The sequence below is a fragment of the Leptosomus discolor genome, chromosome 6 (assembly GCF_034619465.1).
Source record: "Leptosomus discolor isolate bLepDis1 chromosome 6, bLepDis1.hap2, whole genome shotgun sequence".
Lineage (NCBI taxonomy): Eukaryota > Metazoa > Chordata > Aves > Leptosomiformes > Leptosomidae > Leptosomus > Leptosomus discolor.
In genome coordinates, this window is record NC_141396.1 from 29,448,115 (window position 1) to 29,592,293 (window position 144,179).

A 144,179-nucleotide genomic window follows, 5' to 3' on the forward strand; every position below is an offset into this window, starting at 1 on the left:
CCTTTCTTCCACTGGATTCCCAGAGGAGTTTTTCCCCCACTGGAGTTCCAGAGGACAAGAGCTACCTGCCGACCACTGGACCTTCGGAGGAAGACCAGACTCTTTTACCTGATTGCTGCTTCCACAGAACTACACCCATCACTTCAGGAGGACTGCAGCCAGCATCTTATCGGACTGCTACTGCCACCCTAACAGGGTGTCAGGTTGTATTCCTGACTCTTGTCAGTGTAAACCAGTGGGTTGTTTGTTTTTCCCTGCCTTGTGTTATATACATATATATATTAGTAAAGAACTGTTATTCCTATTCCCCATATCTTTGCCTGAAGGCCCGTTAATTTCAAAATTATAATAGTTTGGAGGGAAGGGGGTTGCACTCTCCATTTCAAGGGAGGCTCCTGCCTTCCTCCACAGACACCTGTCTTTTCAAACCAAGACGGATTTTGGCGCCCAACGTGGGGCTCGAGGGCATCGAGAGATAAAGGAATAACGGTTTTTGTGCATTGGCTATAGATTCCTTGTTAAGTGGCATCATGTGGGCTAGCTTATCCCGGTTCGTGTGGCATGTGGTGGTGGCTGTATTTCTCCCATTTGCAGGCCCTTATCTAAACAGGGGTCCTATAACTAAGGCTACCGTGACTGTTATCCGGTTTGTTTTATGGATTAATAAGGTGAGGAATTCATGGCTTATTAACTTCCTCTGGAAGGCGGGCACATGGATTCGGCGCTATCAAACACTAAATGTATGCTTTTGGGGTTACTTTAATAATGGTACCTACTGTGAGGAAATGACACCGGGAGAAACTTTCTCCCAACCCCTAACCCAGCTCTTTGGGTCTACTCCACCAGTTTTCGAAGGATTCAGAGCTTTCCTAAGTGCCAATGATATCATACAGTGGCTGGTGTTGCTGATAATCCTGTTTTAGTCAGTATTCAGAGATCAGGGGAGATTGGCTTGGATAACTACCCTGACTAGGAATGCTGCTCCAGAATCTGACCCTGCCTCACAGCTCACATCAGAAATGAACCACTCGGATTGGGTGAAGGAGATACGTGAGATGGGCCAGATGCTGAAGGAGTGCATTCTCTCAGCTGCTGGGAATCCCTCCTCCTGCCTCGAAGAGGGAGAGTCTAATGGTGCAGCAGTAGAACCCACAGACGTTACAACCGTCCAGGTTCCAGCTGAAACGCAAGGGCAGTCAGAGCCAGCAGCAGTCGCCCCTGTGGAAACGAGGAAATCTAAGATGAAATCAGAGAGCTCAGTTAAGAAAGGAGGGCCCTCAGAACCTGCAGGCGAGCCAGTGGTTGAGATAATCACCGAGTCCCTGACGTATGACAGTCTCCGTAATCTGCACAAAGACATCGTACGGCGGGGGCGTGAGGCTTTTACAACCTGGTTACTTCGGGTCTGGGATCTTATGGGTACGGGTGTGCAACTGGATGGCAGTGAGGCAAGGAATTTGGGACCCTTGACTCAGGTGTCAATCTGGTATTTGTAAGGGAGCCGGGGACCCTTTCCCTCTGGGAGCGGCTTTTAACGAGTGTGAGAGAGAGGTTTGTCCACAGAGAGAGAGAGAATGCAGGAGCACCATCATAGAATGCGCTGGAAGACCCTTGAGGAAGGGATCCAGCAGCTGAGAGAAGTGGCAGTATTGGAGGTACTCTTTGGGAGGGATGGACAGCATGGTAATGACCCTGACAAAGTCAGGTGCACAGGGCAAATGTTGTGGAATCTGGCAAATCTAGGGCCATCTGAATACTCCACCTTCATTGCAATGATTAATGCAGATAACGACCGAGAGACAGTGGGTTCTGTCACGAGCAAGCTTAGAAATTTTGAAAGCATGATCAATGGCCCAATGCAGGCTAACGTTTCTGCTGTGATTAAGAGCCTACAAGAGGAGATGAGGGAAATAAAGGAGGAGGTGAGGAGGAGCAGTTCCCATTTGGCACCGGTACAAGTCACAGGCCCCAAAGTCGGAGCCCAACGTCCCCCAGCTAGAGGGAGAGGGTACACCCCACGAGCTGAGCTATGGTACTTCCTGCGCGACCATGGGGAAGACATGGGAAGGTGGGATGGGAAACCCACTTCTGTCCTGGCAGCACGGGTGCGTCAACTCAAGGAGGGAAACGCTAACCGGGGGAGTAACACTAAAGTGAAGGTAGCCTCAACCTCCCAGGACCGAGCTGCCAGATATTACAGAAGGGAGGATGATCTGACAGATCCCCTTGAAGGAACCTCTAGTATGTATGTCCAGGAAGGAAATGGTAACCAGTGCTAGAGGGGCCCTGCCTCTAGCCAGGGAGAGGCACGGGAAAACCGGATATTTTGGACGGTGTGGATCCGATGGCCTGGCACGTCAGAGCCACAAAAATACAAAGCGTTAGTTGATACTGGTGCGCAGTGTACCCTAATGCCATCGGGACATGTGGGGGCAGAACCTGTTTCCATTGCCGGGGTAACGGGGGGATCGCAGCAATTGACTCTGTTGGAAGCCGAGGTGAGCCTTACTGGGAAGGAGTGGCAGAAACATCCGATTGTGACTGGCCCAGAGGCCCCGTGTATTCTGGGCATAGACTTCCTCCGGAACGGCTATTACAAGGACCCAAAAGGTCTCAGGTGGGCATTTGGGATAGCTGCTGTGGAGGCAGAGGGCATTAGGCAATTGAACACCTTGCCCGGACTATCAGAAAACCCATCTGCAGTAGGACTCTTGAAGGTGGAAGAGCAACAAGTGCCAATTGCCACCTCGACAGTGCACCGCCGGCAGTATCGGACGAATCGAGATGCCGTGATCCCCATCCACAAAATGATCCGCGAGCTGGAGAGTCAAGGGGTGGTCAGCAAGACCCACTCACCCTTCAACAGCCCCATTTGGCCTGTGCGCAAGTCTGACGGAGAATGGAGATTGACTGTGGACTATCGTGGCTTGAATGAAGTGACTCCACCGTTGAGCGCTGCCGTGCCGGACATGCTGGAACTCCAGTACGAGCTGGAGTCCAAGGCAGCAAAGTGGTATGCCACTATTGACATTGCCAATGCTTTTTTCTCCATTCCTCTGGCAGCAGAATGCAGGCCTCAGTTTGCCTTCACCTGGAGGGGCGTACAGTACACCTGGAACCGACTGCCCCAGGGCTGGAAGCACAGTCCCACCATCTGCCATGGACTGATCCAGGCTGCACTGGAAAAGGGTGAAGCTCCGGAACATCTGCAGTACATCGATGACATCATTGTGTGGGGGAGCACAGCAAAGGAAGTATTTGGGAAAGGAGAGAAGATCATCCAGATTCTCCTGGAAGCTGGTTTTGCCATCAAGAAGAGCAAAGTCAAGGGACCTGCCCGAGAGATCCAGTTCCTGGGGGTAAAGTGGCAAGACGGACGGCGTCAGATCCCCACCGAGGTCATCAATAAGATCACTGCGATGTCTCCACCAACCAGCAAGAAGGAAACACAGGCTTTCCTAGGCGCCATAGGTTTTTGGAGAATGCACATTCCTGAGTACAGCCAGATCGTGAGCCCTCTGTACCTGGTTACCCGCAAGAAGAACGATTTCCACTGGGGCCCTGAACAGCAACAAGCTTTTGCCCAAATCAAGCGGGAGATCGCTCATGCGCTAGCCCTTGGCCCAGTCAGGACGGGACCAGAGGTGAGGAACGTGCTCTACTCTGCGGCCGGGAACAATGGTTTGTCCTGGAGCCTTTGGCAGAAGGTGCCTGGAGAGACTCGTGGCCGACCACTGGGATTCTGGAGTCGAAGTTATAGAGGGTCTGAGGCCAACTACACTCCCACAGAGAAGGAAATCCTAGCAGCCTATGAAGGAGTCCAAGCCGCCTCGGAAGTGATTGGCACCGAAGCACAACTCCTCCTGGCACCCCGACTACCGGTGCTGGGGTGGATGTTTAAAGGAAAGGTTCCTTCCACCCACCACGCCACTGACGCCACATGGAGCAAATGGATTGCCCTCATCACACAACGCGCCCGTATTGGAAACCCAAATCGCCCTGGGATTTTGGAGATAATTACGAACTGGCCGGAAGGTGAAGACTTTGGCCTCACTGACGAAGAGGAGCAGGAACAAGTGACGCGGGCTGAAGAAGCTCCACCGTACAACCAACTACCAGCAGAGGAAACACGATATGCTCTTTTCACTGACGGTTCCTGTCGCATCGTAGGGATGAACCGGAAGTGGAAAGCAGCCGTATGGAGCCCCACACGACAGGTCGCACAAGCTACTGAAGGAGAAGGTGGATCAAGTCAACTTGCTGAACTCAAAGCCGTTCAACTAGCCCTGGACATTGCTGAAAGAGAGAAGTGGCCAAAGCTCTACCTTTATACTGATTCGCGGATGGTAGCCAATGCTCTGTGGGGCTGGCTGGAAAGGTGGAATAAGGCCAACTGGCAGCGTAGGGGAAAACCAATTTGGGCTGCTGATGAGTGGAAAGCTATTGCCACTCGGGTAAAGAAGCTACCTGTGAGGGTCCGTCATGTAGATGCTCATGTCCCCAGGAGTCGGGCTAATGAAGAACATCGTAACAATGAACAGGTAGATCAGGCTGCAAAAATAGAGGTGTCCCAGATAGACTTAGATTGGCAACATAAAGGAGAGTTGTTCTTAGCTCGATGGGCCCATGATGCCTCAGGCCATCAAGGCAGAGAGGCCACTTATAAATGGGCACGGGACCGAGGGGTGGATCTAACCATGAACAGTATCTCCCAGGTTATCCAAGACTGTGAGACCTGCGCTGCGATCAAGCAGGCCAAGCGGGTAAAGCCTCTGTGGTACGGTGGACGATGGTCAAAGTACAGGTATGGGGAAGCCTGGCAAATTGACTACATCACTCTTCCCCAAACCCGTCAAGGCAAGCGCTACGTGCTGACCATGGTGGAAGCAACCACTGGGTGGCTGGAGACCTACCCTGTGCCTCATGCTACTGCCCAGAACACCATCTTGGGCCTGGAAAAGCAAGTTCTTTGGAGACATGGCACCCCTGAGAGAATCGAGTCAGACAACGGGACACATTTCAAGAACAGCCTCATAAGCACTTGGGCCAGAGAACATGGAATCGAATGGATAGATCATATCCCTTATCATGCACCAGCTGCCGGGAAAGTTGAACGGTGCAATGGGCTACTTAAGACTACCCTAAAAGCACTTGGAGGGGGGACTTTCAAAAATTGGGAACTGAACTTAGCAAAGGCCACCTGGATGGTCAATACCCGAGGGTCCATCAATCGAGCTGGTCCCGCCCAGTCTGGACCCTTGCACACAGTGGACGGAGATAAAGTCCCTGTGGTACACACGAGAGGTATGTTAGGAAAGACTGTTTGGATTAATCCCACATCAGGCAAAGGCACACCCCTCCGTGGGGTTGTTTTTGCTCAAGGACCTGGTTACACTTGGTGGGTAATGCAGAAAAATGGGGAAACCCGTTGTGTACCACAAGGAGACCTAATTTTAAGTGAGAACTCTGTGTAAGGTTTCATTGTGTATATATGTATCTATGTATCTGTAAGGGGGCATTGGGTTGGGTACGGTGCAGATGGTAATAGAATAAGGGGTGGATTATGTCCTGGGTTACAGTGTAAAATGTGCCAAAAGAAAAAAAAATATTCTATTACCATCTTCAGGAGCTGTTGAGACCAGGTGGGGCGGTGCTCCCTGCCTCCCCCCCCCCCCCCCCCCGGACTATCTCCTGTTACTGGGCACAACAATGCCTTATCGCCTGACCCATCGATAACTCGCTCCTGGGCTATCTCCTGTTAATGGCCCATCAAGGAACTGCCTCACGACTCCCCATCCTATTGTGAGATGCTCCGCCCGGGGGGAAGGAGCCAAGCAGTCCATGCCAAATAAAAACGGAGATTTTGAACACCCTAGCCGCCTTTCTTCCACTGGATTCCCAGAGGAGTTTTTCCCCCACTGGAGTTCCAGAGGACAAGAGCTACCTGCCGACCACTGGACCTTCGGAGGAAGACCAGACTCTTTTACCTGATTGCTGCTTCCACAGAACTACACCCATCACTTCAGGAGGACTGCAGCCAGCATCTTATCGGACTGCTACTGCCACCCTAACAGGGTGTCAGGTTGTATTCCTGACTCTTGTCAGTGTAAACCAGTGGGTTGTTTGTTTTTCCCTGCCTTGTGTTATATACATATATATATTAGTAAAGAACTGTTATTCCTATTCCCCATATCTTTGCCTGAAGGCCCGTTAATTTCAAAATTATAATAGTTTGGAGGGAAGGGGGTTGCACTCTCCATTTCAAGGGAGGCTCCTGCCTTCCTCCACAGACACCTGTCTTTTCAAACCAAGACGGATTTTGGCGCCCAACGTGGGGCTCGAGGGCATCGAGAGATAAAGGAATAACGGTTTTTGTGCATTGGCTATAGATTCCTTGTTAAGTGGCATCATGTGGGCTAGCTTATCCCGGTTCGTGTGGCATGTGGTGGTGGCTGTATTTCTCCCATTTGCAGGCCCTTATCTAAACAGGGATCCTATAACTAAGGCTACCGTGACTGTTATCCGGTTTGTTTTATGGATTAATAAGGTGAGGAATTCATGGCTTATTAACTTCCTCTGGAAGGCGGGCACATGGATTCGGCGCTATCAAACACTAAATGTATGCTTTTGGGGTTACTTTAATAATGGTACCTACTGTGAGGAAATGACACCGGGAGAAACTTTCTCCCAACCCCTAACCCAGCTCTTTGGGTCTACTCCACCAGTTTTCGAAGGATTCAGAGCTTTCCTAAGTGCCAATGATATCATACAGTGGCTGGTGTTGCTGATAATCCTGTTTTAGTCAGTATTCAGAGATCAGGGGAGATTGGCTTGGATAACTACCCTGACTAGGAATGCTGCTCCAGAATCTGACCCTGCCTCACAGCTCACATCAGAAATGAACCACTCGGATTGGGTGAAGGAGATACGTGAGATGGGCCAGATGCTGAAGGAGTGCATTCTCTCAGCTGCTGGGAATCCCTCCTCCTGCCTCGAAGAGGGAGAGTCTAATGGTGCAGCAGTAGAACCCACAGACGTTACAACCGTCCAGGTTCCAGCTGAAACGCAAGGGCAGTCAGAGCCAGCAGCAGTCGCCCCTGTGGAAACGAGGAAATCTAAGATGAAATCAGAGAGCTCAGTTAAGAAAGGAGGGCCCTCAGAACCTGCAGGCGAGCCAGTGGTTGAGATAATCACCGAGTCCCTGACGTATGACAGTCTCCGTAATCTGCACAAAGACATCGTACGGCGGGGGCGTGAGGCTTTTACAACCTGGTTACTTCGGGTCTGGGATCTTATGGGTACGGGTGTGCAACTGGATGGCAGTGAGGCAAGGAATTTGGGACCCTTGACTCAGGTGTCAATCTGGTATTTGTAAGGGAGCCGGGGACCCTTTCCCTCTGGGAGCGGCTTTTAACGAGTGTGAGAGAGAGGTTTGTCCACAGAGAGAGAGAGAATGCAGGAGCACCATCATAGAATGCGCTGGAAGACCCTTGAGGAAGGGATCCAGCAGCTGAGAGAAGTGGCAGTATTGGAGGTACTCTTTGGGAGGGATGGACAGCATGGTAATGACCCTGACAAAGTCAGGTGCACAGGGCAAATGTTGTGGAATCTGGCAAATCTAGGGCCATCTGAATACTCCACCTTCATTGCAATGATTAATGCAGATAACGACCGAGAGACAGTGGGTTCTGTCACGAGCAAGCTTAGAAATTTTGAAAGCATGATCAATGGCCCAATGCAGGCTAACGTTTCTGCTGTGATTAAGAGCCTACAAGAGGAGATGAGGGAAATAAAGGAGGAGGTGAGGAGGAGCAGTTCCCATTTGGCACCGGTACAAGTCACAGGCCCCAAAGTCGGAGCCCAACGTCCCCCAGCTAGAGGGAGAGGGTACACCCCACGAGCTGAGCTATGGTACTTCCTGCGCGACCATGGGGAAGACATGGGAAGGTGGGATGGGAAACCCACTTCTGTCCTGGCAGCACGGGTGCGTCAACTCAAGGAGGGAAACGCTAACCGGGGGAGTAACGCTAAAGTGAAGGTAGCCTCAACCTCCCAGGACCGAGCTGCCAGATATTACAGAAGGGAGGATGATCTGACAGATCCCCTTGAAGGAACCTCTAGTATGTATGTCCAGGAAGGAAATGGTAACCAGTGCTAGAGGGGCCCTGCCTCTAGCCAGGGAGAGGCACGGGAAAACCGGATATTTTGGACGGTGTGGATCCGATGGCCTGGCACGTCAGAGCCACAAAAATACAAAGCGTTAGTTGATACTGGTGCGCAGTGTACCCTAATGCCATCGGGACATGTGGGGGCAGAACCTGTTTCCATTGCCGGGGTAACGGGGGGATCGCAGCAATTGACTCTGTTGGAAGCCGAGGTGAGCCTTACTGGGAAGGAGTGGCAGAAACATCCGATTGTGACTGGCCCAGAGGCCCCGTGTATTCTGGGCATAGACTTCCTCCGGAACGGCTATTACAAGGACCCAAAAGGTCTCAGGTGGGCATTTGGGATAGCTGCTGTGGAGGCAGAGGGCATTAGGCAATTGAACACCTTGCCCGGACTATCAGAAAACCCATCTGCAGTAGGACTCTTGAAGGTGGAAGAGCAACAAGTGCCAATTGCCACCTCGACAGTGCACCGCCGGCAGTATCGGACGAATCGAGATGCCGTGATCCCCATCCACAAAATGATCCGCGAGCTGGAGAGTCAAGGGGTGGTCAGCAAGACCCACTCACCCTTCAACAGCCCCATTTGGCCTGTGCGCAAGTCTGACGGAGAATGGAGATTGACTGTGGACTATCGTGGCTTGAATGAAGTGACTCCACCGTTGAGCGCTGCCGTGCCGGACATGCTGGAACTCCAGTACGAGCTGGAGTCCAAGGCAGCAAAGTGGTATGCCACTATTGACATTGCCAATGCTTTTTTCTCCATTCCTCTGGCAGCAGAATGCAGGCCTCAGTTTGCCTTCACCTGGAGGGGCGTACAGTACACCTGGAACCGACTGCCCCAGGGGTGGAAGCACAGTCCCACCATCTGCCATGGACTGATCCAGGCTGCACTGGAAAAGGGTGAAGCTCCAGAACATCTGCAGTACATCGATGACATCATTGTGTGGGGGAGCACAGCAAAGGAAGTATTTGGGAAAGGAGAGAAGATCATCCAGATTCTCCTGGAAGCTGGTTTTGCCATCAAGAAGAGCAAAGTCAAGGGACCTGCCCGAGAGATCCAGTTCCTGGGGGTAAAGTGGCAAGACGGACGGCGTCAGATCCCCACCGAGGTCATCAATAAGATCACTGCGATGTCTCCACCAACCAGCAAGAAGGAAACACAGGCTTTCCTAGGCGCCATAGGTTTTTGGAGAATGCACATTCCTGAGTACAGCCAGATCGTGAGCCCTCTGTACCTGGTTACCCGCAAGAAGAACGATTTCCACTGGGGCCCTGAACAGCAACAAGCTTTTGCCCAAATCAAGCGGGAGATCGCTCATGCGCTAGCCCTTGGCCCAGTCAGGACGGGACCAGAGGTGAGGAACGTGCTCTACTCTGCGGCCGGGAACAATGGTTTGTCCTGGAGCCTTTGGCAGAAGGTGCCTGGAGAGACTCGTGGCCGACCACTGGGATTCTGGAGTCGAAGTTATAGAGGGTCTGAGGCCAACTACACTCCCACAGAGAAGGAAATCCTAGCAGCCTATGAAGGAGTCCAAGCCGCCTCGGAAGTGATTGGCACCGAAGCACAACTCCTCCTGGCACCCCGACTACCGGTGCTGGGGTGGATGTTTAAAGGAAAGGTTCCTTCCACCCACCACGCCACTGACGCCACATGGAGCAAATGGATTGCCCTCATCACACAACGCGCCCGTATTGGAAACCCAAATCGCCCTGGGATTTTGGAGATAATTACGAACTGGCCGGAAGGTGAAGACTTTGGCCTCACTGACGAAGAGGAGCAGGAACAAGTGACGCGGGCTGAAGAAGCTCCACCGTACAACCAACTACCAGCAGAGGAAACACGATATGCTCTTTTCACTGACGGTTCCTGTCGCATCGTAGGGATGAACCGGAAGTGGAAAGCAGCCGTATGGAGCCCCACACGACAGGTCGCACAAGCTACTGAAGGAGAAGGTGGATCAAGTCAACTTGCTGAACTCAAAGCCGTTCAACTAGCCCTGGACATTGCTGAAAGAGAGAAGTGGCCAAAGCTCTACCTTTATACTGATTCGCGGATGGTAGCCAATGCTCTGTGGGGCTGGCTGGAAAGGTGGAATAAGGCCAACTGGCAGCGTAGGGGAAAACCAATTTGGGCTGCTGATGAGTGGAAAGCTATTGCCACTCGGGTAAAGAAGCTACCTGTGAGGGTCCGTCATGTAGATGCTCATGTCCCCAGGAGTCGGGCTAATGAAGAACATCGTAACAATGAACAGGTAGATCAGGCTGCAAAAATAGAGGTGTCCCAGATAGACTTAGATTGGCAACATAAAGGAGAGTTGTTCTTAGCTCGATGGGCCCATGATGCCTCAGGCCATCAAGGCAGAGAGGCCACTTATAAATGGGCACGGGACCGAGGGGTGGATCTAACCATGAACAGTATCTCCCAGGTTATCCAAGACTGTGAGACCTGCGCTGCGATCAAGCAGGCCAAGCGGGTAAAGCCTCTGTGGTACGGTGGACGATGGTCAAAGTACAGGTATGGGGAAGCCTGGCAAATTGACTACATCACTCTTCCCCAAACCCGTCAAGGCAAGCGCTACGTGCTGACCATGGTGGAAGCAACCACTGGGTGGCTGGAGACCTACCCTGTGCCTCATGCTACTGCCCAGAACACCATCTTGGGCCTGGAAAAGCAAGTTCTTTGGAGACATGGCACCCCTGAGAGAATCGAGTCAGACAACGGGACACATTTCAAGAACAGCCTCATAAGCACTTGGGCCAGAGAACATGGAATCGAATGGATAGATCATATCCCTTATCATGCACCAGCTGCCGGGAAAGTTGAACGGTGCAATGGGCTACTTAAGACTACCCTAAAAGCACTTGGAGGGGGGACTTTCAAAAATTGGGAACTGAACTTAGCAAAGGCCACCTGGATGGTCAATACCCGAGGGTCCATCAATCGAGCTGGTCCCGCCCAGTCTGGACCCTTGCACACAGTGGACGGAGATAAAGTCCCTGTGGTACACACGAGAGGTATGTTAGGAAAGACTGTTTGGATTAATCCCACATCAGGCAAAGGCACACCCCTCCGTGGGGTTGTTTTTGCTCAAGGACCTGGTTACACTTGGTGGGTAATGCAGAAAAATGGGGAAACCCGTTGTGTACCACAAGGAGACCTAATTTTAAGTGAGAACTCTGTGTAAGGTTTCATTGTGTATATATGTATCTATGTATCTGTAAGGGGGCATTGGGTTGGGTACGGTGCAGATGGTAATAGAATAAGGGGTGGATTATGTCCTGGGTTACAGTGTAAAATGTGCCAAAAGAAAAAAAAATATTCTATTACCATCTTCAGGAGCTGTTGAGACCAGGTGGGGCGGTGCTCCCTGCCTCCCCCCCCCCCCCCCCCGGACTATCTCCTGTTACTGGGCACAACAATGCCTTATCGCCTGACCCATCGATAACTCGCTCCTGGGCTATCTCCTGTTAATGGCCCATCAAGGAACTGCCTCACGACTCCCCATCCTATTGTGAGATGCTCCGCCCGGGGGGAAGGAGCCAAGCAGTCCATGCCAAATAAAAACGGAGATTTTGAACACCCTAGCCGCCTTTCTTCCACTGGATTCCCAGAGGAGTTTTTCCCCCACTGGAGTTCCAGAGGACAAGAGCTACCTGCCGACCACTGGACCTTCGGAGGAAGACCAGACTCTTTTACCTGATTGCTGCTTCCACAGAACTACACCCATCACTTCAGGAGGACTGCAGCCAGCATCTTATCGGACTGCTACTGCCACCCTAACAGGGTGTCAGGTTGTATTCCTGACTCTTGTCAGTGTAAACCAGTGGGTTGTTTGTTTTTCCCTGCCTTGTGTTATATACATATATATATTAGTAAAGAACTGTTATTCCTATTCCCCATATCTTTGCCTGAAGGCCCGTTAATTTCAAAATTATAATAGTTTGGAGGGAAGGGGGTTGCACTCTCCATTTCAAGGGAGGCTCCTGCCTTCCTCCACAGACACCTGTCTTTTCAAACCAAGACGGATTTTGGCGCCCAACGTGGGGCTCGAGGGCATCGAGAGATAAAGGAATAACGGTTTTTGTGCATTGGCTATAGATTCCTTGTTAAGTGGCATCATGTGGGCTAGCTTATCCCGGTTCGTGTGGCATGTGGTGGTGGCTGTATTTCTCCCATTTGCAGGCCCTTATCTAAACAGGGGTCCTATAACTAAGGCTACCGTGACTGTTATCCGGTTTGTTTTATGGATTAATAAGGTGAGGAATTCATGGCTTATTAACTTCCTCTGGAAGGCGGGCACATGGATTCGGCGCTATCAAACACTAAATGTATGCTTTTGGGGTTACTTTAATAATGGTACCTACTGTGAGGAAATGACACCGGGAGAAACTTTCTCCCAACCCCTAACCCAGCTCTTTGGGTCTACTCCACCAGTTTTCGAAGGATTCAGAGCTTTCCTAAGTGCCAATGATATCATACAGTGGCTGGTGTTGCTGATAATCCTGTTTTAGTCAGTATTCAGAGATCAGGGGAGATTGGCTTGGATAACTACCCTGACTAGGAATGCTGCTCCAGAATCTGACCCTGCCTCACAGCTCACATCAGAAATGAACCACTCGGATTGGGTGAAGGAGATACGTGAGATGGGCCAGATGCTGAAGGAGTGCATTCTCTCAGCTGCTGGGAATCCCTCCTCCTGCCTCGAAGGGGGAGAGTCTAATGGTGCAGCAGTAGAACCCACAGACGTTACAACCGTCCAGGTTCCAGCTGAAACGCAAGGGCAGTCAGAGCCAGCAGCAGTCGCCCCTGTGGAAACGAGGAAATCTAAGATGAAATCAGAGAGCTCAGTTAAGAAAGGAGGGCCCTCAGAACCTGCAGGCGAGCCAGTGGTTGAGATAATCACCGAGTCCCTGACGTATGACAGTCTCCGTAATCTGCACAAAGACATCGTACGGCGGGGGCGTGAGGCTTTTACAACCTGGTTACTTCGGGTCTGGGATCTTATGGGTACGGGTGTGCAACTGGATGGCAGTGAGGCAAGGAATTTGGGACCCTTGACTCAGGTGTCAATCTGGTATTTGTAAGGGAGCCGGGGACCCTTTCCCTCTGGGAGCGGCTTTTAACGAGTGTGAGAGAGAGGTTTGTCCACAGAGAGAGAGAGAATGCAGGAGCACCATCATAGAATGCGCTGGAAGACCCTTGAGGAAGGGATCCAGCAGCTGAGAGAAGTGGCAGTATTGGAGGTACTCTTTGGGAGGGATGGACAGCATGGTAATGACCCTGACAAAGTCAGGTGCACAGGGCAAATGTTGTGGAATCTGGCAAATCTAGGGCCATCTGAATACTCCACCTTCATTGCAATGATTAATGCAGATAACGACCGAGAGACAGTGGGTTCTGTCACGAGCAAGCTTAGAAATTTTGAAAGCATGATCAATGGCCCAATGCAGGCTAACGTTTCTGCTGTGATTAAGAGCCTACAAGAGGAGATGAGGGAAATAAAGGAGGAGGTGAGGAGGAGCAGTTCCCATTTGGCACCGGTACAAGTCACAGGCCCCAAAGTCGGAGCCCAACGTCCCCCAGCTAGAGGGAGAGGGTACACCCCACGAGCTGAGCTATGGTACTTCCTGCGCGACCATGGGGAAGACATGGGAAGGTGGGATGGGAAACCCACTTCTGTCCTGGCAGCACGGGTGCGTCAACTCAAGGAGGGAAACGCTAACCGGGGGAGTAACACTAAAGTGAAGGTAGCCTCAACCTCCCAGGACCGAGCTGCCAGATATTACAGAAGGGAGGATGATCTGACAGATCCCCTTGAAGGAACCTCTAGTATGTATGTCCAGGAAGGAAATGGTAACCAGTGCTAGAGGGGCCCTGCCTCTAGCCAGGGAGAGGCACGGGAAAACCGGATATTTTGGACGGTGTGGATCCGATGGCCTGGCACGTCAGAGCCACAAAAATACAAAGCGTTAGTTGATACTGGTGCGCAGTGTACCCTAATGCCATCGGGACATGTGGGGGCAGAACCTGTTTCCATTGCCGGGGTAACGGGGGGATCGCAGCAATTGACTCTGTTGGAAGCCGAGGTGAGCCTTACTGGGAAGGAGTGGCAGAAACATCCGATTGTGACTGGCCCAGAGGCCCCGTGTATTCTGGGCATAGACTTCCTCCGGAACGGCTATTACAAGGACCCAAAAGGTCTCAGGTGGGCATTTGGGATAGCTGCTGTGGAGGCAGAGGGCATTAGGCAATTGAACACCTTGCCCGGACTATCAGAAAACCCATCTGCAGTAGGACTCTTGAAGGTGGAAGAGCAACAAGTGCCAATTGCCACCTCGACAGTGCACCGCCGGCAGTATCAGACGAATCGAGATGCCGTGATCCCCATCCACAAAATGATCCGCGAGCTGGAGAGTCAAGGGGTGGTCAGCAAGACCCACTCACCCTTCAACAGCCCCATTTGGCCTGTGCGCGAGTCTGACGGAGAATGGAGATTGACTGTGGACTATCGTGGCTTGAATGAAGTGACTCCACCGTTGAGCGCTGCCGTGCCGGACATGCTGGAACTCCAGTACGAGCTGGAGTCCAAGGCAGCAAAGTGGTATGCCACTATTGACATTGCCAATGCTTTTTTCTCCATTCCTCTGGCAGCAGAATGCAGGCCTCAGTTTGCCTTCACCTGGAGGGGCGTACAGTACACCTGGAACCGACTGCCCCAGGGGTGGAAGCACAGTCCCACCATCTGCCATGGACTGATCCAGGCTGCACTGGAAAAGGGTGAAGCTCCGGAACATCTGCAGTACATCGATGACATCATTGTGTGGGGGAGCACAGCAAAGGAAGTATTTGGGAAAGGAGAGAAGATCATCCAGATTCTCCTGGAAGCTGGTTTTGCCATCAAGAAGAGCAAAGTCAAGGGACCTGCCCGAGAGATCCAGTTCCTGGGGGTAAAGTGGCAAGACGGACGGCGTCAGATCCCCACCGAGGTCATCAATAAGATCACTGCGATGTCTCCACCAACCAGCAAGAAGGAAACACAGGCTTTCCTAGGCGCCATAGGTTTTTGGAGAATGCACATTCCTGAGTACAGCCAGATCGTGAGCCCTCTGTACCTGGTTACCCGCAAGAAGAACGATTTCCACTGGGGCCCTGAACAGCAACAAGCTTTTGCCCAAATCAAGCGGGAGATCGCTCATGCGCTAGCCCTTGGCCCAGTCAGGACGGGACCAGAGGTGAGGAACGTGCTCTACTCTGCGGCCGGGAACAACGGTTTGTCCTGGAGCCTTTGGCAGAAGGTGCCTGGAGAGACTCGTGGCCGACCACTGGGATTCTGGAGTCGAAGTTATAGAGGGTCTGAGGCCAACTACACTCCCACAGAGAAGGAAATCCTAGCAGCCTATGAAGGAGTCCAAGCCGCCTCGGAAGTGATTGGCACCGAAGCACAACTCCTCCTGGCACCCCGACTACCGGTGCTGGGGTGGATGTTTAAAGGAAAGGTTCCTTCCACCCACCACGCCACTGACGCCACATGGAGCAAATGGATTGCCCTCATCACACAACGCGCCCGTATTGGAAACCCAAATCGCCCTGGGATTTTGGAGATAATTACGAACTGGCCGGAAGGTGAAGACTTTGGCCTCACTGACGAAGAGGAGCAGGAACAAGTGACGCGGGCTGAAGAAGCTCCACCGTACAACCAACTACCAGCAGAGGAAACACGATATGCTCTTTTCACTGACGGTTCCTGTCGCATCGTAGGGATGAACCGGAAGTGGAAAGCAGCCGTATGGAGCCCCACACGACAGGTCGCACAAGCTACTGAAGGAGAAGGTGGATCAAGTCAACTTGCTGAACTCAAAGCCGTTCAACTAGCCCTGGACATTGCTGAAAGAGAGAAGTGGCCAAAGCTCTACCTTTATACTGATTCGCGGATGGTAGCCAATGCTCTGTGGGGCTGGCTGGAAAGGTGGAATAAGGCCAACTGGCAGCGTAGGGGAAAACCAATTTGGGCTGCTGATGAGTGGAAAGCTATTGCCACTCGGGTAAAGAAGCTACCTGTGAGGGTCCGTCATGTAGATGCTCATGTCCCCAGGAGTCGGGCTAATGAAGAACATCGTAACAATGAACAGGTAGATCAGGCTGCAAAAATAGAGGTGTCCCAGATAGACTTAGATTGGCAACATAAAGGAGAGTTGTTCTTAGCTCGATGGGCCCATGATGCCTCAGGCCATCAAGGCAGAGAGGCCACTTATAAATGGGCACGGGACCGAGGGGTGGATCTAACCATGAACAGTATCTCCCAGGTTATCCAAGACTGTGAGACCTGCGCTGCGATCAAGCAGGCCAAGCGGGTAAAGCCTCTGTGGTACGGTGGACGATGGTCAAAGTACAGGTATGGGGAAGCCTGGCAAATTGACTACATCACTCTTCCCCAAACCCGTCAAGGCAAGCGCTACGTGCTGACCATGGTGGAAGCAACCACTGGGTGGCTGGAGACCTACCCTGTGCCTCATGCTACTGCCCAGAACACCATCTTGGGCCTGGAAAAGCAAGTTCTTTGGAGACATGGCACCCCTGAGAGAATCGAGTCAGACAACGGGACACATTTCAAGAACAGCCTCATAAGCACTTGGGCCAGAGAACATGGAATCGAATGGATAGATCATATCCCTTATCATGCACCAGCTGCCGGGAAAGTTGAACGGTGCAATGGGCTACTTAAGACTACCCTAAAAGCACTTGGAGGGGGGACTTTCAAAAATTGGGAACTGAACTTAGCAAAGGCCACCTGGATGGTCAATACCCGAGGGTCCATCAATCGAGCTGGTCCCGCCCAGTCTGGACCCTTGCACACAGTGGACGGAGATAAAGTCCCTGTGGTACACACGAGAGGTATGTTAGGAAAGACTGTTTGGATTAATCCCACATCAGGCAAAGGCACACCCCTCCGTGGGGTTGTTTTTGCTCAAGGACCTGGTTACACTTGGTGGGTAATGCAGAAAAATGGGGAAACCCGTTGTGTACCACAAGGAGACCTAATTTTAAGTGAGAACTCTGTGTAAGGTTTCATTGTGTATATATGTATCTATGTATCTGTAAGGGGGCATTGGGTTGGGTACGGTGCAGATGGTAATAGAATAAGGGGTGGATTATGTCCTGGGTTACAGTGTAAAATGTGCCAAAAGAAAAAAAAATATTCTATTACCATCTTCAGGAGCTGTTGAGACCAGGTGGGGCGGTGCTCCCTGCCTCCCCCCCCCCCCCCCCCCGGACTATCTCCTGTTACTGGGCACAACAATGCCTTATCGCCTGACCCATCGATAACTCGCTCCTGGGCTATCTCCTGTTAATGGCCCATCAAGGAACTGCCTCACGACTCCCCATCCTATTGTGAGATGCTCCGCCCGGGGGGAAGGAGCCAAGCAGTCCATGCCAAATAAAAACGGAGATTTTGAACACCCTAGCCGCCTTTCTTCCACTGGATTCCCAGAGGAGTTTTTCCCCCACTGGAGTTCCAGAGGACAAGAGCTACCTGCCGACCACTGGACCTTCGGAGGAAGACCAGACTCTTTTACCTGATTGCTGCTTCCACAGAACTACACCCATCACTTCAGGAGGACTGCAGCCAGCATCTTATCGGACTGCTACTGCCACCCTAACAGGGTGTCAGGTTGTATTCCTGACTCTTGTCAGTGTAAACCAGTGGGTTGTTTGTTTTTCCCTGCCTTGTGTTATATACATATATATATTAGTAAAGAACTGTTATTCCTATTCCCCATATCTTTGCCTGAAGGCCCGTTAATTTCAAAATTATAATAGTTTGGAGGGAAGGGGGTTGCACTCTCCATTTCAAGGGAGGCTCCTGCCTTCCTCCACAGACACCTGTCTTTTCAAACCAAGACGGATTTTGGCGCCCAACGTGGGGCTCGAGGGCATCGAGAGATAAAGGAATAACGGTTTTTGTGCATTGGCTATAGATTCCTTGTTAAGTGGCATCATGTGGGCTAGCTTATCCCGGTTCGTGTGGCATGTGGTGGTGGCTGTATTTCTCCCATTTGCAGGCCCTTATCTAAACAGGGGTCCTATAACTAAGGCTACCGTGACTGTTATCCGGTTTGTTTTATGGATTAATAAGGTGAGGAATTCATGGCTTATTAACTTCCTCTGGAAGGCGGGCACATGGATTCGGCGCTATCAAACACTAAATGTATGCTTTTGGGGTTACTTTAATAATGGTACCTACTGTGAGGAAATGACACCGGGAGAAACTTTCTCCCAACCCCTAACCCAGCTCTTTGGGTCTACTCCACCAGTTTTCGAAGGATTCAGAGCTTTCCTAAGTGCCAATGATATCATACAGTGGCTGGTGTTGCTGATAATCCTGTTTTAGTCAGTATTCAGAGATCAGGGGAGATTGGCTTGGATAACTACCCTGACTAGGAATGCTGCTCCAGAATCTGACCCTGCCTCACAGCTCACATCAGAAATGAACCACTCGGATTGGGTGAAGGAGATACGTGAGATGGGCCAGATGCTGAAGGAGTGCATTCTCTCAGCTGCTGGGAATCCCTCCTCCTGCCTCGAAGGGGGAGAGTCTAATGGTGCAGCAGTAGAACCCACAGACGTTACAACCGTCCAGGTTCCAGCTGAAACGCAAGGGCAGTCAGAGCCAGCAGCAGTCGCCCCTGTGGAAACGAGGAAATCTAAGATGAAATCAGAGAGCTCAGTTAAGAAAGGAGGGCCCTCAGAACCTGCAGGCGAGCCAGTGGTTGAGATAATCACCGAGTCCCTGACGTATGACAGTCTCCGTAATCTGCACAAAGACATCGTACGGCGGGGGCGTGAGGCTTTTACAACCTGGTTACTTCGGGTCTGGGATCTTATGGGTACGGGTGTGCAACTGGATGGCAGTGAGGCAAGGAATTTGGGACCCTTGACTCAGGTGTCAATCTGGTATTTGTAAGGGAGCCGGGGACCCTTTCCCTCTGGGAGCGGCTTTTAACGAGTGTGAGAGAGAGGTTTGTCCACAGAGAGAGAGAGAATGCAGGAGCACCATCATAGAATGCGCTGGAAGACCCTTGAGGAAGGGATCCAGCAGCTGAGAGAAGTGGCAGTATTGGAGGTACTCTTTGGGAGGGATGGACAGCATGGTAATGACCCTGACAAAGTCAGGTGCACAGGGCAAATGTTGTGGAATCTGGCAAATCTAGGGCCATCTGAATACTCCACCTTCATTGCAATGATTAATGCAGATAACGACCGAGAGACAGTGGGTTCTGTCACGAGCAAGCTTAGAAATTTTGAAAGCATGATCAATGGCCCAATGCAGGCTAACGTTTCTGCTGTGATTAAGAGCCTACAAGAGGAGATGAGGGAAATAAAGGAGGAGGTGAGGAGGAGCAGTTCCCATTTGGCACCGGTACAAGTCACAGGCCCCAAAGTCGGAGCCCAACGTCCCCCAGCTAGAGGGAGAGGGTACACCCCACGAGCTGAGCTATGGTACTTCCTGCGCGACCATGGGGAAGACATGGGAAGGTGGGATGGGAAACCCACTTCTGTCCTGGCAGCACGGGTGCGTCAACTCAAGGAGGGAAACGCTAACCGGGGGAGTAACACTAAAGTGAAGGTAGCCTCAACCTCCCAGGACCGAGCTGCCAGATATTACAGAAGGGAGGATGATCTGACAGATCCCCTTGAAGGAACCTCTAGTATGTATGTCCAGGAAGGAAATGGTAACCAGTGCTAGAGGGGCCCTGCCTCTAGCCAGGGAGAGGCACGGGAAAACCGGATATTTTGGACGGTGTGGATCCGATGGCCTGGCACGTCAGAGCCACAAAAATACAAAGCGTTAGTTGATACTGGTGCGCAGTGTACCCTAATGCCATCGGGACATGTGGGGGCAGAACCTGTTTCCATTGCCGGGGTAACGGGGGGATCGCAGCAATTGACTCTGTTGGAAGCCGAGGTGAGCCTTACTGGGAAGGAGTGGCAGAAACATCCGATTGTGACTGGCCCAGAGGCCCCGTGTATTCTGGGCATAGACTTCCTCCGGAACGGCTATTACAAGGACCCAAAAGGTCTCAGGTGGGCATTTGGGATAGCTGCTGTGGAGGCAGAGGGCATTAGGCAATTGAACACCTTGCCCGGACTATCAGAAAACCCATCTGCAGTAGGACTCTTGAAGGTGGAAGAGCAACAAGTGCCAATTGCCACCTCGACAGTGCACCGCCGGCAGTATCGGACGAATCGAGATGCCGTGATCCCCATCCACAAAATGATCCGCGAGCTGGAGAGTCAAGGGGTGGTCAGCAAGACCCACTCACCCTTCAACAGCCCCATTTGGCCTGTGCGCAAGTCTGACGGAGAATGGAGATTGACTGTGGACTATCGTGGCTTGAATGAAGTGACTCCACCGTTGAGCGCTGCCGTGCCGGACATGCTGGAACTCCAGTACGAGCTGGAGTCCAAGGCAGCAAAGTGGTATGCCACTATTGACATTGCCAATGCTTTTTTCTCCATTCCTCTGGCAGCAGAATGCAGGCCTCAGTTTGCCTTCACCTGGAGGGGCGTACAGTACACCTGGAACCGACTGCCCCAGGGCTGGAAGCACAGTCCCACCATCTGCCATGGACTGATCCAGGCTGCACTGGAAAAGGGTGAAGCTCCGGAACATCTGCAGTACATCGATGACATCATTGTGTGGGGGAGCACAGCAAAGGAAGTATTTGGGAAAGGAGAGAAGATCATCCAGATTCTCCTGGAAGCTGGTTTTGCCATCAAGAAGAGCAAAGTCAAGGGACCTGCCCGAGAGATCCAGTTCCTGGGGGTAAAGTGGCAAGACGGACGGCGTCAGATCCCCACCGAGGTCATCAATAAGATCACTGCGATGTCTCCACCAACCAGCAAGAAGGAAACACAGGCTTTCCTAGGCGCCATAGGTTTTTGGAGAATGCACATTCCTGAGTACAGCCAGATCGTGAGCCCTCTGTACCTGGTTACCCGCAAGAAGAACGATTTCCACTGGGGCCCTGAACAGCAACAAGCTTTTGCCCAAATCAAGCGGGAGATCGCTCATGCGCTAGCCCTTGGCCCAGTCAGGACGGGACCAGAGGTGAGGAACGTGCTCTACTCTGCGGCCGGGAACAATGGTTTGTCCTGGAGCCTTTGGCAGAAGGTGCCTGGAGAGACTCGTGGCCGACCACTGGGATTCTGGAGTCGAAGTTATAGAGGGTCTGAGGCCAACTACACTCCCACAGAGAAGGAAATCCTAGCAGCCTATGAAGGAGTCCAAGCCGCCTCGGAAGTGATTGGCACCGAAGCACAACTCCTCCTGGCACCCCGACTACCGGTGCTGGGGTGGATGTTTAAAGGAAAGGTTCCTTCCACCCACCACGCCACTGACGCCACATGGAGCAAATGGATTGCCCTCATCACACAACGCGCCCGTATTGGAAACCCAAATCGCCCTGGGATTTTGGAGATAATTACGAACTGGCCGGAAGGTGAAGACTTTGGCCTCACTGACGAAGAGGAGCAGGAACAAGTGACGCGGGCTGAAGAAGCTCCACCGTACAACCAACTACCAGCAGAGGAAACACGATATGCTCTTTTCACTGACGGTTCCTGTCGCATCGTAGGGATGAACCGGAAGTGGAAAGCAGCCGTATGGAGCCCCACACGACAGGTCGCACAAGCTACTGAAGGAGAAGGTGGATCAAGTCAACTTGCTGAACTCAAAGCCGTTCAACTAGCCCTGGACATTGCTGAAAGAGAGAAGTGGCCAAAGCTCTACCTTTATACTGATTCGCGGATGGTAGCCAATGCTCTGTGGGGCTGGCTGGAAAGGTGGAATAAGGCCAACTGGCAGCGTAGGGGAAAACCAATTTGGGCTGCTGATGAGTGGAAAGCTATTGCCACTCGGGTAAAGAAGCTACCTGTGAGGGTCCGTCATGTAGATGCTCATGTCCCCAGGAGTCGGGCTAATGAAGAACATCGTAACAATGAACAGGTAGATCAGGCTGCAAAAATAGAGGTGTCCCAGATAGACTTAGATTGGCAACATAAAGGAGAGTTGTTCTTAGCTCGATGGGCCCATGATGCCTCAGGCCATCAAGGCAGAGAGGCCACTTATAAATGGGCACGGGACCGAGGGGTGGATCTAACCATGAACAGTATCTCCCAGGTTATCCAAGACTGTGAGACCTGCGCTGCGATCAAGCAGGCCAAGCGGGTAAAGCCTCTGTGGTACGGTGGACGATGGTCAAAGTACAGGTATGGGGAAGCCTGGCAAATTGACTACATCACTCTTCCCCAAACCCGTCAAGGCAAGCGCTACGTGCTGACCATGGTGGAAGCAACCACTGGGTGGCTGGAGACCTACCCTGTGCCTCATGCTACTGCCCAGAACACCATCTTGGGCCTGGAAAAGCAAGTTCTTTGGAGACATGGCACCCCTGAGAGAATCGAGTCAGACAACGGGACACATTTCAAGAACAGCCTCATAAGCACTTGGGCCAGAGAACATGGAATCGAATGGATAGATCATATCCCTTATCATGCACCAGCTGCCGGGAAAGTTGAACGGTGCAATGGGCTACTTAAGACTACCCTAAAAGCACTTGGAGGGGGGACTTTCAAAAATTGGGAACTGAACTTAGCAAAGGCCACCTGGATGGTCAATACCCGAGGGTCCATCAATCGAGCTGGTCCCGCCCAGTCTGGACCCTTGCACACAGTGGACGGAGATAAAGTCCCTGTGGTACACACGAGAGGTATGTTAGGAAAGACTGTTTGGATTAATCCCACATCAGGCAAAGGCACACCCCTCCGTGGGGTTGTTTTTGCTCAAGGACCTGGTTACACTTGGTGGGTAATGCAGAAAAATGGGGAAACCCGTTGTGTACCACAAGGAGACCTAATTTTAAGTGAGAACTCTGTGTAAGGTTTCATTGTGTATATATGTATCTATGTATCTGTAAGGGGGCATTGGGTTGGGTACGGTGCAGATGGTAATAGAATAAGGGGTGGATTATGTCCTGGGTTACAGTGTAAAATGTGCCAAAAGAAAAAAAAATATTCTATTACCATCTTCAGGAGCTGTTGAGACCAGGTGGGGCGGTGCTCCCTGCCTCCCCCCCCCCCCCCCCCCCCCGGACTATCTCCTGTTACTGGGCACAACAATGCCTTATCGCCTGACCCATCGATAACTCGCTCCTGGGCTATCTCCTGTTAATGGCCCATCAAGGAACTGCCTCACGACTCCCCATCCTATTGTGAGATGCTCCGCCCGGGGGGAAGGAGCCAAGCAGTCCATGCCAAATAAAAACGGAGATTTTGAACACCCTAGCCGCCTTTCTTCCACTGGATTCCCAGAGGAGTTTTTCCCCCACTGGAGTTCCAGAGGACAAGAGCTACCTGCCGACCACTGGACCTTCGGAGGAAGACCAGACTCTTTTACCTGATTGCTGCTTCCACAGAACTACACCCATCACTTCAGGAGGACTGCAGCCAGCATCTTATCGGACTGCTACTGCCACCCTAACAGGGTGTCAGGTTGTATTCCTGACTCTTGTCAGTGTAAACCAGTGGGTTGTTTGTTTTTCCCTGCCTTGTGTTATATACATATATATATTAGTAAAGAACTGTTATTCCTATTCCCCATATCTTTGCCTGAAGGCCCGTTAATTTCAAAATTATAATAGTTTGGAGGGAAGGGGGTTGCACTCTCCATTTCAAGGGAGGCTCCTGCCTTCCTCCACAGACACCTGTCTTTTCAAACCAAGACGGATTTTGGCGCCCAACGTGGGGCTCGAGGGCATCGAGAGATAAAGGAATAACGGTTTTTGTGCATTGGCTATAGATTCCTTGTTAAGTGGCATCATGTGGGCTAGCTTATCCCGGTTCGTGTGGCATGTGGTGGTGGCTGTATTTCTCCCATTTGCAGGCCCTTATCTAAACAGGGGTCCTATAACTAAGGCTACCGTGACTGTTATCCGGTTTGTTTTATGGATTAATAAGGTGAGGAATTCATGGCTTATTAACTTCCTCTGGAAGGCGGGCACATGGATTCGGCGCTATCAAACACTAAATGTATGCTTTTGGGGTTACTTTAATAATGGTACCTACTGTGAGGAAATGACACCGGGAGAAACTTTCTCCCAACCCCTAACCCAGCTCTTTGGGTCTACTCCACCAGTTTTCGAAGGATTCAGAGCTTTCCTAAGTGCCAATGATATCATACAGTGGCTGGTGTTGCTGATAATCCTGTTTTAGTCAGTATTCAGAGATCAGGGGAGATTGGCTTGGATAACTACCCTGACTAGGAATGCTGCTCCAGAATCTGACCCTGCCTCACAGCTCACATCAGAAATGAACCACTCGGATTGGGTGAAGGAGATACGTGAGATGGGCCAGATGCTGAAGGAGTGCATTCTCTCAGCTGCTGGGAATCCCTCCTCCTGCCTCGAAGAGGGAGAGTCTAATGGTGCAGCAGTAGAACCCACAGACGTTACAACCGTCCAGGTTCCAGCTGAAACGCAAGGGCAGTCAGAGCCAGCAGCAGTCGCCCCTGTGGAAACGAGGAAATCTAAGATGAAATCAGAGAGCTCAGTTAAGAAAGGAGGGCCCTCAGAACCTGCAGGCGAGCCAGTGGTTGAGATAATCACCGAGTCCCTGACGTATGACAGTCTCCGTAATCTGCACAAAGACATCGTACGGCGGGGGCGTGAGGCTTTTACAACCTGGTTACTTCGGGTCTGGGATCTTATGGGTACGGGTGTGCAACTGGATGGCAGTGAGGCAAGGAATTTGGGACCCTTGACTCAGGTGTCAATCTGGTATTTGTAAGGGAGCCGGGGACCCTTTCCCTCTGGGAGCGGCTTTTAACGAGTGTGAGAGAGAGGTTTGTCCACAGAGAGAGAGAGAATGCAGGAGCACCATCATAGAATGCGCTGGAAGACCCTTGAGGAAGGGATCCAGCAGCTGAGAGAAGTGGCAGTATTGGAGGTACTCTTTGGGAGGGATGGACAGCATGGTAATGACCCTGACAAAGTCAGGTGCACAGGGCAAATGTTGTGGAATCTGGCAAATCTAGGGCCATCTGAATACTCCACCTTCATTGCAATGATTAATGCAGATAACGACCGAGAGACAGTGGGTTCTGTCACGAGCAAGCTTAGAAATTTTGAAAGCATGATCAATGGCCCAATGCAGGCTAACGTTTCTGCTGTGATTAAGAGCCTACAAGAGGAGATGAGGGAAATAAAGGAGGAGGTGAGGAGGAGCAGTTCCCATTTGGCACCGGTACAAGTCACAGGCCCCAAAGTCGGAGCCCAACGTCCCCCAGCTAGAGGGAGAGGGTACACCCCACGAGCTGAGCTATGGTACTTCCTGCGCGACCATGGGGAAGACATGGGAAGGTGGGATGGGAAACCCACTTCTGTCCTGGCAGCACGGGTGCGTCAACTCAAGGAGGGAAACGCTAACCGGGGGAGTAACACTAAAGTGAAGGTAGCCTCAACCTCCCAGGACCGAGCTGCCAGATATTACAGAAGGGAGGATGATCTGACAGATCCCCTTGAAGGAACCTCTAGTATGTATGTCCAGGAAGGAAATGGTAACCAGTGCTAGAGGGGCCCTGCCTCTAGCCAGGGAGAGGCACGGGAAAACCGGATATTTTGGACGGTGTGGATCCGATGGCCTGGCACGTCAGAGCCACAAAAATACAAAGCGTTAGTTGATACTGGTGCGCAGTGTACCCTAATGCCATCGGGACATGTGGGGGCAGAACCTGTTTCCATTGCCGGGGTAACGGGGGGATCGCAGCAATTGACTCTGTTGGAAGCCGAGGTGAGCCTTACTGGGAAGGAGTGGCAGAAACATCCGATTGTGACTGGCCCAGAGGCCCCGTGTATTCTGGGCATAGACTTCCTCCGGAACGGCTATTACAAGGACCCAAAAGGTCTCAGGTGGGCATTTGGGATAGCTGCTGTGGAGGCAGAGGGCATTAGGCAATTGAACACCTTGCCCGGACTATCAGAAAACCCATCTGCAGTAGGACTCTTGAAGGTGGAAGAGCAACAAGTGCCAATTGCCACCTCGACAGTGCACCGCCGGCAGTATCGGACGAATCGAGATGCCGTGATCCCCATCCACAAAATGATCCGCGAGCTGGAGAGTCAAGGGGTGGTCAGCAAGACCCACTCACCCTTCAACAGCCCCATTTGGCCTGTGCGCAAGTCTGACGGAGAATGGAGATTGACTGTGGACTATCGTGGCTTGAATGAAGTGACTCCACCGTTGAGCGCTGCCGTGCCGGACATGCTGGAACTCCAGTACGAGCTGGAGTCCAAGGCAGCAAAGTGGTATGCCACTATTGACATTGCCAATGCTTTTTTCTCCATTCCTCTGGCAGCAGAATGCAGGCCTCAGTTTGCCTTCACCTGGAGGGGCGTACAGTACACCTGGAACCGACTGCCCCAGGGGTGGAAGCACAGTCCCACCATCTGCCATGGACTGATCCAGGCTGCACTGGAAAAGGGTGAAGCTCCGGAACATCTGCAGTACATCGATGACATCATTGTGTGGGGGAGCACAGCAAAGGAAGTATTTGGGAAAGGAGAGAAGATCATCCAGATTCTCCTGGAAGCTGGTTTTGCCATCAAGAAGAGCAAAGTCAAGGGACCTGCCCGAGAGATCCAGTTCCTGGGGGTAAAGTGGCAAGACGGACGGCGTCAGATCCCCACCGAGGTCATCAATAAGATCACTGCGATGTCTCCACCAACCAGCAAGAAGGAAACACAGGCTTTCCTAGGCGCCATAGGTTTTTGGAGAATGCACATTCCTGAGTACAGCCAGATCGTGAGCCCTCTGTACCTGGTTACCCGCAAGAAGAACGATTTCCACTGGGGCCCTGAACAGCAACAAGCTTTTGCCCAAATCAAGCGGGAGATCGCTCATGCGCTAGCCCTTGGCCCAGTCAGGACGGGACCAGAGGTGAGGAACGTGCTCTACTCTGCGGCCGGGAACAACGGTTTGTCCTGGAGCCTTTGGCAGAAGGTGCCTGGAGAGACTCGTGGCCGACCACTGGGATTCTGGAGTCGAAGTTATAGAGGGTCTGAGGCCAACTACACTCCCACAGAGAAGGAAATCCTAGCAGCCTATGAAGGAGTCCAAGCCGCCTCGGAAGTGATTGGCACCGAAGCACAACTCCTCCTGGCACCCCAACTACCGGTGCTGGGGTGGATGTTTAAAGGAAAGGTTCCTTCCACCCACCACGCCACTGACGCCACATGGAGCAAATGGATTGCCCTCATCACACAACGCGCCTGTATTGGAAACCCAAATCGCCCTGGGATTTTGGAGATAATTACGAACTGGCCGGAAGGTGAAGACTTTGGCCTCACTGACGAAGAGGAGCAGGAACAAGTGACGCGGGCTGAAGAAGCTCCACCGTACAACCAACTACCAGCAGAGGAAACACGATATGCTCTTTTCACTGACGGTTCCTGTCGCATCGTAGGGATGAACCGGAAGTGGAAAGCAGCCGTATGGAGCCCCACACGACAGGTCGCACAAGCTACTGAAGGAGAAGGTGGATCAAGTCAACTTGCTGAACTCAAAGCCGTTCAACTAGCCCTGGACATTGCTGAAAGAGAGAAGTGGCCAAAGCTCTACCTTTATACTGATTCACGGATGGTAGCCAATGCTCTGTGGGTCAACTGGCAGCGTAGGGAAATGAAGGAAAACCAATTTGGGCTGCTGATGAGTGGAAAGGCTATTGCCACTCGGGTAAAGAAGCTACCTGTGAGGGTCCGTCATGTAGATGCTCATGTCCCCAGGAGTCGGGCTAATGAAGAACATCGTAACAATGAACAGGTAGATCAGGCTGCAAAAATAGAGGTGTCCCAGATAGACTTAGATTGGCAACATAAAGGAGAGTTGTTCTTAGCTCGATGGGCCCATGATGCCTCAGGCCATCAAGGCAGAGAGGCCACTTATAAATGGGCACGGGACCGAGGGGTGGATCTAACCATGAACAGTATCTCCCAGGTTATCCAAGACTGTGAGACCTGCGCTGCGATCAAGCAGGCCAAGCGGGTAAAGCCTCTGTGGTACGGTGGACGATGGTCAAAGTACAGGTATGGGGAAGCCTGGCAAATTGACTACATCACTCTTCCCCAAACCCGTCAAGGCAAGCGCTACGTGCTGACCATGGTGGAAGCAACCACTGGGTGGCTGGAGACCTACCCTGTGCCTCATGCTACTGCCCATGAACACCATCTTGGGCCTGGAAAAGCAAGTTCTTTGGAGACATGGCACCCCTGAGAGAATCAGAGTCAGACAACGGGACACATTTCAAGAACAGCCTCATAAGCACTTGGGCCAGAGAACATGGAATCGAATGGATAGATCATATCCCTTATCATGCACCAGCTGCCGGGAAAGTTGAACGGTGCAATGGGCTACTTAAGACTACCCTAAAAGCACTTGGAGGGGAGGACTTTCAAAAATTGGGAACTGAACTTAGCCAAAGGCCACCTGGATGGTCAATACCCGAGGGTCCATCAATCGAGCTGGTCCCCGCCCAGTCTGGACCCTTGCACACAGTGGACGGAGATAAGTCCCTGTGGTACACACGAGAGGTATGTTAGGAAAGACTGTTTGGATTAATCCCACATCAGGCAAAGGCACACCCCTCCGTGGGGTTGTTTTTGCTCAAGGACCTGGTTACACTTGGTGGGTAATGCAGAAAATGGGGAAACCCGTTGTGTACCACAAGGAGACCTAATTTTAAGTGAGAACTCTGTGTAAGGTTTCATTGTGTATATATGTATCTATGTATCTGTAAGGGGGCATTGGGTTGGGTACGGTGCAGATGGTAATAGAATAAGGGGTGGATTATGTCCTGGGTTACAGTGTAAAATGTGCCAAAAGAAAAAAAAATATTCTATTACCATCTTCAGGAGCTGTTGAGACCAGGTGGGGCGGTGCTCCCTGCCTCCCCCCCCCCCCCCCCCCCCCCCGGACTATCTCCTGTTACTGGGCACAACAATGCCTTATCGCCTGACCCATCGATAACTCGCTCCTGGGCTATCTCCTGTTAATGCCCATCAAGGAACTGCCTCACGACTCCCCATCCTATTGTGAGATGCTCCGGACCTGCTGGGGGGAAGAGCCAAGCAGTCCATGTGCCAAATAAAAACGGAGATTTTGAACACCCTAGCCGCCTTTCTTCCACTGGATTCCCAGAGGAGTTTTTCCCCACTGGAGTTCCAGAGGACAAGAGCTACCTGCCGACCACTGGACCTTCGGAGGAAGACCAGACTCTTTTACCTGATTGCTGCTTCCACAGAACTACACCCATCACTTCAGGAGGACTGCAGCCAGCATCTTATCGACTGCTACTGCCACCCTACACAGGGTGTCAGGTTGTATTCCTGACTCTTGTCAGTGTAAACCAGTGGGTTGTTTGTTTTTCCCTGCCTTGTGTTATATACATATATATATTAGTAAAGACACTGTTATTCCTATTCCCCATATCTTTGCCTGAAGGCCCGTTAATTTCAAAATTATAATAGTTTGGAGGGAAGGGGGTTGCACTCTCCATTTCTTTCAAGGGAGGCTCCTGCCTTCCTCCACAGACACCTGTCTTTTCAAACCAAGACGGATTTTGGCGCCCAACGTGGGGCTCGAGGGCATCGAGAGATAAAGGAATAACGGTTTTTGTGCATTGGCTATAGATTCCTTGTTAAGTGGCATCATGTGGGCTAGCTTATCCCGGTTCGTGTGGCATGTGGTGGTGGCTGTATTTCTCCCATTTGCAGGCCCTTATCTAAACAGGGGTCCTATAACTAAGGCTACCGTGACTGTTATCCGGTTTGTTTTATGGATTAATAAGGTGAGGAATTCATGGCTTATTAACTTCCTCTGGAAGGCGGGCACATGGATTCGGCGCTATCAAACACTAAATGTATGCTTTTGGGGTTACTTTAATAATGGTACCTACTGTGAGGAAATGACACCGGGAGAAACTTTCTCCCAACCCCTAACCCAGCTCTTTGGGTCTACTCCACCAGTTTTCGAAGGATTCAGAGCTTTCCTAAGTGCCAATGATATCATACAGTGGCTGGTGTTGCTGATAATCCTGTTTTAGTCAGTATTCAGAGATCAGGGGAGATTGGCTTGGATAACTACCCTGACTAGGAATGCTGCTCCAGAATCTGACCCTGCCTCACAGCTCACATCAGAAATGAACCACTCGGATTGGGTGAAGGAGATACGTGAGATGGGCCAGATGCTGAAGGAGTGCATTCTCTCAGCTGCTGGGAATCCCTCCTCCTGCCTCGAAGAGGGAGAGTCTAATGGTGCAGCAGTAGAACCCACAGACGTTACAACCGTCCAGGTTCCAGCTGAAACGCAAGGGCAGTCAGAGCCAGCAGCAGTCGCCCCTGTGGAAACGAGGAAATCTAAGATGAAATCAGAGAGCTCAGTTAAGAAAGGAGGGCCCTCAGAACCTGCAGGCGAGCCAGTGGTTGAGATAATCACCGAGTCCCTGACGTATGACAGTCTCCGTAATCTGCACAAAGACATCGTACGGCGGGGGCGTGAGGCTTTTACAACCTGGTTACTTCGGGTCTGGGATCTTATGGGTACGGGTGTGCAACTGGATGGCAGTGAGGCAAGGAATTTGGGACCCTTGACTCAGGTGTCAATCTGGTATTTGTAAGGGAGCCGGGGACCCTTTCCCTCTGGGAGCGGCTTTTAACGAGTGTGAGAGAGAGGTTTGTCCACAGAGAGAGAGAGAATGCAGGAGCACCATCATAGAATGCGCTGGAAGACCCTTGAGGAAGGGATCCAGCAGCTGAGAGAAGTGGCAGTATTGGAGGTACTCTTTGGGAGGGATGGACAGCATGGTAATGACCCTGACAAAGTCAGGTGCACAGGGCAAATGTTGTGGAATCTGGCAAATCTAGGGCCATCTGAATACTCCACCTTCATTGCAATGATTAATGCAGATAACGACCGAGAGACAGTGGGTTCTGTCACGAGCAAGCTTAGAAATTTTGAAAGCATGATCAATGGCCCAATGCAGGCTAACGTTTCTGCTGTGATTAAGAGCCTACAAGAGGAGATGAGGGAAATAAAGGAGGAGGTGAGGAGGAGCAGTTCCCATTTGGCACCGGTACAAGTCACAGGCCCCAAAGTCGGAGCCCAACGTCCCCCAGCTAGAGGGAGAGGGTACACCCCACGAGCTGAGCTATGGTACTTCCTGCGCGACCATGGGGAAGACATGGGAAGGTGGGATGGGAAACCCACTTCTGTCCTGGCAGCACGGGTGCGTCAACTCAAGGAGGGAAACGCTAACCGGGGGAGTAACACTAAAGTGAAGGTAGCCTCAACCTCCCAGGACCGAGCTGCCAGATATTACAGAAGGGAGGATGATCTGACAGATCCCCTTGAAGGAACCTCTAGTATGTATGTCCAGGAAGGAAATGGTAACCAGTGCTAGAGGGGCCCTGCCTCTAGCCAGGGAGAGGCACGGGAAAACCGGATATTTTGGACGGTGTGGATCCGATGGCCTGGCACGTCAGAGCCACAAAAATACAAAGCGTTAGTTGATACTGGTGCGCAGTGTACCCTAATGCCATCGGGACATGTGGGGGCAGAACCTGTTTCCATTGCCGGGGTAACGGGGGGATCGCAGCAATTGACTCTGTTGGAAGCCGAGGTGAGCCTTACTGGGAAGGAGTGGCAGAAACATCCGATTGTGACTGGCCCAGAGGCCCCGTGTATTCTGGGCATAGACTTCCTCCGGAACGGCTATTACAAGGACCCAAAAGGTCTCAGGTGGGCATTTGGGATAGCTGCTGTGGAGGCAGAGGGCATTAGGCAATTGAACACCTTGCCCGACTATCAGAAAACCCATCTGCAGTAGGACTCTTGAAGGTGGAAGAGCAACAAGTGCCAATTGCCACCTCGACAGTGCACCGCCGGCAGTATCGGACGAATCGAGATGCCGTGATCCCCATCCACAAAATGATCCGCGAGCTGGAGAGTCAAGGGGTGGTCAGCAAGACCCACTCACCCTTCAACAGCCCCATTTGGCCTGTGCGCAAGTCTGACGGAGAATGGAGATTGACTGTGGACTATCGTGGCTTGAATGAAGTGACTCCACCGTTGAGCGCTGCCGTGCCGGACATGCTGGAACTCCAGTACGAGCTGGAGTCCAAGGCAGCAAAGTGGTATGCCACTATTGACATTGCCAATGCTTTTTTCTCCATTCCTCTGGCAGCAGAATGCAGGCCTCAGTTTTGCCTTCACCTGGAGGGGCGTACAGTACACCTGGAACCGACTGCCCCAGGGGTGGAAGCACAGTCCCACCATCTGCCATGGACTGATCCAGGCTGCACTGGAAAAGGGTGAAGCTCCGGAACATCTGCAGTACATCGATGACATCATTGTGTGGGGGAGCACAGCAAAGGAAGTATTTGGGAAAGGAGAGAAGATCATCCAGATTCTCCTGGAAGCTGGTTTTGCCATCAAGAAGAGCAAAGTCAAGGGACCTGCCCGAGAGATCCAGTTCCTGGGGGTAAAGTGGCAAGACGGACGGCGTCAGATCCCCACCGAGGTCATCAATAAGATCACTGCGATGTCTCCACCAACCAGCAAGAAGGAAACACAGGCTTTCCTAGGCGCCATAGGTTTTTGGAGAATGCACATTCCTGAGTACAGCCAGATCGTGAGCCCTCTGTACCTGGTTACCCGCAAGAAGAACGATTTCCACTGGGGCCCTGAACAGCAACAAGCTTTTGCCCAAATCAAGCGGGAGATCGCTCATGCGCTAGCCCTTGGCCCAGTCAGGACGGGACCAGAGGTGAGGAACGTGCTCTACTCTGCGGCCGGGAACAACGGTTTGTCCTGGAGCCTTTGGCAGAAGGTGCCTGGAGAGACTCGTGGCCGACCACTGGGATTCTGGAGTCGAAGTTATAGAGGGTCTGAGGCCAACTACACTCCCACAGAGAAGGAAATCCTAGCAGCCTATGAAGGAGTCCAAGCCGCCTCGGAAGTGATTGGCACCGAAGCACAACTCCTCCTGGCACCCCGACTACCGGTGCTGGGGTGGATGTTTAAAGGAAAGGTTCCTTCCACCCACCACGCCACTGACGCCACATGGAGCAAATGGATTGCCCTCATCACACAACGCGCCCGTATTGGAAACCCAAATCGCCCTGGGATTTTGGAGATAATTACGAACTGGCCGGAAGGTGAAGACTTTGGCCTCACTGACGAAGAGGAGCAGGAACAAGTGACGCGGGCTGAAGAAGCTCCACCGTACAACCAACTACCAGCAGAGGAAACACGATATGCTCTTTTCACTGACGGTTCCTGTCGCATCGTTGGGATGAACCGGAAGTGGAAAGCAGCCGTATGGAGCCCCACACGACAGGTCGCACAAGCTACTGAAGGAGAAGGTGGATCAAGTCAACTTGCTGAACTCAAAGCCGTTCAACTAGCCCTGGACATTGCTGAAAGAGAGAAGTGGCCAAAGCTCTACCTTTATACTGATTCGCGGATGGTAGCCAATGCTCTGTGGGGCTGGCTGGAAAGGTGGAATAAGGCCAACTGGCAGCGTAGGGGAAAACCAATTTGGGCTGCTGATGAGTGGAAAGCTATTGCCACTCGGGTAAAGAAGCTACCTGTGAGGGTCCGTCATGTAGATGCTCATGTCCCCAGGAGTCGGGCTAATGAAGAACATCGTAACAATGAACAGGTAGATCAGGCTGCAAAAATAGAGGTGTCCCAGATAGACTTAGATTGGCAACATAAAGGAGAGTTGTTCTTAGCTCGATGGGCCCATGATGCCTCAGGCCATCAAGGCAGAGAGGCCACTTATAAATGGGCACGGGACCGAGGGGTGGATCTAACCATGAACAGTATCTCCCAGGTTATCCAAGACTGTGAGACCTGCGCTGCGATCAAGCAGGCCAAGCGGGTAAAGCCTCTGTGGTACGGTGGACGATGGTCAAAGTACAGGTATGGGGAAGCCTGGCAAATTGACTACATCACTCTTCCCCAAACCCGTCAAGGCAAGCGCTACGTGCTGACCATGGTGGAAGCAACCACTGGGTGGCTGGAGACCTACCCTGTGCCTCATGCTACTGCCCAGAACACCATCTTGGGCCTGGAAAAGCAAGTTCTTTGGAGACATGGCACCCCTGAGAGAATCGAGTCAGACAACGGGACACATTTCAAGAACAGCCTCATAAGCACTTGGGCCAGAGAACATGGAATCGAATGGATAGATCATATCCCTTATCATGCACCAGCTGCCGGGAAAGTTGAACGGTGCAATGGGCTACTTAAGACTACCCTAAAAGCACTTGGAGGGGGGACTTTCAAAAATTGGGAACTGAACTTAGCAAAGGCCACCTGGATGGTCAATACCCGAGGGTCCATCAATCGAGCTGGTCCCGCCCAGTCTGGACCCTTGCACACAGTGGACGGAGATAAAGTCCCTGTGGTACACACGAGAGGTATGTTAGGAAAGACTGTTTGGATTAATCCCACATCAGGCAAAGGCACACCCCTCCGTGGGGTTGTTTTTGCTCAAGGACCTGGTTACACTTGGTGGGTAATGCAGAAAAATGGGGAAACCCGTTGTGTACCACAAGGAGACCTAATTTTAAGTGAGAACTCTGTGTAAGGTTTCATTGTGTATATATGTATCTATGTATCTGTAAGGGGGCATTGGGTTGGGTACGGTGCAGATGGTAATAGAATAAGGGGTGGATTATGTCCTGGGTTACAGTGTAAAATGTGCCAAAAGAAAAAAAAATATTCTATTACCATCTTCAGGAGCTGTTGAGACCAGGTGGGGCGGTGCTCCCTGCCTCCCCCCCCCCCCCCCCCCCCCCGGACTATCTCCTGTTACTGGGCACAACAATGCCTTATCGCCTGACCCATCGATAACTCGCTCCTGGGCTATCTCCTGTTAATGGCCCATCAAGGAACTGCCTCACGACTCCCCATCCTATTGTGAGATGCTCCGCCCGGGGGGAAGGAGCCAAGCAGTCCATGCCAAATAAAAACGGAGATTTTGAACACCCTAGCCGCCTTTCTTCCACTGGATTCCCAGAGGAGTTTTTCCCCCACTGGAGTTCCAGAGGACAAGAGCTACCTGCCGACCACTGGACCTTCGGAGGAAGACCAGACTCTTTTACCTGATTGCTGCTTCCACAGAACTACACCCATCACTTCAGGAGGACTGCAGCCAGCATCTTATCGGACTGCTACTGCCACCCTAACAGGGTGTCAGGTTGTATTCCTGACTCTTGTCAGTGTAAACCAGTGGGTTGTTTGTTTTTCCCTGCCTTGTGTTATATACATATATATATTAGTAAAGAACTGTTATTCCTATTCCCCATATCTTTGCCTGAAGGCCCGTTAATTTCAAAATTATAATAGTTTGGAGGGAAGGGGGTTGCACTCTCCATTTCAAGGGAGGCTCCTGCCTTCCTCCACAGACACCTGTCTTTTCAAACCAAGACGGATTTTGGCGCCCAACGTGGGGCTCGAGGGCATCGAGAGATAAAGGAATAACGGTTTTTGTGCATTGGCTATAGATTCCTTGTTAAGTGGCATCATGTGGGCTAGCTTATCCCGGTTCGTGTGGCATGTGGTGGTGGCTGTATTTCTCCCATTTGCAGGCCCTTATCTAAACAGGGGTCCTATAACTAAGGCTACCGTGACTGTTATCCGGTTTGTTTTATGGATTAATAAGGTGAGGAATTCATGGCTTATTAACTTCCTCTGGAAGGCGGGCACATGGATTCGGCGCTATCAAACACTAAATGTATGCTTTTGGGGTTACTTTAATAATGGTACCTACTGTGAGGAAATGACACCGGGAGAAACTTTCTCCCAACCCCTAACCCAGCTCTTTGGGTCTACTCCACCAGTTTTCGAAGGATTCAGAGCTTTCCTAAGTGCCAATGATATCATACAGTGGCTGGTGTTGCTGATAATCCTGTTTTAGTCAGTATTCAGAGATCAGGGGAGATTGGCTTGGATAACTACCCTGACTAGGAATGCTGCTCCAGAATCTGACCCTGCCTCACAGCTCACATCAGAAATGAACCACTCGGATTGGGTGAAGGAGATACGTGAGATGGGCCAGATGCTGAAGGAGTGCATTCTCTCAGCTGCTGGGAATCCCTCCTCCTGCCTCGAAGAGGGAGAGTCTAATGGTGCAGCAGTAGAACCCACAGACGTTACAACCGTCCAGGTTCCAGCTGAAACGCAAGGGCAGTCAGAGCCAGCAGCAGTCGCCCCTGTGGAAACGAGGAAATCTAAGATGAAATCAGAGAGCTCAGTTAAGAAAGGAGGGCCCTCAGAACCTGCAGGCGAGCCAGTGGTTGAGATAATCACCGAGTCCCTGACGTATGACAGTCTCCGTAATCTGCACAAAGACATCGTACGGCGGGGGCGTGAGGCTTTTACAACCTGGTTACTTCGGGTCTGGGATCTTATGGGTACGGGTGTGCAACTGGATGGCAGTGAGGCAAGGAATTTGGGACCCTTGACTCAGGTGTCAATCTGGTATTTGTAAGGGAGCCGGGGACCCTTTCCCTCTGGGAGCGGCTTTTAACGAGTGTGAGAGAGAGGTTTGTCCACAGAGAGAGAGAGAATGCAGGAGCACCATCATAGAATGCGCTGGAAGACCCTTGAGGAAGGGATCCAGCAGCTGAGAGAAGTGGCAGTATTGGAGGTACTCTTTGGGAGGGATGGACAGCATGGTAATGACCCTGACAAAGTCAGGTGCACAGGGCAAATGTTGTGGAATCTGGCAAATCTAGGGCCATCTGAATACTCCACCTTCATTGCAATGATTAATGCAGATAACGACCGAGAGACAGTGGGTTCTGTCACGAGCAAGCTTAGAAATTTTGAAAGCATGATCAATGGCCCAATGCAGGCTAACGTTTCTGCTGTGATTAAGAGCCTACAAGAGGAGATGAGGGAAATAAAGGAGGAGGTGAGGAGGAGCAGTTCCCATTTGGCACCGGTACAAGTCACAGGCCCCAAAGTCGGAGCCCAACGTCCCCCAGCTAGAGGGAGAGGGTACACCCCACGAGCTGAGCTATGGTACTTCCTGCGCGACCATGGGGAAGACATGGGAAGGTGGGATGGGAAACCCACTTCTGTCCTGGCAGCACGGGTGCGTCAACTCAAGGAGGGAAACGCTAACCGGGGGAGTAACACTAAAGTGAAGGTAGCCTCAACCTCCCAGGACCGAGCTGCCAGATATTACAGAAGGGAGGATGATCTGACAGATCCCCTTGAAGGAACCTCTAGTATGTATGTCCAGGAAGGAAATGGTAACCAGTGCTAGAGGGGCCCTGCCTCTAGCCAGGGAGAGGCACGGGAAAACCGGATATTTTGGACGGTGTGGATCCGATGGCCTGGCACGTCAGAGCCACAAAAATACAAAGCGTTAGTTGATACTGGTGCGCAGTGTACCCTAATGCCATCGGGACATGTGGGGGCAGAACCTGTTTCCATTGCCGGGGTAACGGGGGGATCGCAGCAATTGACTCTGTTGGAAGCCGAGGTGAGCCTTACTGGGAAGGAGTGGCAGAAACATCCGATTGTGACTGGCCCAGAGGCCCCGTGTATTCTGGGCATAGACTTCCTCCGGAACGGCTATTACAAGGACCCAAAAGGTCTCAGGTGGGCATTTGGGATAGCTGCTGTGGAGGCAGAGGGCATTAGGCAATTGAACACCTTGCCCGGACTATCAGAAAACCCATCTGCAGTAGGACTCTTGAAGGTGGAAGAGCAACAAGTGCCAATTGCCACCTCGACAGTGCACCGCCGGCAGTATCGGACGAATCGAGATGCCGTGATCCCCATCCACAAAATGATCCGCGAGCTGGAGAGTCAAGGGGTGGTCAGCAAGACCCACTCACCCTTCAACAGCCCCATTTGGCCTGTGCGCAAGTCTGACGGAGAATGGAGATTGACTGTGGACTATCGTGGCTTGAATGAAGTGACTCCACCGTTGAGCGCTGCCGTGCCGGACATGCTGGAACTCCAGTACGAGCTGGAGTCCAAGGCAGCAAAGTGGTATGCCACTATTGACATTGCCAATGCTTTTTTCTCCATTCCTCTGGCAGCAGAATGCAGGCCTCAGTTTGCCTTCACCTGGAGGGGCGTACAGTACACCTGGAACCGACTGCCCCAGGGCTGGAAGCACAGTCCCACCATCTGCCATGGACTGATCCAGGCTGCACTGGAAAAGGGTGAAGCTCCGGAACATCTGCAGTACATCGATGACATCATTGTGTGGGGGAGCACAGCAAAGGAAGTATTTGGGAAAGGAGAGAAGATCATCCAGATTCTCCTGGAAGCTGGTTTTGCCATCAAGAAGAGCAAAGTCAAGGGACCTGCCCGAGAGATCCAGTTCCTGGGGGTAAAGTGGCAAGACGGACGGCGTCAGATCCCCACCGAGGTCATCAATAAGATCACTGCGATGTCTCCACCAACCAGCAAGAAGGAAACACAGGCTTTCCTAGGCGCCATAGGTTTTTGGAGAATGCACATTCCTGAGTACAGCCAGATCGTGAGCCCTCTGTACCTGGTTACCCGCAAGAAGAACGATTTCCACTGGGGCCCTGAACAGCAACAAGCTTTTGCCCAAATCAAGCGGGAGATCGCTCATGCGCTAGCCCTTGGCCCAGTCAGGACGGGACCAGAGGTGAGGAACGTGCTCTACTCTGCGGCCGGGAACAACGGTTTGTCCTGGAGCCTTTGGCAGAAGGTGCCTGGAGAGACTCGTGGCCGACCACTGGGATTCTGGAGTCGAAGTTATAGAGGGTCTGAGGCCAACTACACTCCCACAGAGAAGGAAATCCTAGCAGCCTATGAAGGAGTCCAAGCCGCCTCGGAAGTGATTGGCACCGAAGCACAACTCCTCCTGGCACCCCGACTACCGGTGCTGGGGTGGATGTTTAAAGGAAAGGTTCCTTCCACCCACCACGCCACTGACGCCACATGGAGCAAATGGATTGCCCTCATCACACAACGCGCCCGTATTGGAAACCCAAATCGCCCTGGGATTTTGGAGATAATTACGAACTGGCCGGAAGGTGAAGACTTTGGCCTCACTGACGAAGAGGAGCAGGAACAAGTGACGCGGGCTGAAGAAGCTCCACCGTACAACCAACTACCAGCAGAGGAAACACGATATGCTCTTTTCACTGACGGTTCCTGTCGCATCGTAGGGATGAACCGGAAGTGGAAAGCAGCCGTATGGAGCCCCACACGACAGGTCGCACAAGCTACTGAAGGAGAAGGTGGATCAAGTCAACTTGCTGAACTCAAAGCCGTTCAACTAGCCCTGGACATTGCTGAAAGAGAGAAGTGGCCAAAGCTCTACCTTTATACTGATTCGCGGATGGTAGCCAATGCTCTGTGGGGCTGGCTGGAAAGGTGGAATAAGGCCAACTGGCAGCGTAGGGGAAAACCAATTTGGGCTGCTGATGAGTGGAAAGCTATTGCCACTCGGGTAAAGAAGCTACCTGTGAGGGTCCGTCATGTAGATGCTCATGTCCCCAGGAGTCGGGCTAATGAAGAACATCGTAACAATGAACAGGTAGATCAGGCTGCAAAAATAGAGGTGTCCCAGATAGACTTAGATTGGCAACATAAAGGAGAGTTGTTCTTAGCTCGATGGGCCCATGATGCCTCAGGCCATCAAGGCAGAGAGGCCACTTATAAATGGGCACGGGACCGAGGGGTGGATCTAACCATGAACAGTATCTCCCAGGTTATCCAAGACTGTGAGACCTGCGCTGCGATCAAGCAGGCCAAGCGGGTAAAGCCTCTGTGGTACGGTGGACGATGGTCAAAGTACAGGTATGGGGAAGCCTGGCAAATTGACTACATCACTCTTCCCCAAACCCGTCAAGGCAAGCGCTACGTGCTGACCATGGTGGAAGCAACCACTGGGTGGCTGGAGACCTACCCTGTGCCTCATGCTACTGCCCAGAACACCATCTTGGGCCTGGAAAAGCAAGTTCTTTGGAGACATGGCACCCCTGAGAGAATCGAGTCAGACAACGGGACACATTTCAAGAACAGCCTCATAAGCACTTGGGCCAGAGAACATGGAATCGAATGGATAGATCATATCCCTTATCATGCACCAGCTGCCGGGAAAGTTGAACGGTGCAATGGGCTACTTAAGACTACCCTAAAAGCACTTGGAGGGGGGACTTTCAAAAATTGGGAACTGAACTTAGCAAAGGCCACCTGGATGGTCAATACCCGAGGGTCCATCAATCGAGCTGGTCCCGCCCAGTCTGGACCCTTGCACACAGTGGACGGAGATAAAGTCCCTGTGGTACACACGAGAGGTATGTTAGGAAAGACTGTTTGGATTAATCCCACATCAGGCAAAGGCACACCCCTCCGTGGGGTTGTTTTTGCTCAAGGACCTGGTTACACTTGGTGGGTAATGCAGAAAAATGGGGAAACCCGTTGTGTACCACAAGGAGACCTAATTTTAAGTGAGAACTCTGTGTAAGGTTTCATTGTGTATATATGTATCTATGTATCTGTAAGGGGGCATTGGGTTGGGTACGGTGCAGATGGTAATAGAATAAGGGGTGGATTATGTCCTGGGTTACAGTGTAAAATGTGCCAAAAGAAAAAAAAATATTCTATTACCATCTTCAGGAGCTGTTGAGACCAGGTGGGGCGGTGCTCCCTGCCTCCCCCCCCCCCCCCCCCCCCCCGGACTATCTCCTGTTACTGGGCACAACAATGCCTTATCGCCTGACCCATCGATAACTCGCTCCTGGGCTATCTCCTGTTAATGGCCCATCAAGGAACTGCCTCACGACTCCCCATCCTATTGTGAGATGCTCCGCCCGGGGGGAAGGAGCCAAGCAGTCCATGCCAAATAAAAACGGAGATTTTGAACACCCTAGCCGCCTTTCTTCCACTGGATTCCCAGAGGAGTTTTTCCCCCACTGGAGTTCCAGAGGACAAGAGCTACCTGCCGACCACTGGACCTTCGGAGGAAGACCAGACTCTTTTACCTGATTGCTGCTTCCACAGAACTACACCCATCACTTCAGGAGGACTGCAGCCAGCATCTTATCGGACTGCTACTGCCACCCTAACAGGGTGTCAGGTTGTATTCCTGACTCTTGTCAGTGTAAACCAGTGGGTTGTTTGTTTTTCCCTGCCTTGTGTTATATACATATATATATTAGTAAAGAACTGTTATTCCTATTCCCCATATCTTTGCCTGAAGGCCCGTTAATTTCAAAATTATAATAGTTTGGAGGGAAGGGGGTTGCACTCTCCATTTCAAGGGAGGCTCCTGCCTTCCTCCACAGACACCTGTCTTTTCAAACCAAGACGGATTTTGGCGCCCAACGTGGGGCTCGAGGGCATCGAGAGATAAAGGAATAACGGTTTTTGTGCATTGGCTATAGATTCCTTGTTAAGTGGCATCATGTGGGCTAGCTTATCCCGGTTCGTGTGGCATGTGGTGGTGGCTGTATTTCTCCCATTTGCAGGCCCTTATCTAAACAGGGGTCCTATAACTAAGGCTACCGTGACTGTTATCCGGTTTGTTTTATGGATTAATAAGGTGAGGAATTCATGGCTTATTAACTTCCTCTGGAAGGCGGGCACATGGATTCGGCGCTATCAAACACTAAATGTATGCTTTTGGGGTTACTTTAATAATGGTACCTACTGTGAGGAAATGACACCGGGAGAAACTTTCTCCCAACCCCTAACCCAGCTCTTTGGGTCTACTCCACCAGTTTTCGAAGGATTCAGAGCTTTCCTAAGTGCCAATGATATCATACAGTGGCTGGTGTTGCTGATAATCCTGTTTTAGTCAGTATTCAGAGATCAGGGGAGATTGGCTTGGATAACTACCCTGACTAGGAATGCTGCTCCAGAATCTGACCCTGCCTCACAGCTCACATCAGAAATGAACCACTCGGATTGGGTGAAGGAGATACGTGAGATGGGCCAGATGCTGAAGGAGTGCATTCTCTCAGCTGCTGGGAATCCCTCCTCCTGCCTCGAAGAGGGAGAGTCTAATGGTGCAGCAGTAGAACCCACAGACGTTACAACCGTCCAGGTTCCAGCTGAAACGCAAGGGCAGTCAGAGCCAGCAGCAGTCGCCCCTGTGGAAACGAGGAAATCTAAGATGAAATCAGAGAGCTCAGTTAAGAAAGGAGGGCCCTCAGAACCTGCAGGCGAGCCAGTGGTTGAGATAATCACCGAGTCCCTGACGTATGACAGTCTCCGTAATCTGCACAAAGACATCGTACGGCGGGGGCGTGAGGCTTTTACAACCTGGTTACTTCGGGTCTGGGATCTTATGGGTACGGGTGTGCAACTGGATGGCAGTGAGGCAAGGAATTTGGGACCCTTGACTCAGGTGTCAATCTGGTATTTGTAAGGGAGCCGGGGACCCTTTCCCTCTGGGAGCGGCTTTTAACGAGTGTGAGAGAGAGGTTTGTCCACAGAGAGAGAGAGAATGCAGGAGCACCATCATAGAATGCGCTGGAAGACCCTTGAGGAAGGGATCCAGCAGCTGAGAGAAGTGGCAGTATTGGAGGTACTCTTTGGGAGGGATGGACAGCATGGTAATGACCCTGACAAAGTCAGGTGCACAGGGCAAATGTTGTGGAATCTGGCAAATCTAGGGCCATCTGAATACTCCACCTTCATTGCAATGATTAATGCAGATAACGACCGAGAGACAGTGGGTTCTGTCACGAGCAAGCTTAGAAATTTTGAAAGCATGATCAATGGCCCAATGCAGGCTAACGTTTCTGCTGTGATTAAGAGCCTACAAGAGGAGATGAGGGAAATAAAGGAGGAGGTGAGGAGGAGCAGTTCCCATTTGGCACCGGTACAAGTCACAGGCCCCAAAGTCGGAGCCCAACGTCCCCCAGCTAGAGGGAGAGGGTACACCCCACGAGCTGAGCTATGGTACTTCCTGCGCGACCATGGGGAAGACATGGGAAGGTGGGATGGGAAACCCACTTCTGTCCTGGCAGCACGGGTGCGTCAACTCAAGGAGGGAAACGCTAACCGGGGGAGTAACACTAAAGTGAAGGTAGCCTCAACCTCCCAGGACCGAGCTGCCAGATATTACAGAAGGGAGGATGATCTGACAGATCCCCTTGAAGGAACCTCTAGTATGTATGTCCAGGAAGGAAATGGTAACCAGTGCTAGAGGGGCCCTGCCTCTAGCCAGGGAGAGGCACGGGAAAACCGGATATTTTGGACGGTGTGGATCCGATGGCCTGGCACGTCAGAGCCACAAAAATACAAAGCGTTAGTTGATACTGGTGCGCAGTGTACCCTAATGCCATCGGGACATGTGGGGGCAGAACCTGTTTCCATTGCCGGGGTAACGGGGGGATCGCAGCAATTGACTCTGTTGGAAGCCGAGGTGAGCCTTACTGGGAAGGAGTGGCAGAAACATCCGATTGTGACTGGCCCAGAGGCCCCGTGTATTCTGGGCATAGACTTCCTCCGGAACGGCTATTACAAGGACCCAAAAGGTCTCAGGTGGGCATTTGGGATAGCTGCTGTGGAGGCAGAGGGCATTAGGCAATTGAACACCTTGCCCGGACTATCAGAAAACCCATCTGCAGTAGGACTCTTGAAGGTGGAAGAGCAACAAGTGCCAATTGCCACCTCGACAGTGCACCGCCGGCAGTATCGGACGAATCGAGATGCCGTGATCCCCATCCACAAAATGATCCGCGAGCTGGAGAGTCAAGGGGTGGTCAGCAAGACCCACTCACCCTTCAACAGCCCCATTTGGCCTGTGCGCAAGTCTGACGGAGAATGGAGATTGACTGTGGACTATCGTGGCTTGAATGAAGTGACTCCACCGTTGAGCGCTGCCGTGCCGGACATGCTGGAACTCCAGTACGAGCTGGAGTCCAAGGCAGCAAAGTGGTATGCCACTATTGACATTGCCAATGCTTTTTTCTCCATTCCTCTGGCAGCAGAATGCAGGCCTCAGTTTGCCTTCACCTGGAGGGGCGTACAGTACACCTGGAACCGACTGCCCCAGGGCTGGAAGCACAGTCCCACCATCTGCCATGGACTGATCCAGGCTGCACTGGAAAAGGGTGAAGCTCCGGAACATCTGCAGTACATCGATGACATCATTGTGTGGGGGAGCACAGCAAAGGAAGTATTTGGGAAAGGAGAGAAGATCATCCAGATTCTCCTGGAAGCTGGTTTTGCCATCAAGAAGAGCAAAGTCAAGGGACCTGCCCGAGAGATCCAGTTCCTGGGGGTAAAGTGGCAAGACGGACGGCGTCAGATCCCCACCGAGGTCATCAATAAGATCACTGCGATGTCTCCACCAACCAGCAAGAAGGAAACACAGGCTTTCCTAGGCGCCATAGGTTTTTGGAGAATGCACATTCCTGAGTACAGCCAGATCGTGAGCCCTCTGTACCTGGTTACCCGCAAGAAGAACGATTTCCACTGGGGCCCTGAACAGCAACAAGCTTTTGCCCAAATCAAGCGGGAGATCGCTCATGCGCTAGCCCTTGGCCCAGTCAGGACGGGACCAGAGGTGAGGAACGTGCTCTACTCTGCGGCCGGGAACAACGGTTTGTCCTGGAGCCTTTGGCAGAAGGTGCCTGGAGAGACTCGTGGCCGACCACTGGGATTCTGGAGTCGAAGTTATAGAGGGTCTGAGGCCAACTACACTCCCACAGAGAAGGAAATCCTAGCAGCCTATGAAGGAGTCCAAGCCGCCTCGGAAGTGATTGGCACCGAAGCACAACTCCTCCTGGCACCCCGACTACCGGTGCTGGGGTGGATGTTTAAAGGAAAGGTTCCTTCCACCCACCACGCCACTGACGCCACATGGAGCAAATGGATTGCCCTCATCACACAACGCGCCCGTATTGGAAACCCAAATCGCCCTGGGATTTTGGAGATAATTACGAACTGGCCGGAAGGTGAAGACTTTGGCCTCACTGACGAAGAGGAGCAGGAACAAGTGACGCGGGCTGAAGAAGCTCCACCGTACAACCAACTACCAGCAGAGGAAACACGATATGCTCTTTTCACTGACGGTTCCTGTCGCATCGTAGGGATGAACCGGAAGTGGAAAGCAGCCGTATGGAGCCCCACACGACAGGTCGCACAAGCTACTGAAGGAGAAGGTGGATCAAGTCAACTTGCTGAACTCAAAGCCGTTCAACTAGCCCTGGACATTGCTGAAAGAGAGAAGTGGCCAAAGCTCTACCTTTATACTGATTCGCGGATGGTAGCCAATGCTCTGTGGGGCTGGCTGGAAAGGTGGAATAAGGCCAACTGGCAGCGTAGGGGAAAACCAATTTGGGCTGCTGATGAGTGGAAAGCTATTGCCACTCGGGTAAAGAAGCTACCTGTGAGGGTCCGTCATGTAGATGCTCATGTCCCCAGGAGTCGGGCTAATGAAGAACATCGTAACAATGAACAGGTAGATCAGGCTGCAAAAATAGAGGTGTCCCAGATAGACTTAGATTGGCAACATAAAGGAGAGTTGTTCTTAGCTCGATGGGCCCATGATGCCTCAGGCCATCAAGGCAGAGAGGCCACTTATAAATGGGCACGGGACCGAGGGGTGGATCTAACCATGAACAGTATCTCCCAGGTTATCCAAGACTGTGAGACCTGCGCTGCGATCAAGCAGGCCAAGCGGGTAAAGCCTCTGTGGTACGGTGGACGATGGTCAAAGTACAGGTATGGGGAAGCCTGGCAAATTGACTACATCACTCTTCCCCAAACCCGTCAAGGCAAGCGCTACGTGCTGACCATGGTGGAAGCAACCACTGGGTGGCTGGAGACCTACCCTGTGCCTCATGCTACTGCCCAGAACACCATCTTGGGCCTGGAAAAGCAAGTTCTTTGGAGACATGGCACCCCTGAGAGAATCGAGTCAGACAACGGGACACATTTCAAGAACAGCCTCATAAGCACTTGGGCCAGAGAACATGGAATCGAATGGATAGATCATATCCCTTATCATGCACCAGCTGCCGGGAAAGTTGAACGGTGCAATGGGCTACTTAAGACTACCCTAAAAGCACTTGGAGGGGGGACTTTCAAAAATTGGGAACTGAACTTAGCAAAGGCCACCTGGATGGTCAATACCCGAGGGTCCATCAATCGAGCTGGTCCCGCCCTAGTCTGGACCCTTGCACACAGTGGACGGAGATAAAGTCCCTGTGGTACACACGAGAGGTATGTTAGGAAAGACTGTTTGGATAATCCCACATCAGGCAAAGGCACACCCCTCCGTGGGGTTGTTTTTGCTCAAGGACCTGGTTACACTTGGTGGGTAATGCAGAAAAATGGGGAAACCCGTTGTGTACCACAAGGAGACCTAATTTTAAGTGAGAACTCTGTGTAAGGTTTCATTGTGTATATATGTATCTATGTATCTGTAAGGGGGCATTGGGTTGGGTACGGTGCAGATGGTAATAGAATAAGGGGTGGATTATGTCCTGGGTTACAGTGTAAAATGTGCCAAAAGAAAAAAAAATATTCTATTACCATCTTCAGGAGCTGTTGAGACCAGGTGGGGCGGTGCTCCCTGCCTCCCCCCCCCCCCCCCCCCCCCCGGACTATCTCCTGTTACTGGGCACAACAATGCCTTATCGCCTGACCCATCGATAACTCGCTCCTGGGCTATCTCCTGTTAATGGCCCATCAAGGAACTGCCTCACGACTCCCCATCCTATTGTGAGATGCTCCGCCCGGGGGGAAGGAGCCAAGCAGTCCATGCCAAATAAAAACGGAGATTTTGAACACCCTAGCCGCCTTTCTTCCACTGGATTCCCAGAGGAGTTTTTCCCCCACTGGAGTTCCAGAGGACAAGAGCTACCTGCCGACCACTGGACCTTCGGAGGAAGACCAGACTCTTTTACCTGATTGCTGCTTCCACAGAACTACACCCATCACTTCAGGAGGACTGCAGCCAGCATCTTATCGGACTGCTACTGCCACCCTAACAGGGTGTCAGGTTGTATTCCTGACTCTTGTCAGTGTAAACCAGTGGGTTGTTTGTTTTTCCCTGCCTTGTGTTATATACATATATATATTAGTAAAGAACTGTTATTCCTATTCCCCATATCTTTGCCTGAAGGCCCGTTAATTTCAAAATTATAATAGTTTGGAGGGAAGGGGGTTGCACTCTCCATTTCAAGGGAGGCTCCTGCCTTCCTCCACAGACACCTGTCTTTTCAAACCAAGACGGATTTTGGCGCCCAACGTGGGGCTCGAGGGCATCGAGAGATAAAGGAATAACGGTTTTTGTGCATTGGCTATAGATTCCTTGTTAAGTGGCATCATGTGGGCTAGCTTATCCCGGTTCGTGTGGCATGTGGTGGTGGCTGTATTTCTCCCATTTGCAGGCCCTTATCTAAACAGGGGTCCTATAACTAAGGCTACCGTGACTGTTATCCGGTTTGTTTTATGGATTAATAAGGTGAGGAATTCATGGCTTATTAACTTCCTCTGGAAGGCGGGCACATGGATTCGGCGCTATCAAACACTAAATGTATGCTTTTGGGGTTACTTTAATAATGGTACCTACTGTGAGGAAATGACACCGGGAGAAACTTTCTCCCAACCCCTAACCCAGCTCTTTGGGTCTACTCCACCAGTTTTCGAAGGATTCAGAGCTTTCCTAAGTGCCAATGATATCATACAGTGGCTGGTGTTGCTGATAATCCTGTTTTAGTCAGTATTCAGAGATCAGGGGAGATTGGCTTGGATAACTACCCTGACTAGGAATGCTGCTCCAGAATCTGACCCTGCCTCACAGCTCACATCAGAAATGAACCACTCGGATTGGGTGAAGGAGATACGTGAGATGGGCCAGATGCTGAAGGAGTGCATTCTCTCAGCTGCTGGGAATCCCTCCTCCTGCCTCGAAGAGGGAGAGTCTAATGGTGCAGCAGTAGAACCCACAGACGTTACAACCGTCCAGGTTCCAGCTGAAACGCAAGGGCAGTCAGAGCCAGCAGCAGTCGCCCCTGTGGAAACGAGGAAATCTAAGATGAAATCAGAGAGCTCAGTTAAGAAAGGAGGGCCCTCAGAACCTGCAGGCGAGCCAGTGGTTGAGATAATCACCGAGTCCCTGACGTATGACAGTCTCCGTAATCTGCACAAAGACATCGTACGGCGGGGGCGTGAGGCTTTTACAACCTGGTTACTTCGGGTCTGGGATCTTATGGGTACGGGTGTGCAACTGGATGGCAGTGAGGCAAGGAATTTGGGACCCTTGACTCAGGTGTCAATCTGGTATTTGTAAGGGAGCCGGGGACCCTTTCCCTCTGGGAGCGGCTTTTAACGAGTGTGAGAGAGAGGTTTGTCCACAGAGAGAGAGAGAATGCAGGAGCACCATCATAGAATGCGCTGGAAGACCCTTGAGGAAGGGATCCAGCAGCTGAGAGAAGTGGCAGTATTGGAGGTACTCTTTGGGAGGGATGGACAGCATGGTAATGACCCTGACAAAGTCAGGTGCACAGGGCAAATGTTGTGGAATCTGGCAAATCTAGGGCCATCTGAATACTCCACCTTCATTGCAATGATTAATGCAGATAACGACCGAGAGACAGTGGGTTCTGTCACGAGCAAGCTTAGAAATTTTGAAAGCATGATCAATGGCCCAATGCAGGCTAACGTTTCTGCTGTGATTAAGAGCCTACAAGAGGAGATGAGGGAAATAAAGGAGGAGGTGAGGAGGAGCAGTTCCCATTTGGCACCGGTACAAGTCACAGGCCCCAAAGTCGGAGCCCAACGTCCCCCAGCTAGAGGGAGAGGGTACACCCCACGAGCTGAGCTATGGTACTTCCTGCGCGACCATGGGGAAGACATGGGAAGGTGGGATGGGAAACCCACTTCTGTCCTGGCAGCACGGGTGCGTCAACTCAAGGAGGGAAACGCTAACCGGGGGAGTAACACTAAAGTGAAGGTAGCCTCAACCTCCCAGGACCGAGCTGCCAGATATTACAGAAGGGAGGATGATCTGACAGATCCCCTTGAAGGAACCTCTAGTATGTATGTCCAGGAAGGAAATGGTAACCAGTGCTAGAGGGGCCCTGCCTCTAGCCAGGGAGAGGCACGGGAAAACCGGATATTTTGGACGGTGTGGATCCGATGGCCTGGCACGTCAGAGCCACAAAAATACAAAGCGTTAGTTGATACTGGTGCGCAGTGTACCCTAATGCCATCGGGACATGTGGGGGCAGAACCTGTTTCCATTGCCGGGGTAACGGGGGGATCGCAGCAATTGACTCTGTTGGAAGCCGAGGTGAGCCTTACTGGGAAGGAGTGGCAGAAACATCCGATTGTGACTGGCCCAGAGGCCCCGTGTATTCTGGGCATAGACTTCCTCCGGAACGGCTATTACAAGGACCCAAAAGGTCTCAGGTGGGCATTTGGGATAGCTGCTGTGGAGGCAGAGGGCATTAGGCAATTGAACACCTTGCCCGGACTATCAGAAAACCCATCTGCAGTAGGACTCTTGAAGGTGGAAGAGCAACAAGTGCCAATTGCCACCTCGACAGTGCACCGCCGGCAGTATCGGACGAATCGAGATGCCGTGATCCCCATCCACAAAATGATCCGCGAGCTGGAGAGTCAAGGGGTGGTCAGCAAGACCCACTCACCCTTCAACAGCCCCATTTGGCCTGTGCGCAAGTCTGACGGAGAATGGAGATTGACTGTGGACTATCGTGGCTTGAATGAAGTGACTCCACCGTTGAGCGCTGCCGTGCCGGACATGCTGGAACTCCAGTACGAGCTGGAGTCCAAGGCAGCAAAGTGGTATGCCACTATTGACATTGCCAATGCTTTTTTCTCCATTCCTCTGGCAGCAGAATGCAGGCCTCAGTTTGCCTTCACCTGGAGGGGCGTACAGTACACCTGGAACCGACTGCCCCAGGGCTGGAAGCACAGTCCCACCATCTGCCATGGACTGATCCAGGCTGCACTGGAAAAGGGTGAAGCTCCGGAACATCTGCAGTACATCGATGACATCATTGTGTGGGGGAGCACAGCAAAGGAAGTATTTGGGAAAGGAGAGAAGATCATCCAGATTCTCCTGGAAGCTGGTTTTGCCATCAAGAAGAGCAAAGTCAAGGGACCTGCCCGAGAGATCCAGTTCCTGGGGGTAAAGTGGCAAGACGGACGGCGTCAGATCCCCACCGAGGTCATCAATAAGATCACTGCGATGTCTCCACCAACCAGCAAGAAGGAAACACAGGCTTTCCTAGGCGCCATAGGTTTTTGGAGAATGCACATTCCTGAGTACAGCCAGATCGTGAGCCCTCTGTACCTGGTTACCCGCAAGAAGAACGATTTCCACTGGGGCCCTGAACAGCAACAAGCTTTTGCCCAAATCAAGCGGGAGATCGCTCATGCGCTAGCCCTTGGCCCAGTCAGGACGGGACCAGAGGTGAGGAACGTGCTCTACTCTGCGGCCGGGAACAACGGTTTGTCCTGGAGCCTTTGGCAGAAGGTGCCTGGAGAGACTCGTGGCCGACCACTGGGATTCTGGAGTCGAAGTTATAGAGGGTCTGAGGCCAACTACACTCCCACAGAGAAGGAAATCCTAGCAGCCTATGAAGGAGTCCAAGCCGCCTCGGAAGTGATTGGCACCGAAGCACAACTCCTCCTGGCACCCCGACTACCGGTGCTGGGGTGGATGTTTAAAGGAAAGGTTCCTTCCACCCACCACGCCACTGACGCCACATGGAGCAAATGGATTGCCCTCATCACACAACGCGCCCGTATTGGAAACCCAAATCGCCCTGGGATTTTGGAGATAATTACGAACTGGCCGGAAGGTGAAGACTTTGGCCTCACTGACGAAGAGGAGCAGGAACAAGTGACGCGGGCTGAAGAAGCTCCACCGTACAACCAACTACCAGCAGAGGAAACACGATATGCTCTTTTCACTGACGGTTCCTGTCGCATCGTAGGGATGAACCGGAAGTGGAAAGCAGCCGTATGGAGCCCCACACGACAGGTCGCACAAGCTACTGAAGGAGAAGGTGGATCAAGTCAACTTGCTGAACTCAAAGCCGTTCAACTAGCCCTGGACATTGCTGAAAGAGAGAAGTGGCCAAAGCTCTACCTTTATACTGATTCGCGGATGGTAGCCAATGCTCTGTGGGGCTGGCTGGAAAGGTGGAATAAGGCCAACTGGCAGCGTAGGGGAAAACCAATTTGGGCTGCTGATGAGTGGAAAGCTATTGCCACTCGGGTAAAGAAGCTACCTGTGAGGGTCCGTCATGTAGATGCTCATGTCCCCAGGAGTCGGGCTAATGAAGAACATCGTAACAATGAACAGGTAGATCAGGCTGCAAAAATAGAGGTGTCCCAGATAGACTTAGATTGGCAACATAAAGGAGAGTTGTTCTTAGCTCGATGGGCCCATGATGCCTCAGGCCATCAAGGCAGAGAGGCCACTTATAAATGGGCACGGGACCGAGGGGTGGATCTAACCATGAACAGTATCTCCCAGGTTATCCAAGACTGTGAGACCTGCGCTGCGATCAAGCAGGCCAAGCGGGTAAAGCCTCTGTGGTACGGTGGACGATGGTCAAAGTACAGGTATGGGGAAGCCTGGCAAATTGACTACATCACTCTTCCCCAAACCCGTCAAGGCAAGCGCTACGTGCTGACCATGGTGGAAGCAACCACTGGGTGGCTGGAGACCTACCCTGTGCCTCATGCTACTGCCCAGAACACCATCTTGGGCCTGGAAAAGCAAGTTCTTTGGAGACATGGCACCCCTGAGAGAATCGAGTCAGACAACGGGACACATTTCAAGAACAGCCTCATAAGCACTTGGGCCAGAGAACATGGAATCGAATGGATAGATCATATCCCTTATCATGCACCAGCTGCCGGGAAAGTTGAACGGTGCAATGGGCTACTTAAGACTACCCTAAAAGCACTTGGAGGGGGGACTTTCAAAAATTGGGAACTGAACTTAGCAAAGGCCACCTGGATGGTCAATACCCGAGGGTCCATCAATCGAGCTGGTCCCGCCCAGTCTGGACCCTTGCACACAGTGGACGGAGATAAAGTCCCTGTGGTACACACGAGAGGTATGTTAGGAAAGACTGTTTGGATTAATCCCACATCAGGCAAAGGCACACCCCTCCGTGGGGTTGTTTTTGCTCAAGGACCTGGTTACACTTGGTGGGTAATGCAGAAAAATGGGGAAACCCGTTGTGTACCACAAGGAGACCTAATTTTAAGTGAGAACTCTGTGTAAGGTTTCATTGTGTATATATGTATCTATGTATCTGTAAGGGGGCATTGGGTTGGGTACGGTGCAGATGGTAATAGAATAAGGGGTGGATTATGTCCTGGGTTACAGTGTAAAATGTGCCAAAAGAAAAAAAAATATTCTATTACCATCTTCAGGAGCTGTTGAGACCAGGTGGGGCGGTGCTCCCTGCCTCCCCCCCCCCCCCCCCCCCCCGGACTATCTCCTGTTACTGGGCACAACAATGCCTTATCGCCTGACCCATCGATAACTCGCTCCTGGGCTATCTCCTGTTAATGGCCCATCAAGGAACTGCCTCACGACTCCCCATCCTATTGTGAGATGCTCCGCCCGGGGGGAAGGAGCCAAGCAGTCCATGCCAAATAAAAACGGAGATTTTGAACACCCTAGCCGCCTTTCTTCCACTGGATTCCCAGAGGAGTTTTTCCCCCACTGGAGTTCCAGAGGACAAGAGCTACCTGCCGACCACTGGACCTTCGGAGGAAGACCAGACTCTTTTACCTGATTGCTGCTTCCACAGAACTACACCCATCACTTCAGGAGGACTGCAGCCAGCATCTTATCGGACTGCTACTGCCACCCTAACAGGGTGTCAGGTTGTATTCCTGACTCTTGTCAGTGTAAACCAGTGGGTTGTTTGTTTTTCCCTGCCTTGTGTTATATACATATATATATTAGTAAAGAACTGTTATTCCTATTCCCCATATCTTTGCCTGAAGGCCCGTTAATTTCAAAATTATAATAGTTTGGAGGGAAGGGGGTTGCACTCTCCATTTCAAGGGAGGCTCCTGCCTTCCTCCACAGACACCTGTCTTTTCAAACCAAGACGGATTTTGGCGCCCAACGTGGGGCTCGAGGGCATCGAGAGATAAAGGAATAACGGTTTTTGTGCATTGGCTATAGATTCCTTGTTAAGTGGCATCATGTGGGCTAGCTTATCCCGGTTCGTGTGGCATGTGGTGGTGGCTGTATTTCTCCCATTTGCAGGCCCTTATCTAAACAGGGGTCCTATAACTAAGGCTACCGTGACTGTTATCCGGTTTGTTTTATGGATTAATAAGGTGAGGAATTCATGGCTTATTAACTTCCTCTGGAAGGCGGGCACATGGATTCGGCGCTATCAAACACTAAATGTATGCTTTTGGGGTTACTTTAATAATGGTACCTACTGTGAGGAAATGACACCGGGAGAAACTTTCTCCCAACCCCTAACCCAGCTCTTTGGGTCTACTCCACCAGTTTTCGAAGGATTCAGAGCTTTCCTAAGTGCCAATGATATCATACAGTGGCTGGTGTTGCTGATAATCCTGTTTTAGTCAGTATTCAGAGATCAGGGGAGATTGGCTTGGATAACTACCCTGACTAGGAATGCTGCTCCAGAATCTGACCCTGCCTCACAGCTCACATCAGAAATGAACCACTCGGATTGGGTGAAGGAGATACGTGAGATGGGCCAGATGCTGAAGGAGTGCATTCTCTCAGCTGCTGGGAATCCCTCCTCCTGCCTCGAAGAGGGAGAGTCTAATGGTGCAGCAGTAGAACCCACAGACGTTACAACCGTCCAGGTTCCAGCTGAAACGCAAGGGCAGTCAGAGCCAGCAGCAGTCGCCCCTGTGGAAACGAGGAAATCTAAGATGAAATCAGAGAGCTCAGTTAAGAAAGGAGGGCCCTCAGAACCTGCAGGCGAGCCAGTGGTTGAGATAATCACCGAGTCCCTGACGTATGACAGTCTCCGTAATCTGCACAAAGACATCGTACGGCGGGGGCGTGAGGCTTTTACAACCTGGTTACTTCGGGTCTGGGATCTTATGGGTACGGGTGTGCAACTGGATGGCAGTGAGGCAAGGAATTTGGGACCCTTGACTCAGGTGTCAATCTGGTATTTGTAAGGGAGCCGGGGACCCTTTCCCTCTGGGAGCGGCTTTTAACGAGTGTGAGAGAGAGGTTTGTCCACAGAGAGAGAGAGAATGCAGGAGCACCATCATAGAATGCGCTGGAAGACCCTTGAGGAAGGGATCCAGCAGCTGAGAGAAGTGGCAGTATTGGAGGTACTCTTTGGGAGGGATGGACAGCATGGTAATGACCCTGACAAAGTCAGGTGCACAGGGCAAATGTTGTGGAATCTGGCAAATCTAGGGCCATCTGAATACTCCACCTTCATTGCAATGATTAATGCAGATAACGACCGAGAGACAGTGGGTTCTGTCACGAGCAAGCTTAGAAATTTTGAAAGCATGATCAATGGCCCAATGCAGGCTAACGTTTCTGCTGTGATTAAGAGCCTACAAGAGGAGATGAGGGAAATAAAGGAGGAGGTGAGGAGGAGCAGTTCCCATTTGGCACCGGTACAAGTCACAGGCCCCAAAGTCGGAGCCCAACGTCCCCCAGCTAGAGGGAGAGGGTACACCCCACGAGCTGAGCTATGGTACTTCCTGCGCGACCATGGGGAAGACATGGGAAGGTGGGATGGGAAACCCACTTCTGTCCTGGCAGCACGGGTGCGTCAACTCAAGGAGGGAAACGCTAACCGGGGGAGTAACACTAAAGTGAAGGTAGCCTCAACCTCCCAGGACCGAGCTGCCAGATATTACAGAAGGGAGGATGATCTGACAGATCCCCTTGAAGGAACCTCTAGTATGTATGTCCAGGAAGGAAATGGTAACCAGTGCTAGAGGGGCCCTGCCTCTAGCCAGGGAGAGGCACGGGAAAACCGGATATTTTGGACGGTGTGGATCCGATGGCCTGGCACGTCAGAGCCACAAAAATACAAAGCGTTAGTTGATACTGGTGCGCAGTGTACCCTAATGCCATCGGGACATGTGGGGGCAGAACCTGTTTCCATTGCCGGGGTAACGGGGGGATCGCAGCAATTGACTCTGTTGGAAGCCGAGGTGAGCCTTACTGGGAAGGAGTGGCAGAAACATCCGATTGTGACTGGCCCAGAGGCCCCGTGTATTCTGGGCATAGACTTCCTCCGGAACGGCTATTACAAGGACCCAAAAGGTCTCAGGTGGGCATTTGGGATAGCTGCTGTGGAGGCAGAGGGCATTAGGCAATTGAACACCTTGCCCGGACTATCAGAAAACCCATCTGCAGTAGGACTCTTGAAGGTGGAAGAGCAACAAGTGCCAATTGCCACCTCGACAGTGCACCGCCGGCAGTATCGGACGAATCGAGATGCCGTGATCCCCATCCACAAAATGATCCGCGAGCTGGAGAGTCAAGGGGTGGTCAGCAAGACCCACTCACCCTTCAACAGCCCCATTTGGCCTGTGCGCAAGTCTGACGGAGAATGGAGATTGACTGTGGACTATCGTGGCTTGAATGAAGTGACTCCACCGTTGAGCGCTGCCGTGCCGGACATGCTGGAACTCCAGTACGAGCTGGAGTCCAAGGCAGCAAAGTGGTATGCCACTATTGACATTGCCAATGCTTTTTTCTCCATTCCTCTGGCAGCAGAATGCAGGCCTCAGTTTGCCTTCACCTGGAGGGGCGTACAGTACACCTGGAACCGACTGCCCCAGGGGTGGAAGCACAGTCCCACCATCTGCCATGGACTGATCCAGGCTGCACTGGAAAAGGGTGAAGCTCCGGAACATCTGCAGTACATCGATGACATCATTGTGTGGGGGAGCACAGCAAAGGAAGTATTTGGGAAAGGAGAGAAGATCATCCAGATTCTCCTGGAAGCTGGTTTTGCCATCAAGAAGAGCAAAGTCAAGGGACCTGCCCGAGAGATCCAGTTCCTGGGGGTAAAGTGGCAAGACGGACGGCGTCAGATCCCCACCGAGGTCATCAATAAGATCACTGCGATGTCTCCACCAACCAGCAAGAAGGAAACACAGGCTTTCCTAGGCGCCATAGGTTTTTGGAGAATGCACATTCCTGAGTACAGCCAGATCGTGAGCCCTCTGTACCTGGTTACCCGCAAGAAGAACGATTTCCACTGGGGCCCTGAACAGCAACAAGCTTTTGCCCAAATCAAGCGGGAGATCGCTCATGCGCTAGCCCTTGGCCCAGTCAGGACGGGACCAGAGGTGAGGAACGTGCTCTACTCTGCGGCCGGGAACAATGGTTTGTCCTGGAGCCTTTGGCAGAAGGTGCCTGGAGAGACTCGTGGCCGACCACTGGGATTCTGGAGTCGAAGTTATAGAGGGTCTGAGGCCAACTACACTCCCACAGAGAAGGAAATCCTAGCAGCCTATGAAGGAGTCCAAGCCGCCTCGGAAGTGATTGGCACCGAAGCACAACTCCTCCTGGCACCCCGACTACCGGTGCTGGGGTGGATGTTTAAAGGAAAGGTTCCTTCCACCCACCACGCCACTGACGCCACATGGAGCAAATGGATTGCCCTCATCACACAACGCGCCCGTATTGGAAACCCAAATCGCCCTGGGATTTTGGAGATAATTACGAACTGGCCGGAAGGTGAAGACTTTGGCCTCACTGACGAAGAGGAGCAGGAACAAGTGACGCGGGCTGAAGAAGCTCCACCGTACAACCAACTACCAGCAGAGGAAACACGATATGCTCTTTTCACTGACGGTTCCTGTCGCATCGTAGGGATGAACCGGAAGTGGAAAGCAGCCGTATGGAGCCCCACACGACAGGTCGCACAAGCTACTGAAGGAGAAGGTGGATCAAGTCAACTTGCTGAACTCAAAGCCGTTCAACTAGCCCTGGACATTGCTGAAAGAGAGAAGTGGCCAAAGCTCTACCTTTATACTGATTCGCGGATGGTAGCCAATGCTCTGTGGGGCTGGCTGGAAAGGTGGAATAAGGCCAACTGGCAGCGTAGGGGAAAACCAATTTGGGCTGCTGATGAGTGGAAAGCTATTGCCACTCGGGTAAAGAAGCTACCTGTGAGGGTCCGTCATGTAGATGCTCATGTCCCCAGGAGTCGGGCTAATGAAGAACATCGTAACAATGAACAGGTAGATCAGGCTGCAAAAATAGAGGTGTCCCAGATAGACTTAGATTGGCAACATAAAGGAGAGTTGTTCTTAGCTCGATGGGCCCATGATGCCTCAGGCCATCAAGGCAGAGAGGCCACTTATAAATGGGCACGGGACCGAGGGGTGGATCTAACCATGAACAGTATCTCCCAGGTTATCCAAGACTGTGAGACCTGCGCTGCGATCAAGCAGGCCAAGCGGGTAAAGCCTCTGTGGTACGGTGGACGATGGTCAAAGTACAGGTATGGGGAAGCCTGGCAAATTGACTACATCACTCTTCCCCAAACCCGTCAAGGCAAGCGCTACGTGCTGACCATGGTGGAAGCAACCACTGGGTGGCTGGAGACCTACCCTGTGCCTCATGCTACTGCCCAGAACACCATCTTGGGCCTGGAAAAGCAAGTTCTTTGGAGACATGGCACCCCTGAGAGAATCGAGTCAGACAACGGGACACATTTCAAGAACAGCCTCATAAGCACTTGGGCCAGAGAACATGGAATCGAATGGATAGATCATATCCCTTATCATGCACCAGCTGCCGGGAAAGTTGAACGGTGCAATGGGCTACTTAAGACTACCCTAAAAGCACTTGGAGGGGGGACTTTCAAAAATTGGGAACTGAACTTAGCAAAGGCCACCTGGATGGTCAATACCCGAGGGTCCATCAATCGAGCTGGTCCCGCCCAGTCTGGACCCTTGCACACAGTGGACGGAGATAAAGTCCCTGTGGTACACACGAGAGGTATGTTAGGAAAGACTGTTTGGATTAATCCCACATCAGGCAAAGGCACACCCCTCCGTGGGGTTGTTTTTGCTCAAGGACCTGGTTACACTTGGTGGGTAATGCAGAAAAATGGGGAAACCCGTTGTGTACCACAAGGAGACCTAATTTTAAGTGAGAACTCTGTGTAAGGTTTCATTGTGTATATATGTATCTATGTATCTGTAAGGGGGCATTGGGTTGGGTACGGTGCAGATGGTAATAGAATAAGGGGTGGATTATGTCCTGGGTTACAGTGTAAAATGTGCCAAAAGAAAAAAAAATATTCTATTACCATCTTCAGGAGCTGTTGAGACCAGGTGGGGCGGTGCTCCCTGCCTCCCCCCCCCCCCCCCCCCCCGGACTATCTCCTGTTACTGGGCACAACAATGCCTTATCGCCTGACCCATCGATAACTCGCTCCTGGGCTATCTCCTGTTAATGGCCCATCAAGGAACTGCCTCACGACTCCCCATCCTATTGTGAGATGCTCCGCCCGGGGGGAAGGAGCCAAGCAGTCCATGCCAAATAAAAACGGAGATTTTGAACACCCTAGCCGCCTTTCTTCCACTGGATTCCCAGAGGAGTTTTTCCCCCACTGGAGTTCCAGAGGACAAGAGCTACCTGCCGACCACTGGACCTTCGGAGGAAGACCAGACTCTTTTACCTGATTGCTGCTTCCACAGAACTACACCCATCACTTCAGGAGGACTGCAGCCAGCATCTTATCGGACTGCTACTGCCACCCTAACAGGGTGTCAGGTTGTATTCCTGACTCTTGTCAGTGTAAACCAGTGGGTTGTTTGTTTTTCCCTGCCTTGTGTTATATACATATATATATTAGTAAAGAACTGTTATTCCTATTCCCCATATCTTTGCCTGAAGGCCCGTTAATTTCAAAATTATAATAGTTTGGAGGGAAGGGGGTTGCACTCTCCATTTCAAGGGAGGCTCCTGCCTTCCTCCACAGACACCTGTCTTTTCAAACCAAGACGGATTTTGGCGCCCAACGTGGGGCTCGAGGGCATCGAGAGATAAAGGAATAACGGTTTTTGTGCATTGGCTATAGATTCCTTGTTAAGTGGCATCATGTGGGCTAGCTTATCCCGGTTCGTGTGGCATGTGGTGGTGGCTGTATTTCTCCCATTTGCAGGCCCTTATCTAAACAGGGGTCCTATAACTAAGGCTACCGTGACTGTTATCCGGTTTGTTTTATGGATTAATAAGGTGAGGAATTCATGGCTTATTAACTTCCTCTGGAAGGCGGGCACATGGATTCGGCGCTATCAAACACTAAATGTATGCTTTTGGGGTTACTTTAATAATGGTACCTACTGTGAGGAAATGACACCGGGAGAAACTTTCTCCCAACCCCTAACCCAGCTCTTTGGGTCTACTCCACCAGTTTTCGAAGGATTCAGAGCTTTCCTAAGTGCCAATGATATCATACAGTGGCTGGTGTTGCTGATAATCCTGTTTTAGTCAGTATTCAGAGATCAGGGGAGATTGGCTTGGATAACTACCCTGACTAGGAATGCTGCTCCAGAATCTGACCCTGCCTCACAGCTCACATCAGAAATGAACCACTCGGATTGGGTGAAGGAGATACGTGAGATGGGCCAGATGCTGAAGGAGTGCATTCTCTCAGCTGCTGGGAATCCCTCCTCCTGCCTCGAAGAGGGAGAGTCTAATGGTGCAGCAGTAGAACCCACAGACGTTACAACCGTCCAGGTTCCAGCTGAAACGCAAGGGCAGTCAGAGCCAGCAGCAGTCGCCCCTGTGGAAACGAGGAAATCTAAGATGAAATCAGAGAGCTCAGTTAAGAAAGGAGGGCCCTCAGAACCTGCAGGCGAGCCAGTGGTTGAGATAATCACCGAGTCCCTGACGTATGACAGTCTCCGTAATCTGCACAAAGACATCGTACGGCGGGGGCGTGAGGCTTTTACAACCTGGTTACTTCGGGTCTGGGATCTTATGGGTACGGGTGTGCAACTGGATGGCAGTGAGGCAAGGAATTTGGGACCCTTGACTCAGGTGTCAATCTGGTATTTGTAAGGGAGCCGGGGACCCTTTCCCTCTGGGAGCGGCTTTTAACGAGTGTGAGAGAGAGGTTTGTCCACAGAGAGAGAGAGAATGCAGGAGCACCATCATAGAATGCGCTGGAAGACCCTTGAGGAAGGGATCCAGCAGCTGAGAGAAGTGGCAGTATTGGAGGTACTCTTTGGGAGGGATGGACAGCATGGTAATGACCCTGACAAAGTCAGGTGCACAGGGCAAATGTTGTGGAATCTGGCAAATCTAGGGCCATCTGAATACTCCACCTTCATTGCAATGATTAATGCAGATAACGACCGAGAGACAGTGGGTTCTGTCACGAGCAAGCTTAGAAATTTTGAAAGCATGATCAATGGCCCAATGCAGGCTAACGTTTCTGCTGTGATTAAGAGCCTACAAGAGGAGATGAGGGAAATAAAGGAGGAGGTGAGGAGGAGCAGTTCCCATTTGGCACCGGTACAAGTCACAGGCCCCAAAGTCGGAGCCCAACGTCCCCCAGCTAGAGGGAGAGGGTACACCCCACGAGCTGAGCTATGGTACTTCCTGCGCGACCATGGGGAAGACATGGGAAGGTGGGATGGGAAACCCACTTCTGTCCTGGCAGCACGGGTGCGTCAACTCAAGGAGGGAAACGCTAACCGGGGGAGTAACACTAAAGTGAAGGTAGCCTCAACCTCCCAGGACCGAGCTGCCAGATATTACAGAAGGGAGGATGATCTGACAGATCCCCTTGAAGGAACCTCTAGTATGTATGTCCAGGAAGGAAATGGTAACCAGTGCTAGAGGGGCCCTGCCTCTAGCCAGGGAGAGGCACGGGAAAACCGGATATTTTGGACGGTGTGGATCCGATGGCCTGGCACGTCAGAGCCACAAAAATACAAAGCGTTAGTTGATACTGGTGCGCAGTGTACCCTAATGCCATCGGGACATGTGGGGGCAGAACCTGTTTCCATTGCCGGGGTAACGGGGGGATCGCAGCAATTGACTCTGTTGGAAGCCGAGGTGAGCCTTACTGGGAAGGAGTGGCAGAAACATCCGATTGTGACTGGCCCAGAGGCCCCGTGTATTCTGGGCATAGACTTCCTCCGGAACGGCTATTACAAGGACCCAAAAGGTCTCAGGTGGGCATTTGGGATAGCTGCTGTGGAGGCAGAGGGCATTAGGCAATTGAACACCTTGCCCGGACTATCAGAAAACCCATCTGCAGTAGGACTCTTGAAGGTGGAAGAGCAACAAGTGCCAATTGCCACCTCGACAGTGCACCGCCGGCAGTATCGGACGAATCGAGATGCCGTGATCCCCATCCACAAAATGATCCGCGAGCTGGAGAGTCAAGGGGTGGTCAGCAAGACCCACTCACCCTTCAACAGCCCCATTTGGCCTGTGCGCAAGTCTGACGGAGAATGGAGATTGACTGTGGACTATCGTGGCTTGAATGAAGTGACTCCACCGTTGAGCGCTGCCGTGCCGGACATGCTGGAACTCCAGTACGAGCTGGAGTCCAAGGCAGCAAAGTGGTATGCCACTATTGACATTGCCAATGCTTTTTTCTCCATTCCTCTGGCAGCAGAATGCAGGCCTCAGTTTGCCTTCACCTGGAGGGGCGTACAGTACACCTGGAACCGACTGCCCCAGGGGTGGAAGCACAGTCCCACCATCTGCCATGGACTGATCCAGGCTGCACTGGAAAAGGGTGAAGCTCCGGAACATCTGCAGTACATCGATGACATCATTGTGTGGGGGAGCACAGCAAAGGAAGTATTTGGGAAAGGAGAGAAGATCATCCAGATTCTCCTGGAAGCTGGTTTTGCCATCAAGAAGAGCAAAGTCAAGGGACCTGCCCGAGAGATCCAGTTCCTGGGGGTAAAGTGGCAAGACGGACGGCGTCAGATCCCCACCGAGGTCATCAATAAGATCACTGCGATGTCTCCACCAACCAGCAAGAAGGAAACACAGGCTTTCCTAGGCGCCATAGGTTTTTGGAGAATGCACATTCCTGAGTACAGCCAGATCGTGAGCCCTCTGTACCTGGTTACCCGCAAGAAGAACGATTTCCACTGGGGCCCTGAACAGCAACAAGCTTTTGCCCAAATCAAGCGGGAGATCGCTCATGCGCTAGCCCTTGGCCCAGTCAGGACGGGACCAGAGGTGAGGAACGTGCTCTACTCTGCGGCCGGGAACAACGGTTTGTCCTGGAGCCTTTGGCAGAAGGTGCCTGGAGAGACTCGTGGCCGACCACTGGGATTCTGGAGTCGAAGTTATAGAGGGTCTGAGGCCAACTACACTCCCACAGAGAAGGAAATCCTAGCAGCCTATGAAGGAGTCCAAGCCGCCTCGGAAGTGATTGGCACCGAAGCACAACTCCTCCTGGCACCCCGACTACCGGTGCTGGGGTGGATGTTTAAAGGAAAGGTTCCTTCCACCCACCACGCCACTGACGCCACATGGAGCAAATGGATTGCCCTCATCACACAACGCGCCCGTATTGGAAACCCAAATCGCCCTGGGATTTTGGAGATAATTACGAACTGGCCGGAAGGTGAAGACTTTGGCCTCACTGACGAAGAGGAGCAGGAACAAGTGACGCGGGCTGAAGAAGCTCCACCGTACAACCAACTACCAGCAGAGGAAACACGATATGCTCTTTTCACTGACGGTTCCTGTCGCATCGTAGGGATGAACCGGAAGTGGAAAGCAGCCGTATGGAGCCCCACACGACAGGTCGCACAAGCTACTGAAGGAGAAGGTGGATCAAGTCAACTTGCTGAACTCAAAGCCGTTCAACTAGCCCTGGACATTGCTGAAAGAGAGAAGTGGCCAAAGCTCTACCTTTATACTGATTCGCGGATGGTAGCCAATGCTCTGTGGGGCTGGCTGGAAAGGTGGAATAAGGCCAACTGGCAGCGTAGGGGAAAACCAATTTGGGCTGCTGATGAGTGGAAAGCTATTGCCACTCGGGTAAAGAAGCTACCTGTGAGGGTCCGTCATGTAGATGCTCATGTCCCCAGGAGTCGGGCTAATGAAGAACATCGTAACAATGAACAGGTAGATCAGGCTGCAAAAATAGAGGTGTCCCAGATAGACTTAGATTGGCAACATAAAGGAGAGTTGTTCTTAGCTCGATGGGCCCATGATGCCTCAGGCCATCAAGGCAGAGAGGCCACTTATAAATGGGCACGGGACCGAGGGGTGGATCTAACCATGAACAGTATCTCCCAGGTTATCCAAGACTGTGAGACCTGCGCTGCGATCAAGCAGGCCAAGCGGGTAAAGCCTCTGTGGTACGGTGGACGATGGTCAAAGTACAGGTATGGGGAAGCCTGGCAAATTGACTACATCACTCTTCCCCAAACCCGTCAAGGCAAGCGCTACGGGCTGACCATGGTGGAAGCAACCACTGGGTGGCTGGAGACCTACCCTGTGCCTCATGCTACTGCCCAGAACACCATCTTGGGCCTGGAAAAGCAAGTTCTTTGGAGACATGGCACCCCTGAGAGAATCGAGTCAGACAACGGGACACATTTCAAGAACAGCCTCATAAGCACTTGGGCCAGAGAACATGGAATCGAATGGATAGATCATATCCCTTATCATGCACCAGCTGCCGGGAAAGTTGAACGGTGCAATGGGCTACTTAAGACTACCCTAAAAGCACTTGGAGGGGGGACTTTCAAAAATTGGGAACTGAACTTAGCAAAGGCCACCTGGATGGTCAATACCCGAGGGTCCATCAATCGAGCTGGTCCCGCCCAGTCTGGACCCTTGCACACAGTGGACGGAGATAAAGTCCCTGTGGTACACACGAGAGGTATGTTAGGAAAGACTGTTTGGATTAATCCCACATCAGGCAAAGGCACACCCCTCCGTGGGGTTGTTTTTGCTCAAGGACCTGGTTACACTTGGTGGGTAATGCAGAAAAATGGGGAAACCCGTTGTGTACCACAAGGAGACCTAATTTTAAGTGAGAACTCTGTGTAAGGTTTCATTGTGTATATATGTATCTATGTATCTGTAAGGGGGCATTGGGTTGGGTACGGTGCAGATGGTAATAGAATAAGGGGTGGATTATGTCCTGGGTTACAGTGTAAAATGTGCCAAAAGAAAAAAAAATATTCTATTACCATCTTCAGGAGCTGTTGAGACCAGGTGGGGCGGTGCTCCCTGCCTCCCCCCCCCCCCCCCCCCCCCCGGACTATCTCCTGTTACTGGGCACAACAATGCCTTATCGCCTGACCCATCGATAACTCGCTCCTGGGCTATCTCCTGTTAATGGCCCATCAAGGAACTGCCTCACGACTCCCCATCCTATTGTGAGATGCTCCGCCCGGGGGGAAGGAGCCAAGCAGTCCATGCCAAATAAAAACGGAGATTTTGAACACCCTAGCCGCCTTTCTTCCACTGGATTCCCAGAGGAGTTTTTCCCCCACTGGAGTTCCAGAGGACAAGAGCTACCTGCCGACCACTGGACCTTCGGAGGAAGACCAGACTCTTTTACCTGATTGCTGCTTCCACAGAACTACACCCATCACTTCAGGAGGACTGCAGCCAGCATCTTATCGGACTGCTACTGCCACCCTAACAGGGTGTCAGGTTGTATTCCTGACTCTTGTCAGTGTAAACCAGTGGGTTGTTTGTTTTTCCCTGCCTTGTGTTATATACATATATATATTAGTAAAGAACTGTTATTCCTATTCCCCATATCTTTGCCTGAAGGCCCGTTAATTTCAAAATTATAATAGTTTGGAGGGAAGGGGGTTGCACTCTCCATTTCAAGGGAGGCTCCTGCCTTCCTCCACAGACACCTGTCTTTTCAAACCAAGACGGATTTTGGCGCCCAACGTGGGGCTCGAGGGCATCGAGAGATAAAGGAATAACGGTTTTTGTGCATTGGCTATAGATTCCTTGTTAAGTGGCATCATGTGGGCTAGCTTATCCCGGTTCGTGTGGCATGTGGTGGTGGCTGTATTTCTCCCATTTGCAGGCCCTTATCTAAACAGGGGTCCTATAACTAAGGCTACCGTGACTGTTATCCGGTTTGTTTTATGGATTAATAAGGTGAGGAATTCATGGCTTATTAACTTCCTCTGGAAGGCGGGCACATGGATTCGGCGCTATCAAACACTAAATGTATGCTTTTGGGGTTACTTTAATAATGGTACCTACTGTGAGGAAATGACACCGGGAGAAACTTTCTCCCAACCCCTAACCCAGCTCTTTGGGTCTACTCCACCAGTTTTCGAAGGATTCAGAGCTTTCCTAAGTGCCAATGATATCATACAGTGGCTGGTGTTGCTGATAATCCTGTTTTAGTCAGTATTCAGAGATCAGGGGAGATTGGCTTGGATAACTACCCTGACTAGGAATGCTGCTCCAGAATCTGACCCTGCCTCACAGCTCACATCAGAAATGAACCACTCGGATTGGGTGAAGGAGATACGTGAGATGGGCCAGATGCTGAAGGAGTGCATTCTCTCAGCTGCTGGGAATCCCTCCTCCTGCCTCGAAGAGGGAGAGTCTAATGGTGCAGCAGTAGAACCCACAGACGTTACAACCGTCCAGGTTCCAGCTGAAACGCAAGGGCAGTCAGAGCCAGCAGCAGTCGCCCCTGTGGAAACGAGGAAATCTAAGATGAAATCAGAGAGCTCAGTTAAGAAAGGAGGGCCCTCAGAACCTGCAGGCGAGCCAGTGGTTGAGATAATCACCGAGTCCCTGACGTATGACAGTCTCCGTAATCTGCACAAAGACATCGTACGGCGGGGGCGTGAGGCTTTTACAACCTGGTTACTTCGGGTCTGGGATCTTATGGGTACGGGTGTGCAACTGGATGGCAGTGAGGCAAGGAATTTGGGACCCTTGACTCAGGTGTCAATCTGGTATTTGTAAGGGAGCCGGGGACCCTTTCCCTCTGGGAGCGGCTTTTAATGAGTGTGAGAGAGAGGTTTGTCCACAGAGAGAGAGAGAATGCAGGAGCACCATCATAGAATGCGCTGGAAGACCCTTGAGGAAGGGATCCAGCAGCTGAGAGAAGTGGCAGTATTGGAGGTACTCTTTGGGAGGGATGGACAGCATGGTAATGACCCTGACAAAGTCAGGTGCACAGGGCAAATGTTGTGGAATCTGGCAAATCTAGGGCCATCTGAATACTCCACCTTCATTGCAATGATTAATGCAGATAACGACCGAGAGACAGTGGGTTCTGTCACGAGCAAGCTTAGAAATTTTGAAAGCATGATCAATGGCCCAATGCAGGCTAACGTTTCTGCTGTGATTAAGAGCCTACAAGAGGAGATGAGGGAAATAAAGGAGGAGGTGAGGAGGAGCAGTTCCCATTTGGCACCGGTACAAGTCACAGGCCCCAAAGTCGGAGCCCAACGTCCCCCAGCTAGAGGGAGAGGGTACACCCCACGAGCTGAGCTATGGTACTTCCTGCGCGACCATGGGGAAGACATGGGAAGGTGGGATGGGAAACCCACTTCTGTCCTGGCAGCACGGGTGCGTCAACTCAAGGAGGGAAACGCTAACCGGGGGAGTAACACTAAAGTGAAGGTAGCCTCAACCTCCCAGGACCGAGCTGCCAGATATTACAGAAGGGAGGATGATCTGACAGATCCCCTTGAAGGAACCTCTAGTATGTATGTCCAGGAAGGAAATGGTAACCAGTGCTAGAGGGGCCCTGCCTCTAGCCAGGGAGAGGCACGGGAAAACCGGATATTTTGGACGGTGTGGATCCGATGGCCTGGCACGTCAGAGCCACAAAAATACAAAGCGTTAGTTGATACTGGTGCGCAGTGTACCCTAATGCCATCGGGACATGTGGGGGCAGAACCTGTTTCCATTGCCGGGGTAACGGGGGGATCGCAGCAATTGACTCTGTTGGAAGCCGAGGTGAGCCTTACTGGGAAGGAGTGGCAGAAACATCCGATTGTGACTGGCCCAGAGGCCCCGTGTATTCTGGGCATAGACTTCCTCCGGAACGGCTATTACAAGGACCCAAAAGGTCTCAGGTGGGCATTTGGGATAGCTGCTGTGGAGGCAGAGGGCATTAGGCAATTGAACACCTTGCCCGGACTATCAGAAAACCCATCTGCAGTAGGACTCTTGAAGGTGGAAGAGCAACAAGTGCCAATTGCCACCTCGACAGTGCACCGCCGGCAGTATCGGACGAATCGAGATGCCGTGATCCCCATCCACAAAATGATCCGCGAGCTGGAGAGTCAAGGGGTGGTCAGCAAGACCCACTCACCCTTCAACAGCCCCATTTGGCCTGTGCGCAAGTCTGACGGAGAATGGAGATTGACTGTGGACTATCGTGGCTTGAATGAAGTGACTCCACCGTTGAGCGCTGCCGTGCCGGACATGCTGGAACTCCAGTACGAGCTGGAGTCCAAGGCAGCAAAGTGGTATGCCACTATTGACATTGCCAATGCTTTTTTCTCCATTCCTCTGGCAGCAGAATGCAGGCCTCAGTTTGCCTTCACCTGGAGGGGCGTACAGTACACCTGGAACCGACTGCCCCAGGGGTGGAAGCACAGTCCCACCATCTGCCATGGACTGATCCAGGCTGCACTGGAAAAGGGTGAAGCTCCGGAACATCTGCAGTACATCGATGACATCATTGTGTGGGGGAGCACAGCAAAGGAAGTATTTGGGAAAGGAGAGAAGATCATCCAGATTCTCCTGGAAGCTGGTTTTGCCATCAAGAAGAGCAAAGTCAAGGGACCTGCCCGAGAGATCCAGTTCCTGGGGGTAAAGTGGCAAGACGGACGGCGTCAGATCCCCACCGAGGTCATCAATAAGATCACTGCGATGTCTCCACCAACCAGCAAGAAGGAAACACAGGCTTTCCTAGGCGCCATAGGTTTTTGGAGAATGCACATTCCTGAGTACAGCCAGATCGTGAGCCCTCTGTACCTGGTTACCCGCAAGAAGAACGATTTCCACTGGGGCCCTGAACAGCAACAAGCTTTTGCCCAAATCAAGCGGGAGATCGCTCATGCGCTAGCCCTTGGCCCAGTCAGGACGGGACCAGAGGTGAGGAACGTGCTCTACTCTGCGGCCGGGAACAACGGTTTGTCCTGGAGCCTTTGGCAGAAGGTGCCTGGAGAGACTCGTGGCCGACCACTGGGATTCTGGAGTCGAAGTTATAGAGGGTCTGAGGCCAACTACACTCCCACAGAGAAGGAAATCCTAGCAGCCTATGAAGGAGTCCAAGCCGCCTCGGAAGTGATTGGCACCGAAGCACAACTCCTCCTGGCACCCCGACTACCGGTGCTGGGGTGGATGTTTAAAGGAAAGGTTCCTTCCACCCACCACGCCACTGACGCCACATGGAGCAAATGGATTGCCCTCATCACACAACGCGCCCGTATTGGAAACCCAAATCGCCCTGGGATTTTGGAGATAATTACGAACTGGCCGGAAGGTGAAGACTTTGGCCTCACTGACGAAGAGGAGCAGGAACAAGTGACGCGGGCTGAAGAAGCTCCACCGTACAACCAACTACCAGCAGAGGAAACACGATATGCTCTTTTCACTGACGGTTCCTGTCGCATCGTAGGGATGAACCGGAAGTGGAAAGCAGCCGTATGGAGCCCCACACGACAGGTCGCACAAGCTACTGAAGGAGAAGGTGGATCAAGTCAACTTGCTGAACTCAAAGCCGTTCAACTAGCCCTGGACATTGCTGAAAGAGAGAAGTGGCCAAAGCTCTACCTTTATACTGATTCGCGGATGGTAGCCAATGCTCTGTGGGGCTGGCTGGAAAGGTGGAATAAGGCCAACTGGCAGCGTAGGGGAAAACCAATTTGGGCTGCTGATGAGTGGAAAGCTATTGCCACTCGGGTAAAGAAGCTACCTGTGAGGGTCCGTCATGTAGATGCTCATGTCCCCAGGAGTCGGGCTAATGAAGAACATCGTAACAATGAACAGGTAGATCAGGCTGCAAAAATAGAGGTGTCCCAGATAGACTTAGATTGGCAACATAAAGGAGAGTTGTTCTTAGCTCGATGGGCCCATGATGCCTCAGGCCATCAAGGCAGAGAGGCCACTTATAAATGGGCACGGGACCGAGGGGTGGATCTAACCATGAACAGTATCTCCCAGGTTATCCAAGACTGTGAGACCTGCGCTGCGATCAAGCAGGCCAAGCGGGTAAAGCCTCTGTGGTACGGTGGACGATGGTCAAAGTACAGGTATGGGGAAGCCTGGCAAATTGACTACATCACTCTTCCCCAAACCCGTCAAGGCAAGCGCTACGGGCTGACCATGGTGGAAGCAACCACTGGGTGGCTGGAGACCTACCCTGTGCCTCATGCTACTGCCCAGAACACCATCTTGGGCCTGGAAAAGCAAGTTCTTTGGAGACATGGCACCCCTGAGAGAATCGAGTCAGACAACGGGACACATTTCAAGAACAGCCTCATAAGCACTTGGGCCAGAGAACATGGAATCGAATGGATAGATCATATCCCTTATCATGCACCAGCTGCCGGGAAAGTTGAACGGTGCAATGGGCTACTTAAGACTACCCTAAAAGCACTTGGAGGGGGGACTTTCAAAAATTGGGAACTGAACTTAGCAAAGGCCACCTGGATGGTCAATACCCGAGGGTCCATCAATCGAGCTGGTCCCGCCCAGTCTGGACCCTTGCACACAGTGGACGGAGATAAAGTCCCTGTGGTACACACGAGAGGTATGTTAGGAAAGACTGTTTGGATTAATCCCACATCAGGCAAAGGCACACCCCTCCGTGGGGTTGTTTTTGCTCAAGGACCTGGTTACACTTGGTGGGTAATGCAGAAAAATGGGGAAACCCGTTGTGTACCACAAGGAGACCTAATTTTAAGTGAGAACTCTGTGTAAGGTTTCATTGTGTATATATGTATCTATGTATCTGTAAGGGGGCATTGGGTTGGGTACGGTGCAGATGGTAATAGAATAAGGGGTGGATTATGTCCTGGGTTACAGTGTAAAATGTGCCAAAAGAAAAAAAAATATTCTATTACCATCTTCAGGAGCTGTTGAGACCAGGTGGGGCGGTGCTCCCTGCCTCCCCCCCCCCCCCCCCCCCCCCCCGGACTATCTCCTGTTACTGGGCACAACAATGCCTTATCGCCTGACCCATCGATAACTCGCTCCTGGGCTATCTCCTGTTAATGGCCCATCAAGGAACTGCCTCACGACTCCCCATCCTATTGTGAGATGCTCCGCCCGGGGGGAAGGAGCCAAGCAGTCCATGCCAAATAAAAACGGAGATTTTGAACACCCTAGCCGCCTTTCTTCCACTGGATTCCCAGAGGAGTTTTTCCCCCACTGGAGTTCCAGAGGACAAGAGCTACCTGCCGACCACTGGACCTTCGGAGGAAGACCAGACTCTTTTACCTGATTGCTGCTTCCACAGAACTACACCCATCACTTCAGGAGGACTGCAGCCAGCATCTTATCGGACTGCTACTGCCACCCTAACAGGGTGTCAGGTTGTATTCCTGACTCTTGTCAGTGTAAACCAGTGGGTTGTTTGTTTTTCCCTGCCTTGTGTTATATACATATATATATTAGTAAAGAACTGTTATTCCTATTCCCCATATCTTTGCCTGAAGGCCCGTTAATTTCAAAATTATAATAGTTTGGAGGGAAGGGGGTTGCACTCTCCATTTCAAGGGAGGCTCCTGCCTTCCTCCACAGACACCTGTCTTTTCAAACCAAGACGGATTTTGGCGCCCAACGTGGGGCTCGAGGGCATCGAGAGATAAAGGAATAACGGTTTTTGTGCATTGGCTATAGATTCCTTGTTAAGTGGCATCATGTGGGCTAGCTTATCCCGGTTCGTGTGGCATGTGGTGGTGGCTGTATTTCTCCCATTTGCAGGCCCTTATCTAAACAGGGGTCCTATAACTAAGGCTACCGTGACTGTTATCCGGTTTGTTTTATGGATTAATAAGGTGAGGAATTCATGGCTTATTAACTTCCTCTGGAAGGCGGGCACATGGATTCGGCGCTATCAAACACTAAATGTATGCTTTTGGGGTTACTTTAATAATGGTACCTACTGTGAGGAAATGACACCGGGAGAAACTTTCTCCCAACCCCTAACCCAGCTCTTTGGGTCTACTCCACCAGTTTTCGAAGGATTCAGAGCTTTCCTAAGTGCTAATGATATCATACAGTGGCTGGTGTTGCTGATAATCCTGTTTTAGTCAGTATTCAGAGATCAGGGGAGATTGGCTTGGATAACTACCCTGACTAGGAATGCTGCTCCAGAATCTGACCCTGCCTCACAGCTCACATCAGAAATGAACCACTCGGATTGGGTGAAGGAGATACGTGAGATGGGCCAGATGCTGAAGGAGTGCATTCTCTCAGCTGCTGGGAATCCCTCCTCCTGCCTCGAAGAGGGAGAGTCTAATGGTGCAGCAGTAGAACCCACAGACGTTACAACCGTCCAGGTTCCAGCTGAAACGCAAGGGCAGTCAGAGCCAGCAGCAGTCGCCCCTGTGGAAACGAGGAAATCTAAGATGAAATCAGAGAGCTCAGTTAAGAAAGGAGGGCCCTCAGAACCTGCAGGCGAGCCAGTGGTTGAGATAATCACCGAGTCCCTGACGTATGACAGTCTCCGTAATCTGCACAAAGACATCGTACGGCGGGGGCGTGAGGCTTTTACAACCTGGTTACTTCGGGTCTGGGATCTTATGGGTACGGGTGTGCAACTGGATGGCAGTGAGGCAAGGAATTTGGGACCCTTGACTCAGGTGTCAATCTGGTATTTGTAAGGGAGCCGGGGACCCTTTCCCTCTGGGAGCGGCTTTTAATGAGTGTGAGAGAGAGGTTTGTCCACAGAGAGAGAGAGAATGCAGGAGCACCATCATAGAATGCGCTGGAAGACCCTTGAGGAAGGGATCCAGCAGCTGAGAGAAGTGGCAGTATTGGAGGTACTCTTTGGGAGGGATGGACAGCATGGTAATGACCCTGACAAAGTCAGGTGCACAGGGCAAATGTTGTGGAATCTGGCAAATCTAGGGCCATCTGAATACTCCACCTTCATTGCAATGATTAATGCAGATAACGACCGAGAGACAGTGGGTTCTGTCACGAGCAAGCTTAGAAATTTTGAAAGCATGATCAATGGCCCAATGCAGGCTAACGTTTCTGCTGTGATTAAGAGCCTACAAGAGGAGATGAGGGAAATAAAGGAGGAGGTGAGGAGGAGCAGTTCCCATTTGGCACCGGTACAAGTCACAGGCCCCAAAGTCGGAGCCCAACGTCCCCCAGCTAGAGGGAGAGGGTACACCCCACGAGCTGAGCTATGGTACTTCCTGCGCGACCATGGGGAAGACATGGGAAGGTGGGATGGGAAACCCACTTCTGTCCTGGCAGCACGGGTGCGTCAACTCAAGGAGGGAAACGCTAACCGGGGGAGTAACACTAAAGTGAAGGTAGCCTCAACCTCCCAGGACCGAGCTGCCAGATATTACAGAAGGGAGGATGATCTGACAGATCCCCTTGAAGGAACCTCTAGTATGTATGTCCAGGAAGGAAATGGTAACCAGTGCTAGAGGGGCCCTGCCTCTAGCCAGGGAGAGGCACGGGAAAACCGGATATTTTGGACGGTGTGGATCCGATGGCCTGGCACGTCAGAGCCACAAAAATACAAAGCGTTAGTTGATACTGGTGCGCAGTGTACCCTAATGCCATCGGGACATGTGGGGGCAGAACCTGTTTCCATTGCCGGGGTAACGGGGGGATCGCAGCAATTGACTCTGTTGGAAGCCGAGGTGAGCCTTACTGGGAAGGAGTGGCAGAAACATCCGATTGTGACTGGCCCAGAGGCCCCGTGTATTCTGGGCATAGACTTCCTCCGGAACGGCTATTACAAGGACCCAAAAGGTCTCAGGTGGGCATTTGGGATAGCTGCTGTGGAGGCAGAGGGCATTAGGCAATTGAACACCTTGCCCGGACTATCAGAAAACCCATCTGCAGTAGGACTCTTGAAGGTGGAAGAGCAACAAGTGCCAATTGCCACCTCGACAGTGCACCGCCGGCAGTATCGGACGAATCGAGATGCCGTGATCCCCATCCACAAAATGATCCGCGAGCTGGAGAGTCAAGGGGTGGTCAGCAAGACCCACTCACCCTTCAACAGCCCCATTTGGCCTGTGCGCAAGTCTGACGGAGAATGGAGATTGACTGTGGACTATCGTGGCTTGAATGAAGTGACTCCACCGTTGAGCGCTGCCGTGCCGGACATGCTGGAACTCCAGTACGAGCTGGAGTCCAAGGCAGCAAAGTGGTATGCCACTATTGACATTGCCAATGCTTTTTTCTCCATTCCTCTGGCAGCAGAATGCAGGCCTCAGTTTGCCTTCACCTGGAGGGGCGTACAGTACACCTGGAACCGACTGCCCCAGGGGTGGAAGCACAGTCCCACCATCTGCCATGGACTGATCCAGGCTGCACTGGAAAAGGGTGAAGCTCCGGAACATCTGCAGTACATCGATGACATCATTGTGTGGGGGAGCACAGCAAAGGAAGTATTTGGGAAAGGAGAGAAGATCATCCAGATTCTCCTGGAAGCTGGTTTTGCCATCAAGAAGAGCAAAGTCAAGGGACCTGCCCGAGAGATCCAGTTCCTGGGGGTAAAGTGGCAAGACGGACGGCGTCAGATCCCCACCGAGGTCATCAATAAGATCACTGCGATGTCTCCACCAACCAGCAAGAAGGAAACACAGGCTTTCCTAGGCGCCATAGGTTTTTGGAGAATGCACATTCCTGAGTACAGCCAGATCGTGAGCCCTCTGTACCTGGTTACCCGCAAGAAGAACGATTTCCACTGGGGCCCTGAACAGCAACAAGCTTTTGCCCAAATCAAGCGGGAGATCGCTCATGCGCTAGCCCTTGGCCCAGTCAGGACGGGACCAGAGGTGAGGAACGTGCTCTACTCTGCGGCCGGGAACAACGGTTTGTCCTGGAGCCTTTGGCAGAAGGTGCCTGGAGAGACTCGTGGCCGACCACTGGGATTCTGGAGTCGAAGTTATAGAGGGTCTGAGGCCAACTACACTCCCACAGAGAAGGAAATCCTAGCAGCCTATGAAGGAGTCCAAGCCGCCTCGGAAGTGATTGGCACCGAAGCACAACTCCTCCTGGCACCCCGACTACCGGTGCTGGGGTGGATGTTTAAAGGAAAGGTTCCTTCCACCCACCACGCCACTGACGCCACATGGAGCAAATGGATTGCCCTCATCACACAACGCGCCCGTATTGGAAACCCAAATCGCCCTGGGATTTTGGAGATAATTACGAACTGGCCGGAAGGTGAAGACTTTGGCCTCACTGACGAAGAGGAGCAGGAACAAGTGACGCGGGCTGAAGAAGCTCCACCGTACAACCAACTACCAGCAGAGGAAACACGATATGCTCTTTTCACTGACGGTTCCTGTCGCATCGTAGGGATGAACCGGAAGTGGAAAGCAGCCGTATGGAGCCCCACACGACAGGTCGCACAAGCTACTGAAGGAGAAGGTGGATCAAGTCAACTTGCTGAACTCAAAGCCGTTCAACTAGCCCTGGACATTGCTGAAAGAGAGAAGTGGCCAAAGCTCTACCTTTATACTGATTCGCGGATGGTAGCCAATGCTCTGTGGGGCTGGCTGGAAAGGTGGAATAAGGCCAACTGGCAGCGTAGGGGAAAACCAATTTGGGCTGCTGATGAGTGGAAAGCTATTGCCACTCGGGTAAAGAAGCTACCTGTGAGGGTCCGTCATGTAGATGCTCATGTCCCCAGGAGTCGGGCTAATGAAGAACATCGTAACAATGAACAGGTAGATCAGGCTGCAAAAATAGAGGTGTCCCAGATAGACTTAGATTGGCAACATAAAGGAGAGTTGTTCTTAGCTCGATGGGCCCATGATGCCTCAGGCCATCAAGGCAGAGAGGCCACTTATAAATGGGCACGGGACCGAGGGGTGGATCTAACCATGAACAGTATCTCCCAGGTTATCCAAGACTGTGAGACCTGCGCTGCGATCAAGCAGGCCAAGCGGGTAAAGCCTCTGTGGTACGGTGGACGATGGTCAAAGTACAGGTATGGGGAAGCCTGGCAAATTGACTACATCACTCTTCCCCAAACCCGTCAAGGCAAGCGCTACGTGCTGACCATGGTGGAAGCAACCACTGGGTGGCTGGAGACCTACCCTGTGCCTCATGCTACTGCCCAGAACACCATCTTGGGCCTGGAAAAGCAAGTTCTTTGGAGACATGGCACCCCTGAGAGAATCGAGTCAGACAACGGGACACATTTCAAGAACAGCCTCATAAGCACTTGGGCCAGAGAACATGGAATCGAATGGATATATCATATCCCTTATCATGCACCAGCTGCCGGGAAAGTTGAACGGTGCAATGGGCTACTTAAGACTACCCTAAAAGCACTTGGAGGGGGGACTTTCAAAAATTGGGAACTGAACTTAGCAAAGGCCACCTGGATGGTCAATACCCGAGGGTCCATCAATCGAGCTGGTCCCGCCCAGTCTGGACCCTTGCACACAGTGGACGGAGATAAAGTCCCTGTGGTACACACGAGAGGTATGTTAGGAAAGACTGTTTGGATTAATCCCACATCAGGCAAAGGCACACCCCTCCGTGGGGTTGTTTTTGCTCAAGGACCTGGTTACACTTGGTGGGTAATGCAGAAAAATGGGGAAACCCGTTGTGTACCACAAGGAGACCTAATTTTAAGTGAGAACTCTGTGTAAGGTTTCATTGTGTATATATGTATCTATGTATCTGTAAGGGGGCATTGGGTTGGGTATGGTGCAGATGGTAATAGAATAAGGGGTGGATTATGTCCTGGGTTACAGTGTAAAATGTGCCAAAAGAAAAAAAAATATTCTATTACCATCTTCAGGAGCTGTTGAGACCAGGTGGGGCGGTGCTCCCTGCCTCCCCCCCCCCCCCCCCCCGGACTATCTCCTGTTACTGGGCACAACAATGCCTTATCGCCTGACCCATCGATAACTCGCTCCTGGGCTATCTCCTGTTAATGGCCCATCAAGGAACTGCCTCACGACTCCCCATCCTATTGTGAGATGCTCCGCCCGGGGGGAAGGAGCCAAGCAGTCCATGCCAAATAAAAACGGAGATTTTGAACACCCTAGCCGCCTTTCTTCCACTGGATTCCCAGAGGAGTTTTTCCCCCACTGGAGTTCCAGAGGACAAGAGCTACCTGCCGACCACTGGACCTTCGGAGGAAGACCAGACTCTTTTACCTGATTGCTGCTTCCACAGAACTACACCCATCACTTCAGGAGGACTGCAGCCAGCATCTTATCGGACTGCTACTGCCACCCTAACAGGGTGTCAGGTTGTATTCCTGACTCTTGTCAGTGTAAACCAGTGGGTTGTTTGTTTTTCCCTGCCTTGTGTTATATACATATATATATTAGTAAAGAACTGTTATTCCTATTCCCCATATCTTTGCCTGAAGGCCCGTTAATTTCAAAATTATAATAGTTTGGAGGGAAGGGGGTTGCACTCTCCATTTCAAGGGAGGCTCCTGCCTTCCTCCACAGACACCTGTCTTTTCAAACCAAGACAAGTACTTAACACAAATGAAAATAATCAATAAATAAAATATAGTTTTACTAATATTTCAACTTGGATTTGTTTGATGTCTGTTTAAACCAATTTATATTCCAGACAGAATTCATAGATAATTCTGTAATTCCTCATTGCTGTAATTCCAAACATTTTACATAAATTACTTAATGTGAATTCCACAAATAGTCTCTGCCAGATACATTATTTTCATTTTGCAGATGTTAAATTGGGGCATCAAAATTAAGAAATATGACCAAAGCCTAATGAAATTCATTGAAGAAGAAAGATCATAATCCACACGTCCCAAATTCCAGGCTAAAGGTTCAATTGAATAGTATTTGTATCTTTCTGAATGTAGGGTAGAAGATCCCTAATTAAATTCTTAAAACTCAAGCTGTTTTGGTGTTGCTCTTCCAGCACACATCACTTGTACTATCTTTGTAATACCCTGGAAAAAGACAAAATTTGTTTGTACAACTACTTATGAGGTTACATCACACACAAATCCAGCAAGTAGTAAATTCCAAGCTGTTCTATTTAAATATTTTAACAACATAATAGTTAATTAAAATAATTAATATTTTAAAAAAATCAGAGCAATAGATTATATTAGTGTTACTCTTACTGTTTCTACTGCTTCACCTCACTGAATGAACTATACCCGTAACCTTGCTGCTGTTACGAACTTGTCAAAAGTTTCAGGAGAAAAAGGAAATTTTTCATTTTAATAACAAAAAATTCTCAGGTCTCTGAAGTTCGAACAGTAATTACAGTTGTATAACAGAGGTAAAGAGTACTTTTCTGAATTGGCTTTGTATTTCACCATCAGCCAAAATTTTCCAGAGTATGTTGATCTGGACAGTTGGTACCTCCCAGCACAGGGGGTACGAGAGAACCACACTCCCACAGCTGCAAGCCCAACACACTCTCGACAGAGGAGGTACAGATCTGCCACTGGGGTACTATCTCAGAGAAACTCTGTCTACACACTTTTTCCTGCATCCTCAAGGACAGGATGACAAAGAAATCATAAGTTTGAGACTTAGATGTGAAGCTAAGTCACTTTGAAGTACAGAAATCCCCACTAAAAAGAGACAGGAGACAACAGCACCATCCCCCAATGCTCACAGAGCTCAGTGCAGAAAATTGTGGGGTTCATAGAGTTGACGCTGTTGACCCACTTGGTAGAAAACAAAATCTTGATACACCTCCCTGAAAGTAACTGTGGAGAAGGCACTGCTATTTGAGTTTCTTTCTTCGGGAGAGAATGATCTAGCCCAAAGTACTTGTCTTGGTTTGAAAGACAGGTGTCTGCGGAGGAAGGCAGGAGCCTCCCTTGAAATGGAAAGTGCAACCCCCTTCCCTCCAAATTATTATAATTTTGAAATTAACGGGCCTTCAGGCAAAGATATGGGGAATAGGAATAACAGTTCTTTACTAATATATATATCACAAGGCAGGGAAAAAACAAACAACCCACTGGTTTACACGGACAGAGTCAGAAATACAACCTGACACCCTGTTAGGGTGGCAGTAGCAGTCCGATATGACGGCTGCAGTCCTCCTGAAGCGATAGATGTAGTTCTGTGGAAGCAGCAATCAGGTAAAAGAGTCTGGTCTTCCTCCGAAGGTCCAGTGATAGGTAGGTAGCTCTTGTCCTCTGGAACTCCAGTGGGGGGGGAAAAGCTCCTCTGGGAATCCAGTGGAAGAAGGCTGCTAGGGTGTTCGAGATCTCCGTTTTTATTTGGCATGGACTGCTTGGCTCCTTCCCCCCGGGCGGAGCATCTCACAATGGGATGGGGAGTCGTGAGGCAGTTCCTTGATGGGCCATTAACAGGAGATAGTCCAGGAGCGAGTTACCGATGGGTCAGGCGATAAGGCATTGTTGTGCCCATTAACAGAAGACAGTCCAGAGGGAGGAGGCAGGGAGCACCCCCCACCTGGTCTCAAAAGCTCCTGAAGATGGTAATAGAATACTTTTTTTTTTTTTTTCTTTTGGCACATTTTACACTAACCTAGGACAGTACTCTAACAGGCTGTTGTGGTTTAGTTAAAAAATATTTTTTTTGTAATCTACTCGCTAATTTAGAGCACACAGTCATGCACCTATGTGCAGTGACAGGGTAATTAATACATATCTTAATTAAACAGGCACTTGCCATATAAAAGAAAGCTTTACATTATAGGCACACTGTAACTGAGTGTGCTTGTGTGATAGGTAAAGACACGGACAATTTAAAGTGTCAAAATGCAATGTGAATTTTATTATTTTAGCAAGCGAACAAGAGCAAAGGCAGCGATGGGCGGCCAGGCAGTCTGCACTCCACCAACGGCTCGCAACTTTCTGCCTCGTATAAGCACATTATATACAATCTCATTTCCTGTATTCGCAACGTCACGATCAGTGTGATGTTGTAATCAGGGCGATACTCTGCGCATGCTTCTTTTGTTGCTGGGGGTCGTCTTCTGCCTCCTGGTGGTCGTAAGGATGAAGGCCGAAGGTCTTCCTCGTCGCCCTGTGGGTGAACTCGTGCAAGAATGTGATTGCTTACCCCCCTCAGCTGCGGGTCTTGTTCACTTTGCCAGATGTCCCTCGGTTGAGCTATCAAGCCTTGCGAGCACATAAGTCTTTCATCCATACCCTCCCCTACAGTTCTAATGAACAAAGCATAATATGTTACCTATTACACTTGGAACAATTCCATAACATTTGTTAGACTAGATCTCTCATTTAGGGAACCCAGCCTCGCTCACCTTAATTAAATCACACCTCTCCTGACAATTTCCTTTTCTTTGTCTGGTTACTGTTTCTACTACATGTTACTACACTCGATGCAAAACTCAATCTATATATTCTACTGAATTATTCTATATTTCCCTGATGTCACCATGTTTAGTTTTCATCATCTTGCTTTCAGCTTCTGCTTAGATTTTACTTTGCCCAGCAGAATGATAGTGATCACTGGTAAACTCTGACAAATAGACCGTGTTTCCAGTTTAAGGTATATGAGATTATAACAGGCTATTAATCCATTTCATGCTCTCCATAAAGATACTGAAGTCCTTCCCTATCCCTCTGGTGACTTCCTTCAAAACTCAGATTCTTATCACTCAGCCTTGGCCCTTTGCCATCCGATTCCTTAACTGCTTTCTTTGCCATGAGCTAGATGCTCTCTGAATGTTATCCTTTCTCATGGGAAATTTGTTTCTTGCTGGCATTAGCTGCCATCTCCCCAGAGAGCAGCTGGGGAAATAATTCATCACCATTTGTTCGCTATTCATCTCCTATCTAAAACAAAGAAAGATCTACTTCAACTTTTCAGCTGCCATTATAGTCAAGATTTTACTCCACAGATACACTCTTGCAATTTCTGTTAAACCACGCTTTGTCTTTCGGTTCCACGCTTTCTTTAGGCTACTTCACTGCAAGATTTGCAGGCTTCCTTGCCTGTGACTTTGTAGAGTTCTTTTGTACCCCTGAAGATTTTTTGTTTTCTTTCCAATATTTTTCCACTGCTGGGTCTGGTGCAGTCATTATCAGCTTTCTGAATAAGCTATATATTTTGTGATCACATTTCCTGAATTTGTCTCAAACATATACTGCTAAACCATAATGCTCTTTTACTTTTGGCTACAGTTCACATTTTGGTATCACAGAAGCCACAATTTTCTAAATCAATTGAATTATTGTTGCTTTTACTTAAAATTCTTGGAAGCATTTAGTGTAGCTAAATTAATTATAGTTTTCAAAGTAAAACTCTAATTGTATTTAAGAAAAATATAGTGATGTGACCCCAGTGCAGCTTACCTGTGTGTGATGTACTAATGCATTTATTGTGTCTGCAGCCTGAACAGGCTGGCATTTCAAGTTGTTCAGAGTAGCCTTTGTTTGTGAAGCACATATCCTTCAAGAAATTATGTACTGTAATCTGTTTTTCTCCATGTGCAGCCTGCTATTCTGGAACCAAATGTTCTGACCAAATGCATCTCTTTATTAGCAACATGATCCTACAGTCGCAATGTAGCGATGTACTTGGTTAGCATGGGGCTTTATTGTGATTCTTGTGAATAGCTCTTGCAGTCTAATCTGACCGATGGCCAATGTTGTGCTGTAAGCAAAGTTATAGTCAAAATCCAGAAAGATAGGTAATTACACTTTCCTTAGAAACTAAGATTCACAAATAAATATAATTTGAATGAAGCAGTGAGAAGGAAAGGTATCTTTGATTAATCTAGTTATTTTTAGAAATCTTAAGACTGACGTGTTAGTTTTTTAATCGCAAAACTTTTTTTATATTAAGGTGAAAATTCATGCATATACAAGCACGATTCTTTATCGCTAGATAATCAGCACACAAATAGACCAGTAAAACTTATTGCTTTTGAATCTTTCTAAAACTCTTTTGTCCTGACATATTTTATTTCACAATTTTCAGTTGGTTTAAAAGTAGTAGGTCCAGTTAAAAGTAGTTAAAAAGTTTAACTTGAAACGTTTTTTTCTTTCTTTTTTAAAATTAATTTTAAATGTTTGGGGATGGTTGGCTTTTTTGTTTTAAAGTAATTGAAACAAATATTAAACTAGTAGTGGTCCTGAGATACATGACTTTCTTTGGAAATTCATCTAGTTGCAACATGAGAATTTGGCCTTTTATGTGGGTGAAATTCTGTTTGAGATCACTATATCTTGTTTATACTCCAGGGAAGAATGTAACTGTGTGGATTAGAGAGGGATAGGAAGCTAGTTTCATTTTTTAATTAAATTCAGTGAGAATTCAGATCCAAATCTAGTTTGCAAATAAGTTGGACACCATTTATGTTTTAAGATTCTGCCTTGGTGTTTTTCGTTAGATTCTGTACTGATGTTTTTCATTAGGATAGTATAGAAGTAGAGTTGTTGTGCTTTACCCAGATTTGCAAGAATGTCACAGAGCTCAACTTTTTCCAATTAAAATCCAATTACATTTCTAGAAGTATTTTAGAAAAGCCATTTAGAAATGCTTTAACAGAAATTTGATGCATAGCTCACTACTACAGCACATCACACTTGGAAAAAGAGTTTGGAATTGGACCCATTTTGAACCTCGTGTACTGATTTTGGATGAAGAGTCACAACGGTTACCTTCTAGAAAATTCAAGTACAAATTGTCTATGTATGTTCTGGCAGGTTTCTCTTTTTCTGATTGGAAAATACAGCTCAGCAGACAGAAAGTGGCACCTATAAAATTGTACTCATATGCACTTCAACTACACTGACATTCTCTCCTTACAAAGCTCATTTGCAGCCTTGACTGAAAATAAGGAAGCACTAACATACATGAAGCACTTTAGAATATTCTATACCTTATCCTTTATGTCGGGTACTTAAACCTGATGTACTGACTATTGTACCTAATTATGTCTCCTTTAGTTCAAGAGATAGTGACACAGACCGAACCCCATCTCTAAACTACATTGAGCTATGTCTTTAGCCCAGTGCTGATGCCATGTCACAGGGCTTGGGACCCTAGCTCCAGCTGGAGAACGTGGCCTGATAATCTGAGGCCACAACTGAGATAGTGCTGTGGAGTGATGGTGGAAGCTGTGGCCCAAGGCCAAGGTAGAAGGGGTGCCTTGTGCCAGGCAGTGATAGCAGCCTCACCTAAGGGGAGTGTGCTCCAATTGAGTTGACAGGCAAGAGAGTTACAGGAGAAAGTGAGCAGACTGTAGCATCAGGAAGGATGAACAGGAGAGTGACATGGTTTCAGACCTTGTAAGAAACCAATGATGTAAGGAAGGAGAACCAGCTGGAAACTGTGCTTGAATGGTTAGTGGTGACACCTCCCAAGACAGGGGAGGTTGGAAGCTTGTGACTTCAGGTAGCAGGAGAAATTCTCCCACTCTGCCCTTGTTTATGAATATACCGGATCAGTACAGTACTTGGCAGGTTAGGAGCCAAGGAAAGGGAAAGGAACAAATTTCACAAGGCAGGCTTGAAAGACTTCTCAGCCTGAACTGGGCACTAAGAATGAATGCCCTCTTCTCGGCCATCACTTGAATCTCCAGATGCAGCATTCAGTATTTTGCCAGCTGCCCCCTTTACTGAGCTGTAAGCATTATTTTTTTTTTCCCAGTTAGGAACTAAACTCCCAAAACTCTGCATAGTTTTAGTCTGTTTAATAGTATTATGCTATTGTTCATAGAACACCTGGGAAATCCCTCTCATACACAGCTCCTTCCTGATCTGAGTGTTTCCAGGCTTTCCCAGCTGCTCAGCCATGATTTCTGCACCTCCCTTCTGGGTACCGATGGTAGCTGCTCCCTGAAACGCCAGTGCATTTGCTGCCTATTTGATACTTTCCACGTGTGCCTCTGAGTACCACCTTCGCTCCAGCTCTGTTTTTCTTTAGCTTTCGTTTTTCAGCTAAGTGTGGTTTTAACAAAAGCTTTTAATTAATCTCAAAGGATTGGGGCAAGTCTCCATAATTTACTTTAAAGCCAACTCTTAATTGGAGTCATACCAAATTACATTAGGCCTTACATATAAACACATGCCTGAATTGTGTCCTCCTTTCAGAGTTTATTCTTGGCTGGCTTCAGTGAGTTAGTGTCACTGAAGATAGCAGCACTATGCCAATTCCAAAAATCTATCCAGTCCTTTAATGGTGCACAAGTTAAAGATATGAAGTAGATACAGCCATCTACTGAAGGCAACAAGAACTACTGCATGATTGTCCAGACTAAGTATATTTTATCTTATTCCATTGTAAGTTGGGATTCATGGACCCTTTATGGGCCAGGTTCTTAAATTTTAAGTGGCTTATCTCCCCTTACCTCATCACATTATATACATGGATCCAAGGAAGGATCTATCCTCATGCATTAATGGAAAGTCTGAATTGATGTAAATATTACATGATATACACAAAACTCGCTTTGAAAGCAGGATGTATTTAGGTGAAATGCCATACACAAAGACTGTCTAATTACCTTAGAGAGTTAAAAGATTACTCTGTGTATTTCCCCACTAGAAACATTTGATATTTCCTACAATCATCTATTTCATCTCAATCTTTGCATGACAAATCTTTAGAATAATTAAGAAAGATCAATATCAAAATTAGGTTTAAAATAGACAATAACAGAAGAAGACAGAGTTGTTCACTGTATTTAACCTTAACCCATTAGTTTTACTGCATGGTCAAGCAAAGACAGCCCCAAGATTCTGAAAATGACTGTGCTCCTGAAAGCATTGCATTGTGTTCTGTAGCTTTTGCACCACACCAGGATGGAACCTGTATCTTTTCCATTACTTTTGTCCGACTTTCATCTTTGTAATGTCATAGAAGATAGTGAAGCTTTTTTCCCAGCCGCTACTGTCATATTGTAAAGTTACACCTTAGGTATGATATTCCCCCCACCCTCTTGTAACCTTACTTCCCGTACCTATTTCACTGACTGCCACAGCCACTGCATTTCCCGTGGCCTGGGTCTGCTGTAGGAGTTGTCAAGAGGCCCCACTGAAATAAATGCCTAAATACTCTTTCATCTGAAGCTCCATGTGCTAATATACAACTGATTACCAAAAAGATAATTATTAACAACTTATTCTTTCAAGAAGCTTTTTCTTCAAGTTAAAATACCTTATTTTTTTGAGCCTCTTATCAAACCGTAATGATACCAAAAGTTACAGTCAAAATCCAGAAAGATATAACATTGCATAGGTAATTACACTTTCCTTAGAAACTAAGATTCACAAATAAATATAATTTGAATGAAGCAGTGAGAAGGAAAGGTATCTTTGATTAATCTAGTTATTTTTAGAAGTCTTAAGACTGATGTGTTAGTTTTTGAATGTCAAAACTTTTTTTATATTAAGGTGAAAATACATGCATACACAAGCAGCATTCATTATCTCTAGATAATTAGCACAGGAAGAGACCCTGAATATCAAACTCAGCTGTGAAATTAAGAGAGGAAGTCCCAAAGAGTGCACAAAACAAACCAGATACGACAGAACATGACTGACACCTGATCATGCCCTCATGGGTATATTTCTGAGCATCAGACAAACATATAATAAAAAAGCAATATAATGTTGAAAGAAATAGAAAAACTTTGTGTTATGCTAACGACAACAAATAATCTTTCTAATATAGAGCCCAGAAAGAAATGGGTTGAGTCATCCGTTATTCAAACAACAGCCAATTTAGTCTTCTTAGGAATGGCTTTATGAATACACCAACAATTTCTGTATTGTTCCTGGTTTTCTGGAAGTACAGCATCCTATAAGTTCTGGTACATACTAGGAATGTTATGACTCATAATTTGAATTAAAATCTATTGCTAATAATAACGACATAGGAGATTTAGTGAAAATGCTTAGTAAAAATCTCATAGAAACTGAAGTCCTTTGGACTGTAAGTACGAAAAAGATGTCAGGAAGTTACCTTAACATCTAAAATAAAAGCTGCAAATACACTAGAGAAATAACAATCTTAGCTTAAGCCATGTGTTTTTATTGGTTAACATTTTAACCTGAATAATCACAAAAATTCACAAAACGTTAATGTTTGTACATTATTTCTAAAATAATGCACTCTCGTAGTCATTACAATAAAATTTTAGTTCATTTATTATAGATTTAATAATGAAGTAATAAAGATTTATCTTTACTTACTGAAAGGATTAGTTACTGTGAATGTATATATCGCAGCCCTTAAAAAGGTGTTGAAGAACAAAATTACTGTGTGATCAGCATCCGGACTGTTATAGTAGGATTTTGGGGCTCCGAGTGATGGAATTTGTTTTTCACAAAGTTCTACATAGCCATAGTGGAAAAGCAAGCTTACAGTTTACAAAAGAGACAAAGATAGGTATAAATAAAATTTTAGATATTAAAAAAAAAAAACAAAACCCTTCATGAAGAATCTGAGAAATGCCTGTAAATACTGTACCACCTAACTGCAAATCTCCCAGAAGTTATAAGCTAAATCAATGTTTAATTGTTCATGCTATCCGTGTTGTTACTGCATTAAATAATCTCAGAACAAATGTACTTACACCACCATCATTTTCATGTCTACAATGCAGGGAAATAAAGACTCAAGAAAGAAAATGTACTAATCCTTTCATATTATCACATGTAAACAACAATAACCACAGGTAGAATAAAATCCAAATGCATAATGTATGCTCACATCACAGCAGAAAATGAACAAACTCCAACAGTATAAATTAATTTAGTACATTACACTACTGCATTATACACTAACAAATGAAATTTTTAAAGCCATAAAACAGAACAATAGTTTACCCTGTTAAAAAAAACCCAAACCACTAAACATAAAAAGTTGAGATTTTTGTCTTAGGGCTGTTCTTTTCTCATGCTATCCTAAAACTTGTAGGAAGAGACATTTTAAAATAAGTTCTCCTTACAGACAGAGAAAAATAAACACTTGAATGAATGGGGAGGAGTCGGGGAGAAGAAAGGGGAATGAATCCCAGAAAATTACTGCAAAACCTTTAAATAGGCATGAAGCCTCATGGATAACAAGACCAATAAAGCTTAACTTAAACCCGATATAACCCTTGAATGTCCTTCTCCATTCAAAAGCTAAAATTGTTTTCAAAACTATCGTTTTAGAGAGAATGCAACAACACAAAGGCACAAACAAAACAATATTCAGTAATGAGAAACTTCACAATATTCAAATGGAAAAAATGGTGTAATTTGGCTTGCATAAGTCTAAAGGTGATGCTAAAATCTAGTGCTGAAGATTTTTATACCAGAAAGACATCAAAGAAAGGCATAGTACATTTCTGCATACTGACAACTATATATATTATTCCACCTTGAAATGTAAATGTAACATAACAATATATCCTTTGCAGTTATCCTCACACTTACCAATAAATTGTTACACTCCTCTATGTATTCTTTTTCTCTTACATATAGTTGCAGTAATTCAAAAAAACTTTGAGAGCAACTTCTAGTGGATAGATATTCTTCATGACATAGAGAGAAATGATTTATATATTTTAACAATAAACTTCCAAAAAATGCCCATTTTACCTAGGTAAATGCACAGATCTGTAAAAGGAAGCGAGGCACATAAATTCCACGTGAGCTTAAAATATGTGCACTCTTGGAAAGCCTTCCTCTCATAAACTAATTTGGGTGCCAAGGAACTTATATTTTACCTGTCAAAAGTCATTAGAATCTGTCTTCTGTATTTTACATACTCTTCCCGTTCACCACAAAGAGCTACGAAGTGCCAGAATATTATATGTTACATAATATTATACATATTGAAAAACCCCCAAACTGTCTTTGGTACACTTCAGAGGTTTGCACAATGCAGGAAATGTGAGTACAGTGAGATGTTACTTCTATTAGTGAAATTATAATATTGTAATAATATTATTTCTGGAGAGGATCCATCTTGATGAGTCTCCCCATGTTTAAGCAGTTAGAATTAAACTGACTGTCCAAACTCATGTCTAACAAGTTGGTCTTCAATCACTCTTGGAAAGCAGATATTCTGATAGAAAGTGCAGATGAAGTGTCTCACAAAACACTCACATATACATACAGGTAGATTAAACTCTGAAGGAGAGGAAAAATACATGATAAAAGCAATACCTTATATGCACTGGGAAGCAGCAGATGAGTAGAAATATAGCTGAATGGTGGTTCTTTCCTCATCAGATAAAACTGTAGTTTTAGAGAGAGTTAGCTGTGAGCACAGTTCAAAGCATGCTATTTTGGTTTTTGTTACCCTCACAGTAAATACATGTTAAATAAAGTAAAGCTGCTCAGAGATATTACAAATAGCTTCTACAGTTCTTTTCACTTCCTTCACATTATCACAAAGCTGACCAATATCTCATTTTCCCGGGGTTTGCATGGCTGCATTTTACAAAGCATTCCTTTAACCCAAAAGAAACTAATCCGTGCATTCAGAATAGATAGGATATAATCACTAAGAGATTCAGATCTTCTTCCTTTCATCTTAAAGGATGAAACAAATAGACTCTCAGGTTTCATTTCATGTTTATTATGGCATATAAGCTCACTACGGTGTATTTCCATGCAGTTAAGTGCAAGCAGACAGCAAAATAAATTAAAAGAAAAATAAAATTAAGTTCTTTAAAGTATTTAGTAAAAATTTCTGCTGTAGGAGAGTGGGCAAGATCTCAATTTGCTTCTTAAGATAAGAATGATCACTACAGCCTAAGTTTTTACTTAAAATTGGTCATCAAATTTCACCTATCAGTTCTGAAATAGACATGCAAGCATTGCCAGGGCTGGTAAATAGAGCTTCATCTAGAACATAAACTTATTTAAAGATTTAACATGAGAAATTTCGTTCTTCCCTAGGAAATCTGCTTCAGTGGTTACTCACTGTCACTTTCAAAATATTGCATTGTATTTCCTCCTCTCTACTTTGAATTTGATAACATGGGATCTTGTATTTCTGTCCTCTAGGTTAGTAAGTTCTTTAAAATCAAATCAGTTTTCCCTCCATAAGAGTGCATTTCTAGACCGTGGGCAAGATACATGCCAATCTTACTAATTCCTTGATTCTCATCTTAAAATATATTTCTTTCTTAAGAAATCTTTTCTGCAATCTGTGTGTAAACAAAGAATGGACACAACTATAAACATTATTCCAGTAGCAATTTTGGGTTCAACAGTCCACTCTTTCTACACCTAAGGCTCCTATTTACCTTTTCTCTCAGTCCTAAAATATGAGGCATTCATTTGCCCAGATTAAATTTTTTCAGTTGCTTTTTCCCAAATCATCTCCTCCACCATCAAAGTGTGGCCTACATTTACTTCTTAGATGTATGCACTGACATTTCTCTGTATTAAAGTATAGTTAATTCTCTAATTAAATAATTCTTTCCCAGACAGCTGAAGTCATATCAGGGGGATAGTTACAGCCTAAGATACACGGCAGCAGTTCTACTGTAGCAGAGGAAAAATTCTCATGTGAAAAAATTCCCTCCTGAATATAATCAGGAGTACAAAGAGCTGTTCCAAATTCCACTGATTTTAGCAGGAAATGGATTCAGCTCAGGAGACCTAAAAAGAACAACACAATTTCAATTCTCTGGGTATCATAAGGCAAAAGGGAGAAAGTACCAGTAACAGCAGTGTGGGAGTACAGCGATTGTTTCCACAACTATCAAATAAAAATTCACCACAATTATGTTTCAGAATGGCAAAAGCCTGAAACTGTAATGCAGAAATATGAGGTTTAATTTTACATATCCTGATCTTATCAAAACAACAGGGAGAGATTCTAAACTAACTAGACTTTTATCCAAAAAATCCCTTCGAAAATCTAAACTGATGGTTTTCATGGTGGAAATGGTCTTTTGAATTTATTACTATTCTGTGATGAGGTTCTGGCTATGATGTACATTTCTTTGTACGAAGCATGAAAAATCCTCTAGAATACCTGCATGTAAGTTAATACACCGGACAGTTTTAGAACCTGCATTTTCATTTTCTCCGTGAGCCTTTGACACACACACCTTTATTTTGTTTAATTGTTTTTATAATAAGTTACACTTCTACAAAGGCAAAAATGGTGGAACATCACACTTAATCAGGCCTGTGGTTTCCAAAACTGCTTGGCTGAGTGCTTTGATCCAGTGCAACCTTCTTCCTTTGCCCCTTCCTTTTCCACTTTGCAGTCTAAGAAACTGTAAAAGCACTGAAAAAATGGTGATGTGCAGTCACTTTGCCACCATTTCTTTCAAAAATGGAATAGGAATTTAAAACAATATCTTGAAATTATACTGCAAGAATATGTAACTAGCTACAGCTACAAGAAAGAACACAACCTTTAAAAATGTTGTAGACACAGGAATAACTTGGGTTGGTCATAACAGGGCATGGCTGAGGCAGATCTGCACACCTCCAAAACTGATTTGTAACATAGTAAAAGAGATTCCAGCTCTATTTTCACTGAAACTTCAAAAAATATCGCCATAATCACTTCCTAGTGATTGCCCTGTGCAAGTATGGGTACCATAACTATATGTACAACCCTATTTGACTAGTCATTGGTTTGTATGTGTTTGTGTGTGTGCGTGTGTGTTTGTCAGGCTGGGACAGGAAATAGGGAAATGGGGAGAGAAATATTGTCATAGGTCTAAAAATATTAACAAAACACCACCAACAAGGAATCACTCGTACTGTAAAACCAAACATAAAAAAAATTATATACTCTTTTCCTTCCTCAATTAAAAAAAAAGATAAAAATATCCACGGGCTTCATTTGGAGTAGGTCCACCCTCTACTCTAAATCAAACACAACATAAAAGGCAAACTTTATTCTACCCGCACCCAGTACAAGATTCCCTTTTAAAAATTATTCATCCCAGGTTAGGTTAACAGTATGAATGCTTGTAGATGATTTTTTGTACTTGAGAAGTTTCATTCTCTTCACAATCAAAACAACATTCACAGTAACCCCACTGAGTGAGCAAAGGACAGATCCCACCAGTGCTTATTCTTCAGTCCTCTGGTATTTCCAACCCTTTAAAACATGAGAGGTTCTAACAGACTGAAATTTCTGTGCAAGAGCATATTTTTTCTTCAGGGCTGCTAGATCGTTATCATGGAACTGAGAGTGTTAAATGCCAATTTGCTACACAATGAGAGAAGTATGTTTTCAGAAGAGGCAAAGGTGCCAGGTATTTCTCAGCTCCAATTCTGGCCAAATACAATTTCTTCAGCATTGGCAAATCACTCCCTGAGCACCAGCCTATATGGTGAAACAGAAAAAGCTACTCATTGTACACAGGTATTCAAAGCAAGACAGCTGATGTGCTTAATCCATTCCTTGTGGAACTCCACTGAGTTCTAGGATGAGGTATGGCCAATTGTAGAATCATACTTGAAAATGAAAAGGGCTGCCATACTAAGTGCTGTTCCCCAAACTGACAGTAATCCTGACTAATTCAGAACAATTCCTGGCAGAAAGAGGTATCTGAGAAATAACTATGAGTACTATGTGGAAAATAAGGAACTCTTTGTCAGGGCTATTCTTAGAACTAAAGGTGAAGTAGTTAAAATATATAACCATCCATTCATAACAAAAAAATATTTTCTCCCTCAGTGAGGATGTAAATTGGATTCAACAGCAAAGCAATTTAAAGCAAATTTCCCACTCTGCAAAGTCTATATACCATGCAACAGATTAACTTCTGTTGGCAAGTACAACAAGTAAATCCAGTGAATAAAATCAAACTATTTGGGGTATGCAGATGAGTTCTGTTGCTATTTCTCCACCAATATATTTAATGAGGAATTGTGTCTAGTGTTGTGAGAACAAAGGGTATTTTTGCATTAATTCCTGTCAACCTTTTTATTTGGTATACTTTTCCTCATCACTCTGTGGATTTATAGGATTAATTATAATGAATAAAAGAACTGAGTTATTAAGTCTGATATCCAAACCACAGAAGTGACTGCTACAGGAATTATTTACTCTGTAATATCAGGGAAATTATTTATTTCCTGAAGCATAAATATCTTTTTTTTTGGTACGTTTAAAAAACCTTTTTCAATGTAATTATGAATTACTATGTGAGTGAATTGAAAAATAAAAGTTTTTTGAGAGAACTTTTAGATACATGTGGAAATAACAAAAGGCCTTTTCTGGTTTAACACTGAAAATAAAAATTGAAGGAAAATGCAGAGACATTTTAAAAAATCCAATTAAGAAATAATCTGCAAGAGACATCTTTTTCTTTTTTGAACAGAACTAGTTCATGGAACTAAGCATTAGGACACTCTAACTCCTAAAAACCCAGGGGGAAAAAAAAAAAGTTCAAATACGCTGTCAAAGACTACAGCAGATACCAGCTCAGTCCCACAACTGGTTTTGGTTTTGTTTTTTTTTTTTTAATTTGAGCCTTAATTTTAATAACAAGCTACATTTTGTGTCAATGGGGTGAAAGATTATTCTGACATTCCATAGGACTTAAGCACTATGTTCCAAATGAAAATAAAGTGTGAAATCTACTGTTCCATATCTCCTTCATCTCCTCCTTACACTGGATCTACCTGACTTTTCTGATGTATGTTCTCTTCTGCAATTCAGCCTCTGATTTGAATCTAAAATGGAACATTCATGGAAAGAATGATAAAACAGCACAATACTGTGAGCCTTCATTCAACAGCTACACTGAAAAAAATATTTCTACACATGGAGTAATTTGAATTTAAGATTTCACTAACAGAGGTAATTTCTTGATTTTTTTTACAAAAAACTGTCCTGGTTTGGCTGGGATAGAGTCACAGCCCAGCCATGCTAGGCAGCTGACCTGAGTCAGCCAGGGCAGCCGACCTGAGTTATCTACAAATGTAACCCACACCATAACGCCATGGTCGTTATAAAGAGGGAAGGTTTGCTGAGGAAGGGGAGGTCCTGTGGGGTTCCTCCTACTTTGGCTTATCCCTGCTCCTGAGGACTGCTCTCCTGTCCATTGTGACCACTGCATATTCATTTGTCTGTGTATAACTTTGTATATCTCTGTTGGTACTAGTGTTGTTTCGTCAAATCTGCTTTCACTTCAACCTACAGGTCTCCTCTCCTTTTCCCAATTCCCCTCCCTGGCTGGTGAGGGGTTGTCAGGTGATAGAGTGACTGTTATAGTTTAGTCCCAAATATGGGCTAAATGTAGACAACAATAGAAAAGAATTTCTTTTTAATGTGTGCCTTCAATATAAATTCAGAAAATGCTGTAGATTTGAAACATGGACTACTTTGGAATTCTAGGGATCACAGTACAGGTTTTTTTCTTCTCATCTTTTCATCACAAAATTCCTAGACTGGATAGTTGAAAGATGAAAATAACTGCCTATTCTCTGTTCTGTTGAAATAAATTACAGGAAGGCAAATGCTGCTGTAACAAAAGAAAGGAGAAACATGTCATTCTTGCTATTCTGAACCATACAGCTATTCATCTTTTGCACAGACATGCAGTGTGAGAACCCAGAGCCCTACTTGCAGTGACGTCTTTTGGCTCCACTTGTGGCAAGAAGTAGCAGGTGAGGCTGGTTACAACTCTGCAACACCTAGTACTTCTGCATGGGAATGGTTAGGCACAGAGAACAAGCATTTAAAACTTTTAGCTAGCAGCAAAGAAACAGCTTATTGTATAGAGATAGAAGTGTAATTCGTATACACAGTTAGAAAGCCAGAGGCACGCAAATGATGCTGGAGGTAGCAGGACATCCCCACAGGCACAGAACATAATCTATGATCCTTTCTACACAGAACCATGCTGTGGGACCTCTTAATACTACTCATCTTCTTCATTAGAATATTCATATTTCTTGTTAAATACAATAGGAAAACTCTCTCTTGGGCAATGGAAATTATTTCAGAGACTTGAACAGAAACACAGGAAGCCTGTAAAATACTGCTGCACAACTACTTGAGCACAAAGCTGGCAACTGAAGTACACCTAATTCAGAGTTTCATTTTAAAGAATACCATAAATTTCTTTTCTTTGTCTATGAAATAACAGCCTTTCAGCCAGGTAGGTCACTTCTCACTCGAGCTTCTCATGCGATCCCCTTTAACTTCCCCCAGGGAGACATCAGTTTACTACATTGTCGCACAGATGGCATTAAGTAACAGAACTTCTTACCTAGAATGTTTTCCACATTCTATATCAGCCCTTGGCAGGCAAGCCCTGAATTGGGCAGTAATATATGCAAGAGAGATGGATGCAGTGCTTGCTAAATAAGTGTCTGTCAAAGACTGAACAAAAAGACAGTAAGTATGCCTGAAACGAGTTGATATGAAGGATTCTGGTATCCAGGAAGCAATGAAGCCTACTAAAAATACTTAAAGTTTCTGACAAAATTCTAAAACTTTTTTTTTAAATTAGGTTTATTTCCCATCCAATTTATAGATAAATTTGACTGAACGACATAAAGTTCTCATGAAAATGTTATAACATCAGCTGATTGATAGGAAATCAATTAAATTCCTACAAATTAATGTTGATAGCCAGCATATATCCAATATCAACTAATATGGTGATCTATTGGGGATCCTTGTTCCCCCAACTGTTAGGCATTAATAAAATTACTTCAGATAAGTTCACACTGTAAATGCTCAATTTTAATAGCAACAGACAATTCTCTCTGTATTAGCTGGGCAGAGTCCCTCTGAAAAAAATTAAATCTCCTTGTATTGCACAGCCTTCTCTTACCAGCTTGCGTACAAAAATACCATCAGACTTGAAAGTTCGTGTGCCACTTCATATTCTTAGCTGGTGCATTGCCTACCTGTGCAGCATCATGGTGCTTTTCCCTTCTCACTTTGTCCTTGGCTGAGCTGAATATAAACTCAGTGTTGATTCCTTCTCCTTCTCCCTGTAGATGGACAGAACTCACGATGGATTTCAGCTGTCTTGTGAATTTACATTGAGGAGTAAAATAGAGTACAGTAAAAAAAAAACTCCAAAAGTGAACCAAAGTGAAATATACAGGTTGCTTGTCTCTATTTGAAACTCTGAAGTACTTTGTTATAAAAATTATCTGGAAATTGTGCCATTTTTGCATCTGGCCCAGAGTTCCTTTTTAGTTCTTCCTCAAGATACACATAAGGAAGTAATGAACAGTCTGGAAAGAGTCAAGGCTTAAAAGACATTCCACAGGAATTGGGAAAGATTTCTTCATAATTGGCTTCTGTGTAGTCTTTGAGACTGCAAAATTGGTTCAGCAAATGGCAAAGCCACAGTTTGGGAAGCACTTAGTGGAGAAAGCTCCTGGAACATTACATCATGATTTCAACTTTGATTCAATAAGCGATATTTCTATGAAGTTTTGTACATTTGTAAACAAATCTAGAATTCAGGGAGACGAGATAAACAGTCCTGTGCCTAAAAAAAGAATAACATGTATTCTGCCTGGCTAAGCAAAATTCACCAGTAAATTGTTTAAAATGCAAATTCTATCCACATTTTTAAAAAAATGCTTTTTTTACTAAAGTCATCTTATTCTAAATAAAAATTAGGCCAAACTCTTGCATAGTATGTAGTGTTTGAAAGAAATTCATTTCCACTCTCCTCTTCCCAAAAAAAATATTTTAAATTATTTTCAAAAATGTTTTTGTCAGATTAAAGATTTTTCTCTTTTTTCGAAGTTGTGTTTCATATTTTTAACACTCAATGTTTTACAAGCTGAGTAAATATTTTACAGGCTTGACAGCATCAACGATACTTGTATATAATTATACTGTATAAAAAAGTGTTTCTTTGGCACGCTATGCAACTTTCAATATGCCAGAGACACTGCAGAGGAAATGTAGCAGACATTATTTAATTAGTCACATTCAGATAAAGCTTTGCAGAGCAAACATATGAAAATATGGAACTTCTTAGTCCCTCTGCACTTTACAGAGGGACTGTAATAGATACAGAGAATTATTTTTACTTATTTATTTATTATGAGAAGTAGAAAACCAAACACTGCTGAGACCTTTACAACACAGATAGCTACACAGAAGATTTTAATAATATATCCATAAAAATTAGGATATAGTAGACAGAAGAAAAATTGGTTATTTTACTCCTGTGCTCTCATCACTAGGCCAGATTCAACTGTAATTTTATTTACTAGTAACATCATACTTCATTAATCAAGACTGTCATGCATAGTTATAGTGTTTATTTAACCTTTATTCTGGTGTATTTTGAGCGAATGGATGAATTAAACATCCCGAGTTTCACAATAGTATTGGCCACAGGAGCAAAACATGTCACCTAATTCACATGGGAATATACTGCCTGATCTTGCATCTATCGAAGTTAATAGCAAGATTCCCACTGGATTTTTCACAGACGCAGGATTTCACTCCAAAGTTTTGGCATGTAGTCATACTGCTCAAATGAACAGGCCTATTCTCTTAGGGAAACTCACTGGGGATTTGGAACTCCATGAACTGCATGCATGCAACTGCTCTTTGGGTAATACAAGCTGTTCATACAAATTCCATGAGCAAACTTATTTGTACAGACTGCAATTCTACCTGTATACAAAAATGGCTGCTGCCATCATATATGCACAAAATCTCTGCATTATGATACTATGATAATTATTTTTAACCAATGTAGAAAATTACTGTATCTAAATGCGCAAATATTTCATACAAATCTATGTTACTCAAAAGTTGGGCTTATTCACTCATTTTCACTTATGTCAAAATCTAAAAAACTGCAATTTGTTCATCCTCTCTCTCAGTACAGGTTTTTTTTCAGTAAAATTCCTAACACCAAATAAGTCTATTTTCAAGGAGATACTCATCTGCGACATAAATACTAGAGATCAGTCACCAGTACATCATGTCACTGCATGTATATGAGCAATATTGAAAGGTGGTAACAGAAAGGCTACAGCCCTTTACCTCCCTTCCCCCACAACATTCATAGTGGAACTTCTAATTCAGTGCTTTCCACATATATAAATTATTTCACTTTCAAAGGAATATAACCTATTGGTGGTAACATTTGTCTTCCAGAGATTTCACTTCTAAGGATATTTGCAGAAAAAAACCCTATTTTCTTAAATTCTGTAGAACGTCAGTATTAGAAAGGTGCATAAAAAAACATTATTAATTTGGCTGCCAGTGCTTGGGTAGTGTTTACAAGTGTCCTTGTGTGCTCTCACCTCATTACTACTTGTTTGACACGCTCATAGTAGGGTTGCTGGGACATCTGAAAAGAATGAGGATTCTTCTTGTTAGTAAGGTTTGTACAGTTTTAACAATGTTTTCTTGTGTGAGAACTGGAGAAGGTGAAAAGGCAGGTTTCAATTCTAATTCTAACTCTTAACTGCCAAAACAAGGTCTTAACGTGAGGAAAGTGACCTCCTATCTGACTTAGAGTAGCTATATGTTATATTGTTGCACACTAAAAATGCATAATACCATAGTCACCCACTTAGTATATATGCTCCAGGAAAGCTTAACAGGCTACCGTGCCTCATTTCTTATGTCACTATGGAAGAAAATAGCTGAAAGAGGAAAAAAGTATGGCAGTTTCTTGTAGTAAAAGCTTTATATATGTTTCCATTAACAAATCATAAAAGCATAATGGATTAAAAGGTGTGTCACCCTGTACTTCCAGCTGTATTATAGAAAAATTATTATCCCTTAATCAGCAAGGTCTCTGCTCTCTAGACTAATTTATAAAAGGTCTTTTTCAGTGTATGTCAAAGGAATTTAAGGCAGTAAAATTCCTCTTTAAAAGATGACAAAAATTCAACTTTGCAATTGCAACCTCAACAAGGTTAACTGCTCCGCTTCCCACAAGAAGAGAATTCCTCTTTCTCAGGAATTCTGTGTTTATTAGTCATGCTACCACAGCTGTCTGACATAGTTTCAGCTAGTTAATTATAAAATTTACCTAGCTGTTCCATAGCCAAGAGTTGATTTAAGGTCAAATCTTAACATGAGGGTGGGTTACCTCTGCTTATCTAGGCTGTTTACCCAGGTTCCTTAGGTGAAGAAAGTGGCTTCACTTTGTCTATGATCAGAATCCACTCACGCAGTGAGGTGTTTCTATAAGAGAACAACTGAACTAATATTGTTCGGCTCCATTTCCTCTCAGCTCTGTCTGTCCTTTTTATTTTTTTCCTGCAGAAGTGACTTCCTGGTGCTCCGTTGCCTGTCAAGTGTTCACATGTTAGATAATTCTAGTATTTTTGACATATGGAGCTTTAACTTTCTCTACACGCGATCTAGCCATGTGATCTAAAAAAGTTCTTCTTTTGCTATTCACATCTGACACTCTTGGAAGAAAAAAAACCCCAGACTTTGTTTTGGATGGAACACAGGGATTTTAGTTTAAGGAGTATAGAAGACAACAGTTTCCAGTGCATATGCTTAACAGCCAGAGCAGTTTCTACTCCAGCACGGTTCTGGGTGACAGGCAAATGTTTCTGCCAATGCAGTGCAGAGCCCAGGGGAGAGAGGATATACTTAGATACAAGATTTTAAAGTTTATTTAAAAGTGTCAAGAACCAGTACCGAGTATACACTCACTGTATCTCAGCTCTAATATTATTTTAGTTTCCCATCCTGCTAATAAATCTTCTTTAAGATAGGGCGACACCACAAATCAGAGTATTGTATAAACAAAGCTGAATGGTCTCTAACTTGTCTTAGTTCTTGATTTAAAAAACGCAGGTGTTTAAAAACTGAGCTGCCAAACTCTTCACAGCCTGAAGGTAAAAAAAATTAGGAAATTCATTTTTGATTCCACAGTCATGATTATCTGTACACAGTTTAGTTTAAAGCTTCTTTAATTCTATCTCCTTCAGTAGGGTTTGGTTTAGCTTCTTCCAGCCATAGATTTTAACAAACAGAAAACAACCACCCCCACCTCAAAAACAAAGGGGGGTGGGGACAGAAGAAAAAATAATCTTGTATCATGTTAGGTGCTGTACCTGAGCATGACAAGCAGACAACTATGTAAATTCACTGTGACTTTTCACCCTTCAGGATATGTTTATGAGATATAGTTTAGGCACGTGTTTTAAAAAAATCAGTTGGAATAGCTGTCTTTAAAAGTAGTAAGAAAAAGATACAAGCACTACAGTGATGATTTAAAAGAAATGAAAACCACTATTCCCATGAAAGATATGGAGCTAAAAGAATGATGCAACCAATGCAGTGTAAATTATAAAAAAACAGATGTAATAAATACGCTCTTTCTCTCTCTGAAAAGGTAATTGATTATGACAGATTTTATGAATCTGAATTTTAGTAATGGTTTTATATGATGGCACACAATTATTAGCTATGCTGGAGGAAGAGGAGCTTTGAAGAACTGAATAAAGTGTTATTTAATAAAAAGATAACAGGTAGTGCTAAAAGACAAACTATCGGACTGTAGGGAGGTTATCAGTTCTTGAAGGACTGCAATGAAGATTGATATTATTTCATATTTACATTAACTAACACAAAGTTGGAACGCATTGATAACAATCATTGCTGACATGAAATTATGTGGCTTTTTAGAACAAAGGTGGATTAGGATTTTACAAAGAAAGCCTGATTGACCTTCAGAAGAGACAAAACAGAAACGGGATTAACATAATCATATGAATGGCAAGGACTAATTTCTCCTATTAAGTAAAAAGCTCATCATTTGAGGATGATGGGGAGGAAAAGCTCACACGTGCTAGTTGGTAAAAAGAGTCAAAGACATGAAAAGAGAAGACATTAAAAAGCAGAAAAATTTACAGCATCAGCCAAATTGCGTCTGCAATACTGCATAAGAGACATGAATTCAGATACGTAGAAGAAAAAAGTGCTAAGGACCCACATACTTCTCCAGGGATCCATACTCCTCCCAGTAAGGAATTGCAGGAGCTATCATATCAGAGGAGAACAGAAGAGTTTAGCCTACTTTGTACAGTAACAGAACACCTAAGAGAAGGTGGAATTTCTGCCTTTAAATAAACCAGATGGGTAAAATCTGGGGGAGGCAGAATTTGGGAGAGCAATATTTTACGTTTACTGACAAACTGGCACAGAAACAAATGATGTGGTACAAAACATTGTAACATTGAGCTTGATGTTTAAGAAAGGGCTATTATTAAACTGACACAGAAGACTCTCCGGTATCTCCAGTTATATAAAACAAGGGACAAAACTGAAATTCAATGCAGTATTATTAATTAGTGAATGTATGAAAACAATCCTACATGGGCAACTTAATCAGTTAACACTCTTCAAACATATCTAGTGAATATTAGTTCTTACATAAAATGGCCCACCTTGAACCTCTCCTATAGGAAAACTACATGGTATATTCCCAACTTCAAGGGGATACAAGAAGAGGGTTTATAAACAATAATGTTTTGCATACTAAGTAAATTTAATTTCAAATTACAGAAAGTAGAGCGCAGAAAAGCCACAAAAATATCACCTGAATATTATAGTTTCTTATTACATACGTTGGAAATTTGACAGCTGTTTGATGAATAGAAAGTACTCAGGCAAGACAGATTTAAACAGGCAAGAAAACTTAATAAACATTTTTTTCTTGTTTGCTTGTCAAAACAAAGAAGCAATTAAAAAGCATGTTCATAATGTTTCAACTACTTCTGTTACCTCTGTATTGAATCACGTGGTGCTTAGAAAACAAGAACCAGAAAAAACCCACCTGATAAAACCCATATCCACATAATCACCCTTCTCAACTGCACCCAAATGTTTTTTCTAGGTATATCAGTATGACTGATCCAATCACCTTCTGGTAGATGACAAAATACAGAAAACATGTTGACACTTAGGGGAGGTGTCCTTTTTAAAGAAAGACACACTGATCTCCAGTACAGTTAAGTTTTCCTCAGGAGATTAAAGATTAAGATATATTGTACAATAATGAAAACCACTTCTGCTATATGATACTATTTTGATGAAAGCTGGGGCACGAGCTAACTATTATTTATAAACAAATCAATGAATCTTTTAACCTAACTGATGCAGATAATCCCAAAATTTCAGTGATAGTGAAAAGTAGTTCTATTTGGTTTACCCCTAACGAATCAAAACAGTTAAAGAATGAATAAAGATAATTGATTCTGTTAAGTTGCATTAAACTCAAATTCTGAACAGAGCATGTAAACAAGCTGTTCCAAATTATTGTTCTTCAAATTTCCATCTATGTTTATCCACCCTATAGCTATCTAAAAGTATAGTTTGATTTCATCGTACATACAGATTTTAAATTGTGAGGGCCTTGTATGAATAACAGTCAAGAACCTCAAGGTCTGTAGCAACTTAAAGGGCAAATAAAGAAAAATTCAGATCTACCCTTTCAACGAAAGTCTTCGACCTCTACACTTTCATGAATGGGCTTATTTAGAGAGACTGACATAATTTGAAAAAGGAAATTATATTTAAATGCTAGCAAGTTTTTCTTTCAAGCACTTGTTTTGACCTACTACTTACATGTAGCCTTTGGTGGTATTTTCTTGCAGGGCAATATATTAGCAAATTGCAAGTTTAATTTTATTTGTTAACTATAATAAGCAACACAAGAACAGCCTGAACAGAAAAAAATCTGAACTTGTGTCTAAGATCAATGATGGACAAGACAGAAGTTGTTATGCTTACATCTTTTTTCTCTCCACCTCTAACCAGAACTCTTCTGATCTTTCCTTCCAATGGATGAATCAGGAAATATTTCATAATTACAAAATATTACAGGATCACAACATTCTTCCTGTTACCTATTTGTGATAACCTTGATCTAAGAAAGTTATCCAGCGTTCAGCTCCAAAAGAAACTTGATCTGACCATAATATTTAATAAACAGCCATTATTAAGATAGTCAGTTCTGGAACTATAAGGTATTTATTCTGAGACCAATTCACTGCTACCTTTTGTAAAGACTCACATGCTAAGCCACTCAGGAAAAACAGCAACTGCTGCAAAACTTACCTAGGGGCACACAAAATCTGAGCAAGTATTTCTGCACCCTGTGGTGCTGCTCAGAAAGGTTGTAGGTTTGTTATGGCAGATGCATACAGCATGAAAACAGCTGAAAGGAATCTGTAATGCATAGAGAGCATGATGCAGGCAGAGAAATGTGGACGGTTGTGCCTTTGGAGGCAAAAGTGTACCTCTATGGCTCTGTCCATCTATTTCATTGATGACAGCCTTCCATTTCCAGCAATGCTTGGGCTGTGTGGCTGATTGTTTAACATAACCCAGGCTTCTCATGTTTTACAGAGAACAAAGCTTATCCAACACTCCTCTACTGAAGAAACTAGTGCAGCTATTGCTGAAATATTTGTGGCGCCAAACTTCCCGTATTGCTGCTGGCCTTTGACAAAACATTTGTTTTCAGAACTTGACTGCTATGTTAGTGAACATAGTTAAATTTATATACCCCATTCCAAAAGTATTTCTATTTTTAGTATATTGGCATTTTTCCGTCTCTGCTAGTGGATTTTGAAACATAATGTCTCACTTGAATACATTAGCATATCAGTACTACAAGGCCATTACAGGAGTTGAAAGCAGTTTTGCATGCCATTATTTTGCAAGAAAATTAGAAGAAGCAAGATAGTAAACTGCCTAGTATGTTGTTAAAAAAAAAAAAAACTCCACAGAAAACACAGCAAAAGGGATTAATTCTGTAGGTATTTGATACATCTGGGTCATGGTCTAAATAGTTCTGGATCCCTTCGCCCATGTTGATTTCAAAAATATCCAATATTATTTTTCACACATAAACATCACAAGAGATCTATGATGAAAAAACCCAACAACATTAAAAAGAAACACAGTATTTTACTCATTGTTGCTAAGCAACTCTGCATTTGTATCCCATTACATTTCTGGTCAGCATGAGTAGCAGAGCAACAACAGAAAAAAAAGACATAGTTCATTTAATAGTAGTGCTTACCTGCTAGTGCAACAGTTACCAGAGTCTGTTTGGGCTTGCTTTGACAGTTCGTTATACTGCAATAATATGCACATTTGAAATTAGTGGAAACTACACTTTGCATATAGTCATACTGTAATATAAGAAAATTAACTGATGATGGAATTAGTGGCATCATGACATTAATTCTGAATCTACATTTTGCTCATCAGGAGAACACTAATGAAAATGTTCAAGAAATTTTGTTTTGAACTTGCTCACTCTCATTGTACGTCTAGACCCACTGTAGTTTAGATCCATCTGTCCAAAATACGTTTCAGAATATACAATCTTGAACAGAAAATTGACCGATAGCAAAGAGAACGGTCAGCATCAAATTATAAATATTTTGATGTTATTCAATTGCTTCATCTTTCTTTTGCTTTGATTATTCTTCAAAGAGACTTAAAAAAAATACTCCTTCCTTTTTGATCAGTACAGCAATCAGAAAGTCCACAAGTTAATAATTTTCCACTAGTATATTGAGAAATTGAGGTGGAAATTATTTTGGGATACATAAAGGTTTTCTTAAATTATAGGATATTTCACAGAGTACTTACAGTGCTTCTCGAACTTTTGAATTTTCAGAGTGATAGACTGAGCAAAAAAGCTCCTATTTCCATTTTATAGGGCATTGATGTATTCAATTAAGATGTAGGAAAGGCCACAGAAGTGTGTGAAAGCATCTGAGGAGATGATTTGAGGATGCAAAGGAAGTTTTCTTTCACTTTTTGGTTGTGGTTGGGAAATAACATACTTAGTAGCATGATTCTTTAGGGAAAGAGAAATGCTTTAGTGTACACTTTAAACACTTTACATCCATTAAAGTAAAAAGCCTAACATTTCTAATTTTTAAATCTATTTTTCATTCCTCCATATCATCAGGTATGCCCTACTCCTTTCAACAAGGAGAAGAGTCGCTTTCCAGACTTCTATTGACACATTGCTGGATGCCCTAAAGACATGGAAAATGGCCAACACTGTATTAGTGCCATAGGACAATTCTGTTGCACCTGGAAGAGCACAGCTGCTGTGCACAGAGGCTGTTAGATGTGCAGGAGGCACTGGATGTGCTGGTTTTGTACCTGCCAGCAAGGAAGGTCTGAGCATGGCAATGGTGTAGTAGGACAATTTAAAACCTTAACTTTGCTTTAGTCATTGGTAACAACACATGTAGTGCTATGAACACAATCAAACCCCAAAACCAACATGGACAGACAAGTAAATCTAACCCATGAAACTTACCGTAAGTGTTGGAGTTGAGTACTAAATAATACAAGGCAGGAAATACACCAAAAATAATGGGGTCACATTTAAAAAAAATGCAAATGTTAATGCAAACATGTACTCCCAGCTCAACTTAAAGCCTTCAAGAGATGGTTGCAGTCCAGAGAAACAGTTTTTCTCCCAACCTACTTTCCAGTGAGTTGCAACTAGCAGTCATGATTTGGCTAGATATGAATCTGGCAAGGGAAAAGGGAAAAAAAAATATATACCCAGTATTTAAAACCCAAGAAAAAAAAAAGCGAGCCTCAAGGTACAAGATGCTGCAGTCTGGAAGGGCATTCTAAGGGAATACTGGTTTATATACGTCCTGTTTTTACACTGTTTCACAGGAATCTCTTAATGGTCACTAGGGTCCTGAATTAGCTGAATCTGTATCAATCTAATGTATCCATGCTTGCTTACTTAGGCAATTCTTTTTATTTATGTTAACTCTCAGTACTGACAAAACTGGTCACTTTATCATGATTTCTGTAAGAAATTACAGAAAACATATAGGGTCTTAGTGAACTTATAGGACAATATACAATCAAAGTCCACATAATGTGCTCACCCATTATCCATTAACCTAAAGCACAACATCCAACAAGTTTCTTGGAAAATCTAAATCTAAATCTAGATCTAAATATATGATTTCCATTCACCAACTTTTCTTCCAGATCAAAACACTGTTTCCAAAGCCACCTTAAAAAAAAAAAAAAAAAAAGCTGTCATTATGTGGAGGCCTGTACCTCCATGTAGGATTAATATGCAATTTAATTCCAGCTGGGGGTGGGGAGGCATTAGGGATAGGAGTGTTCATTTTTTGGAAGCAGGGCAAGGGCTCCAGTCCCCAGTCATCTTGCTGGTGCTCCATGCCCTCTGGTTTATTTATCTTTTTTGTAATGAAGGGTTCAAAATTTGACACAGTATCCAGATGTCACTGAAAGCGTGCTAAGCAGAGGGGAATAATTCCTTTCCTTGTTCTACTGGTCATGCTCCTGTTCATACAGCCCACCCAAGATGCTGCTGGCCATCTTTGCTGTCATGGCACATTCCTCGCCCATGTCCCACTTGCTGCCCGCCAGAACGCCCTGGGCCTTTTCCACAGAGCTGCTCCCTAGCCAGTCAGTGCCCCGCCTACCCTGTTGGCAGGGCTCTTCCTTCCTGGGGCAGGACTTTGAACTTGTTGTTGTTGAGTTCCATATGGTTCCCATCAGCCCATTCCTTCAATCTGTCTACGTCTGAAAAGCAGCCCTCCTCTTGAACAGAACAACTGGTCCCCCCAGTTTGGTGTCACCTGCAAACCTGAGGGGCAAGCTCTCCATCACCTCATCCACATAGTCAGTAAAAAAGTTAGACAGGATGGGTCCTAGGACAGACCCCTGTGTTATTGCCTGTCTTACTGGCATACAGGTAGAGTACAACCCTCCTCTGGGTTTGATCATCCAAATATTTTTTTCACTGATCTGATTGTCCACCCATCCCAATTGTAACATCCTAAGTAGGATACAAGGATGCTACGCGAGACCAATTTGAAAATCCTGATAGCACTTGTTTTTAAGCTCTTGACCTTACATTCTGAGCACTGAGAAACCCTATAGGTTCACAATTAATTATTCCTTTTTCCGTTCATGTTTTTCTACTTCTACCAACTCTAAATGCTCATGTATACAGTATATATATATATATACATATACATGTATACAGTAATTATTTTTTTCTCACAAGGAAGAAAAATTAACTTCTAAATTACTTCAGAAAGCTAATAACCAGTAAGGCTGTTTGAGCTACTATGACTGCAGCAAATTAGTAGAAAGAAAACACCATAAAATATGATTTTGATTTGTTTTTAATGAAATAAAGATTATTTATTTGAACCAGACAGAATTTATGAAAGACTACCTTTTATCTGACAGTGTGCATGACTCTATTAATGGTGTTAGAAAAAAACTTCTCGTTACTATTTTGGTAATGAATAGAAATATCTCAGCAAAGTATAGCCAGTTATCATCTTATGTTCCAGATCCACAAATAGGTTACTTACAAAACCTATAATTAAGAAAAAGAAGGCAGTTCACAAACTTTTTAATGGTAATTTTCATATCAGCAATTTTCAGCAAAGTAGAAAATTTTTTTCTCAAAAGCTAACAGAATGCACAAGTCCAGAAGCAAAGTGTTGGCAGCAACTATTTCAACAAGGTATTACTGATAACATCACATAAAATATTCTCAAGGGAAACGCAAACTCATAATACATTATTTTAAAGTAAGTTTTAATGTGTTTATATACAAAGAATAAAAAGTTACAGGATATTGAAATTGAATTAACATGTTCATAAAAGTCCACATCTCCGGAATTTTACTAGAAATCACATGTCAAAGAAGTTGAACACTGATTTATGGAAATATTGGAGGAAGCATAATAATGATAATAAAGATTGGCATCAAGAAATACTGACATCAGGAAATATTTCCTCAGCATCTAAACAGAAGGCACAAGAATTTTCTGCTCCAGCTTGTACTCGAAGTAAAGGAGAAAAATGTAGCAGTTCTATAGGCCTTGTAACTTGACTGAATTCAATACATCTTCTGCTGGGAAGATGTTTCACAGTGTAATAGTGGCAAATATCTGGCCCATAATCAGCTACATAAATCAGGAATTTAATGTCTCCAAGTAAGCCTGAGCTAAGAGGAGGTCAAGTGCCTGAACGACATTATGATATGAAGTGGATTCTGTTCCTAGTTTAACCTTTTCCTCTGTCACAAAAATACCAGAAAATGATAATTTGAGAAAAGATACACTGGGTTAATGTTTTCACAGCTTTTCTGTAGCCAAACAGCATCTCATAATAGACAAAAAAGTTTCAAATCATACCATACGGTATTTAATATTTTTTTTAAAAAGTAGAAGGAGAAATTTAGAAGCAAAAATGCATAAACAACATTCTGGAAAATATCAACAGAAATTTAAATATTTGAGCGAATTAATCTTTCAGCGAGCACATCTTTAATACCCTAAATTTTCAAGTCATCTGAAAAAGTGTAGTTGAAGTTACAAAATAGACCTCTGTTCTCATATATATGTATAATGATATGATCTACATGTCATCTGTCCTTATTGTCACACACACATGTACAGTATTTCTGCATGGCATTTACTTTCAAAGTTTATACACCTCTCACTTTCTCTGCATTCAGAATTATTAATTCCTGTGACATTATTCACCGCAGCATCTCAAAACGTTTTATAAACATTGTTTGACATATGGGGAAGCTGAGACACAGAATCATGAAGCAGTTTGCACAAGGTCATGCAGCAAGACTCAGGTGAGACCAAGAAAGCGGCCATGGTCTTATAGTCTACCTATGACACAGGCAGATGTACAAATATTACACTCTCCATGATTCCTCCTACCTTATATTTAGAAGCAAAGATTTTTATACAGATTTGTAGGTTTGCCTTCACCTTATATAGATTTTATAATCCTTCATATAATAAGGATTTTAAGTTTATCCTGTCTTTTTTTTTTTCTGAATTAAATATTACAGAAAATATTACCCATTTCCTTCTTCTCGCTTGGAGGAGCGGGCTCAGGGAACAGAGTGAAACCTACAAACTGATCCAAAACACAAGTCCCCACAAAAGAGATTATTCAGCAGCCTAACACATATACCTTGGAGAAAAATGGATCAAAGACAGAGACAGAATGAACAATACATAGGCCTGAGTAATCATTGTTCTTTTGCAGAAGCTATTTCTAGGTGTCTGACTGCCTCTAACCTTGCTCCTGCAAGAACTTACAGGGAGGTATACAAAAGAATGAAACTAACAAGCATGTAAGCGTATTTTATGGGTTCTGTCTATATTAATGTCTCTCTCTTGCATTTGTTTGCAACCCATGGTCACCAAGTCTGTAAGGAAAGCAGCAATAGGTGTCTTTTGAATTTCTGTGCACAAGCACTGTATGGACCTCTAGTTTTCCAACTGGGCTCCCTTAAGTTGATTTGATCCTTAAAACCAAATCCCACTAGCATATATCACTTTTGTCTGGATCTTTACAGCTTTTCCTGCAGAATTTATCCCATAAGTGATCCTTCAACATTTAATATAGCTTCTCTAAGAATTCACAGCAGTAGCTATTTCAAATAATTACTTCTTTTTGGCGATACCCCTATGGTCTCTTAAGACTTTTTCATCTTTTTGGCAAGTATCTTTTTCCTGTAGCTTCTAGATAGTGGGGGAAACGTCCTAATTTTCCAGAAACTCCATATAGGAATGAGAGACATGGCAACAGGTCGATTAATAATTCAGCTTATTTTTAGTCTGGAGTATGCTTGAGCAAAATGTGGAAAAGGAAATTTTAGAAACATCTCTTCCCTTCTAATTCAGTTTTACCTCTTACAGTTCACTACCAAATATTTCTGTATTTTCAGCTCTGTATAAGCAAGCTGACTTTTTTTGAAAACAAGTTATAAAAGTCTGTCATATAACCCAGAGTTAGTAGCCCCCTTCATGACAAATATTTTTGATACCATTTTATAAAGGCCGGTTTACCAAATGTGCGCGTGTGTCTGCTTGATGCCCTAGCTATCCTGTCTTTGATACATATAAGCATATTCAATCAAGCCTGAGGAGCTCCTTTCCTTTGGTGCAAGCTTCTTAACTGCAGTACCCATAAATTCTGCTGATGTAGCCAGGTTCACATTCCATTAAAATAATTCAATTTCACTTCATCTAGAAATACATTAGAACAAAATACAGTGGAACAAAGAAGGGAGAGGAACATGGGGAAATACAGCTGAAAATACAGTCTTCCATGAACCTGAAATTAGATACAATTTGCAGCAACAAATTGGGACTTGCCTTATGGTAAGCACAAAACAGATCAATGTTATAGAAGCTATTATTCTCCCACAGAGACATCCCTTTTTCTTTATACCAGCGAGGCCTTTGCTATGTGATATCTCAAAGACACAGCATGAAAACCAGAACTGAAGATTAGTTTTCAAACTGAGCCATAAGTACGCATTTATATCTTCCTGAGTAGGCCAGTATCACAGTGCCTTTGAGAAGCCCTGTGAACCACAGTCATTCCCTTATTTAGAACCAGGCTGTTTATCTTTAAGAAGAGAAAAATTTCCAATACTTTTAAGATAAAAAGTAACAATGATTGGTTGCATATCTAGCAGTTTTAAAGTACGAAGTTCTTACATTTTTAAGTCTTTCTCAGTCCCAAGTTATTCTTTCATGAGTATAGTTATATGAAGTCAAATGGTCAAAAAAAATCCTCACAAAGTGACGACTTGCCATTGAATTATGTATTCTGCTACAGTACAATAAGTAATTTCCAATTGCACTGGACCCTAGAGGGATTGAAATATTTGGAGATTTATGTGGTGGCAGAGTTAGATGAAGTATTTTGTAGTGAATGATTCAATTATCTTGAGAAAGGTTCCCAAAATTGAATGGTTTGAATAATTACCTTTTTTTAATGCATTTTTAGAGATGCTATTAAAATAATATTTTTGGGGAAAAAAAAAAAAAAAGGAAAAAAGACTATTATGATAAGGTGAAGTCCCCACCAAGGCATGGGTTTGTTTTGATACAAACATTTTGTAATGAGCATTTGTAAAACTGAGACAAACTACACTTTCTTCTTCATATAAGATTCTTGTGCATGAGCAGATTTAACATATTTACATGTTTAATCTAATCTCCTCTGCTCCTCACTTCAATACATTCTGATATTAACCACCTCTATAAACTACATTTACCCTCCTCCCATCCCCAGAAAGCTGTTTGAATTTCTACGTGGTCACTCTATGTTCATAACATCTGTCACACATGAATTATTTTAATTTTTCTGAACACTTTTTGATTTTTAAGAATTTCCATCAAGCAGAATGATGAAAAGAAAAATAAGAGTAAAAAAAACTCTATAAAATCCCAAAGAATGTTAAGTATTTATAGAATAGCACTAAACTACAGTCATGTATATTCTTGCTTTGATAGATGTTTAAATTTTACAGATGTTTAATGCAAACTATGAAAACAAAGCTGTATAGAATGCACACCAAAGTATGCTTAAGTGCTGAAAGCACACTTCAGAATAAGTTGAATTTCCTTGAAAATATATGTAAAAGCTAAAATGCCCTTTTTAGATAAGGCATTAATTCAAATCAGATACAAGCTGGTTTGACAACCTTTTCATGACCTTATACAGATTCTTATTACCTGGCTAGTTACCATGGGTTATGTACCCTTATTACAAGAAAACTAGCACAACATTCTGAGGACTAATTCTGTACCAGTTTTAAACCTGATTTGCTAGCAATGGTCATAGACGGGAGACTATTTTCTGAGAGAGCAGCCACAGCAGAAATAAGAAAAACAAAATAATGGTTTTGATTAGAAGCAAAAAGATGTAAAACGCTGAGAGTGATACTCACCTTAATGAGTGTGATAGTCTGCATGTTTTTGTATCCTCATCTTTACAGTAAAAATAACACAACATAGAATTTTGTAATTTAATAATCAAAGTATACACAAATTTTTGTAAGATATCTCAAATCCAGTGTGCATAGGTAGAGAAGGAAAACATTTCTCAATTACAAGTGAGCAGGACTTCAACGATTAAAAAAAAAAAAAAAGGCAGCAAAATATAAAACAGAACTTGGAACTTCGCACCCTCCTGCATGCCTCGCTTCCTGCGGCCCACAATGTTTGGGGCATTTAACTCTTTCAGTCTCTTATACCCCTTTAAAAAGCAGAACAACCTGTTAGACCCTCATCTCTCAAATGTGAATAACTGGTGTTATGACTTGGTCTGAGAAGTAAAAGTAGGATAAATACTAGTATGTCTAATATGCTAGTCAGAGCCTAAAATATGTATATATATTTGCATAAACAATATACAAACTTCTTTTGCCTGTAACCTAAGTCAACTAACACAATTTTAAGTATACTTTCTTAATACCAGTCTAAGCATTTTCAATTTTTATTTTTTATTTTTTAATTATCCACTCTATCATTTTCTGACTTTCTGGAAGTAAGTAGCCTGGCCTACATGCCCATTCATGACAACTCTACAACTAAATCAAGATCATTAAAAGGGACAAATTAAACCCAGACCTACTTATTTTTTCTCAGTGGAAATTTACAGACATAAAACCTTCCTAGTGTTTCAACTATAATTTATTTATGAATGCACTTATATTTCTAATTTGCTTTTTTTTTTTTAATCCATGCTCAGATTTTTAAAACCATGGGACTAGTTTTGCGGCCTTCATTTCTGAACTTTTCAGAAAGATATGAAAAACGAACAGTACTTGGGAAATGTCATCCGGCTCTGTCTAAGGACAGAGACCACAAGGTACCATTTCATTTTTCATGCTTCCAAATTCTGTTGTTACTTTATTGTTCCAAGTTGACAGAAGAAGAACCCAGCAGTAGGTATTGCTCTAGACACACAGCAGTCCTCTGCAATAACCATTCCTCCCATCCCAAAACATCATTTGCCTTCTTTTGTCATATACCTGCCCAAGTCTTAAGTCCAGTGAGATGAGTGACTGTCTGACTTCCATGGTCTTTTTTGTGATCCACAGGCATTTCTGTCATATTCTGGAAGCCAAACATGTATCTTACAGTTTACCTGCAGTAAACTCACAGAACGGTTCAAGTTTCAGGGATAGATAGAGAGACATTTAACCACTAGAACACTGTTAAATCATCAAAACATAAAACAATGCAAACATTATATTGTCAAAAAACAATGGCAACAGACATCAAGTTTGGTCAAGGTTGTTTAGAATCCTTTTGGGTCTATAACAGGTTAGGTCTGAATAACTTTCACTACGGTATGCACATTTAGCAAATGTTTAGTAGTAGGAGTCATCAAGAAGTGGACAAGAAAAAATAATTGTGGGTCCGTTGACATACACATTAACACTTTCAGCTCTGAAAAGCTGAGAAATCTGTTGTGGGTTTTTTTAATCCATTCCTACTGAAAGAACTGCACATGATAGTGTCCATTTATTAACTAGCTAGGTTCTGTAAATTTTGAGCTCAAGGGATAAGAGGTTAATACTATTTGACTGTTACTTGGTGTAAACCCATCAACTTTGCTCCTTTCTTTATTCCAAGTGGCAAAGCACCAGTTTTATACATTATACACTCACAAATTTAAAATGTTGAGTAGAGTGCACTCCTATGTTTTCACATTACTACCATAATGCAAGATCTTTTAAGTAGAATTTTATGAAGTGTGGCAAAGACATTTAGCCTCATCTTGACAAAAATTACTAATAGGCACAATCTTTATAAAAATCCCATTTACATGGGATTTGAGCTCCTAAATACCTTTAGTCATTTGACAAATAAGATCAGAAGAATTGCATCATATCATCAAGATATGTGTCTATCTATTTAGTGTTTGTCTATAGGGGGCATATTTCAAATCTAAGCCTCAAGTCTTCTCTCCGCTTACATGGCATGTTACTTCCCCGAAATACTTTACCTGGGTTTTACTTTGTTATCAGTGATATCATACACAAGGTGCAGTACAAATAGAGTGCACATATGACCCGCACCTAAAATTCAAGTTGCCATCAGTCTTCTTTCTCCCTTCTTGCACAGTTTCATAGCCTCTCATGCTGGTTGACTGTGAGACTAATCAACATTCCAGCTGAGTTTATCTGCCAGGTACCTACAGGAAATTCTTTATTTGAGCTGAACTTAAATCTCTTTCTTTGAGGTTTCCTTAGTCCATCATATATCAATCTCACAGACTCAGAAATCTTCAAGAGACTCTTTGGAATAAAGGTTTCACACACTGTGAAGCCTTTCCTTTTAAATCACTATTAATGCTGATTCAGAGTTCCTGTTTTCTGGCAACAAACTTATCTGCTACTACAAAAGTCTTGGAACACACCAGTTTTCATTACATCAGCTAGAGACAACTATTGCACATGCCTAAGAACATTACATGCTACATCTTCTTTGTTATTTCTCAGGTGTAACCAACCGAAAGAGTAATATGTAACCACAAAATACTTGGGCCGGAACATCAGTAATCTCAAAGACGCTTTACTAAGTGGCGTATTTTCACTTTCAACTCAGTGGAAAATCTGCTCTATATTAGATATGGATCCTGCTCTATATCAGATATTATGACATGGTGCAAGGTCTCTTCTGTAGCAGTTGTAGAAGCATAAGCTTAATTTTTCTATGTCAGTGAAGCAACGAAATGTGAATCAGGCATATTCCAATCATTATACTATTGTAATTTTCCTGCAGTGTTCACCTCAAAAGTAATGCAGTAACATTTTTAAAGTTATGCAAAAGACCAGTTGTCGAATTAATACACACATGCCTTAGGAGCTTTTGAAAAATGCTTCTTTTCTGTCTTTTTTTAAAGTACTGAAAAGAATTAGCTGATGTTGACTAGATGTAGCAAATTTAGGACCTCAAAAAAGATAACATTTCAATTCAGTCATCTATAAATACAGTCATTAAAAGAAAGTAATTATTCTGGAATGACTGGTAGTCATTTAAGACCTGAAAATCCCAAAAAGACAAAGATCTTGTTTCTAGAAATGTCTTGTCTAAAGCATTTTAAACTCGGTGTTCTCTAACGTAATTAAAAATAGAAGGACATTAATAATATTTCTTATTCCAGTTGAGGTATCTGGTGTCTGATAAAGTAAACTAGAGTCTAATAAAAGGCATCAGTTGCAAAATATTATTTTCTGGAATGAAAAGTTGAAAAAACGAAAAAATAAAAAAGGAAGAAAGAAGAAAGAAGCCGAGCGCTCTTTCAGATTTTGTTTCTATTTCTCTGTGCTACCAGAGCTCACCAGCAAGTGTCAATACTACCAGTTCTTTTGGGATTGAGCTTATTGAACTATTGGGTCTGCTGTAGCACCAGCCTGCTGAGAGTTTCTCACAAAAAAGTCATTGATTAACTTTGCTATCTTGCAGAGATCATCTAGTAAGTATCTCAGTCTAGATAAAGGAGGAAAGAATGACAGGCCAAGCAATACCTTCATCTCCCTGTATTTTGGTTAGAGAGAAGTCCTTGAATTCAAGTATTTACTCCAATACTGTAAAGATATATCAGTAATTACAAAAACAAGCAGTCTGTTACACAGGTCTTTGTTAGTAAGGACGCCTCAGCTTATCAGAAGAACGGAAGAGCTTCTAGTTTGCTTTTCACATCTTCTGAATTTTTCTTAGCTCGGATGATAAAAAGAAATCAGCATCTGTGAGAATATTAGTTTTACTCTTTTTTTGTTTTGGTTTCTTTTACCTACAGAGTGGTAGTTGCCCCATTTACCATAGAAACTGTACACACATGAGCAGACAAGCTAAGTGACACTTACACAGTTACAAACTTCTTCCTACACATCAGTACGTATCTATTGTAGTAACGATCAATGAAGTTCAACAGACAGTCAAGAGAACATCATCTGAAAATCATAAAAAGCATTAAGTTTTAAGTTCTACACTTGCACATTTTCTCCTTTTTTGGGGATATCTGCACTTTTCTGATAGTTTCTATTTTCTTTATTTTACAGAGATAAATAGGAAAGAAAACATTTTTCTGCATTCATAAACTCCTGTACTTATACAATGGAAGCTAGTATCCTTTTCAGTTACATCTGCTAACTGAGTAGGCTTGTATGGTGATGGTCTCACATTTTCTTCCTCTTTTTAAAGGGAAAAGCTAATTTGCTGAAGCTGAGAAAGGGTTTTGGTAATACGTTTAAGAAATAAAATGCTGAATAATTTCAGAAATAAAGAATGATGACTTTTCATACCAAAAAAAGTGCAGGTTTAATTTCTGATGGAATATTAAGCGTGTCACGGGTCACGGCTGGGGCAGCCACTAACAAGTGACAGACACTCTCTATTAACCCCTGTCCCCTCCCAAAAGGGAAAAGGAGAGAGAACAAGGGAGACTACGGCTTGGAAAAGAAAACTAAAACATCTTTAATGAAACAATAACAATAAAAGAAAAGCTAATAAGAGTAAGAAAATAATGAAATATATACAATATGTAGAAATGCATACAAATAGATACACCACCAATATCAAACCCAAATCCCCCTACGCTGACAATAATACGTCACCACTGGCGCTGCAGGGCTGGCACTGGGGCAGTCCCAGGCTGGACTCGGCAGCAGACAGGGACAGGATGCAGGAGCTGGACTCAGACACTGGATTCAGGGATGTACGGGTAGGGATTGACAACAGAAGAACAGACAGAGTCCTCCTCAGATGTCGGCTATCGAAGAAGAGAGATTGACCCTCGTGATCTCTCAGCTTTATACTGAATATGACATCTGTGGGATGGAATACTCTGTTGGTCAGGTTTGGGTCACCTGTCCGGCTCATTCCTCCCTGCAGGTGCAAACTTTTTTGTGCTTGCGATCCTTTCAACTCCCAGCACCCCAACATGGAGGACAAGATTTAGCAGTGACCTTGGTCGCTACAAGAACAAGTATAAGCAAGGGCCTCTTTGCACACCATTCCTTGGTACTAACTATAAACGTCAGGCCTTATCACTGTGACAAGCAGCCACTGTCTGGAAAAACATGCTGCTGTTTCAGAAAGTGCTGTTATTTAGATGAGACTTAACTGAAAAGTTAAAGCACTAAAACAGAATTAGTTCTGGTTTAGCCCAAACCAGGACAAAATATTTCCATTTCCTGAAGTAAGATGACAACGGTAGACATGATGGACAATGACTAAGAAATTAACAGTCCAAAATAAATCTGGAAAGTAATCCAAGTCCTTGTCATTCTCCAACATTAACCCTTTAAGATTTTGTATTTTTCAGTCTTTCATGCAACTTCTATATTCTTTTGCACATACTGGTAAATAAAACTGTACAGCTCTAATTCTTTAATATATTTTAAAAATGCCTTGCTATTAATCCATCCTAGGATTATAAATTAACATTTATGCAGTTATATAATATTATGTCATGGTATGGGTATCCTGAGATTTGGAATTGTATGTGCTGAAATGACTAGGTAAACTGAAATGATCAAAGACAATATAATCTCATTTACGTTCCAGTCTCTACTGCAAGTTCTTTTGTATGTTTACGTGATAATTCATAGGCCACCTCTGGGGATGAAGCATCTCGTTTCCACAGCAGGATTGGCAGCAGTACAACTGGTGTTACAAACAACACTTATATCAACAATATACCAGAAATTATTAGAAACCAGTATAGACATGTCTTACAGTAATTCTGCATTTCTTATTATATCCTCTAACACTAGCAGAGAATCTTAAGTCAGATGCCAGAAATCAAAGGAGTTAGAAAACAGATGCTATGTGACCTCTGATTAGTGTTTAGTGGGCACATGAGTATCCTACAAAACGATTATGTTAGCATTACTGAATAGCACTCTGAGATGGAAAAAAAGAAAATGTATCTAAAATCTATCATATTTATAGTGACATCTGAACATGCACAAAACAGAGCATGACAAGTTTCTGTTCATCACTAGACAACCACAAAAGAAATAAAGTGAAGTACTGTTGAGTGTTTTTTGTACAAGTAGACTGCATGATGCACTTCTGTTAAAATTACATATGAAAAACCTTGCTGAATATTTATCTTTTATAGTTATTCTGACATCTATATAATATATAAAATATATAAAACATATGTATGATAAAATATACATGAAATATGAAACTATGGGTACACAATAAATTCTGAACAAAAAAAGTGCAAACAATCCACAAAAGATAAGTTCTGATTTCTGTACACTTGTCTCCAGGAATACACTGCAAAACCTGACCTCTTTGTATTTACCAGGAAATCTCTAGCCATTCCTACAAAATACTCAGTAACCACTCAAACATCAAGGGCTAAATGCTTCAGCTACTTATAGAATGCATTCCAAGTACTTCAATTAAGTGATTCTTGATTTACTTGGGTTAATGACTAGTACGTGCCCAGCCATCTTTTTTTTTTTTAAATTGGTGTCGAACTTTTCATAGCTTGCTTTATTGAGAAGGCGCTAAGGAGGAGCAGGAACTGACATCAGGAAGACCAAGCACAAGATTTAAACATATTTAATAAAACTAATGCCATTTGAAAATTTCATCCAATACACTATTCCTTCAAGTCAACATGATTTTTGTTTGCTTGAATGCTTTTTGGCGAGTGAAAGATTAAAAGCTGTTCATTTTCCCATGAGAGAACATACTATATGCAATCCTTTTATTGCTAGCATGGAAAAAACCTAGCCCAACCTAGCCCAAAAGATGGATTGCTTTAGTGTCTTACAGCAAGGTCATATCTCTTAATGTTGCCTTGTTTAATTTAAAGGAATAGTGAAAAAAAAACTAAAGCTTTTCTTCCTGTGCTGATACTAATATGCTGCATATTGCTAAGAAGTGAATTCACTATAATGCAGCATCTTTCTACCTCTTTCACTTTATATAGATTAAAAATTCCTTAAAGTGGATGTCGTCTCTTCCTGTACCTAACCCATTAGTTTGGTAGATGACTTCAAGCACTTCTGTAACGTAAGCAGTACAGACAAACACAACCGATAATAATGTTTGTAGAGTGTACTGCATGCAACTCACATTGACTTTGAAACTGAGGCCCCTTAGTTACTGTCCTAGGTTACAGTGTAAAATGTGCCAAAAGGAAAAAAAATATTCTACTACCATCTTCAGGAGCTGTTGAGACCAGGTGGGGCAGTGCTCCCTGCCTCCCCCCTCTGGACTATCTTCTGTTAATGGGCACAACAATGCCTTAATCGCCTGACCCATCGATAACTCGCTCCTGGACTATCTCCTGTTAATGGTCCATCAAGGAACTGCCTCACGACTCCCCATCCCATTGTGAGATGCTCCGCCCGGGGGCGGGGAGGAGCCAAGCAGTCCATGCCAAATAAAAACGGAGATCTCGAACACCCTAGCAGCCTTCTTCCACTGGATTCCCAGAGGAGCTTTTTCCCCCCACTGGAGTTCCAGAGGACAAGAGCTACCGGCCTACCACCGGACCTTCGGAGGAAGACCAGACTCTTTTACCTGATCGCTGCTTCCACAGAACTACATCCATCGCTTCAGGAGGACTGCAGCCAGCATCTTATCGGACTGCTACTGCCACCCTAACAGGGTGTCAGGTTGTATTTCTGACTCTGTCATTGTAAACCAGGGGGTTGTTTGTTTTTTCCCTGCCTTGTGTAATATATATTAGTAAAGAACTGTTATTCCTATTCCCCATATCTTTGCCTGAAGGCCCGTTAATTTCAAAATTATAATAATTTGGAGGGAAGGGGGTTGCACTTTCTATTTCAAGGGAGGCTGCTGCCTTCCTCCGCAGACACCTGTCTTTCAAACCAAGACAGTTACTTACATCATCCAAAGACACAGCCATCAGAACTACTTTTAAACCTAGGTTGGGTCTATTTACAACCACCAATAATTTACATGAGAAGAATATATATATTAAATTGCTGACAGTAGAACATGATGGTCATATGGAAATCAGAACCTCAGCCTATAAGATTATAAGCAGAATCAGGATTAAGTTCTTTGTGCATTTTAGTTCATTTTTTATTTCTTCTCAGGATTAATTAATTATTAATGAGAAATCAGTATGAATAAGCTGTTCTAGCTCAGCGTAATACGATACGTCAAAATGGCTTATTAAATATTAAAAAAGCACTCAAAGCTCTATTCATTTTGGTGCTATTGGTATACAGCCTTGCTGGTTTTGTTCTTATTTCTGTTTTTAAAGGCTGTTAGTGACTTTTGCCAGTTACTCTAGCAAGTTATTTATACACCATATTAAATATCTAGAGACTAGAACTACAATCTGAGTTATTGTGAAACACAGAAAGACTAGAGGACAAAGACAAATGCTACTGAAGCCAAATGTACATTCATTTTTATTATACACAGAGGCAAAAAATGCTACTAGTTGGTATTTTTTCATTCAACATTTACCATTTCAAAATTATTCAGATTTAAGGAAGCAAAGTACTTATTGAAACAGTAGCAACTATCACACAGAATGGAAAGCTGTGGTCTCCACAATTCTGGTTTCACAGTTCTGTGGTCTGGAGAATGCTTAAGCTTGCTGAGGACTGAACTGCACTGGACAAAAAAAATTTTTTGACCAGTCACTCTCAAGAGCTGTAGCATGTCATCTTTTTATACCCACACATACACACCCGTTATTCCACTGAAACAGGTCCCTATATCATACAATTTTTTTACTTTTTTTTCTTTTCTGTATTCAGAATCTTCATAGACTTCTGCATTACCTCTGCATGTAGCATACTCCACAACCAGCATCCCCATGCTGCACTACATCTCCAATACTTAGAACCTCTGTATTGCACAACGCGACTCCATTTGGAATCAAAGGTGTATTCCAGAGGGCTTTTTCCACTTAACACAGTAACGAGGATGGTAAGTGCTTCTACTTCACAGGACTCTCTACTGTGATCTTTTCCTAAATAACATCAACTTCCGCGTTCATTCCTGCTTCATCTCCATCCTGCAGCACGTTTCTTCCTCCACGTATGCTGACATCCAGAACATTTTACTCCAGTATACATATAAATAAGGAAATGTAACCAACAAGATCGTTCACTGTTTTGACCTTGATTCCCCTTCAGTTGCACTGGTCCTTAATTTGTAAGATCTGTAAAAGCATTTAAAAGTATAAAGGCATCCACTTTTGCCACTGTTCTATGTCATGCCAGCTTGAACATTTATTAACAAATAAACTTTGCAGGTAAAAAGTGACATGTAAGAATGGAAAGTTTTAGGGAGCTGAGGATAGCCAGAGGTGCCAGGTTGAATTTACTCCTCTATAGATTATGTAACTGCCTAAGTTTACATTCTAACCAACAAAGAGTGAGGAAGACCAAGAGACTCCCAGATCGCAAAAAGAATTAGTAAAGCAGATCTATCAACAGAAGATAGCACTGAGTTGTTCAATTAGGGGTTTATTACATCAAAGAGAAATGAAGTAGGAATTGTTTAAAAAAAAAAAACATCTATTTTTTCCCCCGTCTTGCTTTTAGAATGTGTAAACCGCAGTATAGCAACTCTACTCAGTATTTGCACACACCCCATAAATAGTTGACACTGTGCTAGGCCTTTAGGATTTCTGGATTCACATTTAAAAAATAACTTCAGTAAGTGGATATTTGGTTATGGAGGAGCACACAGATCCAAACCCCAGTTTTTTCCAGTAAAGTTATAATCGCCTTCCTAGTAAATCTGTATCTGGTAACTTTTATTGAGAAAGCCAGTGGTGGGAGGAAAGCAGAAGAGGGGTAAGCCAAAACTGTTTCTTTGCAGTCAGGCAGTATGTTCCTCTGTCTCCTGCAACTGCCCAGCCCATTTCCTCTGTTTTTACCAGGGAACTAAAAATTTTAGATGGGAAACTATTTTCAGTCACAATCAAACAGTGCTGAGTCACCTGCTTTCCTCAATACTGTTAGCTGAATGGAAGGTAATAGAGAATGCCAGCTTCTCTAAGGAGAGAATGATCTCAACACTGACGCGTTTATTTGTTCATGATATTAGTACAGTTTAGCAGCCAGCAAATGCTTCTCCAGTATGATATCAGTATTAAAGGAGTGATCTTGCTCTGTACTTCAACAATGCAATACTAAACTTTAAGGATTACAGTTTTAAAGGCTCGAGTCACAATCCAACTTCTTTTTCATTGGGACAAGAAAAACATATCTAATACTGGGACTAAAAGTTTTTGAAATATTGTGTTGGCTCTGATGTAATTCGTAAGTCATAATATCAAGTGAGGAATAGGGGTTTTGGGTGCATGTACCTGTGAATGTGCTACATACTTAATTACTTCATATGGAAATACTAATATTCATACATATTCTGCTTTGAACAAACACATCTAGTTTTGCCCAGAATAGATTTCTGAAAGTAATCAGAATACAAAGCCTAATATTTCTAAATCTGTCCTATAGCAGAAAGAAGCTTACTAACTCTAGTTAGCGTTAGAATTTATTCTGTAAGAGCAATAATTTTTAATCTCACTTCCACATAGTTTTTAGTGATGGGCTTTTTGGTAGCAGAAAGATACCGAAATTTGAAACTTTAATATTATATAGGATGAGTACTGATTTTTAACTGGGAAAAACACACATTCTAAAACACTGCACTCTTATTTTGATAGAGAGCACTGAAGCAGTTTTCATATGTAACTTTTTTTTTTAAAACTGAAGTCCAAGATAAAACTTTTTTATACAACTTTTCATTCTATGCAGAGGTTTGTTCTTACAGGTTATCAAATGAAACAGTGACTATGGTTTTTGCCAATTTACATTTGTTTCTATGAATAAAAGAACTGCAGTGTAATCTCACATACCTAAAAGTTATAGCTCTCTTGCTCCCTCAAATTTTTAAAAAGGGAGTTTTAAAAACATGTTTTGACAATGTATTTTTAATCACTGTCAGTTCCTAGAAGATGATGTTATGCAACACAGACACAACATACTGTCAAATTTAATAAAATGGGTGAATATACTGTCAAATTCTGAAATATCCAATGCACGGTAGTTGCTTTCACATTAGAACAATTTCTTTATAATTTGTCTGTGGCTTATCCTACTTCCAGAATTCTGGGAAAGTTACAAATTATGGCAAATTATTCTAATGATCTCTCAAATTCATGTATTTAGTACAGTATAGAGATGACTGAACACTGAAGTGAACTTGCAGCATATGGGAGTTCTTTCAGTGTCATAGCATATGTGAATAAAGAAAGGAAAAATGAGGAAGAATCTCTTATGTATTGGATGAAATATTCTCTAGAAGCCAGTGCTCAAGATACACATATTTTTCTAAATCCTGCCTAAGCCCTGAAATCAGACTTGATGCGTAGACCTTCCTTATGCATAGACCTTCTCCTGCTCACCTTTTTTACATAGGCTGAAACTTCACTAATATGTCCAAGACAGGCATCAGGAAGGGAAGTAAAATTTAAAACAAACCCTACAGTTTTTATCAATTTATGTGATTTCACTCTGTTCCCCTTACCTGTCTTTTTTCCTTTTACCCCCAAAAGTAGGAGAGGAAGAAATCTTTCCCATCTGAACTGAAAACATGACAGTTTTTCAACTGTTCATTTCAATTAAAATTTAAACCAGAACTTTGGAAAACTCCAGCCAGTGAAAAAACTTAAAATAGTAAAAGGGCATTTTTCATTAAGATCAAGTTTCCATTTAAAAGTCTGAAACAGACTCAGTAAGGGGAGCTATAGTGAGGTTGCCAGGCTGACACATGAAAGTGTACCATGACAATTTGTCCTGGCCATGAGAGGCAGCTCGGTGCTTCTCAAGTCTGATGTTTAAAAACTCAGTAATCTCCTGCCAAAGTGAGATCGTTTAAGAGCCTTGATTTATACCAAAGCTGTGGAAATGAAGCTGAAAGTTTTATCGTCAGTGGTAGGGAAAATACATGGCACAGGTCAAATAAATCACCTACCTCCTCTCAGTTTTCTGGATAACGCTGTACCTGCTTTCTTCTCAGGACTATTGCCTCCAACATTACATTATCTCCTTCCTGCAGACCTGCTCAATGTGTTCCCAGCTTCCTTTCAATATCCAACAGGTATCATTTTTCATTATCACTATATAATACTTTACCTACAATGTTCTAAGTACTTTTCAAATGGAAACCAGATTAAAACCTCTTCCTGTAAAAAAAACCCTTTTCTTAATTCCATTATATACAGTTCTGGTTTCTACAAAATAATCTTCCCTTCTAGATACCACAGAATCTTATCCTAGGAAAGCTGACACACAAGAACAGAATAAATAACTATTTGAAACACTTTAGCGATGTCGAGAGCATGTTTTGAAGACAGCGCTCCACAGCAGCTAAGAGCTTCCCTATTTTCCATTGCATAGGCTTGAACTATGTGTGCACTGAACTTGTGCACTAATACTGCTGAGGTAACTCCTCTTGCGCTTTTCAATTTTATTCAGTGAAGCCTTCTGTTCAGTTACCTATTGTTTCTGAAGAACACAAATAAAATTTTTAATTTATATACTGGAACATTAAAGCATTTATTTTCATTTTACCAACATGTTATCTGAGTGATAAATGGAACGGAACATCAAGACATCTTAAAGGCCTGTAGGCATGCTTGGGGAATCACTTAGTTAATCCTTTCCCTAAAGAAGCAATATTGACTGACTTGTAATACGAACATTTGAAGGAAGTCTTAAAACCCCATTTTGACAATGTGATTTTTGTCTTTTTTTTTCCCTCTCTTTCCTAATTACATTCTGCTTTTCTTTTTCTCTTCTTCTTTTCCACAACTCTTACTTTTTCTCCAGTCTTATCTACCTTTCACTCTTTCCCCCCCTCAGCATTTACCCTCACCATCTACACTAACAAAACATACACATTTTCTTCTCTTTACCAAAATTGTTAGATCTGAATTCATAAAATGGTTAAAAAGATATAGAATTGCTTTTATTGATTAGGGGCACATAACATGGACTATAAAACATGTCTAAATCAATACACTTCCACATATCAGAACAGCATGCGGCAGTACAACATTATGAAATTTGTAATTGCATCAAAACCGTGATTTCCCAATAGCGCTACATTTATAATAACTAATTTTAAGCAAGAAGTCCCATTGGTAACCTACAAAAGAAAGAAAGAAAATGGGACATTTCTCTGAGTAATGCTAAGCTCATGCTGCAAGGGCTACATTCCAAACTGTAGAGTGATTTATTGCACTTTTTTGTCACAACAATCGAGATCGATGACTTAAAAATCATGTGTGAGGGCTGTCCTCTCCAGATAATTTTAAGAGGGTTTTTGTTGTTATTTCTATCATTTACCAAAAAAAGCCTACTCCATGCAGCCTGATATACAGAACAGAGCAGAAAACAGAAGAGGCTAAAATATTATGAACATCAAATTCAATATTTAGAGACATTTAATTCTTTGATACCCTGGGACCTCTAAATATGCATTTAAGACTTAAGCATAAGACGTTTTTTGCTTTTAAGGTTACTTCAGAGTTTAATCTGAAGAGTACACGGAGGACAAAAGGTTCCATAATGGATTCCTGGTGCCAATAAATGTTGTGTTTCCTTCTGTCAAGAGGGAAATCTACAGTCATAAAGAGAAAGTTCAGATCATTTCTGACAGCTAAAAGAATAAGAAAATATATGGTTAAACTATTGCATTCAGTATTCTGAATCATAATATTAAATTAGAGGAAAAAACCTTTCAAGATTATTTGGTTATAGAAAAATTGTTCAGAACTGCATTTTATCCTGTCACCTGACTGTGTAATATAAAACAGGTGAAATACATTACTTTGTAATTGTATGACTAACCATATATTCTAGCTATATACTATAATTATAATCATGTGTAACTATCCTCCAGGAAAAAATATCTCAACATGTGGATAGTGTTCCCCCACCCTGTTATGGGGAAGCCACCTTTCCACCATCACCACAACACACTGGCAGCACAGGGAGGTCTGCAACTGCATGAGGAAGCCCCAGTGCCTCCCCTACCCCAAGGATGCCCAAGCACTGCCCACGCTCGGCACCTCCCTAGCGAGGCCCTGAGACACTTTATGCAATCTTATCACTAGCTCAACAGTGGCATGAAGTGCAAGAGCCCTGTATTAACTGAAAACATAACTTCAGGCTTATCATCTTCTGTACAAGCCTATTTAAACCCAAATAAAACAAACATAGAAAAATATCTAATTTCATGTAGCTTTCTTGCAACAAGAAGAAAAATAGTACAGCCATTATCCTGGGTGCACTCTAGAAGATTTAAGGTAGATAGCAGTTTCATTTTCAGTTGTGATATCTACTGTCCTCACTTGCTTTATAAATATGTGGGTATTTAAAAGCACATCAGTCCAAGGTCTCTAACTGAGAAGAAGCACGAGCCTATAATCCAGCTTTATTTGATCTGAGTAAATCATGCATTAGCAGGAAAGGTAGTGCACCAGCAGCTGTCCTGGTGATGGCTCCTCTTATTCACAGCGTAGACTTTGATCTCGAACTCCAGGAAGACTGGTAGTCAGCAATTTTGGCAGAAACCCTATGTGCCTCGGAAGCCAATGTTCCTGAGTACATTCACTCTACAGTATAAACTGAAATGTATAAACCCCGATAGGCAGGTATTGAAAAGTATGGTGATTCACACCCCACCAGTGCTTTGCCACTGCTAACCACAGCAAGACCCAAGGATTCGACCTCTGCTGAATTCAAAAGCACATACCAGCACTCAGAGTGGGCTCCTAAACTCCTTGGCACAGGACCATTAATGGCATTCCTAAAAGCAGATAAGATTTTGTCCTCCTTCCAAATATTTAGGACCGAAGTTGGAATTACTACATGACTTTCAGAGTGTATGTCACTGTATAACCTCAATTTTATTAAAAGCCCAAGAGTGCACTTACTGTCTAGTACAAAACTATGATATTATACAACTGAAAACAAACTAAAACTAGCTTTATAGGTTGAGTAGAAAACAGAAATTAAACCCGCTCCATTACAGAAACAACCACAGCCTACGTTTTGTTACAAGATTATGAAATTAGCATACACTTCCATTACCAGTTTTCTTTCATGTCAAGCATTACACAAAAACCTTCTATTCTTGTAATATTTCCCTCCCACATATTTATGTATCTATTAAAAGCATCACTAATTATTTGCTATTAAGAATGCTAATTAGATCTTGCACTGCATGAAAGAGATACAAAGTACGTCACTCATTTTCCATCGCAATAGCTGCAAACAAATGAAAAACTAAATTAAGAGTTCCAAGAAAAATGGAAGAGCTCACAAAACAACTATGTTTTGGTTACCTTGGATGACAAGCTAATTTACAAACCTACATAAAATATAAATACCAACAATGAAATTAAATCAACCCGAATCTAACATATTGGATTTTTAGTAAATGTAGCAGATGAACAACTTGAAGGGAAAGTACCTCAAATACATAGCACTTATTTAACAAATAGCTTGCTCTCCCTCACTTATGGCTGTATTTAAACCAAGAAGTTATAATTACAGACCTTTAAAAAGATATTAGTCTGCCAGTTACTGTTGGTTAATGTTGTTAAATTTATAGCTAAATTTTAAAACACTAAAATTAATCCAATGGAATATGAGTGTCTGGGGTTTAATATTTTTAATTGGGAAACTAAATATGTTTAAATTAAACTCCCTGTATTTATACCACCAAATATCGCCTGGCACCTTGGAAAAGGTATAATGTAGGCAAGGAAGCCACACACGGATTTTTATTTTTTATTTGTGATAAGCATAATCGTCTTCCCAAATCCATTTCTAATAATAACAACAATTCATACAAGGATTTGAAGCAGTCTGTTTTCAAGTCTGTGGCCCCATATCAATATTGCTTTGCCTCTTAGCGTGCATTCATACACTGTTAAAAATTCTCTTTGCACTGCATTAGAGCATAAGTAAGAGGCAGGTAATTTTTAAACCCCACTGTGTTCTGCTTTGGCTACGATGTACTCTTCAAATTGGTACAGGTGCCAAAAATGAAACCATCTTTGATATGGTTCACTATTCACTGATGGGTTAGTTATCCTTCATGTATAAGAAGTTGCAGCTAACAAAGGATCTGCAAGTGGATTAGCAGCTCCACCTGTTTTTTTAACTGTTCAGTCTTTTTTTACTAGCAAATTTTAATTAGTTATTGCTTTTCAATGCACTAAATGTCTGTTCAGTCATGGACATAATTAGCACTTTCATAAGGAAAATGAATCTCAATAAATAAAGTGATAGAAAAAACACTGCCTTCCCTATGTACAGAACTTGAGCTGCTAGCGCTTTGAAACTCTGATCCTCAGCATGTAGTGGGTTGCACGGCTAAGATTCTCCCGAGTACACAGATAAGGTATGAATATGCCAAGATTTCAATACAGCAGCTGTCTATTAAAAAAAAATCCATTTATCTGAAAAGTTTAATTTCTTTCTCATACTTCTACAAGTGTAAGTTATATTACAATTGTGCACATGACTTACTAGTGGATAATTTAGAGTCATAGTTATGAATAGAGCAAAACATGCAGTTCTGTAAACCAATAGGTAAACCAAATACCTAAAGGCAAAACAAATAGTTATCAAACTCCAAGCCAAAAAGTAGGCATTCAGTAGTGTAAATCTCACATTTTGTCCCTTGCCTGTGTTGTAAGATGATTGCCAGTACTGCCAAAGCTATTAAGGATTCTTCTTTTTTTTCTGTTTCAGATTAAAAAACCTAAAATATCTGTTTCCAACGGAAATAAAAAAAAGCATAACAACCAAGATTTGTAATCATTTATACATATGCATGTATATATACACTTATTTATTAGGTTTTCTTTCTGACTACAGTAAAACTACATGCCTATAGTTCTCATGCCTATGTTGAGGATATAGTAAAGGAATGCAAGTTTCCCAGCCACAGTCTATCCTACAAAGTTTTTATTAAAAAAACACCAAACTTTTATCTTTGTCTATTTTGGCTAATAAACGGCACAACTCCTTTTTGATGCTTCTAGCTAGCTAGAATCTCAGTGCATGAAAGAAACTCGTATAAAATATGATAAATTATATACTTGCAGCAATATACTACAGGCAAGTTGTTCTTCAAGGAGTGGAAGTAGTGAAGTTTGGGTTTTTTATAGAGATGTACCTCATGGCTGAGTACTGTGGTAGTGAATAAGCAGCGGGCAAGGTGTTCCTTCCAACCATGAGATGCAATAAACACAGAAAGTCTTTCAAAAATCTGTCAATAGTGTTTGCAGTCAGGAAGAAGCTTCCAAAATACTGTTCTTATAACCTCCGAAAATTATAAAGGCAATAAAGATTGGCTTCACAAAAGCATTTTTAAAATTTATGATTACTTTTCTGTTCAGAATAGGAGAGCACTTTAAAAGTCGATCACCTGCCGAGACGCAAGCAGGAAAAATGCCAAACAAAGAGCAAAATGGTACCAGGCCTGACAGACGCATAGTGTAGAGTTTTCTGATGGAATTTATGTATTCAGGCATGGAATTTCTATCAAGTAAGCCTCACTAGAAGGCAAGGGAATAAAAATTTTTAACTGATGAACTATTAATGTTCATCAATTTGATGTCCAGTATGGTTTATTTTCTGATGTTTGGCTAACCAGTACTGTTTTGGTATTGATTACAGGGCTGATCAGAGGAAGATCCATAAGTTTCTCATCCTATGAGGTTTCTCAGTGATAACAATGCCAAGGTTTTGATTTTACAATGATAAGACACACGAACTAAGTTTAATAGTACTGCTTGTTTTACTTCAATTGGTAGTATAATTTTGTTAGTGATTGTGCTGAAAAGAAACACACCAAAACAATCTTAGCTATGAGTTACTTAAGCTTTTTGGTACAGGATACAAATGCCTCAAGGTTTGCAGTTTCAAATGTCACTGTATTAATTTTATTAAAAACACCTTGCCAGAGGAATAAATCTGTTTTGCAGCCTGCACAATTGATGTCAATGTTATATAAAGGTATATACTTCTTGTGTGAGCATCTAAAAAGAAATGTATTAGTAAAACATGATACATCGCTGCTGTTGTACCATCTGTCAGATAGTATGCAGTTATGGCAATATTGTTCTTTTCAAAGCCTTGAATAAAAAAAAATATGTATTTGGCAAAGATGATGAATTAAAGGCAGCTTCATTCTGTAATCATTAAGCAAATAATAATTTTGAAATCCATTCATGCTATTTTCTACAACTACGACATTGTAGCCAGTTAAAAGCAATAGCTTTTTAAAAATATAATTTAGTTTATATCAGGTAACTTCAGAACTGTAAGTGAAGGTCATAAGTGAAAATCTTTAAATTCTCTTTGTAGCTTCTTTTTATCAACAGAATGTTTTAAAGGAGGGTTATAATTTCAAAATTCCCTAAAATCTAAACTACAGTAAATCATCATTCTTTAGGCTTTATGCATTCTCACAGTAATGCAGTTATTACTTTAATCTATGTCTTAGGGAGATTCTTTTGCTAGGAGTATTTCATATCATAGAAAGAAATACAAGATAATACTCATGCATTTACCAACCAAATTTAAGAGATTCAACATCACATTTCCAAGTGGAAATACATTAGTGAAAACAGTATATAAACTTTAATAAAAGCAAAATATCAAACCAACAAAAAAAGCTGTTGTGTACTTTTATCTTCATTTTATGTGATTCAGCATGTAGGAAAAACTGGGCTTCAAACACCGTGACTCGCTCTCCTCCTACATTACAAACAAGTAGTTATCATCAGCCATGATCCATACGGCACTGTAGGAACCAATATTCTGCATATTAGTGTAAGTCTAGATATAGTCAAATACAAATAGATTTGCATATGTTTAGTTGAACAAACATAGGTAAGCAAGCATGTGACTCATTCAAAAATATATATATGCAAAGACATCATCAGATCACTCCAAACTCTGATACGCTATTCACTTGGTATGTCACAATGTTCATAATTTTAGATTCATTATTTGTATAAAATACATATAAAAATATGTTCTCACACAAACTTTTCAATTTTTGTGACTGAACACAGACTTGAAAACGTAAATAGCATGTCAGTTTAATCAAATGTGAAACAAAATGACTTTCTTGAGAGAATGGTTTCTAATCACCAATTAATGATGAATTATTCAGATACAAAATAGGATATAAAATTACGCAGCATGGGGAAATAATGCCTAGAAATTTGCAAGACAGAGCTTTTAGTTACAAACTAAGATTTCCAATTTAAATATTCAAGTTGATTACGTTTCTACGTGAACAGAACTGAACCATGAATTCCAATAGCCTGAATTGGAAGCGTCACATTTGAATACATTTTAGATTCCAGGGAGTCAGGTTCTTCATTTTTTGCTTACAGTCCTTGTAAAGGAGGGTTCAAGTTGTAGATAAGAGTATTTGAAACCAATTATGTGACCAGGGCATATTTTTATAGATTGCTTTCCTGCTTATGTACTCCTTATGTCCCTACGTACATATAAAAATTATGAACAACCTATACCTAATGATAGGTAACAAGTGGAAAATCTCATCTTTTGTTTGTGGAAAAAATACATGTATGTAAAAGACACTGTAATACTCACATTAGTTGTAAGTAGATATGTTTATTCCTTCCCTCATGGATCTAATTTGCTAAGATTTTAAGTGCATTCCTAGGTCACATCCTAACCAAACTATGAAGACCATTAAAGATTATCCTGTTCAGCTTCAAGGAAGACAACTGCATGTGTGTTGTATGAAAGTAAACTGCTATGATATCCCTAGTTCAAAATTCAACCTCAAACTATGGTGCCAGAGTTACTGAAACAGCTGCTTTATTTATTATTGATCAGGGTTCACGTTTAAACACCATAAAATGACATCTTGTCCTATCAGATATTTTACAGATGCTGATGCATGCCACAAGAATGAAGATGGGTTTTTTTGAAGCATTTTAGGGCCAGGGGTGTTGGTTTTGGGGAGAGGTAGGTGGGGGTTTTTTATCCCTCTTTCTGTTTTGGTTTTTGATACTAAAATTTTTCAGACACTGCCTCAGATGGTGGAAAATAGCAGCATATAAGCATCATTTAGCTTTCACACACTTTAATTCACCTGTTATACTGGAACAATCCATATAACTTAACTAGTTATAAATTAAAAAGTTGCTGAAACACTTAAGTGCTCCTGTTAGGAGAGTCACACACTTCTAATCAGAGAAGCCACCCACACTTCTGTTAAAACTGAAATTTTTTAATCTCAAAAGACCCTACATCAATCAATGAAATAAAACCAAATATTTCGGATAGTTTTTCAAAATGGCTGGTGATTAAAGAATTAATACTGCAAACTTCTTTCCAAAAGTAGTGATTTATTCTCCACATGCAAAGTGGACCACCACTGAATTTTCAACTGAAGTTAGGTGCAGCCTCCCATCACTGGACTGAAATAATTGCAGCCAAAAGCTCCTGGAGATCATTAAATCTTAGTGAAACTCAAGTAGTGCAATTCAACAGATTTCCTAAAGAGTATTCGCATGCAACAGGCCACTGCTGTTTCAAATTTTTGTTTGAACAGCTGCCCACTGCAAACTCTGGTTTTGATTGAATCATTTTTTCCTGTTAGACAGTATTTAGACACAAAACTTTCTAAGACAAAGCTCAAAAGAAATCTTGAAAATATTCTGAAATTTAATTTCAGAGGAAAAAAATAATTTTAAAGTTTTCTTTCACAGTATTATTTCTATATATTTCACATTATTGAATTGTGGAAGTCTGGTCATATATTTTTACTTTGGACTTACATTATAACATAATATGATACACCATAATGGTCTAAATAATCAACTTTATATCACGTTTATATTGTATGAGAGCTGACTATTAAGCACAACTGAAACCAAGAAGAGAAAATTCACTGCTCTAGGTCCATCTGCAGTAGCTCCCTGAAAGAACAGCTGGGAAAGGCACGTATGAAAAGAATTTAATTTGCTAAATTTGGACTTCAATGTGTTCCACTTCAAGTTTACTGCAATCATATACATGAAAATCCTGTCCCACCAATAGCATTCCATCTTGAGTTTCTTTGGCGCAATCTATAGGGTGTCTCTATAGATACATCTTTGAATTTGTGAGTAATATCTAGGCACAATACCAACCTCCAGAACCATCCAGTCTTCCTCAGTTGTGAAAATGTAATAAACTGTTTTTTTCCCTAGTGTATTTAGCACTCATGAAAAGTGACAGATTGACAGCCTGGGAGACTGAAGTATTCTGTTTAAATCACACAGAAAAGGAAAGAAGCGGCAATGACAGACTAAGCAATCAAAACTCAATTAACACTTTGCTCAAGTAACCATCTGAAGAGAGATTAGCAGTCTCAATGGATAAATCAACGGCCTACTGGCCACAAAGAGATCTTAATTGTTGGTGGCAAATATCAAATAAAATACAAACACCACATTCCAACATTCATCTATATATGCATACATATGTGTTCAGCAAAAAGTTTGGCCAGTTTACAGCAAAATCATGAAGCAAAATAATGTTTGACACATCAGCTCCTTCAGAAAGTAAAAATTATCAGCTGTACTGTAAGTTGAACAGCTAGAATATAAAAGAGAAAAATAGTCCTACTGGAAAAAGTTCAGATTTTACCCATTTTAGTTGTTTTTTAAAGGCGGTTTGAAACAATTTAAGACGTACTGTCTAAAAACTCAATATTCAGCCATTGCATAACACATTGAAAAAGTTTGATTTGGTACGTGTTTACAAGTCCATCTCTTCTACTAATACACCAACTTGTAGTAACGAGTCTGCAATGGTAAAGAGTCTACCTGTTTATCTTCTGAAGCCAAAATGAAAATCTAAACCACCAAGGAACAGAATGTTTCCAAAAAATATCCGATTAGAATTTCCAGGGGAGATGGCAAGGGCTTTCTTTTAATAAATTGGCTTCAAAATTTAGAGACCTTCTCCACTTTATTTGTAAACAAGTCACAGAACATGCAACAAATTGGTTTGGACACAAACTAAACAAGCAGAACTAGAACAGTGAAACATTTGCACACCGGCAAAAGAACTGTGTTCATTCAAGTGTTAGAAGCAAGTCCTCTGAGCTCTAACTCCAGCGGTCTATTTTATATGCCATGGCTAAGTAATAATAATTGCCCATCCCTGTACAGGAGAATGAGACTGAAAATTGGATAAAAACAACGTAACAGGTCCTAGTAATGGACCTGACTTATCACATGTGTCCTGAAAACAGGCTGTAGGCATCAAGAGTGAAAGGTTCTGCGCCTGTGAGGACACAGAAGATGCCTGAAGTATTTTCTCACTTTGGGAAATGCAGCTGGCTATTGTGCCCCAGAAAAAGAAGTACTCTAGGTTTCTGAAGAGTCACTCCTGTAGGGGATCTCAGTGAAGTTCCTATCTCATCTTGCAGATTAATAGACCTTTTTGTCCTCTTTTGGGAAATGAAGCCCTTGATGGATGTATGTATTCTCTGAGAATGTTTGCGAGTGGGCAAAGAAGGGAAAATGACACCTATTTTCTGTGCTCCTGAAGCGTGTCATCATATTTATCACAAAAAATGCTACATTACTGCAAGTATCTGAACACACCTCCAATGCCTGGACATAGACTTGTGGCTAGATTTATTTATATTACCAAATAAACACTGTGGGTCAGATGTTGAGTTGACTTTAATCAGTGTTGCTCTACGTAAGTGCCTCCAAAAAAAACTTACTTTGAATGGCTATAAAAAGATTTAGAAATGTCACTGAATATAAATTATTATTTTGAAGACATGCCAAGAGCAAACTCGACCACAGTGACAGGGATAGCAAATGAAACAACACCTTTTAGACAACAGGCTGGTAGTTAACCATTGACTTCATGAATAGTAACGTATTACTGAGAAGTCTGAAAACCAATACATGTTTTCCCAGAGTCCCTTTTTACATCCTGAACCGCAAAAATATACAAAGGGCTAATGAGATTTGAAGAGCAGTTTTGAGGTTTTGAGTTTTCAGTTTAATTTCAACTATAAAATCATGATCGTGCCCACATTTACTTATAAATTCAGTTATAATTTGTGATAAGAAGCATGAAATACTATTCCCTGAAATAACAAAAATGTAATATTCAGAGCTGCAATTCCCAACTTCAAGTAACAATTACAGCAAAGCAGAGAGTATTTCTCTCTTTAAATAGAGCACAAGCAAACTATGCTGACTTTCAGGTTCAGTAGAATATGCAGGAGAGATCTCCTAAAAAGGTAAGGACTTCTTTCATCAGAATTAATTTCAACTGGAAAGATCCATTGCAGAAGAATAGTCAACACAGGTGACCAGGAGAATAACCTTCATTCTCTTCTCTGTCTTCCCACTGTGTGAACAAGCTCAACCCCTTGTTCTACCGAAGGGCACCACTCGTACTCTCCAGTAGTATGTGTTTCACTGGCAAAGGGCCTTCTCTTGAGAATGAATCTCTGGGTACTGATGTGTATGCCCACTTAATTTAATAATACAATACATAGGTATTGTCACTGATGCTAGCTGTCTCACACTGTTTCTTCTTATCCTCCTTCATGAATATGTGATTGAGATCATGCTCAAGGACACCAGGGTTGTCTAAAGTGCTTGTTAGATTAAGTTGATGAAACATGGGAGAAGAAAATTTTGCGTTAGTTTCACATCTTTGGAAAACAGTAAAGGAAAACAAAATCAAGAGCTCAGTTCCAGCGAGACTCATAACTCTGTTAAATGAAATGATCTTTAAAGCAGCATTGATTGTAAGGGCAACCTGACTCTTCAGCTGAATTTAACTCCTCCTTGTAATTTTGCCTTGCTTAAGTTACAAGCCCACAGCAGCAAAGTCCCATGGTCTTAAACAACCCAAATATTTTAACAGTTCCAGCAATGCACGGTGCACATGACCACCTAGAAAGCTTTATACAACTCTGGGCTCTCTCTTGTAAGCAGCACATCCTCTGCTGTACAGTGGATTTGTCACTCGGAGCTGCACATGTGCACCACAAACTCCTCCACTGTGAGCCACTCTGGGACACTCTGGTTGCTCTGATGATTTCCACTGGGCAGATGTTTCTTCCCTTCTGTTATATTTTGTTTTCTCAAGCGGCTGGTAAAAGCAGATGTTACCATATATACATAAGCTCCCCTCTTTCTCACATTATTTCTTATATCGAAAGAAAGAGGATATTATACTTAGGGCTTGATTCAGTCTATAGATTACATAAATATATATTTACCCACATGCATACGTATTCAACCACTATATATAAATAGACATGGCAACAGTACATATATATAATGTATGATAACACATATATGGACATATACATATACAAACATATGCTTGCATAAGGCAGCGTATATAATTTTCTGGATTGAATCAACTCCAAAGCATAATGTGCTACCTGTTCCTGAGTATGTAGCATTCTGAGTGGCATAACATACTGTATACTTGTATTATCCACATGAATACATTTAGGCTTTTTTCTTCAACTATTTCACTAAAATCAATGAAACAGAAGCTTATCTGGCGTCACCTGTTTTCTATCTCTCCTACAATGCCATCTCTTTATGTGGGAAAAACTCAGGAAAATCTGAATGACAAGAAGGGCCTGAAGAGGGCCCACGGAGAACACCCTAGACAACAAGGATTTAGTATAGTAATTTTGGATAGTATAGTAATTTTGGATAGTATAGAGAGTTCACTGCTGTCACAAAAAAGGTGGGATTGCCCCAAAAAAGTTATCAAAGCTCAACCTGCAAATTTGTCCACTAATTTCCTTCAGATCCCTAGTCCCATTTCTCCCTCAGTAGCTAAGCATTATATCTACTAAAATGTAGTTGGACAAAATGTAAGACCAGAAGGATATCTGAAGTAAAATCCCTACACTTCCCTGTGCAGGTGCAGCCACTTTCTAGCACAATGTATTTGGTTACGTGCCATTAAATTTCTCTTAGGTGCTACCACTTGTATGCATTTTGTGCACCACTTCCAGATGTCCGATGAACTGGCCACCAGACCAATAGTCACCACAGCATAGATATGATAAAGTGGAAAAATCCCTATAAAGTATATCTCTATTAATGCAACAATTTTTCACAGTCCTGTCTCAGCAATCTTTATAAATTACTGCATCAATCTCAACAACAAAAGAAAAAATCTAATCTTGATAAAACATAGGCCATTAATTATAAAACATTTTTGTGCCTTGATATGGTCCTGGCTTTTACAACTTTTTTTAATTAATAAAAGTATAAATCAAGTAAGCCTTACTACCAAGAAACACTACAAATTACTAACAGACCTTTAAAAATATGATAAACAGCTACATAAGTAAAAGCATTAAGTTTATCTTCTGTATTAAGCTTAAGCCCTCCCATGGCGAAATGCAACAATTGTGATTTACTAAATGTCAATTTAAAGAATGGCTTGGGTGCTTTTAGTTTGTTTGCTCTTTATAGTTCAGAAATTCTTCCGTAAGAGCAAGAAATAAAAATCACTTGAAGTGTTTTAAAAACAAAAGAAAATTCTGGTGAATTTCTAGCTTGGCAGTTAGAAACGAAAATTATGTATAATTCAAAGCTGGCATTTGTACTACTAGTTATTTTACTGGAAATAATAAACTTTTTTTTTTCTTAAGAGATACAGAAATTAAGAAAGATTTGGCCTACACTTTTGTCAGTAGCATACGTTAAAAGGGAGAAAGAGACAGAAAAACTAAGATCACTAATGGCCAAAAATTATATAATTTGGAGGAGAAGAGATTAAAACACAAGCACTGCATATCTCAAATGTGCATGTGCTTAACTGAAGGATGAAAATGTGAAAGTGACGCTCATATTCCAAATGCTAGGCAAATAAACACATTTTTCAGAATTTAAGTAGCGTTTGTCACGGTGCTAAGGAACCTGACATAGTATTTAACAACACTTTTACAGAGAAAATTCCAGTCTCAGTCAGTCTACTAGAATGACTGGAACATATATTCACAGTGAAAGCACTTCTATTCATTCATGAGGTCATAAATGTCTTATTTTTTTAAATCATAAACTGAATATTCCAAAGGAATTGCAATGCAGTTTATTGTCATCAACTAACCTTACAACTGAATCAGCATCTTTCTTCTGAAAATGGCAAAAAAGACTTTAAGGTGAAGTAGCTGAGATTTCTTATAAAACTCAGCAACAGACTAAAAGATAAGGGACTGAGCAATAACTGCTACTCTACCCACTCCAGTAAATGCTAACCACTATGTATTTATACCTTTCTAAACAGAAGGCAGAACTCTGAAATAAATTGAATCTTGAATTTATTACACGTGCATTGAGATACTGACATTACTATCTGGAGTGGTGTTACGTTCTGAACAGGCTTGGGTAGAAGATGTTTGGCTATTTGGATACCACATGGCTGGAGCTTCTATACCTTAATTTTGTGAGTACCAATTTAATTGAAACACTTCCTCAGCATGACTAAAGAATACCTTTTTCAGTCAAAATAAACTTGCTGATTTTAGTCCAGGGCAACGATTTTTTTTTGTGTTGTTTAAAAATGACACTTTCTAAAATGTAATTTTAAAAAAACCCATTGTTATTTAAACGATGCTTTTTAAAAATAACATTGAAACCACTAAAAATATTTTTCCCTATATCTTGATATTTAGAATTTTTCAGAGACCCTATTTTGTTCTCTGTCCTTCCCATTCTTTCGTACCTACAAAGATGATTTTTACATCCAACATCACTCAGAATTTCTTAAGAAAAAAAGACAAGGTCAAAACATGTAGAACTTGTTACTGACAGAAAGCTGGGTGTTCATGAGATTAGAATTCTGTAAAGTCAATTTTTGTTCTGTCACAAGGAGCAGGCAATAAAGGTAAGAAACAGAAAGTGATTTCACAAATTTTCTCTAGTAAGCTTTTCCCTCATCAATCAGATAGGGAATGATATTAAATCTCTCTCCTAAGTAGTTTCTTTCTCACAATAATGAGGAGCCTGGCTTTCATTGCTCCAGAAATTGTAATCGATTTTAAGCTTTACTTTTGGTTGCTATAGAATTTCTTTGGTAATAAAGAATGAACTGTACCTTCGTTCTGTTAAAAGGTTGATTTTGCTAAATAAACAACGAGATGAACTACCTTCTCAGCACTTGTTCAGTTTTAGCAACTTAAAAAATTGTCATTCACAAAGCGGGTAGGGTTTTGCCTTCAGAGGATAATGTGCATACACATAGTTATTAGTACTGAAGCTTTGGTTTAATCAGTAGGTTCTTTATTTTTTTTGGGCTTTCATATATTTATTTATTCATGAATTGTAAGTTGCAACACTGAATTATGAAGTGCATATCATGCTTTCAAAAGGAGCATAAAAACAATCAGAACCCCCAAATCATTAAACAAATTAATACCTTTTTAGCATGTTCTTAATTATACATTCTCTAACAAGGCTACCTTACAACAAACGTGATATTTGTCACAAGACTAACAAAAGACTTCAACAGAACAGTTTGCAACTTTTGATTGTGACGATTTCTACATCCATCTTTAAGCGCCTGTATAACCTACACCACTCAAGTGACTGGTAGCCAGGACTGCAACTGCAACAGTCCTGTGATATTGTGCGTAAGGCAACGAACAATTGTATTGAATGCGAGGAGTAGTTTTCATGTTTATGAGTTTACTAAGAACTTTGTTCCTTCTCTTTTACACATTAGAAATCTGGAGACATCTCAAGTCTCAACTGGCTTTCAAAATTCAGTTGTCAACATATTTGACTAATACTGTCTACATAAATGACAGTTTGAGAGTGGTTGTTGAGATTGTTTGAAATAGCGCATCTCTATCTTCATTTATTTCATACCAATAGAATTCAGCTGTGCAAATCAGCTGAACTCGTCAGCACCTATATATCAGCACAGGATCTGTGCGGGAGCTGCATGAGGACACTGACACGATCAATGTGATCTAACAAGTGAACCTTTATTTCTGTGTTTCCTGTGCAATTTATAACCCTCGACCACACCCAATAAATACTGATTGGCTTCATCGCAAATAACAGCCCGTAGTCCAACCTGATTGGCCACATTACGAGTCATGTTCAAGTCATGTTCACGCCCATCTTCTTCAAGAAATTAAAACTGCGTCATTAATGGCAGCTGTCTCTTCTCCTACATCTGTAAGATGTTCATACCCCCTGCACCGGAAGTTGTTTATGCTTTCAGCAGTTCCAGTACGTCCCAGCTCGGATTCTCTGGAAAGGCTGGATTGTTCACACGTCCCTTATTTCATAAATGTCCTCCCACAGATCTGCATCTTGCCTTTCGATTGTGAACTGTTCTAGTTTTTAATAAAAAAATGTTTACACTTGTTCCTCACATGTGTGAGAGTTCACCTTACTGATCTTCTGATTTGACAATACCCTACTTTTGCTTTGCACTCATTACATTGCAGGGGAAAGGTTATATTCAGTAGCTTTTCTTGTATTTTTAGTAATCATGTAAAATTAATAAGTTTAGTATTTATTTTAAATGGATTCTGTGGGCATTAGGTGGCCGAGGCTTCATCTATTCATCTATTCTACACAGAGGTTATCTTCCACTCTATTATCATAGAATAGTTTGGGCTGGAAGGGGAGTATAAAGGTCATCGAGTCCAATCCCCCTGCAGTGAGCAGAGACATCTTTAGCTAGAGGAGGTTGCTCAGAGCCCCGTCCAACCTGACCTTGAATGTTTCCAGGGATGGGGCTTCTACCACCTCTCTAGGCAGCCTGTGCCAGTGTTTCTCTACTCTCCTTGTAAAAAATTTCTTCCTTATATCCAGTCTAAATCTGCCCTCTTTCAGCTTAAAACCATTATTCCTTGCCATATCACAAAGGGCCCTGCTAAAAAGATTGCCCCCACCTTTCCTGTAAGCCCCCTTCAGGTACTAGAAGGTGGCCATAAGGTGTCCCCAGAGCCTTCTCTTCTCCAGGCTGAACATTCCCAACTCTCTCAGCCTGTCCTTACAGGGGAGGTGCTCCAGCCCCCGATCATCTTCATGGCCCTCATATGGATTATACCACGTACTAAAATAAGTAACCAAAAATCCAGCTGAAACCTCAGGACACTTACATGAATATGAAAATTATGTAGTAGAATATTGTCAAAAGAATGTAAAAATCAAAACCTATTTCTAGTTCCGCTACAACCCATTATCTCCATCTCTCTTTCCAGTCTCTCCTTTTATGTCTCTTGTCTGTTTAGTCCATAAGCTTTATCTGTCATTATAAGCACCATTAATGATCTGATTGTAAGTTTTGCTGTAACTACAACAGATGATATCAATAAAGACTACTTTGTTCAGACTAGAAGATGGCTTTACATGAATAGTTACTATATTTATTTTATATTCTTCCACACTTAATACCACTGAAACTGGGAAGAGAAATATCACATGGTCACAAAAATGGTTAAAATATTTCCCAGTATTTCTTTGTGAAAAGACCTGAAACTTGAACCTATTCATACGTTCCTAAGCTTATTTAATTCAGATATAGTACTTGGCTAGACATATTTGTTCAGCATGGTTTTGCTTTGCTCCATTGTGATTTTAGAGAGTAACAAGCTTAAAGAAATATTGATTTACAAAACTAAGCTAAAATTACCTGTCACATTTGAACTGCATACAGTTAAATTTGTTGCAGTAATTAAAGGATTTTTAAAAACTTCTTTAAAAAGTAGCAATAGTAAAGTATAGCAAGTTATAACCATTATTTGAGAGATCCATTTACACAAGAGCCTTTCCCAAGTCCATTAAACAATATTTGCTGTTATGCCAGACTTCTATCAGGTTTCTCCACACAAAACTAATCTTCAAAATCATGTAGTCAATATCTTCTTTATGAAACAAAGCAGGCTAAGCTAATTAACTAAGACTGACAACTAAAATTTTGATGATCTACAGCATGGGAGAGGAAGTAGGTATGGATAATAAGAATTTTCTTGAAAAAACAATGGGGGGGGCGGGGTGGTCCCAAAGCTGAATTTGTCAGATCCCAAGTCTGACTATATGATTTTGTCAGCATTCCCACTGGGCCTGACAGTGCTACACTGACAGGGCTCAAAGTCAAAATGGCTCAGCTAAACAGATAATGGGCAAATATTGTGCACAGCATGGTTATGAGCCTGAGCTAGCCTTTGTATGACAATTCAGTGATTCTGCAACTTGTTCAATTTGCATGCTAATTAGTGAGCATAGGAAAATATATAACTAATGTATTTTTAACTATGCCTATGGCTTAACATCTTTAGAGTATAAAATACAGTAAATTCTCATTAAAGTATTCTCAGCACTGGATTTTTACAATTTTTTCCTGGTTTGGTAGAAGGATGACTTAAATAAATATAAACAATTTTATACACAAGTTGTTTTCAGAGTAAAAGTTTATATATTTGGCTCAGCTATTTAATCAGAATACCTTAAGTAATATTTCAAAGAAATACTAAGAAAAAAAGTAATTTTTCCTAAGCATCAGTAAGCAATATAATCCACCTCTGCCTTTCCTATTTTCCCATAAATCTGTGCTTTTCTCTTCTAAATCTCACTGAAGGCTCTGGATTGCATTATTTTATGATCTATTTTTGAACAGTACTTAGACTTATTCACTGTACTGCTAAACAATACATAGAAATATCTAGTAATAGATAGGAGCTTTAAACACATATGCAAGAGAAAACATTACATATTTTAATTGTGGGAATTGTTTAACTGAAAGGCTTTATCTTCTCTGAAACTAGACTGCTCTGTGAAAGGAATTTTTATTCATTTGCATAATTTGGTTTGAAGAAGATAACATTTTCCTTAGATTTGCACTGGGAGATGTAGCATACAGCATGCAACAAATCATCTAAATCCTCTGCATTCAGGAAACAGCACACTCTCTACTTCCATTCTTCAACTTCATTGACACTCGTCCCCTAAGATTTTTTTCTGGTTTCAATCTTTCAAACCAGTAAGCAGCATCAGTAAGGTAGCAACATGAGATATACCTATCTTTGTGGCACAGTGACACCAGCAGGCCTTTGACACCAGCAGAGACAGTGTAACAAAAGCACTAACAAGAGATAAATTATAGTATTCCCCTCTTTCCCCCAACAAGATTTTAATGGAATTGTAATCTAGGATAAGAATTGTCTGTTCTGTTAAGAGTGGATATAATTTAGACAATGTATCCTGAGAAATGAACTTGGTAAACTGAGAGAAACAAAGGATTTAATTTTGACTATAGTATTCATTAGTATAAGATTTCAGTGTAATATTCATTAATTTCCCCAGCTGAAGACAGTTCCTTGAATTTAAAAAACTCAAACTAAATTTAAAGAGAGAGTTCAGGTACGTAGTATCACTCCTTACTTTTATGAGCTGTTCGTGTCATTGATAATAACAAAATGAGACTGAGTAAATAGGGTTGCTTGGCCTTCTGCAAACAGAATCACCTACCCTATGTTAAAAATCTCATTACTACTAAAAAAAAAAAAATCTGCTTTAACTGCAGATGGTTATTTCATTGTTTTTGTTCTGTTTAAAACTGTTTTCTTCTAATAACAAATTGCCATCATTAATTCTAGCAGTTATTTCAGCAATAACATAGCTTATTAGAACAACTTTCTGTTTCACAGTTGGCACATTATGGGATAGAAGGAAAGCATACTTTTTAAATAGAAGAGTGGAAATCATTTTCCATTTGCCCAAAATACACATTTTTGTTATTAAAACTAAAATATTAATAAACATCGTCATGAGAATAACTGTTTTACATTTAAAAATATTCTCACCATTGTTTCCCTCCTTTCCCTCTCTTCCTTCCCACCCTAGTAAAGCAATATGTATATCCTCTCACTTACTGCTCACAGTGGTTGCCTTACCATTATGCGGCATTAAGCAATGTGCCTTAAGGAACATTTTAATCTGGTCAGGGGCATGGCCAAAACACATTTCTGCTTCCATATGACCACCCACATGAAGAAGGTGGATGGGGCATTTGCAAGACCCTATCTGACAGGGAGCGAGCCAAGGCACAGTTCAGATGTTGACAGCTGTCAGAGACAATAATTAGGTTAGGGAGCTCCGAAAGAGGCTACTGGAATATTTCAGAGATATGTCCCCAAGTTTCTAGATAAATTATTTTCAGCTTACCCATGATAGGTGGCATTTTGAAAATTTGCAACAACTCACTTTCTGCCGAAAGCATCATTACAGAGTGATCACAGAGCACTGACATAGGTATTCCGTATTCTAGGAAGTCATGATATGACGTATCATCTATACATACAGATAGTCTGTATGCATATAATCAATTTTTTATTTTTCGCATCCATACAGAACACCAAATCTGCCAGTAAACTCACGTTCTGTCAGTCTTCTGTAACATTATGAAGTTGTAAACCCGTTTTTCTGATGTTTCCCAAGCACAAGTTTTGTTGTGGATGAGAAAGACATGGACAAAAATCATTACTAATCTAATGTAGGGAGAGAACATAGAAAAAGTATTTAAGAGAGAATTTCTCCATTCAGTTTCAGATTCTTATGGTTCCTGGGAGGTTTATAACACAAAAATGCAGCTTTTCTTCTCTTTTCAAGATTTGAGGTGGGAAAGGTACCATGAGTTAATAATTCTAGCCAGTTAAAGCAACTTTTGTTTTCTAACATGCCTTATTTTCTAGTAAAGAAGGTATGATAAAGGTCAGGTTTTATGTTGTACTCTTCGCCTGGTATCTGTACATTAGAAAGTTTGCTGCAAGTTCCTTCCTAGTGACAATGGCAGGAAAACATTAGGAAAGGAGCTTGAGCTAAGTACATTTTCAGTAAAAGTGTATGAAACGTACAAAAAATCCTTTCTGAAGAAAGTAACAGGAGAAAAAAAGAGCAAAAGTACTTCAAAGTTTTAACAAAAAGTAAAGATAATAAAGACATCATAATCAGACTGGAGGAGAGCTCTTATGATTTTCTTTAGGCCGTGAGTTTCACCTTGGAGGTCCAGAGACCATGATCATCTTATATGGCTGTGAAGTAAATCTGAAGTTCTAACGGGCTTATGCTGATTAGCCTTGAAGACTGTGCCTATTCTGTGGAAACCTGAAAAAGTTGTTGCCTTTGTTGGCCATGAAAGTCACTTTCCTTCAGACACAGGCAGCAGTAAAAACCAAGTGGTACCAGCAGCATCCTGCCTGAATCACAATGTAGAGCAGTTACACAGGATTTAGCTGGTTACTCTGATAACAACAAAAGGGAAAAGAACTGCTCTGGTGAAGTGGCACTTCTCTTGCATTAAAAGTATGTCTAAAAGCTACAGAAATGACAAAAACATCAGGAAAAGGCCATGAAATGGGCTAATGGCAATTCCCTATCATCTCCAGTCCCATCACAAAAGATCGCAAAAGAGAAGCAGTTTGTCAGGAATTCTCTCCGATTACCATTTGGGCTGCTCTGGTCTCAAGTTCTAGTTGCAGAATGAAAATTTAATCAAGTAGAGGAAATATTAATGTTTTATAGAGTAGTATTTCATAAAGATCTGTACCAATTCACAGCAAACGAAGACCTTACAGACAATCATATCTATATCCTCAATATGCCAAGTTAATTCTCCCAGTAATAGAATCATGCTTTTTTTAAAGCTCTTTTTGCCAATTTAAATCACCAAACCTTCCTCGAATGCAGTTATATCCCAGTGTAACTCTTAACAATGCTCTTTTTGTAAAGTAGTTCTTAATTAAAGGAGCGTGATTCCAGTTCAATAAATTATTTGTGTATTGCTGTACATGTCGTAATCTTCTGTTGCTCCTATATGGTAAAAATAAATTCAGCAAAACCTTAAATTATTCCGCAATGCCCTTCCGGCATTTCCAGACTTATTTCTAATTTTATGTATCTGATAAACCAATACAGAATTTTTTAATGTCACA